We start from the raw sequence: 121,896 nt of genomic DNA on the forward strand, positions 1-121,896 counted from the left end.
GTTAGGATTAGGGTCAGGATTATGGTTAGGGTTGGGATTAGGGTTATGGTTAGGATTAGCTTACACGAAATAATTACATGAAGGATCGACCAAGGATTGCTTTTGATTGTGAACCACATAGGGGCGTAGAATTTGACAACAATATTTGCCAATCTTGTCAGTCCAACAGAAGTCTCAGGTGTTCTGATACAAGCATAGAATTCGTTCTGCAGTTGTTAGCCAACGTGAATGATTGAGACCACCTGGTTCATAGAGTAGATCTTCTGGCCAGTTACCTGAGATTACAGCCATACAAAACTTTTGATTTTTGGGTTTTGATCCCAACTTAGATATTCAACTACTTCATCAGAAAGAATGGGGAAAACTGGATTGCGGATTGGTTTGAAATCAACAATGTCCCTTGAAGATAGGTGCTCTTTGAGTTAACTACCGATTTTCCCCGAAGTGAGATTGGGCCTGTGGTAGGCCCATCATAGTGAGTAAACAAAGCTCTGAATGGTATTTTGATCACCCAGAAAACCTCCTCCTTGTAATGGCAGCTGACAGCACTCAAATCATTTGTGAAGAGGCTGTTAGATGGATACTTTCTGCACGGAAACACACGGTCAATGTTGCAGAGCATTATGACGGCACAGGTGAAGATGTACAAGTCCCTCAGATCAAGTTTGGAACATCGGCTCACAGCAAAATGATAGATTGGCGCAAAGAGCCTGTCACTGAGCCACGTACCTCACCTCTAACAAAGCACCTAACTGATGAACAGGTTATAGTAAATGTCCCACTAAATGTACCCAAATATCCATGTAAAGAGTGTGGATCTTTAAAGAGCGATAAAGTTGGTGTCTGAAGCTAGTGAGAAAGTATATGGACAGAAGGCAAGTGACATTAAACGTGTTGAAAAGTAAATATACAAGGATGATTTATAAGGTCCAGTATAATATACACAAAAATGGTTGAAAAGACTTTTGATTTCCTGAAGGTAATCAGTAAACTGCTTTGAGTGGAATATCATTTGTCATATTTGCTAATTTTTTTGTCCATGAAAATATAAATTTTCCCGTCAAAATTCTTTTTTTTTTTAATGTAATGTTTATTGGGATGTATCTTCAAAAGTCGCGACATAGGACGGGGTTTGTAATGATGGGTCGCATATTAACAGCTAAAGATTCATTTAATTACTTTTTAAGCAAGTCCGGTAATCATACATCAACCTAATTTTGTCATGGCTATGTTATTAGAAGTTATCCAGTTTTGTATGTGTAATATTTATGCGATATTAGTGAATATTGGACATCTTATCATACAAAGTGTTATGAAATTCAGAGAAAAGTATTGTATATAGACTATTTTCTATAGTAGATGATTAATTTGTGTTTGAAAAGTGATTCTGAGTGGATAAAATGTACGTTTTGAAGCAACATGTCCTCTCATTATGTATCTGTTCTTTGTATATCTGACAAAATGTGCATATTTCAGTATATAGGGGAATAAGGGTGGTGGTGGGGTCTGAAGACCCACTTCAATTATTTTTTAAAGTGCATATTTGTTCAAGTGGGGTCAAGTGGAACACATTTTGACCATGGCCGATTTGAAATAAAAACCTTCCCTATTTATGACCCTAGTGGAGGGTATACCAACATAATAAAAATTGAGTATTAAGGCCTCTCTGTTCACGTTTTCTTGCTTTTTAGTCCGGCATTTGGGGTTGGTAAACTTTTTGATGTCATAAACCGTCGATTGTCTGATATCACATTTTATCATTCAGTAGACATGAATAACGACATTTCATTGGTTAATAGCCAAAAAATATAATTCCGTATCGTTCAGTCTACTGAATGATAAATTCGTTACTCCCTGTCTATTTATATGAATATATGATATCATTCATGTCCTTGGTCGATACCAATAGTACTAAATAGTATTTTTTTCTCATTCTTTTTTCACAGAACGGTCTCAAATACGATTAGTTGGAGGAGCCTACAATTCTGGTCGTTTAGAGGTTTACTATAATGGTCAATGGGGGACTGTTTGTGATGATATATTTGATCAAACTGATAAAGGTGCCACAGTTGCTTGTCGACAGCTTGGCTTTTTGTCCGGTATAGTTATGGCCGCTGGTACATTTGAAATTGGTTCGGGACCGATATGGCTGGATGATGTATCGTGTACTGGCACTGAGGGCACTTTGGTTGAATGTAATCATAATGCTTGGGGCTCTCATAATTGTGGTCATAGTGAAGATGTTGGTGTGGTATGCTCCATTGGTAAGCGATGTAGCTATTGTTAAACCCATAATGATCTCATAATATGAAATTAAATATTTTTTTTCAAAACTGATTTTGTTTGCTATATTTGTAATGTTTACACATGTTGCATGCAACACCTAAATGGAATTAGCCACAATTCGTTGTGTTTGTAGGTCAACAGAACAATTTGGAAATTGTGTTCTCCTTATAACTACTAGTATGAATGGACAAAATAGCCAGTGGGGTTTCTTTCACTTTACCTTGTTATTTTGGTTTAAAATGGACAGGTTTTCCTTACCAACTAAACAGCACTGTTAATAGCAGCAAACTGTTTCCATCAAATTTCTCGATCTACCGCAAAGATCGCAGTTCAGGCATTTCAAAGGGCGGATTCCTTGTTGCTATCAAAACGATTCGATTTGGCTTGCATAGGGTCGATTTGGATACCGACTGCGAGGCACTCTGAGTGACAATTACGATTCAAGGACCCAAAGACATCACAGTCGGCGCCTTTTACAGATCACAAATTTTTGGCAGTACTCCCATATACATGAATGAACTACGTGAATCACTCAGTAGAATAAAAAAAAGTCTAAAAACAGCCAAATCTGGTTAGCGGGTGACTTCAATTTCCCAGTCATAAACTGAGACCCTGTCAGTCAAACCCGGATATGCTAATCTTTCCAATCAAATGTTTGAAATTTAAATGATATTGGTCTTGAGCAAGTGGTTTGAGAGTACACCAGAGGTAAAAACACTCTGGACCTGTTTTTCACATCCAACTCAATTTTTATTGAGAGATCAACTGTCACCCTCGGTGACTTCCCCCAGATCCAAGCTGGGGATAACAGGTAGTTTTTGTTGTTTTTCCGGGTGCAGGTATTCGTTTAGTGGGAGGAAGCTCTTCAGCAGGTCGTTTAGAGATCTACCATGATGGTCAATGGGGGACTGTGTGTGATGATTCTTTTGATTTGAATAATAATGGTGCCACAGTTGCATGTCGACAACTTGGCTTCACATCTGGTACAGTTGTGTCTTCTGGTACATATGGGTCTGGATCAGGACAGATATGGCTGGACGATGTTTCATGTTCTGGCACTGAGAGGAGTCTGACTGAATGTACACATAACACTTGGGGAGATAATAATTGTGGTCATCATGAAGATGCTGGTGTGATCTGTTCTGGTACACCAGGTAAGAATTATAGCTTCCATAACTCAAAACGAATAAGACGAAGACTATATACGGGACATATTTAGGGGATCTAGTATCTTCAAGTGGAAGGTCGTCGACTTTTTTTAAATCTACTATCTGGCTCAGATAAAACAAAGCTTCCTGCTCGAGTTCGGAACTATAATAATACGGCCGGCTATTTTGGCACAAATAATTATGTTATCACAAAAGAAAAAAGGTTGATTTATCATATTGTGGTTAGCAAGCCAATAATGCCACTCCCCCTAGCGAAGGTCATCACAAACAAATAAACTAAAAATTACATTCAAATTATTTGTTCGTATTTCATTAAGCTTAGTATTATTTTAAAAATAGATATATGGCTTTATTTGCTTTTAATTCACATGCCCGTATTTTATTGAGCTATTAATATAGCCCTACCCGCCCATGTACATATTTTGTCCTCCTCTCTTTTTCCTTCTTTCCGTAAGAAAAAAGGTTTATTTATTATATTGTGGTTAGCAAGCCAATAATGCCTCTCCCCCTAGCGAAGTCCACTTGTCTTTGACACGTAAATTGCGTGGCTCTGCGTCGTTCACGAGGAGCGCGATGGTGTAGTCCGCAATACGCACGTGCCTGCCAGTAGAGGGGACCCATTTGGTTGGCAACCGATTTTCATAACAAATTAGCAGGATGCCCTCGCTCTGCGGGGCCCTTGGTTGATGTGTAAATGGGAGCGATCAATCAAACGGGAAGAATCACTGAACAGGTGATATAATACTATGGTGATTTATATCATACCGAATTGCTATTTTATTATTCCCACCCCTCGCACACACCAAGATAAAAAAGAATATTAACAGAATTAACAGAATTAAAGCCAAAAGACCAGGACTCGACCGTATAACGCGTCCTGCTTATTGCGTCCGTGTGTCTCACCCCCGGGGTGGGTACTCAAGTTTGATTTTGGTAGGGACGTGCCGCTGACAATAAGCCCTTTCGCAATTACAACTGCGCATGTGCAGAAACAAAGTCGCCAAATAAATATAGCGATAAACACAACGAGGCTACTGTACATTTTCAATGGGGTGAACTTTGACGTTTCCGTAAAAACGTTTTGTACTGGAATTTCGCTGACAGTTTGGTCTTCGCAGGAAATTTATATTTGTATTTCACAGGAAATATTAACATATGTAGGAATGAATAAAAAATGTTTTACAAAAATATGTTTTTGAAGGAAGTGCAAAGTTCGCCGCCATTGGAAATGCACTGCAGCCTCCTCGTGTTTATCTCCAAAAAATCGGCAAATATTACCCACAATGCATCATGATTCTGAAATTGCGAACTGGCTTATTTGAAAGTGGACCCATAAATATACCAATTTTTTGATATAGACCGCAGCAATATTTAGGACCAAAAAGATTTTTTCGCAGTCATCCACATCACAATTTCTCGCTTAACGATCGATTATCGATTTATTGATTTATCGACCGATTATTGCTTTATGCTAATTAGCCACGCCCTCAATTAATATTCATGAGTGAGGTCATGACTGTTCATAACATTGATAATGACTACCCAGCAAACGCACAACGTTTTACAGTGTATATGGTTTAAATGTTGGGTTATAAAGGGTATAAAAACGTTTCACTAACATTCATAAAATATTTTTGGAAACGTATTGCAGAATATTCTAACAGAATGTTATTTAACTGTTGACAAAACATTTTGCAAAAATGGTTGCCTAAAATATTTCACAATAACGTTTTAAAAACGTATTCATGATCTTTACATGACCTGACAGTTAAATGTTTTGATTAAACGTTTTAAGAGCATTTTTTTGTGTTACTACCTTACTAAGTTGCAAGTTGGACTTCGATGAGTCTTATTATTCAGATCCAAGTTGGGGATAACAGGTAATTTTTGTTGTTTTTGCAGGTCCAGATATTCGTTTAGTTGGAGGAAGCTCTTCAGCAGGTCGTTTAGAGATATACCATGATGAACAATGGGGTACTGTGTGTGACGATTATTTTGATAATAATGGTGCTACAGTTGCATGTCGACAACTTGGCTTCACATCTGGTACAGTTGTGGCCTCTGGTACATATGGGTCTGGATCAGGACAGATATGGTTGGACGATGTTTCATGTTCTGGCACTGAGAGTACTCTGACTGAATGTACACATAATACTTGGGGAGATAATAATTGTAATCACGATGAAGATGCTAGTGTGATCTGTTCCGGTACACAAGGTAAGAATTATAGATTCCATTACTCAAAAAGAGAAGACCTTTGACCCCAATCTGTGAACATATACTATAGACGCTGGCTAATGTCAATTCAAGTGTGCAAGTAGCGTCACTCAGTTATTGTTTATGGAAGAAGATGCAATTTGCAAAGGTATTTTGTCTCGGACCGGAAGTGACCCCTTAATGACCTTTGAAAAAAAAAAAAAAAAATACCACATATACACAGGGTAACAACAATTGATGTGTGAACATACCGGCTCTCTGCTATTTTTTCCTGGCTAATAAAAATTGTTGACGTCATTTTGTTTTAAACCGGAAGTAACCCCTTAATCACCTCTGACCCCAAATAAAAAATGTCTCATTTACACTTTGTAATAACAATTCATGTGTGAACATACAGGCTCTCTGCTATGTTTTTCCAGGCTAATAAAAATTATCGAAGGTATTTAGTTATAGACCGGAAATGACCCCTTAATAAGTGGCGTCACTCTGCTATGTTGTTTGTGGCAGAAGAGGCATTTTGAAGATTTTTTGTCTTGGACCGGAAGTGACCTTTGGCTCCATATTTGTTAACACCTAAAAGACATTGACTAATATCAATGCTTATGTGCAAGTGTCATCACTGTTCCATGTTATTTGTAGAAGAAGCATTTTTAGTGTCAAAAATCATGTTTTTGGCCATAAACCGGAAGTAGCTACCCCTTAATGACTTTTGACCCTAAATCTGTGAACACCCTAAAGACACAGTGTAGTAACAATGCACATGTTCAAGTGGCGTCAATGTGCGATGTTGCATATTGGAGAAGAAGCAAATTGACAGAAAGAAAGAAGAAAGAAAGAAAGAAATCGCTGAAAAACAATACAAGCCGGCCTATCGGCTCGGCTTGTAAAAACTGAAAGAAAGGAAGAAAGAAGAAGATAATTGGCAATGGAACATTTAATAATACATGTCCTTTCATTGTCACTAATTATGTAGTAGGCACATTCTCCGATAAAGTGTTCAAAATGCCAAATCTGTGTCGCCCATAGTTTCAAGTCGTATTCAGACTTGTTTCGTCCGAAAGAAATGACTTTTATTAATAAAACTTATACTTGCTTTCTAAAATGTATGAGGCTAGAGGTTTTAACATGCCTAGAAAGTATAAAACAATAAAGCTGATTATGCATATTCATTGTTTTCCTCCATGTCGCCAGCCAAGGTGCGTTCCGTATAATGTGTCTCTGCTCCCTAAACATGCGCACATATAATGGATTATAGGTACTTTTCATTAGCGGGTATCATGCCTTAATTTTAAAGCATAAAACATCACAACACAGGTTATTAATTTTTTCCAATAGGTCTTTGAGGCTATGTCGCGAATATTGTTCACAGATACGTTACAATGTTTCCAATGGATAACAATGTGTGAAAATAATTGGCTAGATGATTGTTCTCATATGTTATAGATCAAGCAGGTTCCATAGATATATTATATATGTGGTACATAACACAATGGTTCCAAAGTATAAAAAAATCAGGTCTCTTAATGGCAAAATATCCTGACGTTACGTTCATGTTGTCACAGATACGTTACCTAAATTCTACTCCCCTCGGAAACAACGCTGTGATAAATGAAGCCAAATACCATACCAGACTTTAGTACATTGGGTGATGACTGATCAGATATTGGTATTAAGTCGGGAAGTTTTTACACTTGCACGATTAAGACAAAGGTGGGAAGGGCTTCACAGATACGTTACCACAGATACGTTACCCCCAATGCGTACAAGTAATATTGCTCAAAAATGAAGTATTGTTGAAAAATCACCCATGCGTTGTTTTGTGTTCTGAAACTATTAAAGTTTACGATTCTGAATGATTTTCATGAATTCTTCGTGGTTGGAATTTTGTCATTCCTGAGACCAAACTTGAACACTTTATCGGAGAATGAGCCAGTAAACAGACCTTTTAATACGTGAAGATATTATAACCAATTCAGTAGGTATATTTTGTGGAAGAATGTATTTACAATAATGAATGATATCATGGATTCTTCATTCTGTAATTTGTTTCAATTCGTTTTTTCTTCTTTCAGCTACATTTTCAAGAGGAGTTGTAGGTAAGATATTCTTGGTACACATACTTGGGTGCAGGGGTTTATAGGTGGGGGTAGGTATGGAGTAATACATTGTTTTGTTCAATTTGTATTTATTTATTACAAACAGGGAAAGCCCCAAAGTCCAGCTTCGTGTTTCGATAACCACCCTTGTTTCTACTTTTGTTACCTAATCGTGGAAGCACGCGAGATTAGTGGTTCGAGAACCTCCTTGTATAGTTTTTGACAATGTTTGACAAAACCATATATAACTAAGACGGCATGAAAAAGCGTAGCCAATCTCACCGAAGTTTTGCTGTCAAAGAGTGCCAGCGAAGCAACACTGTTTCCAATTCAACCGTTGCCCATAATGTTGATTTACCCAATTAAACAAATCTACACTTAATAATGACTTTGATTTCTTGTATTTCAGCATCGTGTATAGATGCGGGAAGTAGCCTGGCCCCCAAAACTACTAACGTAGCCTGTGCCGCAACCTTGGCTTTAAATAGACAAAACACCGTTATCAACAACAATAACTTTCGTAATTACAGGTTTGTTTGCCCGCTTGTTTGTTTATTTTATTTATGTGGTCCTCTCTTCCATGTTTCGCACATTATATAGTCTAATCTACATTGACAATGTATTACAAGATACATATCGTTAGAAACCCACACAGCCTACATCTAATCATCACCATCATTATCATCATCACCATCATCATCCTTCGGCTGCGGAGCAGGCATTCCACAAGATTTCTCCATGACTAGCGATCTGTTCCGCTTGAATGCCTGTATCATACGCTAGCACACGCTGAATGTAGGTAACATCGGAGGTACGTGGTCCTCCCGGTCTTCGTTTGCCATGAGTTGGTATGTATAGAGCATTATTTTCAAGCAGGCTCTTCCTATATATTGGATGAATAATCTACACAAAATAGCTATTGATATTTGATGACAATTGCACCACGTTTTGGTAACTTTTCAGAATCAAATTCAGCGTTCAGTCCACTAGTGGGGGTGTGTTAAAAGTTATAGATATGGATAAAGAATCGGGGAGTTCCGATAGAATAATGACAAGAGAATATATCGGGAAGACGATAACGAGAACGAATTACTTCTTATTTGATCTGGAGGATCCCTATCACTGCACCGGAACCGATGAATGTAAAACACAGATGCTGCACATCAGTCCTAGCGTCACAAAATCGGTGAGATGTTTTTTTATAATAGAAAAGTAATAGTGATTTCTCCATAAATTAGGAGCATCAAGCACAACGATGAACATTGCAATTTTGGCTTTGGTAGACGTCAATACACGAATGTTATTTTTGACGTCTTGTTAAGTACCTCTAGTTTTTCTTAAGTAAAATATGATGACATTGGGCTATTGCAGTAGAAATCCATACACCCCTATGGAAGACAAATTCATAATATTCTACACGGTAATGGGAGTCATTCATTCAGCTGACCCCATTTGAAATTCCCACTCCATTTGTTGAAGATTAAGTCCATGTCTTCCCCGTGTCTTCCATAGGGGGTGTGTGGATTCCGACTGAAATAGCCCATTGTTCACATTATACAAAGCAGAATTTCATAAATTTGTTACACCTATTAAATATCTTTATGTAGTGTGCCTATTACTAGCATGCCTATTTCTTTAATAAGCCTTTTCAAATCGACAAATCGAAGTTTTCCGAAGACACTTTGTTTATGATGACCCAGTCTATAATTCTGGGTCATCAAAGCTAACACAAACGCAACTATTTAGTCTGAACATGAAAGACATATAAAATGCCAATTTCTTTCCATTACTATCATATTGTGAAGTGCCAAATAGTGGAGATATTACTTCAATATGTTAGGAAAATATTTTACCTGATGACCCTATGTTGACATTGGCTAAATAAGCTGATAATATATTTCTGTCGAACGTGTACCGTGATTCATGACATTTCTTGTCGATGTCTGACTTTTTGTTGAACGATGGTACCCTGCGCCTGGTTTTCCGAACTTGATTTGAAATGATCTATTAAAACATTGATACATTTATCAAATTTTGCAAACTGATGTTTTGGCGAAGTTTTGGGAAAACTAAATACTACTTGATTAATACTCGAACACAGCATAACGAATCCGTAGTGGTCTATGATTCCAGACAAGAATCTGTTTGAACATGATAAAATTACCTTACAAAATTGCAACAAGTTTTCCAAATTGCCTCTTGCAAAATAAGCGCTTGTAAATTTCTCACTACATCGGATCCCCGGAATAGACTAGAATCGTAACAAAATAGCGACTTACCATCAACAGTACATGCAAATAATACACATTGACGTGATTAACAAAAATTAATTAGTGTATGCAAATATCTTTATTTATATTTCATCACAGTCTGATTAACAAAAACAACATATTTTGTTTTATAAGAAAACTATTAATTAAGTTTTAATTTGTGTATGCAAATATTATTTATATTTGATCACAGTCTGATATATCTGTAACCTCTAGCAACTGGTCTGACTATGACTCGGGTATTTATAAATTCGAGCTTGAGGTGTGTGAACACGAGTTTGATGGAAACCAACTGAGAGAGAGAAGTGTTTGTAATCGTATGGAATACCAGTCATCTACATGGGAGGCAATATCATATTCAACGTCAGGAAAAGGCACAGGTAAATAGTTTGTGTCTTCACCGAACGAATTCGAGAGGGGACTATGAAATGAAAATTAGAAGATGTAATTAAATTTAAGTGAATATAATTATTCTTGCGCCTAAGGTATCAAATGCAGCTGTACCAAATTATTTTTTAATCAAATTGAAGACAACTTTCTAAACAATCTCATGTTCATCATTTTACTTTTTTTAACATAACAGGCAGCACCACAATTTTCATGATCAAACTTGTGAAGAAAATTAGCAACATGGGATTAACGGTACAGATTTTGGAAAAAATGCTCTGTAATTTTGGCTCATTTGGACAAATGATGATCTATAATTGTCCATACCTTGCATTGAATAAAGTATTGAATAATAAGATCACCACTTAATTTTCCTAAACTACCAAAGTCCAAGCCTGCACAAAAAGGAACATTGTCGGTTCTATTAGATTTATATAAATGTCCAGCAACTTAATTGATCAACAACGGAATATACATAATGCTCACAAGGAATCTTACAGCACTTGTTGTGGCCGCCTTGTGCCTCCAAGCAAGGGCTTACAACAATTGTTGTGGTCCCCTTATGCCTCCAAGCAAGGGCTTGCAACAATTGTTGTGGTTCCCTTATGCATCCAAGTAAGGACTTACAACAATTGTTGTGGTCCCCTTATGCCTCCAAGCAATGGCTTGCAACAATTGTTGTTGTTCCCTTATGCATCCAAGCAAGGGTTTACAACAATTATTGTGGTCCCCTTATGCCTCCGAGCAAGGCTTACAACAATTATTGTGGTCCCCTTATGCCTCCGAGCAAGGGCTTACAACAATTATTGTGGTCCCCTTATGTCTCCAAGCAAGCGTTCTGATAATCAACATCCCAAATGCCATTGCCACGTGTACATGTGGATTGACTTTATCATTTATTAAACCGGTGTATCCTTGTATCATTAGCTGATCTTTAAGATAACACTCTTTACTTCGTTATCGTGTATTTTTCATGCAGGCGTGTATTCTTTCATTCTGACGGCTGATGATAATGCCGGCAACCACAAGAAAACACGACGATTTCTCTTTTATGATGCCGGTTCATCCATATCAACATCATCTTCATCTCCGATAAGAATTTCACCCGTAAATGGAAATAATTGGATTGTACAAACTGGAAGCATGCAAGTAACCTTTACCTGGGGAGGACATTTTAAGAATGTTGTCCACCAAAGTAAACACTTATTAGCTGCGATTAGCGACTACACGGGTATAGAAAGTGGTATGTATCACCGCACCTTCTGAGACAATACAATATACACATACACACCAATAATTTCAAACTTATTCATTGCATTTCTACATGCGTACTGAATTATATGGCCTGGTGCACACAAGAATATTGTTTGGGCGCACTATAGTTTTACTATGGCAAATTGAACTTGACACTTTTCTTTTCCTCAAAATAAATTATTCTGCTCATGTAAATTTTAAGTAATTTGTACTTTTGTGATTAATGGTATCCACTCTTTCCAATTATGAAAGAAACAAATCTGTTGACAATCATACTCTCGTCTTTCAATGAAGATATAATACTTTGTTAGTATGCCTCATTTCCACGATATAAAAATTGTTTTCGCTTTGAGATAATGCCACAAAGTTTTATGGTGTCAATAATTAAAGTGTTTGCATTTAATAGTAAGTTTACGGTGTCAATTACACACGGCTATTAGATGTATATAGAATTGGCTTCATTATTAACTAAATGCAAACTATAGATGGCGCTATTTATCCTAAATCATATTTCTTTATGTGCAAGGGTTAGGTGATTAATACCGTCATTAAAACAGCTGGAATAGGTGAAACAAGCAACAAGGAAATTTTATAAACATATTTGATCAAATTATAAAAGGAATTATGACTTGAAATTTCCAGTAACTAAATAGCGCCACCAATTTTGTCATTAATAGGTACATTTTATATTCGAAAAATCTTTAAAAAATACTATAAAAGTGAATAATTTTGTAAAAGAAGGGAAATTAAAGCTGAGAACGACTCAAAAGCATCAGTATACATTAGCACGATATCACTTTAAGCTGTTTAAGCCTAAAATTTGGTTATACATGATGTTTTGTTTGAAACACTAATAAATGATCCCATCAAACAACCGTGTACATAAGAATGTTTGAAATACTTATGAATACGAACAGGAAATCTCGGCATTTAATTGATTCCAACCCATCTCCATTGCATCTATAAGGCAGGGTTGGGCGTAAGACCATCCTGATCCTCTTTTTAAATATAGCAGTTCTCACCTTGGGCAGAAAGGCTGCATAGTGAGCAACACTGTGCTGAGTGTAGCTGAGTGTGAGTGGCAATTTCACTACTTTCTCTAAACCACTGAACTGGAAAACTTTGCAATGTGTCCCATAGAACAAGTTTCTTTTCTTATGCACATCAACCAACGCTTACCACACAAGACCTAAATACACACATAATCAACATCCCACACCGTTAGAACACTGTTTAAAATTTTGCTGTTTAAAAGAATGTTGTTCAGAAAAGTAAACAGAGTTGTTCAAAATCAAAAAATTGGAGCTTGATTGTTTTAAACAACAACAAATGAAAAGGCAAAATAATCAATTTAAACAGAGTTGTTTAAAAAATGCTAATTTACCGCCAAATCGGCATTTTAAACATCGAGTTGTTTAATATTATTTGCATAATCCAAGATGGCCGTTTTGACAAGCATGCATGTGTGGAGAGAAGCGAAGGAATTTTATTGAACTTTATACAGCAAGTGTACAAGTTTTAGGCCTGTATCGCTCTCTATTTATGTAAATGTTTGCTGTGCACAAACTGGAAGCAATTTTGTGATCCACATGTGGTTAAAAAATTGATACTATGCCTGTAAGCTTACTGTGTTGTAAGATACAGTATGCTTGTACAGGTAAGCTTATAGTTAACATCAGCAATATTATGCTCAGTTTTTTTACCACACAGATCACAAAATCACATTCAGTTTTAGCAGCAGCATGTATACATAGAATAGCGAACGATTTCAATGTAAAACGTGTACACATACAAGTAAAATGTTTGATAAAACGTAAACAACATTCAGTGAATAAAAACATATTTTTAAACAACCTTCTTTAAACAACCGTTTACAATTTAAACACTGTTGTTTAATCTAGGCTTACACAACTAAGTTGTTTAATTATACCACTAAACAACAGTTGTTTAAATCTTGGTCAACATTTTAAACAACAAACTGTTTAATAATTAAACAATTTTGAGTTGTTTAATTTTTAAACAACTATTGAGCGATTCACCTGGTAACTTGTGGTTGTTTAAAATTTTAAACAACTTGTTTAATTTTATTTTAACAGTGCACCCAAAACGGAGATGGGCAAACAACACAAAATCTTGAATTTCGTTCACTTGAAAAATAATGAACTTTCTTTTGTGATACGATGGAGATTAAAATAATTTCATATGGTCCTTACAAGAAAGTTCCTAGTAAATTGAAAATCTTCGCCGATAAGGCAAAGGCGGGAGAAAATTACTCAAAAGTATGGGTAGGGCTCCATTCATTTAATAATTGATGTATTTTTTAATATTTTAAAGCATACGACCAAGACTTTGGCCTCAAAAACCGAATGGAAATACCAAACTCATACGGCATAACATCTTTCCGAGTTGAATTCTCCGTCTTCCGTCCAAATTGGGGCACTGTTTCTGATACATACAGTGACCTCCCCGGAAGCACTACACAAGTCAGCCAAAACTTCGACTTTGAAGATGGTGACCGCTTGACCTTTATCATAACCGCTAAAGATTTTGTTGACAACGTGAAAAGAGAACCCGTCGAGATCTTTGTTGATTCATCACCACCCGTAATATCAAATCTATGGCTTGTTAGAGATGGGATGCATTTAGGAGTGCATTACAGTCAGAATCTCCATGACATGAGGTAAGTTCTGGTATAAACAACATGATATAATTAAAAACAGAGATAAAAATAATTTATCGCATCTGATGTCACTGTCAGTTACGATCCTTGATTGGTTTACACAGGTTAATAGCGCTTAAAGGAAGACCGATCTATCTGGTGCTGATCGGAGAAAAGGAATAGCAGCAAATGGCGAAAAATTACGTACTTTTACAATGCAAAAAGCAGCTTTCCTAGGCATTGTTGGCATGGTGCCTTCGCGAAAGAAAGTTTCCTACTATAAAGACCTAACTTTTGAGAAGGTTTGCATGTTTAAAGGTGCAAAATTAAGAATAAGGCGCCCGGTTATACCGCCGCGTTCAGCAAGTCATCATCACGACACTTGTAAAGAAACCGTGCTCGAATTTGATTGACAGATGGTGTCAGACGCGATAAATTCTTTTTATCTCTGTCTTTAATTATAGTCGCCGTAGCATTTTGTTGAGTGATTTCTAAAGTGAGATGATTACAGTGATACAATCGACCACGTCAACCAGAGTGAAGTTATACAAAATTGTAGATCATTGAATACTGTTTCATTTTGTTTTTCTTTTATCATTTTTGATGATCCTACCAGGGCGGATTTTGAAGTTGTAGACACACATAGTGGCATCCACACACTGCATTGGCAACTTTACGATAATTCGACATCTACGGTTCAAATTATAGCTGCTGCAAACATACCAGTCGTCCACAGAGCTCAGGTAACTTTCCACAGCAGCATACGCCATAGGCCAAATGTTTTTAAAATGCGTGAAAAACCAACTTGATTTCAATGCTAATTTATTGCACATGCTATGGAAGTCTGATTACCTTTTTAAATGAAAAATTTGTGTGTAAAAAATATTTTGTGTGTAAAAACTGAAGCACTCTATCATGCCTATGTATTAAAGAATATATGAATATTAACTGCACATCATATACAACGATTCGTAATACCCAATTGTGGTACAGTTTAAAAAATATATATAAATGGGGCTGGGCAAATTTATGTATGGCGTACGGAGGAGTGGTAACTTTCATTGTCATGACTAAATTCTGTTAACAGTCGAATAAGATGTACTGTGAAGGCACGGTGCAGCGGTACGGCTATGACTCACAATCAGATTATTGGCTGGATTGCGGGTTCGCACACGCATCGGTACCACCCACCACACCTGGGCAAGGCGCTTTATCTCACTTTGCCTCACCCCACCCAAGTGTAATGGGAAGGCTGGCAAGGGATAATTACAATCCAATTGCTGAGAGGAGCTCCCGGGAGGAGCTGCACTACGGTTGCACCCTTGTAGAATCAATATGATTCTGATGTGATAGTGGCAGGGCAATAAAGTGTTTTATTAAGCGTTTTGAACAAGTTGGAAAGGCGCTATGAAATGCTGACATTTATTTATTTATTTAATTACTTATCTATTTATTTATTTATTTATTTATTTCCATGTTGCTAAAGTCTTTTAAATCAATTATGGTTTAATATCATTAATGTTTTCATATCTTCCTCATAGTGCAGTGACAATACTTGCTATTGCATAGCAAAGAACAACGAATGTTTTACAAAGTTGCACAAAATAGCATTCCCGGATGGCTCGTTGGTTCATGATCATGATTATTTTCTGACGGTTACAGCAACAAATAAAGCAGGTCTCTCATCAGCACAAACATTAAAGGTTAGTGTAATATGTTTATTGTATTTTGTTCAAATATATTAGAAACGATTAGATTTCATATGTGAACGTGACGCTGTTATATATGTGAGGTCAATTTGATGTCAATTGCCGGTGTTGACCAATCAGCGCAATGAAATAAATTGGTTTTGTCTGATTCGTCTCTTGTCTTTCGCCCGTTGCTAGGGATTGTGGCGCTCAGGGCTAAAGATACATAATGGCACCCTCCCCAATTTTTGAAAAAAATCAATGCTGAATTGGTCAATTCGGCCCCCCTAAGGGGGGCGCCCAGGGCACGTGCCCCCTCTGCTACGCCACTGCTTCGTTGGTAACGGTTCCGAAAGTATGCCTATTTTAGTGTGTTGTCCAAAATTACATCGATGACGATACAAATGAATCGAGATTACCACTAGTAAGATAATACAAAATAAAGCACACATGTATGTATGATGTTGATAAACATACTGCCATGTAATATAAACCACACACTTTCCTTCATTAAGCCCATTTTCTTTTTTCAAAAGTCATTCTCCAGCAATGAATGTGTTACAAGTGGACCTTTATACATACTGGATTTCAATCAATGTGTTACAAGACTCAAATCCTGGACTTGGGTGGTTCTTTCATACATGCTATTTTTCACATGTTCAATAGACACAGAGGATGAATTTGAGTTGTGCTTTCATACATATAACAGGCCTATGTATAGCAACAACTTCCCATGCTTAACTCAATTTGGCCAAAGTATGGACTTGGGTGGGTTTTGTATTCATATATTCAAATGTTTGATTACATTAAAGAAGCTTGACAAACGTGGGCTATATTTTGTTTTACATAAAACAAATTAAAAACCAACATCAACAAAATTTGACGACTCCATTCATGTTGCAGATACAAATTGATACAACACCTCCCACAGACGGTGTTGTTCACGATGGGAAAGCAGGCTCACCCGAAGTAGATTTTCAACAGTCACGTGACTTATGGGCAAATTGGAAATTCATTGACAAAGAAAGTAGGATTCAATTCTACCGCGTTTGGGTTGGTACTGAATGTGTCAAAGAAGTACCGAAAGTAAGTAACAATAAAATACAGTGTCATGCCTTATATTAAGGAGTGTTATTCAACATTTTTATTTTGTCCCCTCTTCAAAAACAAAGGTCAAAATTTTCAATTGATCGTCGGCTTTTCCTCCCAGCTACATACACTTTAAGAATATGTCATTAGATTTATAAAATTTACTTCGAGGACTGTTATATATCAAAAATGTGAAAAATATCAAATTTTAATAATTTGTCATAAAATCTGTATTATATCGTGAATTTCAAAAAATGAAAATTATTTGATTTCAGAAAGACATTCTTCGTATTCAGAATGCAATTCGATATGTCTGATGTGCTCTCATGTCCCACAAAAAATACTGTCGAAACGCTCTAAACACTCATTCCAGATCCCTTAAATATGGTGCAAGTCTGCCCAATTCGGCAATCTTAACCAAACACTTTCAGAGGGTATGTACAGGGGTCTTAGATAGATCCCTATTTTTTTTCGTTTAGAATGGTCATCTCCATATTTTAAGAAGGGGAACAAAAATATTTTGTTTTAACATATACCAATCCACATTGGGATTCTTACGGACACAGTACACGGTTCATTAATTTACGGAAACATTTTACTTTTTTACCTGAGTTAATCATATAGCATTCAGACGCTGATCTCCCATGATGCCCAGGGCAGGGTCCTTGCATCAGAGTCTAAGACCTTCACCACTTTGTTACGTCTACATGTTGTTCATAACCAAGTAAACTGAATAAAAGAAAATTAATCAGATAGCACTGTCAAGTTATTTGGCGACCGCTAGAGTTTTCTTATATAATGGGCAATGTTCTTTTCATTAAAATGAAATGAGAATAACATGTTATAATTTTCCTTACAGAGTGGTCAAATAACAGATACTTCTCTTCTCGTAATGCCATCGCAATCAACTGAAGTTGGTAAAAAGTATTACGTTACCGTGACTGCCTATAACACAGCTCTGCAACCATCTGTGGCAGTGTGCTCCGATGGTGTTGTTATTGATGATTCTCCGCCACTTATTTCAGCAGTTGATATAGAAAGAGGTGTTGTAACGCCAGGACTAATCCGCGTAGCCGGTGCGACGGACGTGTGGTTTGTAAATGCACGACGAAAGCGGTGTAAAATATTGAATGCCAAGGAAAAATGTTTGTAAGTTGTACACCATTGGGCTATTCCAGTTGAAATCCATACACCCCCTATGGAAGACATAGATTTTGAAATAGTGTCACTCAATCAGCTAACCCCATTTATGTCATGTCTTCCATAGGGGTGTATGGATTTCAGCTGGAATAGTTAATTTTAAACTTCGTCGTTTTCATTCTCCACATTCATGCAAATCGTATAGCTACAGATGTACAGAATGAAATTAAACTATCCTTTTTGAAAAGTAAAACATAAAACATTTGCTGTATCATCTCCATTTTGTAAAAATACCTTCGTGGCCAAATAGAGTGAAACTATAATCGGAGATAGAATTAAAAAAAACTAGTTTGTCTCAGACGTCACCTGTCAATCAAACTCAGAAAAAAATTGCTTACGATTTGTCGTGCTGATTTAAACAGGGCGCGTTATGATTATTTTGCACCTTCAAACATACAAACCGTCTCAAAAGTTACGTCTACGTAATAGAAAGTAGAAAACTTTCTTTCCTGAAGGCACTATGTCAACAATGCCTAGAAAAGTTGCTTTTTGCCTTGTAATCTTTTGCGATTACTTTTTTCCGATGAAGGCACCAGCTGATTCATCCTTTCTTTTACGCGCTACTTACCAATCAAGGATTGTATAGGAGTTTGATAGACAGTTACGCAAACTAATCTTTTTTAGTTCTGTCTCAGATTGTAACAATCCGTTTTTTAGAAATCTTGTCTAGAGATGTAATTGTTATTTATTCGTCAACTAACTAGTTTGCTTAAACTTTGCAACATACAAACATGTGAGATGTATTTTATCGGTTTCTCAATTATAATGGTGACGTATTTCAATAACTTTTAAAATTATTATTACCGTGTTTTTCAGACAAAATTCCAAAGAAACACTTGCCAAGGAATTGGAGTTGATTCCGTTAATGGCAGAGCGAAATGAATCGATTTGTACGGATGCTGATGTTGGTAACTGTGACAGACTATCTGCTTTTCAAAACTCAATATATCTGGCTATAGATAAAAACGTAAGTACATGTTATTCACCATTTTTCGATTCCATTGCCGTAGTGTCAATCCAAGTAGATTAATATTCTCGAGATATGGCGAACACAATAGAGGGTAGCTATAATACGTCACTCATGACAGAGTCATCCTCATTTTAAATAAAATTTTGTCCTCCATAAGGTACCACGGTAAAAATCGCATGATAATACAATAAAACGTGTGATAGGTATGAATGGTTGTGGAATCGATCTAGACACCTGTCCCTCTGTCATCTTAAGTTATCTTATAACTGTCCTCCAGCATGGCTGCCATTTTAATTGTACCGTTCCGGTTGGTTTATTGCATACACTCTATATGATGGCGCTTACAGACTTCAAATACTATTCCCCTATGTTTGACATCGAAAAGGGAATTGTGACGCACATTGTGAATGTACCGCCATTGCGCTGATAGTACCAATACCACTGCGCGTTCGTTGTCCTGGAAGTATGAGCAGTGCCGTAGTGTTAATCCAATTAGATTTAAAATCTTTTCGAGGTATGGCGAACACAATTTGATGGTACTGGGTACCGTCTCTTAAATTTGCTGGATTTTTCCAGCAATGTTATTTTACTATCCCCTTTTATTATTAAACATACGGGCTATATGATCAAGTGTTACTTCTGCAGTTCATAGCAATGCGCCAGGGACCAGAGCTCTTTCGAAAATTTAAACTGTTAAATTATTTGTATAGGATAATAATTGCGTTGAAGTAAACGAAACGAAAGTGAGGAGGAGAGTATGACGGAAGCCAAATAAACTAGATAACGATGATCAGTATGATAAAGAGAGGGAGGGGGGCGATGATGATAAGCCTAGTGGGACAATGGCAAGTGTTATGACAGTATTAAAAACCTTGTGTTTCTTAATAACTTTTTCCTCTTCCAGCTTGTTATTACTTGGGAAGCCGATGATCCAGAAAGCAAGATCTTTAAATACGAAGTTGGACTCAGTAGCGATGCAGCTAATATCATACCAGACTTGGGACAATTTGATACCCACAGCCACAGTGCATACACCATACATCACCCGGCACTCAGTCACGGGATGGTAGTATTTCTCACAGTTCGGGCTATTAATAATGCCCAGTTATCATCTTCAAAGGTAAACGTCGCCATTTCAAATGTTAAATCAGTACTGCAGCACGTCTTGTTATTTAGAAAAAAAGACGATAGAAAATGAGTTTTGGTCTTTGAGAAGCGATCCATATTTTGCTCATTCGTACCATTTGTTATTTCAATGTATTTTAAAAGAACAAACTTCTGCAAAATTATCTCCCTCTCCAGTAATTTCAGATATACTGCCGAGCATCTTTTAAAACAACTATGCTCCCATGCACCCCTTTTAGTCCGACTGTCGTGTTATTTTTAAAACACTGAAACAGCCTAAATAATGAGGGAAATTAATAGTAAAATTGACTATTAAGAGACTTGTCTCCATTGTTCTGCTTGACTTGAACGCTGCATTCGGTACGCTTGAACACATCAACTTTATTCAACCGTTTCGAAAAGCAATTCAACACTACGAGCCTTAATATACGATTTTGGTCAAATTTCAATTTGATTATTGTTTGCCAAATGTTATAAAATATTAGTAATAATTGTCAGGAAAGTTTTCTGTTCATTATAAGCCGAACTAATGAGGTAAATGAAAGGAAAATCTTAGCCACTTAACACTGATTTTCTATGGGAAATGAAGTGGATTTCATCATACCTTGCAGTATGGACTTCCACATGTGTCCAATATGGGTTCACATTAAGTTATAAAACTCCTCTGAGTGAAATAGCTAGATGACGTGAGATAAGATACCACCATAATGCTGATCACACCTGACTGTAAGCATGTACAAACTCATTAAGAGACAAGGGTTCGAATCGGGGGCTCAACTATACCCTCCACGCCACTGTTTTTCGTATTCTGTAGAAAAAATAAGCCAATAGTCCTCTCAATATATTTGAAGTACTTAATCATTGATTCTAAAATACCGTAGCAACGCATTTTTAACAATATTTATTACCAGGAGTACTCATTGTAAACAGCAGTGCTTTGATATTTAATGAATGCGTTATGTACGTATTTACACATTTTGTTGCCAGGTACTGGGTCCTGTTATGATAGACCTTACACCACCGGAATTTATGGGACACATAATATTGCGTGCACAAGTGGATGACTTGATTGTCGAATTCAGAAGACAAGATTTTCTTGATGATGAAGACGCTGTTCTCCAATTTCATGTTGCTATTGGTATGAGTTTAAAATACAGTCGACAAAAGTGACAAATAATATGACTTCATGAAGAAGAAATGATAAAATAAAGAAAGAAGGAAAACAGAAAGAAGAAAAGAGCAGAACAAGAAGGAGGAGGAGAGAGAAGAAGCAAAAGAAAGGAAAAGTTTGATCAGAATATCCAAAGTAAGTCGTGACAAGTCTGTAAAATATTTAATTAAGGTCTTTTAATATATTTATTTTAATTTTCAGGTCATTCAGAACAAAGTACTGAGACATTAATGTTCAATGATATCGATTTCTACACGGTAGAAGAATGTTACAAAGATTCGAATTGCGTAATCGTACCTATGACGTCATTAGAATGGGATATTCATGCCAACCATATTTACTACGCATCCATCAAAGCTACGAATCATGTTGGTCTGTCAGTAATCGCAACATCGAATCAATATCACCATATCCAACAATTGCCAAGCGAGGGAGTTGTCTTGGAAGTATCAATTGATCAGAATAATGGAAACGAGTTTAGTGTAAGTTTATGGTTACGTTAAGTGTATGTTATTGTATTAATCAATAATATTATTAAAGTGATACGACCGATTCGAAACAAATTCCACCCACTATGATTTGATGAAGGAGGTAAGTTGTAATTTTGTCTTGAGCTTAAGTTACCTGGGCTTTGATATAACCTTTACATTTTTCTGTGCGTTTCACAATGAAATAATGAAGAATGTGCAAAGCTGAATCTGTATTCAAATGGATTGAACGATACTTACATGTTTGCATAGAAAAGAAAAACGATCACCAAATTGGTCAACTGCTTATATACCTGGCTACTGGAGTTTTAAATACATTCGTTATCTTGTTATAATTATCTAGGGACCAAAAGATATTGATGTGCAAACTTCCACTACCTCAATAGAAGCTACCTGGTATGGTTTTGAGCATCCCCATCAATACGTTACTTATAGGGTCGCCGTTGGGTCAACTCCTGGCGGAGATAACGTCACAAATGGGTTTGTTGACGTTGGAAATGCCACATTCTTCCAACAAAGTGGACTGAGTTTAGAATATTTTCAAGTAAGTTGTTGGGCTCGGTACGTATAACTTTGAAATAATAATGCGAAGGGGATCGGATTCAAGTGGAGGATATTACTACCAGTTTATCGTGAGATTATAACAATAATGGCGAAAAACTGACGTTTCACAATCACGCAACGGACGCAAAGTTGTATGTATATACATCGGACCGACCCTGGGGTCCCAATTGAAAACCAGCGATAAAATACTGTGATGGGCTTACTGATAGAAAATTGCATGAAATGAGCACAATACACACACTTATTGGTCAAGCTTTGTGTGTTTTTTAAACATTTAAGACAAAGTTGAGCACAATATTGTTCGACTTATAGCAAGACCAATACATGTGTGTATTGATAGAAACAACACCCTTTCAATTTGATTGTATGTAATGCTTTGCTGTATTTATATTAAATTCAGATATACTATGTAACCGTTGAAGCAATGACTAATATCGGGTCTGTAATAGTGACGTCAGATGGAGTCAAAGTTTTACAGGAAAATAGTTCATTATTAGGAGTGGAGATATACGACGGTGTCAAGTGTAGTAACATGTCTCAAGGTAAATAAGGAATATAAAGAACGTAAAATAGCACCCAATATATACGACTTGTGAGTAAACATAGGATTAAATGATGATAATTATGACAGCAAATTTCCCAATAATATCTCTATGGAAGAAACAACATTAACATTGTTAACATGTATGACAGTACAGAGGGAGGGCACCATTATACAGCAGGAGATCCATTACAATAGGTTTAATTGGCACGTTCTAATCTTTAGTCATAGTATTTTGTAACTCTACGGTTGTTTGATGTTATTATTTTATTAGTATTTTGTAGCAAAACATCAGATAACTTTCAATTCTAGACCTGGATAATCATAGCAAAAGCAATTATACTAATATGCACAGATACTTAAAAGCTATTTTCAATTCTTTATAAAGTTATTAATCTTTTTCTGCTTTTTGTGATAATCTTTATTCTATAAACTGTATTATTTGTGTGAAAATTGAGGGCGCTATTTATGTATATTTTTAATTTACAAATAATATGGATTATTCCTTTCATTTCATGATAAAAGTTTTTTTAAAATAAATGGCATTGTTTTTTTTAAATTAATTTTTCTTCTGTTTTAATGTCAATATACACGTGACTGTCCCTTGTATGCAAACAAGATTTAAGATCAATAGCACAGTCATTGGTCACATGTTGTTAAAATGACTCTGATTTGCATGCATCAAACAACCGTGGCTTCATCAGTATTACAATGACCATCTTACAGTGTGTAAACGCCTTTGTTCTTCCGCCTTATTTCTTTTAAATGATTTATTTATATTATGTTGCAACTTTATCTACAGGTTTACCTCAAAGCACAATTCATCACGAGAAGATCTTTTATCCTAAGTGTGAAGAGAACGGGGATTTCCAGATGTCTACGTCTTTCGCTGAAGGTTACTGGAGCATTCCGGAAGCGATGAGTCCATTTATTACACACGCGCTTTGGAGTCTTGAACAGGAGACGGAAAAAGGTGATATGAGAATTTGGAAGAACATACAATTTAGGTTTGCATAAATTGATTAAGGACAAATAAATGCTGGACATAATAAGTACATTACAGTGGCATTAACTTTGGTAAGAGTCAGTGAAATATTGATTCTTAAAGTAATGCGGATTTTAAGAGAGTAATTGTCGTTTGTCAATGATTATATTACATTTGTAGATGTCGGTGATGCTGTACAAAAACAATGGGAGACAATCGTCGATTTTCAAGATTTAGGTCTTGCAACACACCACAAAGAAGCAGATTTATTTCTGCAACCTGGCGGGCATTATCGGTCTAAGATTCGACTCTGTCACTTGGCTGTGTGTTTCCACGATATAGCTTCCAATGGATTCTGGGTAATATCAAACCCGCCTTCATCTGGTGTTATAAGAACGGAATCGGTTGATGAGTCAGCAGAAGGAACGGAAATACGCGTTGCCTTTCAACCTTTTGCGCAAACCGAAATACGTAAAAGTACTGGAACGATGATAACGTTTGTATATGAGTGGGCCCTTGTTGAAGATATTGGTATGAAGAAACACTTCGTATCACAATGGCAGACAGTGGATGGCACAATTGAGAGCGTAGAATGGGTATGTATATACGATATGATGTTTTGTACAGAGGTTGTGCGTGAAATAATTGATTGGCTCCAAAAATTGGATTTGAACCAGTGTCCTTCACCGTAATCATGACGCAGTGCAATCCATTCAATCAAATTTGTCATCAACCTATTTGATCGTAGTGCATTTGTTATATGTGTGAGACGAACTGTCGTGGTAGATTGCAATCATGCTTTTGTTGAATACATTGAGTAGTCCGCCATATTTACGGTATTGATACGTCATATGCACAACCTCTATAAATTACGAGGAGATTCCAAAGAAGAGGAAGAGAAAAACGGGGAGAAAGAAGAGAATGGTATAAGAAGACGGAAAAGGAGAAGAGACAAAAATTGGCAGGAGATAAGACGGATAGAGACGACCACAGAAGAATTCCAAAAATAATAATAAATGTTATTGACTGACGATTGGTGTAGCCTAACTAATTAAAAGTTAAAACATATTCATTTTACAAACCGAAATTACTGTTTTTTCTAGGTGAGATTCAAAGCTTTCTTTCCACATCAGTTGAGTAGACTTTCTTGTTACCAAATCGCATTGAGATGTATCAATCAGGTTGGCTTGTCTGCAACGATCTTCACAGATGTCAGAGATTGTGATGCTATAAAACAACAACAGATTGTCATCGATGCTTATCGTAAGTACTCGCTGCAATCAACATCTGATATCCCTATGTTTCCATTACAAAATATGTCGGATATTTTTTCAACTTTACAACTATATTTCCGCTTGCAATCGTAATTTTTGGTACAGACATTGGTAATAATACTCTACACTACTAACGCGTCCCTCTTAAATACAATTTTGTATTCAATCAAACAACGTAATAAACTTGATTGTTATATAATATTGTATAAATTTTGTATATCTTAGCAGAAGTTAATTTGGAAAAGTACAGTATGTGGACCAAACCAGATCGTGATTATACCCCTAGTAGCAGTACCATATCAGCTGTGTGGTCATCTTTAAGGAATGAACAATATACATGGGCAGTCATTGAAGACACACAAAGTTTCGACTATGCTGGACTACGGATATTGCCAAATGATCCATGTGAACATCCAATGGCTCTAAAATGTGGGGAAACAGGTATGATCTAAATGATAAGCCACGATTTAACCAAATGAGATATATAGTCAAAAATTAAAGCATTGTAAATGCTCAAATCGTGATGCATGGGAATATTTTCCTCAATTGTGATTGTAGCTGCAGATCTAATCCCGGATCAAATCCAGAACAAAAAACGTAAAGCTGGGATGTGATAGATTGTTATATATTTCATGTCCTTTGCTATAACGAGGAGCTCATGTTATTATGTGGCAGGGTGTATAGAATTTTGGACGGGATCAAATGGAGGAATCAAAGTTACAAGATGATGGAGCATATGAAGGACTGGTTTTGGTCCTCCAAAATACTCCTCTAAAAAGTTTACACCTAAGTCGGCTTGTGGACTACACGTAGGAAGATTAAAAAAAGTAAAATAGCAGTCTTGAATTTAGTAGGTTATAGTTATGTAATCATATTGTACGTAGAATGTAGAAGCTCTAGTGCTGTATAGTTCGCATCTTGATAAAAAGTAATGAGCTGAAATGCTGTGCACTTTTGTGTTTTGTTTTCAGAGGATAACTTCATCAATATTAAAGACTTAAACCTAAGCCATGGAAAACGTTATATTGTATGTATCCATGGTGTTACAACTACGATAAAACACGAAAAATGGACTGAAAACGTCGACACGATATCAGCTTGTAGCGATGGTGTTGTTGTGGATACAACTCCACCATTAGCAGGAAATGTTTGGATTGGATGGAACAGTGATAATAGATATCAGGTATGATTACTTTGCTATTATAACTTGTAACCAGATATAAAGGGTGCCGCAATAATAGTGAACACACCTGGAATTGGTCCCAACAAGAATGTTGCTTGCTTAAACACTGCATGGTTTGAATCGCATTACAGTATATATTTTTCAACCTGAAAATACCAACTGAATTGACAGTTTTTCATACAGAAATCGCCGCTCTACAAGTCAGCATGGCGAAGGCACCACGTTGAATTCGGCCCTATAGCGCTATCGGTACCCACTTGTGTATTTATCTGTCACACCTTGGAGATGTAATACATGTATCAAGCATAATAATTAACATTTGCAAAGTGTTATCGTTTTTCATTTAAATACAAAGGAAAACACTGAGCAAATGCTAAGGGTACGATAAAAAGAGCCATCTGGTACTTGTCGGGCACCGCTAGCGCTACAAGGCCAATTAATACGTGCCTGAGTAAAAGGTACTCATGAAAATGAAACTGAAACTCATGCGATATTAGTATTAATAGGTACATAGGGTTTGGATATGGCAGTTTTGTCTCAAATAAACACATTTGGAACACATGTTTTTTGCTACTATATTTCAAAGCGAATTTACAGTTATTCTTCTAATATTACAAGTATGCTTAGCTTTTACATCTGTTGAAGGTTTGATATTTGAAATATATGCTTAAGGTGTCCATCTTCGCGTAATTTATCCAAAAATATCAACCCGATGTTCTAATAAACCATCTCGAAACTCTATTTTACATTATTCAGATATCTACATCGGAAGTGGTGGTACAATGGGATTCGTTCGTTGATGTGGAAGAGTACGCAAGATCCCCACATCATTCTGGAATCAAGCACTATGAGATTGCAATAGGTATGCCTATAGTTCTGTTGTTAGTTTATTGTAAAACAAAATTCTCTGGAAAATCTTCCTAGCTCAAACCTATTAATAATTTTGACTCTTATTACAGAATGATGATCCAGTTAAACATAGAACCAGTATTTCAAGAGTTTGTTTATCCCATTGACAACAAGTCTATTAGTATTAAACGTAGTTTTTAACTTTCGTAGATGGTAGTGTCAATTGTTTACGTTTCATGACATGTGGATATAACTTTGGAGTTTTGTGCATACCAGGCGCGTTTTAAATTGCTCTTATTATTATTTCATCTAATTCTTCTTCCATATCCATTGAATGATCATGCTGTACACTACCAACCGTGAAGTCTCTGTTGACTATGGTTTTGTTTTAAATTTGAGAGGCGACATTCCATTTCAAAACCCTGGAACAATTAATTGTATTTAACATTGCAGGCGAAAGAAAGGGCATTAACACATCCGACTGTATTCTGGGCAAAATTGCTTCTAGCATGACACACCTTTTCTACTGTTAATATTTGACCACTTAATTTCCAAGCATAGGCATTTTGCCTTTGACGTATTTCACCCTCATGCCAAAATCCAATTCGCGATAAACGTTCTCTAGATATTTTAGCGTGTCTAGTTAACAAGTTTAAGATATTCTAATCTGTTACGATTTGGTAGTTTGCAGTATCTTGCGAATGGTAGTGAGCTTTGGCAAAAATTGCATTGATCATTTCATAGCGAGCGTGTAGAAGGTCCTGTGGTTCTTGAGTTTTGTTGTAAAGAGGGCTGAAAGAACAACATTTTTGTAAAACGTACATAACTTATTAAGAACAACAAATCAAGCACGTTTTCAAAGTATATGATTTGTAGAATTTTTTTTGCAAAATATCAAAGTGTTATTTTTCAATAATTTGATCGATTTTTTGGCTGCTTCGACCAACAATACATCGTGTACCCTTAAGGAATACTTCGAGGGTTAAACACTGTATTAAAAGGTTAAGGGTTATAGTTAAACTTCTTTATTTTATTTTGTTATTTTATCCAAAAAAAAAATCTTTTTTTAAGGTTCCTCACCTGGGGGCAGTGACATCCAATCGTACATACATGTTGGAATAACCAATAGCGCCATCATTCGAAACCTCAGGCTGCAGAATGGACACAGGTATTACGCAACAGTAAGAGGTAATATCACTGTTTATTTTCTTCATGTCTTCTGTGAAGTCAGACATATTCACATGTATAAATCACTGACACAAACAAACCAATTAACATGATTAAAATATCATATACTCTATTATTTCAACGGTTCATACTTAACTAATACCAACAACTCACGCAAAATCACACATAAAAAGGAAACTGATCTTAATTTATTATTCCCTGCACATGCTAGAGTCTAGAATGATTCTGTATTGAGAGTACAACAAACGAAGACAAGAAGCTTACTAACTGAATGACAAGATTATTCGAAAAGTATAATCCAGACGTTTGGTGACGTTAAATAAGATGATCACTGATCGCATGTCATGGATCTGCAATAATAATATTGCGAAATATGATAAATGGATAAATTAATTTAATTATATATAAACAGCAACCGATTTCGTTGGCCTCTCTACACACTCAACATCCCCTGCAATTACTGTGGATACCACGCCACCATTAATCATGCCAGGCAACGTTAACATTGGCGGTAACTTCATTACATCAACAAACCACGTGTCAGCCATGTAAGTTTACAAATCCTTTACACTATTGTCTGTGTAAATTAAACTTAAATTAAATTAAATAGTTTAAATGTGATATAACATCATAATCTACAGACTGTATCAAATGATTGGTACCTATCAATTTGGATGTTTATTGAAAAGCCTGCATCTTTCAAATGCAACACTAAACACGCTTGAAATGTCCAGAATGTATACTTCATATCTTGTTGAACAATTAATCTACAAATAATTTAGATATTTTCGTTGAATTTTGATGTGTCAGACTTATCCACTATCAATGCAAACTGATGGGTATCAATCATTTTAATAAAACTTGTATAAGGTGTATCACGTTATAATAATGTGATTCAGCTTTTTCTGTCCTTTGGAGTATAACAGGGATGCTGATTAAAAGAACTATTATTAAAATTGCCTACATTTGCACAGTCTCCCAATGCATACAATGTAGCGTGATAAAGTTCCTTTGTCGTAATAATCAGCATGTCGGGCATATTTTATCATCCGAAGTGGTATGGATCGTATGGATAGGTCCCTGATTTGTATTAGTATATTTTGTAAGATCAACCGGTACTGACATTATTTGTTTTGACACTAAAATCGACAGATGGCGGAGCATATTTTCTGATCCGGAGAGTAACATTGCACATTACCTTTGGGCAATTGGATCACAGCCAGGTCATTCGAATATCAGGAAATTCACAAAATCTATTACAGCAGCGGCAAACACCGAGCCTGATGAACTTCTTAAGCTTCATGAAGGCCACGCATATTACATAACAATAAAGGTAAGACATTCATTTGCATCATATTCCGGGCTTGCTTCATATCCACTATTGATATCTCAATTTCTGTGCACAAAAGCCAATAAGCAACGTATGGCTACATAAAACAGTTTCATGCACCGCAACCCGGACCGAAGCCCAAGAACCTCAATCATGAGTGGCAGCAAAAATGACAAAGACAGGAATGTATTGTCATCCCTCGTCCCTGCCAAGAGATATACACCACAGAGTGAACAGTTTGCAACGGGTAATGTTGAGCTTTGAAGGAAACCACGCTGCCCGGGCCACGCTTGTGGTAACTGCTAATGATTAACTTAATCTCTCTTTAATCTGTTCAATAAAGAATGAAAAACTGATGACTACAATAAATCAGGTAATCAAGTAGTGCCAAAAACAACAACAGACTGATATCGCTGCTTTCAATATTGTGAAATCGCAATTTATATTTTTGCCAGGGAACGAGGCATGAAGTACAAAGCTCATCTTTACTCCAAAATTATGACCTTTCTCTTTCTGCAGGTAATCAACAGGGTCGGCTTATCAAGTCTTCAAACTTTTGGGGCTTTTAGAGTGGAATCTTCTCCTCCAATTGCCGGACACGTCTACGATGGTAACGTAACTTTAACTGACCAAGATTTCCAAGTGAATACCAAAGTCTTATATGCTTCATGGGAAGGGTTTCATGATGCCCATACAGGTGTCATAGGTTACACGTGGCGTGTAGGATCTTGTGCTGGATGTGATGACGTGCTCCCTGACAGAGATGTTGGGTATACTACAGGTTAGTCAGTCCTTTGATTAGGTTCCTGCATGCATTTTTATGGAGGTCTGAAACTCAAATAGTTAATGTAAACTATTTCAAATGGTTATAAATAGATCTGTGTATGGGATTTGGATTGTGGGTGTGGGGGTGGGTTGGGTGTGGGGATAGGTGGTGGGGTGCGTGTATGTGCGGGATGTGAGTTTGGCCCGATGACCGAGTATGGTACGTTACAACTGTATTATGTGTGATGGTCCTGCATTTTTGCAAGGTGATCCGAAGTCTGGAAAGTCTACATTACTATCATATTTTGCCAAAATATCCAACGTGGTTATGTTGGTGGTTGTTAAATGGTAAATGGGTAGGGATGTTATGTAGAGGATAGGGTGTCAAATTTATTTGGTTGGCTAGAGATGAAGGTCATGGCGGACCTAATGTAGCGATTTCTAGATGAATATTTTTTTCTTTACATGAACTTTATTCCAGTTTGTTAACACAAGGACCCCTTTTTATATTATACATAGAGATTTCACACAATAATCTAAATCTTGTACCGGGACTCGTGTACTATGTGACTGTGACTGCGTGTAATGCTGCTGATCTCTGCTCTTCAGTCTCTTCTGATGGAATCTTATTGGACAACACGCCACCATCACGTGGTCATGTCTATGACGGACATCCAGGTGGAATGGATGTAAATTATCAAGCATCAAGGTAATTGGACTTTTACTATAAAAGTGTATACTTATAATACTTCGTTTATATATATATGGCTAGGTAAAAATTAACCTCTGAATTCCTGAATGAGCTCATTAGGTATTACATAATTTTAGGTTTACCTTGACAAAACAATGTACTTTTTAAACTGGCCTTACCATTTCAAACCCTTGAACAATGTGGCTATCTTGAGTATACCTTTAATTACGGAAAATGCAAGAGGGACAAGAAACAGGTGAAGAAACCAAGGAAGAGCAATGATGCTCATGCTACCTGAGTACAAAGGAGATTCTTTTTGTACAACCGATTGCATTCATGAGATCCCTTGTGTGACTCGTGACTCCACGTGTGTGTGTGTGTGTGGGGGTGTGTGTGTGTGTGTGAAACTGGTCAACTGGTGAACAAAACAAATCAAACAAACAAAAAAACCAACAAAGTAGTTAAAAGTAAAGGAATATTTTACTTGCCAACAATCCAAATCAAACATTGGGATAGAGCTAAAACCTTAATGTGATATATGATCACGCCACATCAAGGAATCCTTCTGGATAAGGAAAAGAGCCCCAAACACCATGAGGTGAGGGACGCATTTTTACTATTACATTACCCCTTCTGGACGAAAGTTCGCCCTTTGTTTGTGATCAATCAATAAAAAGGACGGATCGACTTCGTTCATTTCGATGATTGTCTTCAACCAAGATGAGATGGCCGAAACTGTTAGGTCTGCAAAGAGTTTTGGTTTTGTCACGATGAATCTTGCTATATAACCTTATAAACCTTTTGATATAAAACAACAGAACCCTGATTTCAGCACATTGGTGGGGATTTCACGATTCACAATCACAATTATCTCACTTTGAATGGCGAGTCGGAACAACTCAAGGAGGAGCGGATATCTTGGCTACCAAACGGATTCATCTTACTGAGAGCGCCCTCGTCTCTGTTACTGATCCTCTACCGGTCAATAACACTATGTACGTAACAGTAAGAGCAGTAAACCGTGCAGGTCTGTGGAGTGAGAGTATATCAAATGGATTTAAAGTAGATGACACACCTCCTGAAATTGAAGAGTTTCCGAGGATAGATACTTCCAGAGGGGTTATTTTAAACGGAACACAGGTATGTTAATCATAGCAATTAGGCATAATACGTCTTACAATACGAATAATACGAAAGCTTTGGTGCGTTTTTGCTCACGTATTGTAACTTGATGGAAACCCTGCATTATTTAACCAATTATTAGAACCAGAAGACCGTAAATTTATGTATAAATACTTTTGAATTAGATCAGCTACTGTAAGGTATTTTTTCATGTTTATTGAAAATAAAAATTGTTGGATTATGTTGTTTCTCTAAACAGTGTTATGACCGTAAAAGGTGAATGATCGCATTCTGCTTTGCTTTCAGGTTATGCGGTCAGTGGTATCCATTCTATGGAAGTTCTACGATCCAGAGAGTTCTATCGGCAGTCAATATGTGTCTATTTTATCAAATCATAATGATGATGTTGATATGATACCAGTTAAGGTAATGAAACAAGATCAAGAAGCTTGTTTGCGCTGGTTGGTTAAACACACGCGAACTTTTCGATAAAATGTGTGATATATTTGGCTCACCGTCGAGCGCGTATGATTTTGCACAATGTCCTATTCGCATACTTGGCGCCGCGCGCGTACACGCGATGGCTAACGCTTTAAAGGAACATTGTAAACGATTATAAGTATTGGATATGTCATAGAAGGGAGCAACGATATAGCAGAAAATGGTCACCACCTCAATTCCAACCCCAATTATTACCGTAATCTTGCGGCTTTGCCCTAAACCCAAACTCTTTACCCTAAAACCTAACTCTAGTCTTAATCGCTTGGCGGGGGCTGTGGTTATAATAAAGTCTTATCAATCGAAGGTACTAAAAAAGTCGCCTCTTATTAAATATATTTGTTTAAATTTTACCTACAAGACTAAAGGGAACCCAATCATGACTAAATAAATATAACCACATTAGGATTGCAACAAACGTATTGGGCTATTCCAGTGGAAACCCATACACCACCTATTGTTGGTAATTTACTGCACAGCAAACACAGATGTTTTACAGGGTTATATAAAGGGTATAAAAACGTTTCAAAAAATTTGTGGAAACTTGGTACAAATCATTCTAAACAGAATGTTATTTTGGGGTTGAAAAAATATTTTGCAAAAAATGTTTGACCAAAATATTTACAATAACGTTTTAAAAATGTTTTCACGACCTTTATATAATCCGACATTTAAACGTTTTGTAAAAAACATTTTAAGAACATTTCTGTGTTTGCTGGGTGCAAATATTTTAACATAATGTTATTTAAGTGTTGACAAAATATTTGGCCAAAAATGTTTGCAACAATACCGTAGTTTACAATGACATTTCGAAAACATTTTAAAAATATTGTTGTGCTGTGTTTTCATACAAAACGTTTTAAAACGATTTCATGACCTTTATATAACCCGACATTTTAATGTTATTAAAACGTTTTTACCTAAACCAAAACGCAAAATACAACTTATTTCGTTTTTGTGTTTGCTGGGACATGTCCTTAATATGCTATATAGGGGATGTAGAATTTAAATGGAGCCACCCATTCAGGTAATCCCCTGTATGGAAGATTAAGGTCATGTCTTACTTATGGTGCATAGAGCTCAACTGGAATAGTCCATTCACTGTTTGGTTTATATTAACTTATATTTCCACAGATTGGTGGTACAGAAAGCCAATATACTTTCACCAACCTATTCCTTCACGATGGTAGTGAGTATACAGTCGGTGTGATGGCATGTAATGGGGCAAGGCTATGTACAGCACTTCACACATTTAACTTTAAGGTAAGAATTGGAAGATTTTTGTATAAAGCCAGTGTCGATAAATTTATGGGTTACAGGTCGATAGTCCGAAGCCTCATTAATCCGAAAACACAATAACTTAGTTACTAACCCTATATCCTTAACTTTATCTTACCAAACCTATAACATAAGCCCTAATCTTAACCCTAATTCTTAAACCTTAAGAAAAAAAGTTCATGCAATCTTATTGTTCTTAGCCATCTGATATGAAACGATATAACACGGTTTATATCTATATAAATATACATATAAAAAATATATTTATCGAAGGAAACGTGTACAATATATAAAGTTGAACAAAATAGACCATTTTGCTGCACAGACTTGCGTTGTTTACTGCCTTAACATTCAAATGTACCCGCTATGTAGAATGTCACTTCGAGACTTACTGTCTACAAGCTGTTATGGCAGCAAGGATGTGGTCACGTGGGTATTTATAAATACGTAAATATATTATAAATATAGTCGAAGCATACCGTAAGAGAATGTAATGTAAATGAACACATTGATTACTAGACAATTGAAAGCTTCAAATTTTGCTGTCTTATTTTTGTGGCTCTAAAATTGTACTTTTATTTTATCTCAAAATTTGTCTTGGTAATAGATGGATTCTAGCCCGCCCTCTGTTGGTATTTTTGCCACTAGAAACGACCATACAACAGATCTAGAAAGTCATTTAGACGGATGGATGACATGGGGCAAAGACGACAACAACTGTGTGTTAAATCTCGCGTGGTTTGGATTCAATGATGTACACTCCGGAATCTCGCATTATTTTCTGAGAGTGGGCAGCGAATTTAATGCTGGAGATCTGACAAACGTGAGCTTTAAACTAAATATTTTAGAGATAAATGATAAGTTTTCAATTGGTAGAAGTATTAATAACGTTGGTGTAAGAAATTCAATCTTTAAACTTACGTCGTAAATGCCTGTATTAAGGAAACGTGGTTCATTACGTGCATCCCGTACCAGTGTGCCTGTAGAAAATATACATACACTAGTTTAATGTTCTTAAACGTCTCCAATGTCTTGGAGGAAAATATTCTCCCGTGTGTAGTACGGATATACTCCAGATGACATAACATTCCATATATTTATTACCAATAATTATGATACTCTCTCGTGTTGGGCGGTATTGCACTAAAATACTTTACATTGTATTGTATTTCTATTGTATTGTTTTGGATTGTATTGAATTGGATTTCATTCTAATGTATTCTTAACATTGCTTAATTACAGGTGACACCGTTGGTAGTTGACCATGATCCCACCGCACCTACAGCAGTGCACGGCGCCCAACAACGAGCCCAAGTTAACCTCATAAACTCATGCGATTCTCAATCACAAGTTTATGTGACTATATGGGCTGTTAACGGGGTATGTAAACCATATTTTAGAAAAACAATATTATAATTGTTTGCAGAATTCTTTTTACAATTTAAATGTACTGCTAACCGTCCAGCACGTATTATTTTTCACAAGGTCCAATGCACACGCTTGACGTCACTCGCGAAAAGGAATCTTGCACGAGATAATAATCTCCCCAGATGGTGTATATTCACTAAACATTCAAAAGTACAATCATTGTCTTTTTTAAATTGTTCTAATTTTGAGATAGTGGTTATTTTGCTTTTATAAGTTTTAACATTATCAGCAATTGTTTTTATTTTACCGGTAATGACTTACATTTGCAAATACAGCATCTGGTGTCCTCTATTATTAACATTTGATTGCAAACAATTTCTCTCCAAAATTAAAAACTAATTTACTAATACTGTAGGTTGGTTTACAAAGTGCTCGAGTGGCAGCCGCTTTTGATCTCTCTCTACAACTTGGCAGCTATTCTGGACCACTAATGCTGATACGTCGTTGTTCTGCAAATTCATGTGAAGGACACTGCGTCTGCGCGTCTCATGTGTGTAAGCCACCAGTGGGACGATCTTGTTCTAAACATCCTTTATGTAAGTGTGTTTTTTGTTACCGAGGACAGAAATATGATTTCTCTCTACCAATCGTTCAGCAAAAAGTCACAAGCAAAAACTTTTGAACCTCTGTTAATGCTGGCAGAGGTCAAGTAAAATTATTTTTCAAATAGGTGGCATTAAAAGCAAAATCCATAGAACAAGTTTAGAACATTTATTTCAATAAACTCAGCAAAAAGTTACAAATGTCAGAATACTTTGTGCCATATACTTCATAATCTACAGATTGGTATTATTTTGTTGCAATTATTAAAATACATGTACAACGGGTTTGTAACCTAAACGATGCAAATGAGTTCAATTTATTTTTCTCCGCAGCTGATATAGAAGTTATCGACGTGCTTGATTTATCACCTGACGTCACTAATGACGTTGCTGCAGAAACTGATGACGTAGATTACATACCAACACAAAATATGATGGCTGCCGTGTGGAAAGTTGTGTCAGATGGCGGTATACCAGTGCAATAGTAAGGGATTTTAATATCAAATCTGATCAATATAACAATTATTTTTTGTTCAGGACCAGGCAATCAACACTAAACATTAAAATAAGAATTATCCCGTTAAATTGATAATTTACACATAACAAAGATTTTATAATTGGGAGAGAAACTTGACTTTTTTCTTTAGGTTTGAATGGAGCATAGGCATTCACGCGTCATTAGATGGGTTACCTGAAGGTGTATTTGATACAAGCACAGATAGAGTGTGGCATGACGTAGGCTTACAGCAAAAGGCTATATTGTTGCTTCCAAGAGGTAATTAACGCGAAGTGTTTTAAAACTATATCCATGTAATTCTATTTAAAAAGATTTCTAATTCGAGATTATTTTGGCCATGTTGGAGGTCTTGTTGTTTTTTAGACTCGTTTTGCTTTTTAGCTTTCGTTTCACAAAATGTTCAAAGTCAAGATCGCAGGAAATTCAATTTTGATATTTCTGTCAAAATGTGTCACTATTGATTAAAAAACAACATCGTCACAGGAGACCGTTTTCACTCTTTGTAATAATAGCGCTAATTCATTATCTTTGTTTTTACAAAATCGCCATTGTACATCTTTAATGACTCGTGCAATACTTGCATTGGATATGACAAATACATTTTATGTCTAACATTTTTTTCTGTATGAAAACGATGTCATTTTAGACAAATCTAGTCTTGTTTCCGGACGACATTACGACTTCTTTGTCCGAGCATGGCATGGTGCTGATTTGTACAGTGTTCACCGATCTGATGGCGTTATCATTGATTCGTCACCACCTTCTATTTCAACTAAACGAGGTGCACGGGTAAGTAGCTAGTCGCAGTTCCCTAGAAGGTGATCTTTATTAATCTGAACTATCGCAGTTCAGGTGGCATACAGTACACATGTTTTCATTATTCATCGATCAGGGGGAGTTGTTATAACAAACCATGCTTGCATTAAATTTTTGAAGCAGATAAATTGGCACAATTATATATATACATATAATTATATATTTTAATAATTTCTCTTTTTAAAATCGGAGGGATAACACCACTGATATTCCTAAAAGACCATAGTGAATCTACTATATTATTATACAGCTAGTCATAATACCATTATTTCATTGAAGGCTGGTAAGACAGAGATAGGAAGGTAAACAATGGCAAGCGTTGAAGGTATATTTTTAACAGTAAAGATGACATAACATATCATAACATGACATAAAACAAAGTGGGAATTAAAGGGTAAAATCGGCAATGTTGTATGTTTAATTTCAGATTAAGGAGTTAAAAGCATTGAATGCTGCACAGGACGTGGATTTCATGACAGATACATCACCACTGATCGTGTCTTGGGGCAATGTTTTTACTGATGGAGCGAATGCAATTAGTCATTACGAAGTGGCTATAGGAACATACCCTGGTGGTAAGGTGTTCATCCTCCCATGTCCTAACCCCTCTAACGGCTGGAACATTACATACATTTGTCATGGCTGTCGATAATGTAATAGATTAGTAAATTATAACAGTGTGTAAAGTATAATAGGCTATACGCTCCATACAACAACTACGCTACAATATTGATTCTTGTTTCTTAAACAGGCCGTAAAAATAGAGTAACTATCAATGTAAAATGATATTTCATTTAGGTCTTAAAAGGGCATTTCGTGATCCACAGCACTTTTCTCAAAAAAAAAAATTGAAATTTTTATATCACTGGAAACCTCTGGCTACATAATGTTTATGTACAAAAAATTTCTTGCAGATTTATTCGTTCAGCAAAGATATCGTGAAATTTGAATTTCATTCTGGTATAACATTGTCTATGAAGCAGTGTAATACACATAGTCATGCATAACTCGCAAACCCAAAATCGGAATCAACTGAAATTTTGGGAATCAACTTTTTTTGTGGATATCTACTGAAAAAATGTCATAAAAAGAAGATGCTAGGATCACGAACACGAAATCGTCAGCACATTTGTATTTATATTTATATTTTTCAATTTATTTACGGTTCAAAAATCGCTTGCAGCACGAAACTAAAGATGCTGGCCTCATCAATATACATCAAGCTTACATCATATGAATACACAAAAATACATTATAATATTAAGATGTGGATAATAATTTCATTGGCACCATTGAGTTTTTTGATGATATGTGGGATGATGGAGTGAATATATTTGTCTGACAGATTGGTTGCAGAAAATCTAATATAAATATTGATGTTCTTGGTTTATAGCGGAAGACGTCGTATTGTTTAAGGACAATACCATCTCTTCGGATACATTCCACGTCATATTTGACGATCTTTTCCTGGAAGTTGGCAGACAATACTTCAGCAGTGTTCGCGCCATTAACAAAGCTGGCTTACATACTACTCATAGTAGTGACGGATTTGTCATTGATACAATACGGCCACAGAAAGGAATAGTTTATGACGGAGTTGGTACGAAAAAAATCCTTTTTGACAGTAACACAACTTTATTTTTGCAATAAATGTTAAGCAGGAACATGGTTCTATTCAATGAATCATATATTCCCGATAATTATTTGGCCATCTAAAGAATGCGCAGTACGAAAGTTCAGCCTTCAGTAGTTGGAAGCAACTACTCCTGTGTTAAATTACGTCAACCCTTGTGCAAAATTAAGGCATTTGAAAATCATGGAACAGGCCAAGATAAAGCAGAGCAAGACAAAAGTGATGATTATTTAATTTGCAATAGTAGGCTGTTTACAACAAATTCAAGAATAAAACTATAGCTTCTCAATGTATTAATGGTCCTGGAAACCGTGTTGTATTAATTATGTGATTTTTTACCTTTTGTGTTTCCAGGTTTACACGATCTGGAATTCCAAAATTCTACAACGGTAGTATCTGCATCGTGGCATGGGTTTGTTGACTTCCAATCTTACGTACATCATTATGAATGGTGCGTAGGGACTACAGCCGATCCTGAGGAACACACGATATTAGATTGCGTACCTGTTGGTCTCCAGATTTCAGCATCTAAAGAGATAGCGACGCCACTTCATACGGGTAATAGGAAGTAAAAGTGGATAATAATATAAAACTGATAATTCAAGAAGGTTATTTCTTAGTTAACTACAATTGTTGTTAGTATAATACCCAGTAGCTGCAAATGGTGTTTTATATTATATAGTAGCTTAATGACGTATTTTTGGCTGCGCATCTTTCAATCGTTCGACATGATTTATATATAACTTGTGATAATTGTTATTTCAAAGCATTAGGCCTACCTAAATGGTCCTTATTTTGATCCATATTGTGATAGTATCCGTATGTTTTTTTTTTATAATACTTCTACAGGATTGAAAATATACTCGAAAGTGTTTGCCGTAGACGGTGTTGGACAACATTCAGACATAGCTGTTTCTGACGGAGTAATAATTGACGACACCCCTCCTATCCTTGTGAAACACCAATGTGATAATAATCTACTGGCCAACCCGTCCTTCGAAGAAATAGTTGAAGGCGCAAGTGCAAACCGCTTCAATGAAATGAGAGGTTTTAGAAACATACGTCTGAAGAGTTGGACAAGTAGTCCAGGTACCACAACAACACCCGTCTTTTCTGATAAAGGGGCAGCCCAGGATGGAAACAATTTTGCCATAATTTTTGGAGATATCTCGCAGACGATTTCCACTCGTGGCGGGAAAAACTATCGAATTCTACTCTATGCGAGTCATAATGATTTTATTAATGACAAATTTATCAACCAGGAATGTCGCATACAAGCTCCAGGGTTAGATGATATATTCCAGCTATTCGTGCAAGATTCCGCCTTCGTTGATGGCGATGCCCGAGACAGGACCAACATCTTATGGCAGCGACACATGTTCTTTTTCACAGCATCACATGATCAGTCAGCTATAACTATTTCTTCAGTGGGAATGTACAATGGAATATTAGTGGATAACGTACAGGTGTTATTTGACGATTCATAACATAATACCGTTAAGATTCGCCTAATGACGCATGTGGATTCCTTGTGAATTTTGGGTACTAATAAAGACCCTCCCGTAAAATTACAGCAGAAAATAAGGGCACGGACCCCTAATTCTTGTTGGGATTGGCAGAGGATGGAGCTCTCTATTAATTTTGTAGGAGAAATTTACCTTAAGGCAAAACAGCCCATGTGCGTCATTAGGCGAATCTTTACGGTATGAATGATAACATTTTACAAGAACGTCATTTGATCAATGGTTGTCAAATATTTACATAGTGGGTAGTATTGACGTTGGTGCAGTAAGGGACCGTTCACAAACATTTGTTAGTCGGGCCCCTTTCGAGATCTCAAAAATTTCAGGCCCCCTTTTTGACATGAAAATTATGGGTCAACCCCATAGAAAATCATATAAACTAAATTTTCCCAGGAAATTTTGTGGTCATTTTTTTCAGGCCTCCCCCTTAGGAGGGTAAAAATTTTCAAGATGATGGTATTGTTGGGGATGATGTTGGTTTGGTGGTGATGGTAGCCTAGTGGGGGTGGTGTTGGCGGTTGTAGTTGTGGTGCACGCTCACGGTGGTGATGGTATTTGCTGTTGTTTTATTGGTGGTTAGTTTAATTATGTATTTTCCCATTTTAGGTGCAACTTGTACAAGAAGGCCAGAGTAACATTAATTATGTTGATGTTGGAAGCCAATTTGTAAATGACTGGTCTTCATTTGAAGCCAAGTGGCACTTTATTGACAACGAGAGCCCTATCATTGACTATACGTGGGCCATAGGTGAGTGTCAGATGCAGCAAACACAGAAAACGTTTAAATGTCGGGTTATATAAAGGGTATATAAATGGTATAAAACGTTTTCATAACATTCAAAAACATTTTTCGATAACTTAATGCAAACATTCTAACATGTTATTTTAGTGTAGAAAAATATTTGGCAAAAAATGTTTGCCAAAAAATTTTACAGTAACATTTTAAAAATGTTTTATAAATATTTTTGTAGTATGTTTCCATACAAAACGTTTTATAACGTTTTCATGACCTTTGACCCGACATTTAATGTTATTACAACGTTTTTACCAAAACCCCAAACTCAAAATATAACCTGTATAAAACGTTTGCTGGAGACCCACTTGATAAACCTACAGAGTGATGTGGAATCAAAAACTGTACTCTACTGCTTACTCAGTATATAGCACATGTTTCATTAATTTACGCTAATATGTACTAATATACGTAAATATCGCTGCAGTAAAAATTCTTCTTTATGCTTTCTTTATACTGCTTTATGTAGATAAATCAAACTTATATTCTAAAACAAGTAGATAAGTTACAACCGACCGACATTCAAACATTTAAGAAATCAGTGGAGCTAATTTTGAAAATTATTCCAGCGATGTCGTTGCAGACTAGAAGAATATAAAACAATGATCGAGATCAAACCCACTCAATGGTCAGGGTTCCATACCAAGACTAAGATTTATTTGAATTATAATGTGGTGCTGCAAGTCAACATCGTTCATGTTTGAATAATTGTTTCTCCTCTAGGTTTAGTCAGAGGAGGAACACAGCTGCAAGAATTCAAGTCAGTTGGAACCAACAGCCATGCCATAAACTCTGACCTTACGTTGACTCATGGGTCAAAGGTCGTTGTATCAGTGGTAGCTAAAAATGCGGTACATTTGCAAACAGTGGCGTATTCGGAGCCTGTTGTTATTGATCTTACACCGCCTGTGATTACGTTCATCAATGTTGGAACTACAATTGCATTACATGGTAAGTGTTTTAACTCAGTATGAATGATTTTAATACCTTTCGTGGAAAATAATTTTACTATATTGCAAATACCAAAAACCTGACGTATTCCGTTTTTGTATGTAGGAATGGCGTATCAATCTAGCCAGCAGTTTGTTGTCAATTGGGAAGCTTCAGACGAGGAAAGTGACATAGAATATTGCAAATGGGCAATTGGTAAGAAACTACATAAATCTTAAGGAGAACCAAAATTTGGGTAATTGCATTGTACTATATATTACGCCTTCTTGGCTTCGTACATGTACTCAAAGGGAAGAACTGTATTTAAGACTCACCATGATCACTGATATATTTGAAATCTTAGATTTATGAACTTTTTGTTAACTTTACTTATCAATCATTAAAATGGTTCATTGTAAAGATCACTATAATTATTTTTCTTTTATGCCCATTTAGTAAGATTCAGTTTATAGATATTTTGTTGAAACAACTTCAAGCCAAGATAGTATGTAATCAATACAGACTAACGTTATAGGAAAAAAACATCCAAAATATATGGTAAACATATCTTATTTGAATTTTTATGAACAGGATCCACCACGGGCAATAATGATATTCGGGATTTTGCACCCAGCAACCACTCTGTGAACTGCATCCAGGATCTTGGGAATAACGTCACTCATGGACAGCGTCTTTATCTCACTGTTACCTGCACAAATAAAGCTGGTTTAATGGCAACACAAAACTCTGATGCTTTAACGATTTTGACTCGTCCTCCGAGTGCCACTTCTGCTACTGTCACCATTAATACACAATCTGTAACTCAGTATCCGACACGAGGTTTGCAAGCAATAACTGACAGTATTAGGGTATCGTGGCAAGGATTTGATGATCCAGTGGGGATATTTAGTTACCAGGTAATAACTTAAATCTGTACTTCATTGCGATTATCACTTCATTTTGTAAGACATATAAAAACAACGAACACTAGTGCTGGTTTTATACTTTCCTGCCGCTTGCCACTTGATGACACTGCTCTGAAGATGAGTTTGCTTCACTGCGCAGTCACACCAGAAACGCTAGCGGTGACCAGCGGCAAGCCGATATATCGATCACTCCACCGCTTTGCCGCGGCAGCACCGCTGGGAGTTGAATTCACGTCAACTTGGAGTGGTGCCGCTCTGACGTATGAGAAAAAATTACGATTTTGGAGCGGTGCTGAGCCGCAAAGAGTGGCTTTCAGAGTCACGCCGCTGCCGCTCAGCGGTGTGCCGCTGTGCTTGAAGACAAAAAGACAAAATGCAAGCGGATGAAGCGTCACGCCACTCAGCGGCAAGCGGCAGAAAGTATGAAACCAGCATTAAATGTCAATTTGTCACAAATGCGATTTAATCAATCAAATATCTCTGCTTTTTGACCAAAAAGGCGGGGTATATAAAGGCACTAATTTTACCTGTAAATGTCTATATTTGCAAATAGTGCAGCATAGTTACTTCTGATACGGAAGTCGATTGGATGACGTGTGGTTCAACATCCGAGCAACAGGTGACGTTACAGCAGCTATTATTGAGACCATCCGTAATGTATAAGGTTCTTGTTAAAGCTGTCAATCAAATAGGGCTGACCAGTGAAGTTGCCGAGGCGAATTTTGCCGTCGATACTACCTCACCGGTAAAGTTAGGTAAGATGAAATCAAAATACAAACATCATCCATTTGCAAAGTAAAACCCAAAATATTAGACGAGCTAAATCCAATACTAGTATACGTCCCTGGGATATGACCGCCGGTTGGTCATAGATGCAGACATATCCAAATACACACACCCCACACCCCCAACACACACGCCCTTCCCCACAGGACCGATACATACATTATATATATGTTCACATTTTAATATACGTGTATTTTGATTATGAAAGTAATGTAGACTCTCCACACTTGGGATCTCCATCCACAATTGTGATAACATTTTTATTTATTATTTATTTAAATTTTATTATTTATTTAAATTTCTCTGCCATCACATATAACAACATGCAAAGACAAAAACGACAGATTGGTACCCAACAGTGCTGTCAACTTTTTGGAATTGCTTGGCATGAGACAGAGGCGTATACCTGGATTTGCCGACTCCAATGTTCATTTTGTATCATGATTATTTGAGCCACGGCGTTCGGGAATGTTAAAAGCGGCGGGGGGGGTAGGAGCAAACAAATTATTCATGACGAGGCGTGAGATTTTACTCATTTTCCAGCTTTTTGCGTGAGATTTACTACCTAGGCGTGAGATTATACTACCTTGGCGTGAGACCGTGAGAAAGTGACCCAATGCGTGAGACTCACGGCCAATGCGTGAGAGTTGACAGCCCTGGTACCCAAGCAGTAAAATAGTCTTAAGGGATCCCTGTAGAACAAAAAAAGGGAAGAAAGTGAAAAATCAAAGAAATGTTCTGTTCAAATTATCATTTCAGAGCCTAATATTGAAGGTATTTGGACAACGAATACAACTCTGCAGCTTCAATGGCCAGGAGTATTTTCATCTTCGTCGGCTCTTGTTTACGAAGTATCCATTGGGTTAGCGGAGGGGCGGAGCGATATTCTACAATGGATTGAAACCATGGAAACGGACCTAATTATAACCCCATTGCAACGTTTCACTGATTACTACGTGACCTTAACTAGTATAAATGCTGCTGGACTATACAAGACTATTAAATATGTGGTTAATTAATGTCAATAACTAGTATAAATGCTGCTGGACTATACAAGACTATTAAATATGTGGTTAATTAATGTCAATAACTAGTATAAATGCTGCTGGACTATACAAGACTATTAAATATGTGGTTAATTAATGTCAATAACTAGTATAAATGCTGCTGGACTATACAAGACTATTAAATATGTGGTTAATTAATGTCAACAACTAGTATAAATGCTGCTGGACTATACAAGACTATTAAATATGTGGTTAATTAATGTCAATAACTAGTATAAATGCTGCTGGACTATACAAGACTATTAAATATGTGGTTAATTAATGTCAATAACTAGTATAAATGCTGCTGGACTATACAAGACTATTAAATATGTGGTTAATTAATGTCAATAACTAGTATAAATGCTGCTGGACTATACAAGACTATTAAATATGTGGTTAATTAATGTCAATAACTAGTATAAATGCTGCTGGACTATACAAGACTATTAAATTTGTGGTTAATTAATGTCAATAACTAGTGATGCTGCTGGACTATACAAGACTATTAAATATGTGGTCAATTATGTCAATAACTAGTATAAATGCTGCTGGACTATACAAGACTATTAAATATGTGGTTAATTAATGTCAATAACTAGTATAAATGCTGCTGGACTATACAAGACTATTAAATATGTGGTTAATTAATGTCAATAACTAGTATAAATGCTGCTGGACTATACAAGACTATTAAATATGTGGTTAATTAATGTCAATAACTAGTATAAATGCTGCTGGACTATACAAGACTATTAAATATGTGGTTAATTAATGTCAATAACTAGTATAAATGCTGCTGGACTATACAAGACTATTAAATATGTGGTTAATTAATGTCAACAACTAGTATAAATGCTGCTGGACTATACAAGACGATTAAATATGTGGTTAATTAATGTCAATAACTAGTATAATTGCTGCTGGACTATACAAGACTATTAAATATGTGGTTAATTAATGTCAATAACTAGTATAAATGCTGCTGGACTATACAAGACTATTAAATATGTGGTTAATTAATGTCAATAACTAGTGATGCTGCTGGACTATACAAGACTATTAAATATGTGGTCAATTATGTCAATAACTAGTATAAATGCTGCTGGACTATACAAGACTATTAAATATGTGGTTAATTAATGTCAATAACTAGTATAAATGCTGCTGGACTATACAAGACTATTAAATATGTGGTTAATTAATGTCAATAACTAGTATAAATGCTGCTGGACTATACAAGACTATTAAATATGTGGTTAATTAATGTCAATAACTAGTATAAATGCTGCTGGACTATACAAGACTATTAAATATGTGGTTAATTAATGTCAATAACTAGTATAAATGCTGCTGGACTATACAAGACTATTAAATATGTGGTTAATTAATGTCAACAACTAGTATAAATGCTGCTGGACTATACAAGACGATTAAATATGTGGTTAATTAATGTCAATAACTAGTATAATTGCTGCTGGACTATACAAGACTATTAAATATGTGGTTAATTAATGTCAATAACTAGTATAAATGCTGCTGGACTATACAAGACTATTAAATATGTGGTTAATTAATGTCAACAACTAGTATAAATGCTGCTGGACTATACAAGACTATTAAATATGTGGTTAATTAATGTCAATAACTAGTATAAATGCTGCTGGACTATACAAGACTATTAAATATGTGGTTAATTAATGTCAATAACTAGTATAAATGCTGCTGGACTATACAAGACTATTAAATATGTGGTTAATTAATGTCAATAACTAGTATAAATGCTGCTGGACTATACAAGACTATTAAATATGTGGTTAATTAATGTCAATAACTAGTATAAATGCTGCTGGACTATACAAGACTATTAAATATGTGGTTAATTAATGTCAATAACTAGTGATGCTGCTGGACTATACAAGACTATTAAATATGTGGTCAATTATGTCAATAACTAGTATAAATGCTGCTGGACTATACAAGACTATTAAATATGTGGTTAATTAATGTCAATAACTAGTATAAATGCTGCTGGACTATACAAGACTATTAAATATGTGGTTAATTAATGTCAATAACTAGTATAAATGCTGCTGGACTATACAAGACTATTAAATATGTGGTTAATTAATGTCAACAACTAGTATAAATGCTGCTGGACTATACAAGACTATTAAATATGTGGTTAATTAATGTCAATAACTAGTATAAATGCTGCTGGACTATACAAGACTATTAAATATGTGGTTAATTAATGTCAACAACTAGTATAAATGCTGCTGGACTATACAAGACGATTAAATATGTGGTTAATTAATGTCAATAACTAGTATAATTGCTGCTGGACTATACAAGACTATTAAATATGTGGTTAATTAATGTCAATAACTAGTATAAATGCTGCTGGACTATACAAGACTATTAAATATGTGGTTAATTAATGTCAATAACTAGTATAAATGCTGCTGGACTATACAAGACTATTAAATATGTGGTTAATTAATGTCAACAACTAGTATAAATGCTGCTGGACTATACAAGACTATTAAATATGTGGTCAATTATGTCAATAACTAGTACAAATGCTGCTGGACTATACAAGACTATTAAATATGTGGTCAATTATGTCAATAACTAGTATAAATGCTGCTGGACTATACAAGACTATTAAATATGTGGTTAATTAATGTCAATAACTAGTATAAATGCTGCTGGACTATACAAGACTATTAAATATGTGGTCAATTATGTCAATAACTAGTACAAATGCTGCTGGACTATACAAGACTATTAAATATGTGGTTAATTAATGTCAATAACTAGTATAAATGCTGCTGGACTATACAAGACGATTAAATATGTGGTTAATTAATGTCAATAACTAGTATAAATGCTGCTGGACTATACAAGACTATTAAATATGTGGTTAATTAATGTCAATAACTAGTATAAATGCTGCTGGACTATACAAGACTATTAAATATGTGGTTAATTAATGTCAATAACTAGTATAAATGCTGCTGGACTATACAAGACTATTAAATATGTGGTTAATTAATGTCAACAACTAGTGTAAATGCTGCTGGACTATACAAGACTATTAATAGGTATGTCACAGTGGCTGCACAATAATTCTGCTACACTGTGCATGCAAGCATAACAGTGAATTGAAAAGGGCGCGCTTCAAATTTGGCCAATTTTAGAAAACATCCATGTCGATAAATGAATTTCTTCATATGCTTCATTTATCCAAATTGTTTAAATTTTTAATATATGGTGTGTGAAGCCTTTCCCAGGCTAACATCGGGTCCTTAAATAAAAAAATTGTTTTGTTTAAGAGCTACTGCCTGTTTTATGGATTTTGAAGATCGCTCATAAATCAGTAAATATAGGCCTATTGAAGTAAAGGAACTACCACCATTTAGCTGAAATACTAATCTTTCTTGGCATGTAAATTAATTCCGTCGACAACGAATGAAACACTTCCCTAAAACTAGTTGAAGCAAAACATTAATCAATGATATTTTTAGGGAGTATTTTCCAAACCACACAATAGCTCTAAGCCATTGTGTGTGTCCAAGGCCATACTATTTTTGTATACGCGGTACAGTAAAAGGGCTTTTGCTTTTACCGATTATCCTCCCATGTTAATCAAGATGACAAAATGTTAATTTAAAGTCTCATTGCAACTGAATTTTAATTTTTACTTTTCGGACTTGGCTTTGAGTAATGGTGACACATACCATGTTTACAGTAAAAATGAAAATTATATTCCAGACACCGTCAAAATGTCAAACTTTTTTTTTTTTTTTGTATTGTTTTTAAATAATTAACTGCAGTTCATTTATTCAACCTCATAACAGGATCATACTTAAAAACTTTATGATGAATGAACAGACGTTCATTAAATATTGAAAAAAAACCTAAAATTACTCATGCCTAATTTGCATAATAATATCATAAATACATAATTAGCTGTTTTTACCTAATTTGCATAATTAATTACTTTTTGTGTATTTTTTGTTATCAATTGAAAGAACTTTGTATACATATGTGTGCACAAAAAACCGCACCTTTATATCATGTACGGTTTTCTATTGGCATCAATTTTGCATATTAATTAGCTGAACTTAGTCATTTTTGAGATTTAATTTGTCTGCAGATTGGCCGAAATTGCTAAAATAGTATATTTGGTTAATTTATTATAATTATTCAATGATATATTTTTTAATTTTGTTTTCTGTAACGAAGTCAGGAAAGATATGCATTTAACATGTGATATTTAAATTAACGCTGCTTTTTCAAGCAAGCGTCCAAATATACCTTCAAAATCTTAAAATGTGCCAATTTTGTCATTACAGCCATTTGTGGCAGGATTTCATTCCATCTACGAGCATCTTTAAATTGACACTACGTCACAATGCATTGACCGATTTCAATTCTGTTTTTTGATTTTTGATGCTTTAATAAAGCTCAATAATGTAGGAACATTAAATAACATGTTTCTGCTGCGATTATTTTTGAGGTGATATGCCTACTATTAAATATGTGGTCAATTAATGTCAATAACTAGTATAAATGCTGCTGGACTATACAAGACGATTAAATATGTGGTCAATTAATGTCAACAACTAGTATAAATGCTGCTGGACTATGCAAGACTATTAAATATGTGGTCAATAACTAATATTTTATTACATCATAATTAGAAAAGTAGACAAACGAGCAATAAAATAAGATATAATTTCCACAACTTTCTGTCTTGCATTGCTGTCCTAAGTCTGTAGCTTCTAGGCCAGTATCCTGCTTGAGGACATCAACGTGGTCAGGGGTGCTCTGACAGTAGTTTGAATACCAGTTCTCACTTTTATTAGAGATGTCCCCGGGAGATATCTCCATTCAGTTTGTTAGGTGTGGCAAAGAAAGTTATTATGTCCATGTAGTTTCAGTGCACGGAGGTGGTTTTGTGTCTGACATTTCACTATGAAATTTACACAGAGGGTAAGCCCTCTTGAAACAGAAACTGACACTAACTCATTTTTCATGATTTTGGGACTTAACTCCTCTTAGGTCTGAGGTCTTCAATTACAAAACACGTAAAATTGCAAACGTGTAAACTAGACCAGTCTGTATGGAGCGCCGTTTTTTAGTTTTTGTTTATCACAGATGGTTCCTGCGTTGATTACATGGATATTTTGTATGTTTTTGAATCCGAATTATAGGGTGTGCTTCAATAGATATCCACGAAAAAAGTGTATTTCAAAAATATCAGTTGATTCGAGCGTTGAATTATTTTCGAGTTACGCATAATTATATGTATTACAGTATACCCCCCATTATGTGTCTGTGTTGTAATTTTTGTCTATCAACGCAGATAATATGAATTTAACGGTGTCTTTGTCAAACGACCTAATCTGCAAGAAATAAAAGCTATGAACACAAATACATGCATTATGTATAGTATGTTATGACTAGTCCTAGGTTTCGGATGTTATAACAAAATCTCAGCTTTTTGGAGCAAGTTTGGGGGGATGAGGCTTTGGATCACGACGTAGCCCTTTAAAACACCGGGTTAAAACCTGTGCAACGAATAAGGTCAATTACACCAATAATCACTAGCCGTTTCCTATTATTCGGACTCTTATCCAAGGATTTATACTTCACGTTTAATTGTGTAGGCTGACCATTCTGCCATAATCTTTTTAAATACCGTTCGCGACGTCAAAAGGTATTTGACAGGTTCATGAAGTCGGTATATTAGTAATACAAGTTCTTATATAGGCTCTATACATGGGCGGTTTTTGAGTTTAAGGCTGGTACATTTCAAAACGAAAGTTGTGGGTGTTTTTTACGCATGTCCCACCTTACATCTTAATGGAATCCACCAAATTTGTTGGAATCAGAGCAATGTTTTACTTAAAGTTATGATTATGACTTTTAATCTCCCATTACAACTCCATATCAAGCGGCCAAAATAGCCAGTGGGGGTTCTTTCACTTTAACTTGTTTATTTTAGCTTAAAATGAACAGAACCCATTCCCGGCAGTTATTACTAATTATTATTTCAGCATTTTGTGCAAAGAATAACAAAATCAAAATGTGACAATTTGGGTATAAATTGTCATGAAATGTATCAAAACGCAACGGTAATATGTCAGTCAGCCTGCTTATAGCTAATGGTCGTATGATTAGCGGAAATTATTTGGAAAATGCAAGGTCCTTTTGGTCTCTTTAGCTTAAGAATCGTTTCAAACAGGAAATAATTGAAGACAAATATTAGGCCAAATAGAGTGTAATTGTCTACGTGCAAAGATGCAATCCAAATATTAAGCCACCCAACCTTTTGTTCTTTTGTGTTCGTCACTACCAATTTTGTTTTTGTGACTTATTAAGGGATCTGGAATGAGCGTTTCGACAGCATTTTTTGTGGGACATGAGAGCACATCAGACCTATCTAATTGCATTCTGAATACGAAGAATGTCTTTCTGATATCAAATAATTTTCATTTTTTGAAATTCACGATATAATACAAATTTTATGACAAATTATTAAAATTTTACATTTTCCACATTTTTGATATATAACAGTCCTCGAAGTAAATTTTATAAATCTAATGATATATTCTTAAAGTGTATGTAGCTGGGAGGAAAAGCCGACGAACAATGGAAAATGTTGACCTTTCAAATTTAAGAGTGGGATTTTGTCCCACAAAAGACAAAATTTTTTGGGAGTTTTGGTAAAAAATCCATATCTTCAATATGAAAGGTCAAAATTTTCAATTGATCGTCGGCTTTTCATCCCATCTACATATACTTTAAGTATAAATCATCAGATTTATAAAATTTACTTGAGTACTGTTAAATATCAAAAATATCAATTTTTAATCATTTGCCATAAAATGTGTATTACATTGCGAATTTCAAAAATCAAAATTATTTGATATCAGAAGGACATTCTTCGTATTCAGAATGCAATTGATATGTCTGATGTGCTCTAATGTCCCACAATAAATACTGTCCAAACGTTCATACCCCAGCCCTTAATTTGTATGGAAGGTTGCTAATTCTTAAACGAGTAAACTAGTATCAAGTGACATTTTCATATTGTCAAGTAATATTTTATGTCACTCCATGGCAGGGGTTAGAATATAGGTAACACGCGAAGCTAAACAAAAAACAAACAAACAAAATCTTTACGTGTAAGAAAAGGGGCATGTTGATATACCGTAGTTAACCATCGTCCTACTAAGTGGGACTTGTCCCCATAGTACATCTTCACCATATCACTAAAGCGGCTTAAACAAGCAACCAAATGGCTCAGGCTAATTACAGTTTAATATCTCTTACATTCATTTTATAAGCATCATATATAAATAATTATATACCTCATATATAGATTCCTGTCATCTGATTGGTTGAAAGTGCAGTCATTGAATTAACTATGCCCGCAAAATGAACTATGGACCGGTCCATGGAAATGAACTATGGACCGGTCACGTGCGTCACGATCAAACTGCGCGTTTTCCCAGCGTAAAATGATATTACGCACGCGTTAACGTTTTCACGCGCTATAATTACGCAGAAATCGCAGATTGTAATCTGTGTGCCGTTCGCATTGAAACTATTAATTTCTTTTCCCAAAATCGATGCTTTTAACCAAACAGATGACAAGAATCTTAAGATTTGGTATATAAAACAAATATTGACTGCTTTTTATTCGGGGCATGGTTAAAATTATAGGCCCTCGGTGATCTCAAAACCATGACTATGTCCTCGGCTACGCCTCGGGACATAGTCATGGTTTTGAGATCACCTTGGGCCTATAATTTTAACCATGCCCCTCATAGCAGTCAATATTTGTATACTAGACCAATCACGACCCTTATAAGCCAGCTGTAGGAATATGCAAATCAGGAGATTGATATTATAAATGTGAAGCCATTTGAAATTGAATTTGTCACAATTAGTTTTACTATTTTCTTTTCATTTTTATAATATTGTGAAGTACCATAACACTAAAACGCCTTTTTCCGAGCGATAAACCAGGTATCTCGGCGAAAACCAAGTTTTTCAAAAACTTTGCTTTCAAATTGGTAACCAACAAATTGATAATGGTTTATCAAATTGGATAAGATAGGTCTTTAACACACCTGGTTTCTCAGCCGATAAACTAGGTTGATATAACAAACCTTAATATTTTTTTTTTCAAATTTGTTAAGCATCAAGGTTATTGAAAATCATGGTTTGTGATTCTTAACACTAGTTTTTAAGAAACTCAGTTTTTTAATCGAGAAACCACGTTTATCGTTCGAAAACCTGGATTATGGACCAAAACCCAGGTTCTCCCTTTCATTCTGCAAAATACGTGCCATAAACGTCGAAGAAGGTGAAACACACAACTCAAGGACAAAGTTCGGGAAATTCTAATTTTCAGGATAACTATCAGTGTTATACGGATTCCGGTTGACAAGGCTTTCATTGCCATTGTAATATCAGGGTGGATTTCACAAAGCACACATCTTATGATAGCTGAATGCAAGTTTAATTAGGAGCCAAGGGTAGTAGACTCATGTTTGGCTAGCAGCTATAATATGTTTTTGAATAAGACCAGAATAAACTTTGGCGGCCGGGCGTTGTAGCTATAGAGTTTATAATCCTACAGTATTCAGCAAATTTCTTCAGCGGTGTCCGTCTGCTCTTTCAGATTATTGCGTAAAAATAACTAGGTACCGATGTGATGATGACGTGATTCAATTAGCCAATCAGAACCCCAGAAACAGCGCCAATTTTGGAAGACCGCTGAAATACCTTGCTGAAAAGTGAAAACTATAGAATATCTGAAGTCGACCTGCCTATCCGTTCAAGAACTACAGCATCTGGACTGGTGGAGGTACGCACATTGCAAAAACAGTACGCCTCACCGTCGAAAGCTGTCGAGCAATAAAATACATGAATATCTGCATCCAGGCGTCTTTTGGGGCAAATTGTATTGGTTTTAATGGGTTTTGTTTATTACGTTTATGAAAGGAGCACAACATGGAAGTGATGCCCCCGTCCCTACCTGCTGTTGTTCCCTGTCCCTACCAGTGACATGTGGTCATGATAATAGCTATTAAGGATAGACTAGGTATTGTTGGTCTAAGTAGCCAAATTAAAAAAAATCGATTTTCATTAGCTAAATTAAAAATAACACTTTGATGTTTTGCAAAAGTCCATTCTACAAATCATATACTTTGAAAACTTGCTTGATTTATTGGTGTGAATGAGTTATGTACATTTTACAAAAGTGTTGTTGTTTCAACCCTCTTTACAACATAATTCAAGAGCCACGGGACCTACAAAAGTATATCTGTGATATTTGAATTCTTCTACACACTCGCTATGAAATGATCAATGCAATTTTTGCCAAAGCTCACTACCATTCGCAAGATAATGTGAACTACCATGTCGCAGCAGTTTAAAATAGTTGCTAACCTTAACATCTCACTCCCTTAAACATCCTACCCCTGGCAATATGCATGAGGTGTCACAAGATTTGGAATAGATAAAATAACATTAAAATTCCATGTTGCTAACATTAAGTAATGGGAAACGAAAGTTCTTACAAAATCGGATTGCTTGGAAAGAGGGTCACTGAGTGGTATATCATTGAAAGCAAGGGTCGTTTGGCGATAAAATCTAGAACACGGTCACTAGTGTAATAAGTATGTCATAACAGTGTTCATTAGATATAGCAAAATATTTGGACAGAAACAGCTATTGACGGACAATTTACTACTTGAAGCTCTAAGCTAATGTTAAATACCTCTGAGCCCTGTTTTGTGAAATCGTGCCTCGCGTCACTTTCTATAACTTAAGGATATAATGTGGAGCTGATCACCTGACCCGAGTTTTATATCGCTGGTCAAACCCGATGGGCAAACCGCATTTTACAGATGACAAGCATGATTGCAGATGTCGGGTGAAAGTATAAAAGCAGTTATATCACCCCAGTGTGTTTCTAATATCCAGTTGATTGACTGATTTAGGTAAGTGACACTTAGGCCTAGTGTTGGGGATTAGTCTGGCTGCCAGTGGGTTTGACGTTGATTTGATGTCCATAGTTTTTTTTTTATAGATTGCGCTTCTCGAGACCACCAATTTCAAAAATAATTTACTGACCTCTCTCAGTATTGGGTATTTTGATATATAGAGGGTCAAAGTTCATACAGAGGTCAAACTTCAAACTGCTCAAATGCTGTTGAAAAATTAACCAAATTATTCCTCATATCACAGCGAACCAGAAGTATACTTTTAGTACCTATCTGTGACATTCCCTTCTGGAGTTATTAGCAGAAAGGTCACAGGTCACCATTTGACCTCCACAGAGATCAAAACCTGAAAAATAGTCTCAAATTGTTCGTCTTCTATAAACAATTAAAAAAAAGAATAGTTTGTCATAGTCATGATGTTTCGTTACCATGGTAACATTGTGTGGCAAAGGTCAATGCCCATTGAATCATAGACCTAGCATTTTTTGTTATGTTACCATGGTTACTCATGTAAGGAAACAATATACACAATGACGGTAACTTAGTTTTTGCTAAATAAAATAGTGTTTATAGTTATTAAAATAATATTTAACTGACAAAGAATGAGAATAAACGATATGAAATTTTGTATTTACTATATTTTCGTAATGTCGGCTTCCACTACTCAAAAATAAAAGTCTGGACATTTCAAGTGGATCCAAATAAAGGTTTGGAATAGACGCGCTTTAAAAAACACCAACAATAGGGTAACGAACAATCATTTTGATACAGTCTGTATAACAAAAGAAATGTAGGGCATCACTGGACACACGCACACACACCAAAACACAGCCACCACACACCCACCACACCCCTACCCAAACCCACCTACCGCGACACACCCCTCATTTCCTAATCAACAAGCCCGATAGGTATAATGACAAAATGATATGTGTTTGAGCCATGGTTTGCTATCGGCATGATCAGTGGAAGTACCATGAATGGAATTATAAAAGATTACAAAAACATTACTAAAATGGTCCGATTCTTTACGAAAAGGTCTTATTGTCAATGAAAGACTTTAATCAGTATCGAATCAAACTATTGTTTGCAATGATTTAACTTTTATAGATTTGTCTTAGAAGTGATTGTCACTGCTGTCTTCATGATGGAGATAGTCCACTCCGGTCGGATCTTTACGCTGCTAATTGTTGGCCTGCTGTTGCTGACTAATATCGAGAGGTAAGGTGACGATAAATAGACATGACTCGGTGGCAAAGAGACGTATGTCCATTAGCTGGGATGTGTATCGCATAGACAAGTTATTAGTTATGTAAAAGTGGTATTTCTAGTATTTGAGCGTATACTTGTATTGTATTCAATCTATGATTGCAGACATAAACAGGTGATGAGTGCAACCTGCTTGTAGTGCAGCATGATATATTCAAAATTGTTTTCACCTATTGCTATGGTAGTTAATCTGATTTATTACGTCACTTCGCCAGCATATAATAATACATATGTGCATGCACTCAATGCACAATTCGCCGTAGATGACGTAGGTGACATAGTTTAATCAGATTACTGAATAGATTGCCCTACACTACAATCAGATTGCACTAATCACCTGTGTATGCCTGCAAACATAGGTTGGATACAATACTGGTCTTTTTCTTTGACATCCATGGTTCAATGTATCGGTACCGCGTGAACGTTGTAGTGCAGGGCGATCTATTCAAAAATTGTATTCCTCTATGCTATGGCAGTTAATCCGATTATGACGTCACTTCTACGTCACGGGTAATCATACACTCAGCAGCTATCGGACCAGTGGCGTAGCCAGAGGGAGTAGGATGCCACTGCCCCCACAGAAATGTTCAGTGGTAAATTGATAAGAATGTGACGAAAATGTGAATAATCGCATGAAAATGAGGCAAATGGGAACAGTAAATTTGAAGAAAAGCGGGGCGGATCGGGAAATGGGGACGAAAATGCGTCTTTTGAAGCCATCCATTTTTATCACGCGATGCATGCCGTCTGTCCGCATAAGATGTCTCAGTGTTTTTATTGTGCATTATAATCAATACAGTATTTTTCAATGTTTCCAACAGGATTAAATCAACGAAGAGTGAGTTTTGTGAAGACCAACGCTATACACAGTAAGTTTTATAACACACTCACAGGCATTCTTTCACCTACAACACCCATACCAAACACAACTACTGCAAACACTTTCACCATCATCACCATTATCATCATCTTCATGATCATGATACAAAAGAGTCAGTGTAAGTAGAACTAGAAATCATGGAATAAATTTTCCTTTTTTCAGAGAGTGCTGGGCAAAATATGACTACCCGCAAGAGAGTGGACCAAGTAAGACATATATTTCTGAATTTATACTCAATCACTGAGCTATTGCAATCGCTTTTGAAAAGCGAGGGTCAATCGTTTCCGCTCGTCGCTTTTGCATCTATACTAATTACTATTGCAGACGACTATCAAAAAATTAAAAATACCATAAAACATTGGTGTAGCCAACTTTCCGAGACAAGGTTGCACAAAATTGCAAATATACCGATAGACCGAAATTTGCGACACCAAATTCAAATCAATCGGCTCCTGAGCCATATTTTCCAATTTTATTCATTTAACTAAAAAACGGCAATGTACTTTATGTTAGTACGTTGGTCTTATCATGAAATGAGTCAAAGAAGTCAATAATCGCACTTTGAGCTTGTGTTACCAGCGCCATAGCTTTAAGTCCTCCCGTTACGTTACAAGCGCCATCATAATAGACCATTTTGCCTACTACACATCATGCACTATTCCAGGGGGTACTTCCGCCTGTCGGGTGTCGCAAAACACATCATCTCCCCTGGGTTGTACAGAGTTATGTTCATTACATTTTTGAATACGGACATTTTGGCTGGTGCCGAATGATGTCGAAAACGTTTTATGTTTCCTGGGGTGTTGTTGACGTCACAAGCGACATCGCTCGGGAATTGATTGTTCAACTCTCAAAACCAATTTGTGTTTGCAAAGCGATGCCGAAATATCAAAAAGCGGTAAAAAAATCAAAATAAATTCTTGACAAATTTGTGCTGGGTATTTATTTTTCAGAAAGTTGTCCTTCCGGCTGGGAATCACATTCTGATGAATGCTACTATGTAGATACCACAAGGAAGACATATAGCGAGGCGGAACAAGCATGCCTCGACAAAGGAGCCACTCTCACCAGCATGGTGCACGTTGATGAGTTGAACTTTCACAAAGGTAACCATTCATTTAGATGTCTCGGTAATATTTTGGTTATAAAAGCGTGGGCTTGGATAGCGACGTTTTTACGTATTTTTGTTGGACTGCATTTTTAAAGCGAGGATTTTTTTGAATTCGCGATATGATACACATTTTATGGCAAATGATTAAAATTTTATACTTTTGTATCAAGTAAATTGTATAAAGCTAATCAATATGTACTTAAAGTGTATGTATCGATTGAAACTTCTGACCTTTCATATTGAAGATATACACATTTCAAACTTGATCGTTGGCTTTCCAGCTACCAGTGGCGTAGATTTCTTTTTGACATTGGGGGGATGGGGTGGGAAAATTTTCTTGAAGTATAGTGAATCCAGCACCCTTTGGCGACAAAAGAAGTTTATGGTACGAATGCGGTTAATGTTCCCACCCCCAAGGTTTAATTTGGTCAGAAACCCACATACAGGCGTCATCATGGGGTGGTGGTTGTATGACCATTCCCCTAGGAGAGATTCATCCCCTTATCCCCCGGGATCTTATCTCCCTATGCCAGATACACTTAAAGTACATATTTATGCAATTTACTTTAAGGACTGTTAAATTTCAAAACTATCAATTTTTAATAATTTGCCATAAAATGTGTATTATATCGCGAATTTCAAATGAGTCGCTGGAAACCCGAAGGCTGGAAATTAAGAATTATATAATAGTGTGGCCTCAATATTTAGCTTTCGGGTGGATATCTCCTCCTTTTTATCCACCAATCAATGTTGGAAGAATTAAGGTATGATGAAGATGAGCATTATTAGGCATTACAACGAGGCCTTTTAAAGTGTTCAAATGACATTATGTCTCATCTTTATCACAGACATTGCCCAAAGGGAAGGTGTTGATCTATGGATAGGTGTGCACAAGTTCGACAAAGGTGTTTTGAGGTGGAGTGATCGAGCTGACACATCGGTAACGTTTATATTATATCTGTTCTCTTGAAACAATAACACACATGTGACCAAACGGACGAAACTCCCTCTCTCTGCAACCACATTCCAAGGTGGAAAAGTCCTCTTATAAAAGAGAGGCCATAAAGACCCCGGGAAAAGTTTGAAAAGAGGGGGCGTCGTCCCCGGACAAAAAACATATGACCAGTGAGCTTGGAAAAATACAAGAGTGATATTGCACATAAGTTAAAAAATATCTTGTTCAGATGACATATTTAAAAGAATATACTTAAAAGTATTATTAAACAGGTTGACCATGTAAGGAACTGGGCTGTCACGGTATATATTTGTGCTTGTTCCAGACTTTCTCATGGTCAGAAGAAATGACATTGGCACGGTGTATGTGTTATAACACCCAGTTTGTGCTAGAAAAGTTGATGACTGCTGGAAATTAAGTATTGATCAGTATGCGTAGCTTTTCGATTATCCATGATCCGTCCGAGTTCCTCCTGATTCATGTGATGACAACATCTAACATTTCTATGCACTGATTATCCTCTCGCTCAACCGTAAACTTAATAAAAGGATAGCTCAGGATGCACAGTGTTCAGAAGGTCCATGAAGTTTTCAATGTTTTAAATACTATTATGGTATCATCGACGTACCGTTCCCAGAACCGTGATAGGGATTGGAAGGAGAAGAGGAATTATAAACTCACGGGGTCCCATGTCAGTGTCGAATATAGAAGTATTAATAAAAGTGGTCTCAGACAAAATCTCCTAAGATCTATTTTTGCTTGGGACTCATGGTGGTCGGGTGGTCAGTAATGATCATCATTAGGAATAACGCTTATATCCTATTAGCATGATAAGACCAGATTCTCAGTCCAAATGAATATATGAATACAAAAGCCACCCAAGTCCATACTTTGGCCAAATTGAGTTAAGCATGGGAAATTGTTGCTATACATAGGCCTGTCATATGTATGAAAGAACAACTCAAATTCATCCTCTGTGTCTATTGAGCATGTGAAAAATAGCATGTATGAAAGAATCACCCAATTCCATGATTTGAGTCTTGTAACACATTGATTGAAATCCAGTATGTATAACAGTCCACTTGTAACAAAATTGGGTTTAATAAAGGAAAGTGTGTGGTTTATATTACATTGCAGAATGCTTATCAACATTATACATACCTGTGTGCTTTATTTTGTATTATCTTACTAGTGGTAATCTCATTCTAACATTGTTGTATATGATTCAAAGAACCACCCAAGTCCAAAATTTAAAATGAACCCCACGAAGTCCCTGAAATGCTAATCGTCATACCTAATACAGGTTAATCCACTCATTTGCACGTAAAACTTGCCATGTTGACCAGGTAAATCCAACTGAAGGAATTAAAATGATACACAGGTTTTTCTCTCAAAATCACTTCCCATGGACTTGGGTAGCTTTTGTATTCTCAGTCCAAATGATCTCTTACTGTATTAAAGCTGCTGCACATGTACATACGGTAGCAGGAAAATTTAATTGTTCTTGCTCATTTTACAGGTTTTACATTATGAAATAAATAATTGGGCTCACAATGAGCCTAATAATGACGATGAAATGTGTGTACACATGAGGAGCAATGGGGAATGGAATGATGCCAATTGTGATACGGAATATGGCTATATCTGCAGGATGCTTCTAGGTAAGTTAGGGCTGATCGATTTCAATTGTTTGGAATTCCCCTGCACATCGAAAAAAAAAAGAGTTTTGGTAATATATAGAACGCGGTGTTTGCACCGTAAACACACACTGACAAAGACAGAACAGCCGATGGGAAATCAACAGCTGAATTGCCGAGTTTAGAAGTTTTGAAAAAATGAGTAAACTAGTAATTAGGCAGATGTAACGTATGGATATAGCATTAGCTGTAAAAATATGGCAGGATTAGGAATCGATCCCTAGACCTCTCTCTGTATTACAAGGCGGTGGTTTTACAAGTAGCATAGCGAGTTGTGAGTTCCGATTATACTACATTATTTTCGCCGTTTTGTGTGCGTTTTTCCATTGTGACACACCAGATGAAACAGTAAAAAATCATGTGTAGAAGACGAATACACTGAACAAAGCCTGGAATAAAGCTAAACATTTAAGCGGCTGATACACTCATAGAAATGACTTGTTCGCCTTGTTGGCGCAATTCAAAAGAGGAGTAAGTTTGGACAACTCGAAAATAGTGTAAAAGTTGCCAAAACAAAATTCATTTTAGTTATCCAAACTTAAAAAATGCTGAAAAAGCTCAAAAAGTTCCGTCAACTAATCAACTTTGTTGGCATTACTTAAAAAGTTGATGTAAGTCGTTGCGTCAACTTTTTAAGTAATGCCAACTTCTGAATTCAGGAGAAAAATAAACAAGGTTCAAAGAACCAATTAGTTGAGTTATTGTTACTCAACATGTAAGTTGATGTAACTCGTTCATATTATGTTACGGGTACTTATTGTTTTGAGTCATTCCAATTTGGTACTTTGTTACTTAATTCACGTAATTGGATCATTTTCTGCACAATTAGCAGTATTCAAATATTTATTTTTTGTAATCAGTGCAAAATTGTGTATACTATAGCACACCTTAATTATGCTAACCTAGGCTCGTTTCATTTTCTGAGTTGTAACAACTCAATAAAGTAAGTGCAAATGAGTGGGACCAACATAATGATATCGAGTCAGCGTTACTCAAAATTGTACGCGTTGGCATTACTCGGAAAGTTGACATGACGCAACGACTTACATCAACTTACTGAGTAATGCCAACGAACAATTTCTATGAGTGTAGCAGCAAATAATAGATACTCTTAACAGTATGTTCCGCTCTCGGACTATTTACGTCTATGTTTTTTGGGCCGAGCTTCTGTGGACGGCCTTCTTCAGTTTACTGGAGACGGCAAAAAAATGTCCCCGGACTCTCTGTCTGTATCGATTTCACATTGAATGAGCGTAATCAACTATTTACTTAATCAATATAGCCTACTGTTACGAATCGTTAATGACTCAAGGCCAAAACACCTTTTACCCAAATTCACTTCAGAAATCATAACAAAACACACTGTTCCACTTGGAAACTCAGTCATCAGCATGACTACGAAGACCATAATAAATCCCTCGTTTCGTGATGGGTCCACCTGAATATCGCCTTCGTTCAGCGGCAGAATACATATAAATTTATATAACACCTTCGCTATAAGTTCCTGATTCAGTATTTAACTTTGGGAACTCTTGCTGTACTAGTTATCACACAACTCACTCGCTTCACAACAATCAAATAATAATCAGTAAGCCTGTTAACATTTGTTATTATGGTAAGAAAAACCCACATCTATTATAGTCCATTCTGTCAACTAAGAGGTTTCCCCATTAACATTAGGCAATCAATTAAGATTGAGTAATATGGAAATTCCCATGATATTAATAACTCTGATTGAGTTTGTTTACTGTAACCAAAGGGCGTTTCCTTAACCCCATGTACACTTCTGGTCATCTAACAGCATTTCTGATTGGTTGATGACTTGAAATGCTAATTTCAATTGCCAATTATGACTAGGCTTTAAACTATTTATGCATTTGCAGAAGATCTTATTAATATATACCCCTCGATTGGTTCAAAATTGGACACAATATTTATTTTAGCCAATCGGGGTTACAACATGGGGTTAAAGTTCTTTCTCATATCTCTCAGGAATAACAATGTTTCGTTTTCGTGTATGCTCAAATGTCAGGTGGTTGTGAAAGCGGTTGGACCAGCTTCAAAAAGCACTGTTATCGGTATTTTAGCACGGAGGTGTCCTATTCAGACGCTAATAGCAAGTGTGCAGAGAAAAGTGCTTATTTGTCTGGTATCTACGCCAGAGGAGACAACCTGTTTCATAAAAGTAAGTGCATGATAAGTTATTTTGCGAGTACACCGTCAATTATCGAATTACCGGTGCAGCCAGTCCCTGTGTGAGTTGTTGACATTTCCGTCCCACCTGCTTGATGTCAAGCATGATCATATTATATTAGAATGTAGCAAAGGCGTTGATTTTGATAATGTAGCTCTTCTCCTACGCCAGAGCCAGATGCGTTCCAGTTTCCAAACTGTTACCCAGGCTGAGGCTTTTCGTTTCACCAAATCCCTGCACTGGAACTCATCATAATCATGATAATAAAACCCAAGTACTTGAAGTCAGAAACATGGAAGTCACATTGTATTTCATCTTACAGAATGGTGAGGTCAGCATTTATTCCGTATTGAAAAGCGTGTTCCGACGGATATGCACTCGACCGGCCTCTTAGAAGTACTGATGGCAAAATATAGATCTGCTGTTGCTGTTGCAGTCCTATAGAGGTTATACTAATAGGCCTGGGCGATGAATGGAAATACGATGAACTATTTGATTGCATGCCATCTGAAAAGACTGCTTTAAAATCACTGTAATTTGATCAAATTCTATAGCAAAAAAGTACATTTTGGGTTTTGATGCTTTGGAATGGCATATTTTCTCTTATGGCATATAATTTGGTTAATATTACCAAAATTTATCCAAACGACATCGGTTTTAATAAATATTCGCCCTACCTAAATGTAACTTTCAGCTTCGAGGGCGCACTTCTATTTTAAGGTATTTACGGTCCGGTTCAGTGCGACTCAAGTCGACTTTTGTTGAGTTTTTGATCATTTGGCATCTAAATCTTCTAGTTTCATATTTTTGGCTTTTACTGTGAGAGTTCTGAATATGAGAAAATTCTGCCAGAAATTATCCAAGTTTGTATTGCCAACTGTGTACTAGGCAATTAGTGGTATTGAACGTAGAGGTGTGACTGGGCAAGGGGAATTGAAGATCTAGGAAGTCTTCAGTAAAGTGCAGCTGATTTAACATATTAACTGCATAACTGGGTGTATGCGGGCATATCGAATGTTGAGGTAAATATCTGTGTTGAAAGCTGTTGAATAACTATTGAAACAGTAGTCCCTTGTATTCTCTTTCATTTCAGAAATGTAAAATGATAAATAGCAAATTGCCATTCCATTCAGTGTTAAAATGGTTATAGGTTATATCTTTGAATATATTTGACAGAGCAAATAAGCACCTCTTCAATGTGGCTAGGCTACGATGATATAGATACTGAAAATACGTTTGAATGGAAATGTGGATGGAGTGACAAACAGGCAAGTTTAAACAATACTAGAACGAATTCTCAAGCTTTATAGCCTTTTGCAAATGGTCGCAAGCATAACCGAAGTAATGTGTTATTGTAACTGTTATTATTATTATTATTATTATTATTATTATTATTATTATTATTATTATTATTATCATTATCATTATTATTATTATTATTATTATTATTATTATTATTATTATTATTATTATTATTATTATTATTATTATTCAGTATGATTATTGGAGCAGTAACGAGCCAAACGATTTTGGCGGAAATGAAGATTGCACGCTGTTTCAACGTTTTTCAAGTGACTGGAACGACATTGATTGTAATGGTGTGATATCTTCATACATGTGCATGAAGCCTAAAGGTAAATATAAAAGAATCAGAAATTACGTCAAATTTGTGGTACCACCAGGCCCATGGCACTCTGTACAAACTGCGTATATCGATTTGGAGTCACTCGGCGCTAGTCTCGGGATTCAACACGACTGTGACGTCGTATCACCGGTCAGGTCTATGTACGTGACAAACAGTGAACCGTGCCAAAGGAATTGCGATAAAGAACGCCATTCATAGTTTGTTTGGCTTATAATTGGCAGAAACAATAAGGGTCATAATTTTGTGTAGAGTTTGTTCAGCCTAGCCTAAAAAGGAAAATATTATTCAGTTTTTGTTACTGCGCGCGTCAATGAAGTCCCAACTGACGCTCGCGTAAATTCGCACAAGTTGTACATCTCGTAATGTGTAACTGGCGTGCGTAAATAATTTTCGCCAATTTTAAGCCGAATAAACGTTGACACTTTTTTGTACCATCGGTCGAGTCATCTTTTAAGAATTAGCCCGGCCTTGCAATTCTCAATCACCATGCACAACCACGAATTCAGTGTCAGAACTACTTGGTAATATTCAGTAACCATGGTAACCAACAAAAAATTAGAATAAGTATAACCTTACCACACATTTCGTAAAAGTAATTAAACAATCTATGAAAGATACTTACTTAAAGCCTCAGGAAAGAGGTTCTACCTCACTTGCTGATGAAATCCCATGGATGTGTGATGAAATATCAAGTAAGTCAAATATTTGTTGAGAGGACTGTTTCAAATCTCTGTTTATCAAGGGTTTACCGTCATGTAAGCATTATTACAAATTCTTAAGTTTGGTTCTAGGGCCTAGAGAGTCGGCGCCCGGGAATTTTGAATATCACGCGTTGAGAGACGCTGTTTTTATTGGTGTTTTTAATGGCCAATATGAGTTTGTTTTAGATCAAGCCACGTGTTTCGCGCTTGACAATTATTTTTCTAACATTATTACGTTCTGATTGCCGGAGACTTCATTTGAGGTCCAGGTCAGTCACCTTTTTACCCGCGCATAACAATTTGGTTGTCACGTGACAGTGGCCTTTGTTTTATTTCCTAGGTATTACTCACTCAAGGTCACATGCGTGTAGAATCGTATCAACCTGTGGTACCGGGAAGTTTTATCCTGTCCATCTTAATATCGGGATATTACCATATTTTGAGCTCACTTTTAATCCATGGAAATGTAGGGCACGGGCCCGGGCACGGGCACGGGTGGGGATTGTAAACTGGGATTACATACTAGTTTTGTGACATTGTGTAGTTTCCCGATCAAGAACTAGTTTTTGAGTAGTGCATACAGCATATTCTGGGGGCAACTCGGCGGGACGACGTTGACTTTAAAATTCAGTTTTCATTCACTATATACCCAGGTCAATATTATAAATATACAGTTAAATAAACACTCAAATAATAACAACACCTTTGCCTGTTCTCCACTAATTCCTATTTACAGCAAAGGTTTGCAGTATACAGAATTGTGCGATTGAAGGTAGTTATTACGGAACGAATGGTTACTATAAAGTATGTGAAAAATGCGTCGGGGATTATGGAGCAGTAAAACGGTATGCTCCTAGTAGCGATGCTAGAATATGTAAAAGTAAGTATTATAATATAGCAGCTAAATGCACAGTATTATTCATTCCACAACTGTTTGGGGAATTATTTTTGTACAGGTATTATTATCAATACGCCTCTTTGAAATATGGCGGGCACAAAAGGAGAGGGCGTACTTTGAAGTGAGTAATCTTTTGTCAGCTTTTGTGCCCGCCATATTTCAAAAAGGCTTTTTGACGGGCTCACTGACTTCACACTATGCGGTTAGGAGGAGAGCAATTTCATTGTCATGACTGTAGGGATGTTGAGGGAAACCAACTTGACCTCAACTTCCTTGGCACAACACTGGATGAAGACAATAGCGTAGATCTTTTCGGACTCACTTTGAGCAGCGATATGACATGGAACCCAGGTGGCAGTAAAATAGCTGGCCAGAGGTTGAGTCTGCTTTTAAGAGCAGAGCCCTATTTCCTGCCTACCCAATAAGTAATCGTTTACAAGGACATGATCCCTTCTAACATGTCTAAGATGGATTGTGTCAGTACTAGCCTACATGGTGCAACACCTATCTGCTACCTACCTCAGCTCGATCCCATCCAAAACATGAAAACAGCCAAGTAAATCATTGGACCATCAGTAAAAAAGTTATTTGACCTCCGTATTCGTTATTCAACCACTTCATCAATAATTGAAGGCTCTTGAAGCAGCCACCTTTTCAACCACATGTTTTACCAGGAGGCTCCTGAGCTACTTTTCCAGTTAATCCCAGGCTCCAAAGATCTGTTAAATCCCATGGCCTTGCGGTTGCAATATATGTGGAGATCAGACTTTGTTTGCCACCAGAGATCTTTCTTGCCATCTATAGCCCGTATATGGAATGCTGTTCCTAATATCCCTGCTTTCTGTTAATCGCTATTCGGGCGACCAAAGTGGCAGTTTTATTTTGCTGTTAATTCCATATGCCTTGACATTAAAAATTATCTTGCTCGCCTAATATTGAGTTTCTGTTGCTTTTGGTAGAACAATGCGCATGGCCTGTGACTCATCAAGCTTGCTGGCCGGGAACATGCAACGATGGAAGTTGTACATGTCATACTGGATTTAGTGGAACAGACTGTATGAAATGTATGTATAACTGATGGTACTCTACAATTAAGTCATTGATGTATGTAATAATATTTTCAGTACCTTATCAAAAGGCCGGATCAAAACTTGCAGGGCTGCAGATGTGTTTTTAATAGGTATAGGTTACATGGTTTTGCTTGAATAAATCAATGTGATAACTATGCTGTAAAAATATCTACAAATTCAATTGACAATACTTATACTCGCAAAACATAAGTAACGATTAAAACAAATATAGAGGTAAATATTTCAATATTCTTTTATCGCATGACAGTCTAAACCTAATTTGCAAACTAAAAACAATAAAATATTGCATTTAATTTCTCAAGTGTGTAGGAAAATATATTCTCTTTGCTTGTTTGATTACAGTGGAGAGTACAGCTGATATGCACATAATATCCGACTACATTGCAGAGTTAGCAGCTGGCACAGAGAAACAAGAATCTAGACATACAGATAACAGCGACGTATACATTGGAAATGATTTGAAGGATGTTACTACTATCAAAGTAGAAATAAAAAGCACGTCTTTTATGTACAGTTTACCCGCCAGCTTAACCAAACCAGCTTATATTGAAAGTCAGACCTTGGGTATTGTTGGTGCCAGTGTTAGTGCGCGGTTTGAAGGTATGTACTGCAGGAATTGATACTCCCTAACCTTGATGACGCTGTTACTAACACTTGCGATAATTGCAACGGTTAATGTTTTATTCCAAAAGTTGAAAAGTAAATTGTGGCATTTCTGCCTCTTAAGGTAAACAGAGACAGAGCAGTATTTTAGCTGAAAAGGTTATAGATCTATGCAACATGTGCAAATAGATTATTGTACGTAAACTGGTCTAATCTACCAGAAAACTACTGAGTGATTTTGGCTTCTCCCTTTTTATATTCACTAAAAGGCATCACATGGCGGAGGGTATACCAACGTAATAAGGCCCGAGTATGAAGGTCTCTGGTCACATTTTGCGGCCTTTTAATCCTGAGTTTTAGTCCGGCATTCGGGGTTGGTAAACGTTCCCTTGATGGCATTATAACCGTCGATCGTCTGATATCACATTGTTTTTTTTTTCTTTTTCTTTTTTCACAGAACGGTCGCCTCAAATACGATTAGTCGGAGGAACCTACAATTCGGGTCGTTTAGAGGTTTACTATAACGGTCAATGGGGTACTGTTTGTGATGATAACTTTGATCAATCTAAGAGTGCTACAGTTGCTTGTCGACAGCTTGGCTTTCCGTCCGGTATAGTTATGCCCGCTGGTACATTTGAAATTGGTTCAGGACAGATATGGCTGGATGGTGTATCGTGCACTGGCACTGAGAGTACTTTGGTTGGATGTACACATAATGCGTGGGGATCTCACAATTGTGGTCATAATGAAGATGTTGGTGTGGTATGCCCCATTGGTAAGCGATATAGCTGTTATATATGAGCTCATTATATCAAATTGGTTAATTTTATTCAAATATCTGAAAATGGAACAATCCATTTTGTCTCTTAAGCATTTTAATTGGTTTGAAGGCTAGGACCCTATACAAATACCATCTTTGGTGAAGATGCCAAAATTGGATAACAAAAGTGACCCATAAATGGAATGACTGCAGATTGTCCATACGGGCGTTTATTAAGGATTGAGTTCAACACTCATGTCTACCAATGTTTAATACCATGAGGTTTTTAGGGTAGATCACTCTAGATCACTGCTAGGAGGGAAGTGGACTCAAATTGTAGGGTACGTTTTTCGCTAGAAGTCACAAAAGGTCACACAGGTGTACAAAATTGAAAATACTTCGATCTTGTTATAAAATTACTCATCTGATGGCAGGTATTAAAAATGTATGATTTGTGATATATACGATCTATTGTTATAGAGTTATCCTACAAAAACTCATTTTTAGGCACAGTGACATATTTTTGGTTATACGGGGGTCAACATTTCAACTTACTCCACTTTGAGCAAAAATGGTGTCAAATTGCTCATCTTGATATAAAATTAAGAAACGGTATCACTTACCTTCTAAACTGTTTAGTTTACTTGTTATGTGCAGTTGAAGTCAGAGATCGGCCTTTGACCTTGTTTGCACACTATCTCAGTACGTGAACACAGTAGATGAGCAAATCTATTTTTTCTGAGTCTATTCGGCTACACAAATAATTTGCTATAATTTTTGCCCAGATTGGAGAAAGTTAAAACCAAAAACATCAGTCATGTAGCCTAATCTCATTAATGAGGTTTTTGTAGGGTCACTCAATAACGATAGATCGCACATAGCACAGACTATACATTTTTTCAATCCTTGTCATCAGACGAGTAATTCGATGTATCTTTCAACAAGAACAAGATCGAAGCATTTTCAGTTTCTTACCCCTGTATGACCTTTTGTTACCCATCCCCGATCAAAAATAATCAGAAACGAATAAACTCAAAATTATTTTAATATTATTTTCAAATTATATACCTTAAAATCTTCCCAAAGTCATGATAAAAGAAATTTCCGAAAATCATCACAAAAGAAGTTTCTTGACGTCATCACAAAAAAAGTTTCTTGAAGTCATCACAAAAGACGTTTCTTGAAGTCATCACAAAAGAAGGTTGATTAATTATTATATAGCGAATGTGCCTGCGAATGGGGTAATGCATGTATTGTGCAATAACTTTGGGAATGTAAATATTGATGATTTAAAATCAATGTTATTACATTTAAAAATTTAAAATGTCAACAAGTTTCAATAGAAGAATACCATAGTAGCTTACCATCGCGTTAATTATTACATCTTGATGATATGCCAGTTTGGACTTCCCCAATCGATCATTGTCGACATAGAGCGAAGCAATATTTACGGCCAAAAAGTGCTGCATTTTTGCAGTCATCCATATTACAATTTCTAGCTTTTATTTATCGATCGTTTATCGAATTATTGATCTGTCTATGGATTTTTGATTAATGCTAATTATTCACGCCCCTTAATAATATTCATGTGTAAGCTCATGTATATTCATAACTTTGCTAGAGACTACATTACTACTGTAAGTCTTATTTTTCTTTTAAGATCCAAGCTGGGTATAACAAGTAATTGTTTTTTCAGGTGCCGAAATTCGGTTAGTGGGAGGAAGTTCTTCAGCAGGTCGTTTGGAGATATACCATAATGGTCAATGGGGGACTGTGTGTGATGACGTCTTTGAGGACGGTAATGCAGGTGCTACGGTTGCATGTCAACAACTTGGCTTTGAGTCTGGTGTATTTGAGTCCTCTAATACATATGGGCATGGATCCGATCCGATATGGCTGGATAATGTGTCATGTGATGGCACTGAGAGTACTCTGACTGAATGTACACATAACACTTGGGGAGATAATAATTGTGGTCATCATGAAGATGCTGGTGTGATCTGCTCCGGTACACCAGGTTAGAATGATAGATTCCATGACTCAGTACCGTCGCGTCACTTTTCAGACCTCCCATAAAAAAAAGAAGATATTGAAATGGTACATTCAATAATACATGTCCTTTCATTGTCACTGATTATAACAGACAATAAAGTTTCATCGCTTGTTGATAACATTGTGATCTGTGTTACGCCAGTAGGTATATATTGTACAAAAAAATAATGAAACTATTTACAATAAATAATTGTGAAAAATATGAAAAATTCTTCTTTCTGTAATTTTGTTTCAATTTGTGTTCTTCTTGCAGCTGCATTGTCAAGAAGAGTTGAAGGTAAGATATTCTTAGCACACATGCGCTTCTTTATTACCGGTTGTTTGATATGATCATTTGATTATTTTTCTAACAAAACAGTATATAATTGTCAATTCTAGACCTGGACAATACCAACAGCTATCATACTAATATACACATATGGTCGAATCCAACGAAAAGTGTACACGGCATGTTCAGGGCCATAGCTTAAAAGTATTAATCAATTGGCATTCGTTTTTGTATTGTGTTTATTCGCCTTGATCATACGCTTCGCGCCATATATAATAAGACCCCTTCTGTGAAAAACTTAGACACAGAGACACCAAAACGTGCTATTTTTACCCATTTTTTCGAAATATTTCTTTAAGTATTTTTATAAACGTCTAAATCAGTTATGAAAAGAAGTCATTGGATTGAATCTAAATTGATTTCCTGAAAGGCGTGTATTCAAAGATTGCCTGTTCAATTTTTCACATATTTGTACATAATTATGAATTTTTTGTGATCATTTTTTGAGTGGTATTTTTTACATTACCTACGAATACAATTTTCATAGCACTAGATATATCTTTAAAAATGGAAATCACTAATAAATGCGCAATTGATACAAGCTTTGATATGCCCAATACTGAAATGCATTGCATTCGGGCATCTTTATTATTGTGTTTAGCTGCCAGAAATTCTAAATGGCACAAAGGTAGGTTTGGTAAAAAATATGCATTACCTCCGAATACATGTTAAAAGCTGTGTCATTTCCACAAAGTGAGAGAATAGTAAACAATAGTTAAGCAATAGGTGCAGGGTAATACACTCTTTATTTCTACTAAGTTTCAATAGCCTGCGTTTAAATATTTCTGAGATGTCAACAATAAAAGCAAGTATTCGTAGGTAAATTTCGGTAACCGAATGTTACCTACGAATACAATTTGACATCATGACAGTATTGTGAAACACCGCCATTCATGCCAATGCCCATATTGGTACATAACGAAGGCATGTATGTTTGCTATCAAATCATATGTCAATGAAAGTTGCGAATTCACATACATGCCCACCATGCAAAACTGAATACGGCTTAATTGTTGAAAAATATGTACTAAAATAGACGACGGTCTGCTCATTTGAAAGAAAAATCAGATTCAAAGAAGATTAGAAGGGGATAAATACTTGGATTTGTCAACTGTCATGTGTGCTTCATTTTAAATGTTTACCGACCTTCTGGTGTCTGAGTAATTTGTGTCCAAATTGATTTATTCGAAGGTAACTTTTGACGTTTTCGCTAAGGTTACCTACGAATACCATGGAAAAACGACTGTTCTCATTGTCTCATGATCTAGACAACATAATGATGGACCCTGGTATAAAGCTAATTGTAGTTGCCCTCAAACGAAAGGACACAAGACGTAACTGACTCCAAGATGGACTTCACAAGTCTGCAATAACGGTTTTAAGCGAGTTGTGTGCAATTAAGCAAATTAAAGTCACTTTAGTGCCTTTGTTTCTTACTTCAATACTCTTTCAACCGCTGTGAACCGACATTATTAATACATGATAGGGTCTAAAGTATCAATAAACGCACGTAAAGAAAATGATACATTCAAAGTGCTTTATAAAATGAAGTTTTGATTGGGATATCCACCATGTTACTTACGAATACAGCATAATACATGACATGTGTAATGAATTGTCGCTACCAATGGAAATTAATTGTCAAAAACTTTAAGCGGTACCCCAGGACACTATTATTACCCATATGCGGATTCATTCAACAATTATTTATTATGTAAAATTGCTGATTAACTACTTGTATATCAAAATGAAGTGGTAAAAATCTTGCTAAAAGCATCAAAAAATTTTTGATCTAAGGTAATAGCATTTATTCATTTGGACGTACCATCTGAAAGAGATCTAAAACGACCATTTTATCAATTCATTACCATAATAGCAAACTTTAAACCTCTAAACTCAATATAGATATTGTTAAATCGCTCATGTTACCTACGAATACCCGGGTTTGTTCACCTTTTCATTGTATAAAGCTTTAGGTGTATGCTTATAATTCCTAATATTCTTGAAAACATATATCCTACTCGTTCTTATACAGGGTGTAAATTGATTCATACTCATTTGATAAATAAAATACAGAAACTGACCTAAACTTCATTTTCAAAAATAAACTAGCATAAATTGACTAAGATCATATTGATCGCGTTATAAAAATAAAAACAAATATTTTCTGGTTGAGCTAGCATTTTCCTGACACCCAGTGGTCTACATTACACGAAAAAAGCGTTAATGGGAATATTCCATTTGTTTTAGGTTGATTAGTATTGCGATAGTGAAAGCATCCTAGTGGTATTCGTAGGTAACATTGGGTTTTGATATCACATTTACTATCACACGTCCTGGATTTATTTTTCAAGATTAGTAATGGCACTTTTGGTTCCTATAAGGCCAATATATCATCAATCAATGGGCAAAAGGAAAAAAATTGTGGAGACATTTTTATTTCGGAATTTTATTTTTGGCCCGTGGACACTTTTGGTTGGATTCGACCATATACATGTTAGGTATTTTTAACACAGATTTTCCTTTCTTTATCAAATTTCTAATTCTTTTTGTGGTAATATTTGTCAAAAAATTGGAATATTTGTGTGCAAATTGAGGGCGCTATTTACATATGTTTTAAGTTTAGTTCAGCCCAATAATATGAGTTATTCTTTTCATTTCGTGATAAGTATGTGTACAGGGGTAAGGGTTATGACAGCGAAACTTGGTGGAGTGTAGGTAGCATGACTATTATTAGATACGCAGCACAAAACATACTTATTAAGCAGCCAATTTGCATAATTTATGCGTATCAAGCCATATAACCTTCTGAACAGATTATCTGGAGATCCGTATACAGGAACGTAATTTTTTTTAAACTTCTCGATCTGATTAGATCAACTAATTTGAATAATTTATGCTTATCAAGGAAAATAATCTTGCGAACAAATTATTTTAGAAACTTTGGCTAGGGTAAGGTGGGATGGGCAGGGTTAATTTACGATTGTCAAGATGATCGTAAACTTTAAGACGGCAAAAAAGAAGCGTAGTCGAAAGCATCGCAGTTTTGCTGTCAAAAAGTGTCGGTAATGTAACGGTGGTTCTCAATTAGCAGATTTTTGTTGTTATCCATAATGTTGATTTACCGAATTAAGCAACTCTACACTGCCATTTGCAAATTGTCTTTGATTTCTTGTATTTCAGTCAGAACCTGTTCAGATGCGGGAAGTAGCCTGGCGCCAAAAACTAGTAACGTAGCATGTGCCGCAACCTTGGCTTTAAATAGACAAAACACCGTCATCAACAACAATAACTTTCGCAATTACAGGTTAGTTAGTGTGTTTGTTTTCCCACTTGTTTGTTTATTTCCGGCTCGTTTTTATTTATGTGTTCTTCTCTTCCTTGTTGCGCACATTATATAGTCTAATCTACGTTGAGCATTAATTACAAGATATACCTCGTTGCAAATAAATCCACATATGCCTACCCCATTGAATATTGCTACACAATGCCTAATCATCATCATCCTTCGGCTGCAGAGCAGGCGACCACAAGATTTCTCCATGAACATTGATCTTGACAAGTGCGGCTATCTGTTCTGCTTGAATGCCCGGCTTGAATGTCTTCATCATACGCTAGCACACGTTGAATGTAGGTAATATATAGGAGATGCGTGGAAGTCCTGGTCTTCTTTTTGTAATGAGATGATATGTAGAGTACATCATCTGCGAGCAGGCTCCTCCTACGGCAGAGTAATAATGTGCCCCAGGAATCCTTTCGCAGTCGATAAGAGGCTCAGTGTTGGTCAGGCATGTGGTGCAAATTTTATATTAGAACGCCAGGCAGTTTTCACTTTCTTGAAATAAAGTAGTAGTATTGAAAATATCGGTTTTCAGTCACTCCTCAAACAAACATTAAATGCATGGGGACGTGATCTTTGCAAAATTGTTCGGGCTCACAACCTACTATAAAAGTTGAATGATTTCCGTAATAAACTGCTCAAATAAAGAAAGTCCGCAGTCATGTAACCCGTTCTACATCAAAACCTGATTTTGTTATGACAATTTGATTGATAAAGTCGTGTGCAGAATCTTGTTAGCTCAATTTGATACCAAATTTGGTACCCAAAACTCTTAATTCACAGAGATTGATACCTGTACATGAAATTTGGTGCATTTTCAAAAGTTGCAAATGAAAAACGGAGCACGCGGATCTGTAGGCGAATGGCAGAGCCTACGACCATTAACATAGCCCGAAACAACCGCTTGGTCATATCGATCGCATCGTGCCCTAGTATTCATCAGTAAAGCACTGTAACAATCCATGCGTTTTAAATTAACAATTGAATAAAGCGCGCACTTCGGATAGTCGACATGGGTTCATCGTGGGCAAACAAGCGTGACCACATTGCCACGCTAAGCAATTTCGACCGCGTGTATCGTTTTGATTTGCAACTTTTGAAAATGCATCAAATGCCATAAACTGGTATCAATCCTTGTTACTGTTGAGTGTTTGGTAGTAAATTTGGTATCAAATTAGAGCTAACAAGATCCTGCACACGACCGTATCAATCAAATTGCCATAACAAGGTCAGGTTTTGAAGTAGGACGAGTTACATGACTGCGGACTTTCTTTATTTGAGCAGTTTATATTTGTGTATTATATGGAAAATGTTTTGGGTCAACCTATTTTACCGCTAATACTACACACATACTTACATATCTCAAAAAATCTATTTTTAAATTCAATACTGTTTCCATATCCCTTTTTAACGTCCAAACAATGGTGGTGGCGTGTAATGAATAATCTACAAAAACATAGTTATTGATATATGATGACAATTTTTCCTCGTTCTGGTTCCTTTTCAGGATCAAGTTCAGCGTTCAGTCTACTAGTGGAGGTGTGTTAAAAGTTATAGATATGGATAAAGAATCGGGGAGTTCCGATAGAATAATGACAAGACAATATATCGGGAAGACGATATCGAGAACGAATTACTTCTTATTTGATCTCGAGGATCCCTATCACTGCACTGGAACCGATGAATGTAAAACACAGATGCTGCACATCAGTCCTAGCGTCACAAAATCGGTGAGATTCTCTTTAGGGGGCAAACAGAGTCACTCGAAGTGGGACATTTTAGTTTTGTATTGTAACATTAAAATCGATTATGGTAAGTACATAAAAGTATACATTTTCAGAAAGGAAATGATGCAAGGAATCTAACTAGAGCGGCATATTTCTGAGAATATGAGCAGGTTGTGAGAAATGCGGAATATTTTCCAATTTGTTTCGTCCACCATAACAACTTAGGTTAAATTTCCAAAATTGCAAAAAGACACAAAACCAGAAACGATTTTCTCAAATTTTAGGATCGTTTCTTCGTTTTCACAATATAAGTAAAAAGGATAAAAATGTATTTTGTCTTCTTCAATTTTGACAAGAATTATGTATATTTTAAGCTAGCAAAATAATATAAGGTCATAACTCACAACTTTGAGAAAAATAATAGTATTTTTCTCTAATAAATGTGGGGCATCAAGCAAAATAACCACTACAATTTTTATTACCAGTTATTTTTAATTTGTCCTCGCAAAATAAACGCTTCTTAATTTCCCACTATACATGAGACTTAACACGATTCCTAAAAATCATAATCATTCACGTGAATAACAAAGACAACATCCTTTGTTTTATAAGAATAATATTCATTACTTTTAATTTCATACACATTTTTATCACAGTCTGATATAAGTGTTTCCTCTAGCGGCTGGTCTGACCGTGACTCGAAAATTTCAAAATTCGAACTTGAGGTGTGTGAACACGAGTTTGATGGAAACCAACTGAGAGAAAAAAGTTCTTGTCATCGTAGAGTACACATTGGATCTTTATGGCAGTCGATAACATCTCCAATGTCAGGAAATGCTACAGGTAAATGGCCTTTGTTGCCACAGAACAAAATCAAAAAGAGACTATTGAAAGGTGGGTATTCCGATTATAGCATATGATGTTTTCTCCGGGTGGTTTCTACCTCACATGGAAGACTATCACTCAAAGTTTCTTATCTTTCTCCTGATGATTGTCATTGTCCAGTTGGTCCATGTCATTTGGGGCAGGATTAGAAAAAGGCATACAAACGAGAGAATGAAATATTAGGAATTATTTATTTGCCTCTTAACCACAGGGTTGGTAGGCTACAATAGCTATTCAAGACACAGGGAATGTAAGGACCAAACTGTGCATATGAGATGTGGGTGCAAGTTACATTAAAGTTCACTGCGTGAACAAAAATGTGCAATACAATAAAAAATGAAGTTGTACTTGAGTTCGAGGATGGTACCCCACCAAACTAGGTTTTTCATATTCCGGTCTAAAATATCTTAGCAAGAAAGATATTTGGTAGATGACAAGGTTCGATCTCGATATTATCTGGCCAAGTAGCTCAGGAGCCTCCCTGTAACTCAAGCGATGAAAAAGGGTGGGTGCACCGACTGCCCTCCGTTGATGAAGTGGTTAAATGCGGAGGTCTTCTTTGGTAGTCCAATGAACAATAAAAGAGCCACGTCGTTTTGTACTTTAAATGGAATGTGTATCTGGTTTATGTAGTTTCAATGACACATACCCACCACGGATGGGCTTTATACCAGTCAATTCGTTTATATTTTCTGTCACCACCATGCTGACAAGCAGTCTGTACTTCATATTTTCCAGATTTTTAACCGACGCTTTAAAGCCTGTCCAAAAATTTACATCACCTATTTTGTTGGATTTTTATAATGTCACGAGTTTTCTAATAGGGGTGTATTTTTTAACTGAAATAGTCCAATTTTCCAATCTTCATGTATCACCACTCCTTTTATATCGTAAGTTACCGTGGACAGGTAGAGGATATATAAAGACGTTAGTGCTTGGTAGGCGCTTGACTAATAAGAATAATCAACATCTCAAATGGAGTGGCGCTTTAATTAGTGTTACGATGGGCACATATAGTTATATCGGCTTGGTTATTTCATTGGCATTCATGTTACTCCATTGTATTTCTCATGCAGGCGTGTATTCTTTCATCCTGACGGTTGACGATAATGCCGGCAACTACAAGAAAACACGACGATTTCTCTTTTATGATAACGGTTCTTCCATATCAACAAATTCTTCAGCTGCGATAAGTATTTCACTCGCTAATGAAAACTATTGGATTATAAATGCGGGAAGCATGCAAGTAACCTTTACCTGGAGAGGACGTTTTATAAATGAAGTCCACCAAACTAGGCACTTACTAGCTGCGATTGGAGACTACAGTGGTATTGAAAGTGGTATGTATCACTGCATTATCCCTGAAAATACATACAACAACAACATCTACCAACGCGTACCACACAAGACCTCCCCAAACACACGTATAATCAACATCCAACCCAAAAAGCTCCAAAAAGAATATGGACAAACAACTCAAAACCTTGCATTAAGTTTACTTGAAAAACTAGCGACCTTCCTTTTTTGATATGATGGAGATTACAATACATTAAGAAAGTTCCTGGAACATCGCCGATAAGCAAAGGCGGGAGAAAATGTACTCAAAAGTGTAGGTAGGGTTCCATTAATTAATAACTGATGTATATTTTTAAACATTTTAAAGCATACGACCAAGACTTTGGCCTCAGAAACAGAATGGAAATACCAAACTCAAACGGCATAACATCTTTCCGAGTTGAATTCTCCGTCTTCCGCCCATTATTGGGCATTGTTACTGATTCATCCAGTAACCTCCCCGGAACTACAACGCAAGTCAGCGAAAATTTCAATTTTGAAGATGGCGATCGCTTGACATTTACCATAACCGCTAGAGATTTTGTTGACAACGTGAAAAGAGAACCCGTCGATATATTTGTTGATTCATCACCACCCGTAATCTCTGATCTGTGGCTTGTTAGAGACGGAATGCATTTAGCAGTACATTACAGTCACAATCTCCATGATATGAGGTAAGTTCAGCGCAGTGGTTGAGGCACAACGCCTAGACGTTGAACTACAAGCCTCGGCACACTTTACAGGTTGTCGCTGATCACTACAGCCCACATCATTCCATAAACCATTAAATAATAATTTATTGATTTTAACAGCTTTAGTAGCGCACACCCTAGATATTCCACAATTATTGACCATCGCAATCAGGATTAGCTCCCCGACTTTCGTACGGGCTACCACGAGAGCGTACTAAACAAGGGTTCGAACCCGTAACCTCTTGCACCATAGTCGAAAGCCTTATTGATTGAGCTATCTTGAAATGCAAAAGGACTTCAGGTACAAACAACGCGTTAGTTGTCGTAGCATTTGCTTGAATAATGCAAACAATTTAACGACTTGATTTCTAACATGCTCAAGTCGGATGAGTATAGTGATAAAATCGACCACAACCACGAAGAGTTATACATTATTGCAGATCATTGAATATTATGCTGTTTTTTCTTTTTGTTTTATCATTTTTGATGATTCTACCAGGGCGGATTTTGAAGTTGTAGACACACACAGTGGCATCAGCACACTGCACTGGCAGCTTTACGATAATTCGACATCTACGGTTCAAATTATAGCTGATGCAAACATACCAGTCGTCCAAAAAGCTCAGGTAACTTTCATCGTCATGATGCGTGGGTGGGATTCCAGAAGTAGATTTTTCTTGTGATGCGACTCTCATCCATTCTGAGCAGATGACCAAACCACTGTAAGCGGTGCTTTCTTATGATAGTAGTGAGCTTCAGTTGTTTCGTCATGGATCTTATGAAGTCGTTGGTGATATGCTTGGTCCATTTGATGCGGAGAATTTTCTTTTGGAATCTCATATCAAATGCATCTAATCTGGACGCATCTCTTTCAGTGAGGGTCCAGCATCAGAAGCATATAGAAGGGTAGAAAGAACGCAGGCACTATAGAATTTCATCTTGGTGTCTTAGTTGATATACCGGTCCTTCCACACCTTCTCATGTTCTTTGCTTGTATTAAAATATAGTATCATACGGTAACACATTATTACACATAGCTTGACATTAACGTACGTGTTGTTTTGTATAAACCGACATCATTACTAAAATTAGTCTTTTGAATCAATTATGGTTTAATATCATCAATGTTTTCATTATTTTCCCTATAGTGCAGTGATGATACGTGCTATTACATATTAAAGAACAACGAATGTTTTACAAAGTTGCATAATATAGCATTCCCGGATGGCTCGTTGGTTCATGATCATGATTATTTTTTGACGGTTACAGCAACAAATAAAGCAGGTCTCTCATCAGCACAAACATTAAAGGTTAGTATGATAAGTTTATTTACTTAATTTGCTTAAATACATCAGAAACGAGTAGAATTTCATATGTGAACGTGACGCGGTTATACACTCTAAATTACAAGGATTTAAAAATAACGCCTTAAGGTTGTAATTAGGGACCAATCAAATTTAGATTTAAAATTAATCTAATATATTTGAATTTTAAATCTTAAAGATTTAATTTTATATCTATAAGATTGAAATTTAAATCTAATACTTGATTGGTCCCTAATCACAGTCCCGTATGATTCATTTTAAATCCATGAAATTTCGAGTGTACATGTGAGGTCAGTTTGATGTGAACTGCCGGTGTTGACCAATCAGCGCAATGAAATTAATTAGTTTGGTCTGATTTGTCTCTTGTCTTTCGTCCCGTTGATAATGGTTCCAAAACTATGCATATTTCATTGTAGTCTCTGTACATAAAAGTGTTTGATTATGCTTGACAAAAGTGTCCTTTATATTGTTTTACGTAAAACGTAAGTAAGAAACAACATTAAAAACATGACAAACCCTTTCATCTTACAGATACAAATTGATACAACACCTCCCACTGCTGGCGTTGTTCATGATGGAAAAGCAGGCTCACCCGAAGTAGATTTTCAACAATCACGTGACTTGTGGGCAAATTGGAAATTCATTGACAAAGAAAGTAGGATTCAATTCTACCGCGTTTGGGTTGGTACCGAATGTGTCAGCGATGTAGAAAATGTAAGTCACAATGCAATATGTCTCGCCTTACAGCAAACCACATTGGCAGACACAGTACATGGTTCATTAAGTTGCGTAGACATTATAATCGTCGTTCTGAGGTTTCTTTGCTGCAAATGCAATAGCTGTTTCACGAAATAATATATATAAAAATGTGTGTTTTGTTTTACTTAAGGAACAATTTGTTTGATTTATTTTACTTCATATTTAACATGGGTTAATTATACAACATTCAGATAGTGATCGCCCATGATGCCCCCGGGAGGGTCTTATGAACAATGGGGCATTATCAGTGATCAGAACTGGTTGTGGGGTCAGAGGTAATCGTCACCCACAGCATCTAATGATGGTAATGAAGAGAGTGAAATGTGAATGAATTCTGCCTCCATCGGGGATCGAACCCGGGCCCCCTTGAATCAGAGGCTAAGACCTTAAGCACTTTGCAACGTTGCTCTCTTCAACATGTTGTTCATAGCCAACTAAACTGAATTAAATAAAAGTAACCAGATAGCACTATCAATTTATTTAGCGACCGCTAGAAAACCTCTTATACAATGTTCCCTTCATTAAAATGAAATGAGAATAACACAATGTTTAATTTTTCCTTACAGAGTGTTCAAACAATAAGTACTTCTCTTCTCGTAATGCCATCGCAATTAACTGAAGTTGGTAAAAAGTATTACGTAACCGTGACTGCCTATAACACAGCTCTGCAACCATCTCTGCCAATTTGCTCCGATGGTGTTGTTATTGATGATTCTCCGCCACTTATTTCAGCAATTGACATAGAAAGAGGCGTGGTTACGCCAGGACTAATCCGCGTAGCCGGTGCGACGGACGTGTGGTTTGTAAATGCACGACGAAAGCGGTGTAAAATATTCAATGCCAAGGAACAATGTTTGTAAGTTGTATGCCATTGGGCTATTCCAGTTGAAATCCATACATCTCCCACTGGGGTGTAGATTTCAAACGGAGTCACCCAATCAGCTAACCCCATTTAGGCCATGTCTTCCATAGGGGGTGTAGGATTACGAGTTGTCGTGATGATTTAAATGGGGTGCGTTATGATAATATTGCGCCTTCAAAAATACAAACCGTCTCAAAAGTTCGGTCTTTGTAATAGGAAGTAGAAAATTTTCTTTCCTGAAGGCTCCATGTCAACAAGGCCTAGATTCCCTTTCTTTTGATGATAGCATCAGCTGATTCAACCTTCATTTTACACGCTACTTACCAATCAAGGGCTTTATTGATTGACAGTGACGTTAGACGCAAACTAGTCTTTTTAATTCTGTCTCAGATTATAACAATATATAGTGGGGTTTATAGAAATCTTGTCTAGAGATGTCATTGTTATTTATTCTTCAACTTAGTTTACATGAACTTTGCAATAAACAAACATGCGAGATGGTATTACATCGGTTTCCCAATTATAATGGTTATGTATTTCAGTAACTTTAAAATTCTTAACGTGTTTTTCAGACAAAATTCCAAAGAAACACTTGTCCAGGAATTAGAGTTGATTCCTTTAATGGCAGAGCGAAATGATTCTATTTGTACGGATACTGATGTTGGTAACTGTGATAAACTATCATCTTTTCAAAGTTCAATATATCTGGCTGTAGATAAAAACGTAAGTACTTATTACTCACCATTTGTCGACTCCATTGAATGTACCGCCATTGCCGTTGATTGTGAAAATTTTACCACTGCGCGTTGAGCAGTGCTGTAGTGTCAATTCAATAAAATTAACCTTCTAGAGGTATGGCGTTAAATTTGTTGGGTTTTACCAGCAAATTTATTTTACTTTCCCCTTTTGTTTGACATCGAAAAGAGAATTGTGACGCATCATAGGGAATGCATTGTTTAATTCAAACTTTGGATATGTATAGGATAAGAATATATTGCGTAGAAGTAAACGAAATTATAGTGTAGTGAAAGGAAAACTACAAGCGAGGAGAAAGGGGAAAAGAGTATGACGAAAGAAGAAGCCGAACAAACTAGATGACGATGGGCATTATGATGAAGAGAGGGAGGAGGGCGATGATGATAACGCCTCGTTATGACAAGTCTTATGACAGTATTAAAATTGCGTTTCTTAATAACTTGTTGTTTTGACAGCTTGTTATAACATGGGAAGGCGAGGATCCAGAAAGCAAGATCTTTAAATACGAAGTTGGACTCAGTAGCGATGCAGCTAATATCATACCAGACTTGGGACAGTTTGATACCCACAGCCACAGCTCATACACCATACATCACCCGGCACTCAGTCACGGGATGATAGTATTTCTGACAGTTCAGGCTATCAATAATGCCCAGTTATCATCTACAAAGGTAAACGTCGCCATTTTAAATGCTAAATCAGTCCTATAGCACGTCTTGTTATTTAGAAAAACGACGATAGAAAATAAGTTTTGGTCTTGAGAAGCGTCCAATTTTGCTCATTCGTACCATTTGTCATTTACATGTATTTTAAAAGAAGAAACTTGTGCAAAATTATCCCCCCTCTCAGTAATTTCAACTTTACTGCTTCAAATAATTGAAAAGTGTGTGGCCATCCAATTCATCGAGCATCTTCTAAAACAACAATGCTGACATTTCGACCATTTCAGTCCGACTGTCGTGCTTTTTTTGCATCGAAACAGCCTATATAATGAGTGAAATTAAGAGTGAAATTGAATATTAAGAGAATTGTCTTCATTGTTCGACTTGACTTGAATGCTGCATTCGGTACGGTTGAACACATCAACTTTATTCAACCGTTTCGAAAAGCAATTCAACACTACGGGTGCAACACTTCAAGCCTTAATATACGATTGTGGTCAAATTTCAATTTTTGGTCAAATTGGATATTTATAATAAATTAATAATATTTAGTAAAAAAAGTTTTCTGTTCATTATAAGCCGAACTAATGAGGTAAATCAAAGGAAAAATCTTAGCCACTTAACTCTCATGTTTTATGTGAAATGTAAGTCATAACTCATTTTAAAGATCGTACATTATAGCTGGAAGTGGATTACATCATACCTTACAGTATGGACTTCCACAGGGGTCCATTATGGATCCACATTGAGTTATAAAGCTCCTCTGAGAGAAATAGTTAGATGACATAAGATAAGATACCACGCTAATGCTGATCACACCTGTACAAACTGCCAACTCGTTTTAAGAGAGACGGTTTCCAATCGCGGATTACCATACCTTCTGTTCCACTATATCCCACCACCCCGCTGGCTACGCCACTGTTTTTCGTATTCTATAGAAACGTTAAGACATTAGTCCTCTCAATATATTTGAAGTACTAAACCTTAGATTCTAAAATACCATAATACCGTATTTGTAACGATGTTCATTACTTGGAGTACTCATTGTAAACAGCAGTGGTTTAATAAATGCAATTTTCGTTTCCAGGTAGTGGGTCCTCTTATGATAGACCTTACACCACCTGAATTCATGGGACAGATAAGATTGAGTGCAGAAATGGATGACTTGATTGTCGACTTCAGAAGACAAGATTTTCTTGATGATGAAGATGCTGTTCTACAATTTCATGTTGCTATTGGTATGGTTTTAAAATAAAGTCTACAAAATTGACAAATATGACTTCATGAAGAAGAAACAAAAAACGAAGAAAGAAGGAAAACAGAAAGGAGAAAAAAGCAGAACAAGAAGGAGGAGGAGAGAGAAGAAGCAAAATGGAGGAAAAGTTTGATCAGAATATCCAAAGTGAGTCGTGGCAAGTCTGTAAAATATTTAATACGTCTTTTAATATATTTGTTTTAATTTTCAGGTCATTCAGAACAAAGTACTGAGACATTAATGTTCAAAGATATCGATTCCTACACTGTAGAAGAATGTTACACAGATTCAACTTGCGTAATCATACCTATGATGTCATTAGAATGGGGAATTCATGCCAACCATTTTTACTACGCATCCATCAAAGCTACGAATCATGTTGGTCTGTCAGTAGTGGCAACATCAAATCAATATCGCCATATCCAACAATTGCCAAGCGAGGGAGTTGTCTTGGAAGTATCAATAGATCAGAATAATGGAAACGAGTTTAGTGTAAGTTTATGTTTACATTCAGTGTATTTAATGTGTTAATCAATAATATTATTAAAGTGATACTGCCGATTTGAAGCAAATTCCACCCACTGGATTAAACTACAGCAGTACTCGCCGTACGCCAGAGTTTCTAGAATGCTGCTAAAATCAGAACATTTTTATTGCTAATTTATTGCACATTCTAGGGAAGCGTGGGTACCTTTTTGAAATCGCCGAGTGGGAGGGTTTTCAATGAAATATTTTTTGTGTTAAAACTGAAGCATTATATGTATAAAAGAATATATGAATATTAACTGCACATCATATATAACGATTCGTGATACCCAATCGTGCTAAAATTTATGTGGTTTAGGAGGTAGAGAATTTTATTTCAATTTTATATACGCTAAAATATTTTCTGAATTTAGTCAAAATTAACACTCAATTGATGGTAAAAATTTTATGTAAATTTTACGTAGGTCCCGACTAAAGATTATTGTTTCGACTTTATGGGAATCTAATCTTCAATATCTGGAAGAAACTTTGGGGGACCTTCGTGTAATTATCCTATAAATTGCGAAAATCCAGACCGTGTATACACGAAAAATGGCAGGTTCTATACTGAACCACATGTATATACCCGGTATAATATAGGAGTATTATAGCACGTGCAGCCGGTGCGGCTCAGCGAGTTCAAATCGATAATGTATTGTGCATGTATAGCTGCCCATTTATCATGTTTATTGTCGGATTTATGTTTGTAAAACACGCAGTTATCAACAATTGAGCGCTATTAATACACATTAATGTTTTTAGGGAAATAAAATTCCAAAATATGGTACGTTTTCTACCTTTGCTTGTCACGTGGTAGGCCTATGTTGAAGTTGCGATTATATGTTCAAATAAGTTTCAAATGCATAACAACAAGACAAGTGGCCTAGCGGTCTAAGGCGCTAGGCTCATAGAGTATCCAAAGCGGTGCGCCGTGAGTTCGAACCCCGCCTCTGCCAAATTTAATTTTACTTTTTTTAATTTTCATATTGGGGAAATGTGACTGGGAGAATTGATGTATGGCGTGGAGTGGTGTGGGACTAAACGATGCTTACTAACAGATCTATTTGATTGTAATTTTACCGTGCTACCTAGGCTGTCCAATGATCATTATTAATCATTCTACAACTGGCAACTGGTTTTAAGATGATCCGGTCAATCATTTTAGTGCAGTAATATCGCTATTGGTTATACTGTATTTAAAACGCTATATTTGAGACCATGGAATATAAATTCATGTAATTTGATTAGCAAAATTCTTCAATGAGGTATGTTGAAGGTTGGGGGAGGTATCGCCCTTAAAAACAAAAGCGCTTATAAACAATATTGCTTAAAGCTGCCCGCAGGGTTATAAAGAAACAGTGTTGCTTCAAAAACAATAGCAATCAAATTAGCCCCCTAGTAGAGAGCAGGGCCTGAAGAATGAGGGAAATTAATGAGTAAAAATAAAAAAATAAAATAAAAAAGTTAAAAAAATCGACAATTTAAGGTTACGCCTTTACTTTCTTGCTCTGCGGGGCTATTACATATTGGAATTCCATCAGTTGCAAGTCCTCACTGTGGGAGTTCTGGACCTTGTGGCCTTGATGTTTTTGTTGATACGGGACTGTTCTCTTTTTTATATTTAGGGACCAACAGATATTGATGTGCAAACTTCCACTACCTCAATCGCAGCTACCTGGTATGGTTTTGAGCATCCACATCAATACGTTACTTATAGGGTGGCCGTTGGGTCAACTCCTGGCGGAGATTTCGTCACAAATGGGTTTGTTGACGTTGGAAATGCCACATCCTTCCAACAAAGTGGACTAAGTTTAGAATATTTTCAAGTAAGTTGTTGGGCTCGGTACGTATAGCTTTGAAATAATAATGCGAAGGGGATCGGATTCAAATGGAGGATATTACCACCAACTTTATCATGAGATTATAACAATAATGGCGAAAAACTGACGTTTCCTAATTACGCAACGGACGCAAAGTTGTACATCAGACCGACACTGGGGTCCCATGAAAAACCAGCGATGAAATATTGTGATGGGCTTACCGATAGAACATTGCATGTAATGAGCACAATACACACATTTATTGGTCAAGCTTTGTGTTTTTTAAATATTTAAGACAATGTTGAGCACAATATTGTTCGACTTATAGCAAGACCAAGGTATTGTCCGAAACAAAACCCTTTCAATTTTATTGTATGTAATGTTTTCCTGTTTTTATATTAAATTAAGATATATTATGTAACCGTTGAAGCAATGACTAATGTCGGGTCTGTAAATGTGACGTCAGATGGAGTCAAAGTTTTACAGGAAAATAGTTCATTATCGGGAGTGGAGATATACGACGGTGTCAAGTGTAGTAACATGTCTCAAGGTAATTAAGCAATACAAAGAACGTAGAATAGCACCCAATATATACGACTTGTGAGTAAACATAGCATTCAATGCTCGTCATGACACAAAATATCCCAATAATGGAAGAAACAACATTAACACTGTTAACATGTTATGCTCATGTCATTATGCAACAGGAGATCCTTAATCTCCTGTTGAGTATATGCCCAAGCCTTACGGTTTTTTGATATGATTATTTATTAGTTTCTGTTGCAAAACATGCATCAGATAATTGTCAAATTTAGACCTGGACAATACCAAAAAACGTTCACACTAATATGCACTATACTTATGAGCTATTTTCAATTCTTTGGAAACTTATTCATCTTTTTCTGCTTTTTGTGGTAATCTTTATTCTATAAACTGCATATTTGTGTGAAAATTGAGGGCGCTACTTATGTATATTTTCAATTTAATTTAGACAAATAATATATAGCACCATCATTGTTCACATGTTGTTAAAATAATTTTCGCCTTATTTACTTCTTTTAAAGGATTTATTTATATTATGTTGCAACTTTATCTACAGATTTACCTCAAAGCACAATTCATCACGAGAAGATCTTTTATCCCGAGTGTGAAGAGAACAGGGATTTCCAGATGTCTACGTCTTTCGCTGAAGGTTACTGGAGCATTCCGGAAGCGATGAGTCCATTTATAACACATGCGCTTTGGAGTCTTGAACAGGAGACTGAAAAAGGTGATATAGGTTTGCATAAATTGATTAAGGATAAATAAATGCTGGACATAATAAGTACATTACAATCGCATTATATTCAGTAAGGGTTACTGAAATATTGATTCATAAAGTGATTGTGGATTTTAAGACACTAATTGTCGTTTCTCAATGATTATTACATTGTTAGATGTCGGTGATGTTGTACAAAAACAATGGGAGACAATCATCGATTTTCAAGATTTAGGTCTTGCAACACACCACAAAGAAGCAGATTTATTTCTGCAACCTGGCGGGCATTATCGATCTAAGATTCGACTATGTCACTTGACTGTGTGTTTCCACGATATAGCTTCCGATGGATTCTGGGTAATATCTAGCCCGCCATCAGCTGGTGTTATTAAAACGGAATCGGTTGATGATTTAGCAGAAGGCACGGAAATACGTATTGCCTTTCAACCTTTTGCGCAAACCGAAATACGTAAAAGTATTGGAACAATGATAACGTTTGTATACGAGTGGGGTCTTGTTGAAGATATTGGTATGAAGAAACACTTCGTATCTCAATGGCAGACAGTGGATGGCACTATTGAGAGCGTAGAATGGGTATGTATATACGATATGAATAAAGAATTTACTAACTGGTTTTGCGTAAATTATAAAGATATTCCAAAAATGAGGAAGATAAAGATGGAGTGAAGGAGTAAGAAAAGGGTATAAGAAGACGGAAAAGTAGAATAAGTTATGTATGAAGTGGAGGAAGCAGAGACAAAAGGAGCTAGAAGATGAGACGGGTGATTTGAGACGGCCACAGAAGCATTCCAAAATTAATAATAAATGTTATTGACTGACCATTGGGGTGGTCTAAATAGTTAAAAGTTCAAACATATTCATTTACAAACCAAAATTACTGTTTTTCTAGGTGAGATTCAAAGCTTTCTTTCCACATCAGTTGAGTCGACTTTCTTGTTATCAAATCGCATTGAGATGTATCAATCAGGTTGGCTTGTCTGCAACGATCTTCCCAGATATCAGAGATTGTGATGCTATAAAACAACAACAGATTGTCATCGATGCTTATCGTAAGTACTCTCTACAGTCCACATCTAATATACCTATATTTCCCGTACAAGAAATGTCAAATACATTTTCTATCCCTGTAATTTTACTTTGCAATTGTAATTACTTGGCAATCGTAATCTATAATTCGCCGTGGGGTCCGTGGATAACGACTGGTAATGTAGACTATACCATTATTAATCAACCAAAAACAGACCCTCCGAGTTTGATACAGATTAACCTTCCACTTCTATGTACACCAATTACCTAGAGACGGAATCGAGGCTGTGGGACAGTCTTGGAACAATCGACCAACGTAATAAACTTAAATATTTTATAATATTGTATGTATGAATTTTGTATAACTTAGCGGAAATTACCCTGGAAAAGTACAGCATGTGGACCAAACCAGATCGTGATTATACCCCTAGTAGCAGTATTATATCAGCTGTGTGGTCATCTTTAAGGAATCAACAATATAAATGGGCAATCATTGAAGACACACAAAGTTTTGATTATGCTGGACTACGGATATTGCCAAATGATCCGTGTGAACATCCAATGGCTCTAAAATGTGGGGAAACAGGTATGATCTAAATGATAAGCCACGATTTAACCAAATGGGATACATAAGTCAAAAAATTACTTCCTATGTTGCCACATTAACGCATTTATACACGGGCTCAACTCTAAATGGGATACAGAAGTAAAAAAAAATCGCTTGTTTGTTTACCACATTAAAGCACATTTAAATTAACTCTTGATGCCTGCGAATATTTTGATCATTGCGATTGTAGCTGCAGATTAACGCCTCCCTAACAAACCCCGCGTATAGCTTGGATAGAATGGATCGTTATATTTTTAGGCCCTTAGCTGTACCGAGGAGCTGATGTTATTATGTGGCTTGGCATCAAATGAATGAATTAAGGTTGTATGAGTAGATGTTGGGAGTATATTAAGAAGTTCTTTTTGGTTCTTGGTCCTCCAAATTTCTCCTCTAAGGAGTTTCCAGTTAAAGGTCTATTCAATAATTTGCACATTCTATCGTAAAAGTCTTCTAAATTCAATTTATGGACACTTTGTTAGTAGTATAGATGTGCTTACATAGCCTGCCAGTGGTGAAGCCGAAATATGTGTATAAACGACAAATTACGAGGGTTGGTCAATAATATCCCGCAACCATTATTTATCTCCGCTCATGCATGACTTAGATTAGATGACTGTTACTTACGATCAATAGAGTTTGTACCTTTGTCTTTCAAAACACACAGCAAGTAGTATCAGAGTACCTTTAATTACGTAATCTCATTTGCATAAAGTCATTCCCATATGTAGACTGATAATTGTCAACATTGGCGGGAAATTTGAATTGTAGTTGAGGAACATGTAATAAAAAGAAGCAGAAGTAAGGAACAAAGCAATTTACAAGCCTTATTTTTGGTATGAGGTAATCTGAGAATATTCAATTGATAATTGTGAAAGAAGAAATGAATCCGCCAACAGATCAGAAAAGGGACTGTCTTTGAACTTAACCAAAAATAGGCCTTAACGACAAACAAAAATGGTGTGAAAATCGGGAGAAAAGAGCCCACACGGTAGAAGAAAGAATCCAAGTTATCTCCAAAGTAAAACAAAAACAAATATTATTATTGGTTTGGTATGAGAGATCATAGTCAGGACAATAGAATTTGTTGCAATCAAAATAGAAATATGCGCATGCGTGGATGTTACGCATGATTGAAAGTACCGAAAATGTATGAAAAAAGTAAACTTTCATCAAAAAAACGCTAAAAATTTGACTAATACAAGGTTTGCGGAACAGTAGCTGTGTGAGTGAATTGATATACCAAGTCTTATGCTAGAATTAGACATACCTTTCGAAATTCAAATTTCTTATTCAATCCAGAGCCTCTCTATGGTGTGCTACTTTGATTACAAAAACAAGACCTTTTGAAAACAAGGATTCATTAAGAACGAAATGTTTGTGATTTCACCACTGGGATCTCCCTTTTTAATAATCAGTAGATACCCAATCAAACCAGGTACGATTTGTTAACTTTTGTCATCGATTAATCTTTCTATCTCTTATTATGTAAAAAACAATGGGTGATAAAGACTACTCAAAATTGGAGATATTCAACGCGACCCTTTTCTTTAATAAAAATGGTATAGATCGAAAAAGAGTACAGCATCATTCCTATGTTATCAGTCTTAAAAGTTGCACAAACCGCGCCAGCTTCCATACTTTTATTCTCGAGATATTTGGAATAATGTAACAAATACCTCAATTTGGCGCGAGATTTTCTTGACTATTTTCACCATACATCAGGCAGTGTCCATACACTATTGTGTTTATGTTAATGTTATTACGTGATCAAGTATTCAGCATCGCTAATACATATTTGTTTTGAAAGACAAAAGTACAAACTTGTATTTAGCGTAAGTAACAGTCATCCAAGTCATGCATGAGCGGAGATACACCACTTGCGGGAACTTATTGGCCAGCCCTCGTAGTAGGACATTTAACATGGCATTGTAATATCTCTACCTAAGTAGTGAAATTAGCATGTAATTGAATGGGCCTTTTATGACTTTAGCAATTTATACGTAATGTGATTTTTTACCCTTTCCCTGAGATCAAAAGGTGTCGGATGGTGGATCACATGAAGGAAAGCTTGTTCAAATAGAACAGCAGCCTTAAATTTAGTAGGGTATAGTTATAGTTAGAGATTGGATTCCGTTCTAAGCCTTCATGGAACGTAGCAAGTAGGAGTTCTACTGCTGTATGGTTTAAATCAAGTAATTTGCATATTTTGTCAGAAATGCTGTGCACTCAAAAAAATTTTTGTACCCAGTACGTTTCTCGTCGTCTGTGTTTGGAGCTGAAATGCTGTGCACTTTTGTGTTTTGTTTTCAGAGGATAACTTCATCAATATTAAAGACTTAAACCTAAGCCATGGAAAACGTTATATTGTATGTATACATGGTGATGCAACTACGATAAAACATGAAAAATGGACGGAAAACGTCGACACGATATCAGCTTGTAGCGATGGTGTTGTTGTGGATACAACTCCGCCAATAGCAGGAAATGTATGGATTGGCTGGAACAATGACAATATATATCAGGTATATTGCTTTGCTTTTAGAACTTGCAACCAGATATAAAGGGTGCCACAATAATAAAGGGTTCACAAAAAATAACTCCCCCCTTAAAATTACAAGACATTTCTTTGCATAACCTGTGAATAAAGGAATCATTTTCCTACCCTCCCAAAGTTCTTTCCTTAAAAAATCTTTTTGTTTTGGCCAAAAATAATCACATTTTCCAAAAATGATGCTTTCAGAAAAAGTTGCACTTTTCCACATCCTATACATTTAAAGTACAAAAACATTCTCGATATCAATGTTTTGATTTATTTAATGGTGTTTTTGTTTTCTTTAATTTTTATGTATACGATTACCCAGTCACCCATGCAATCATCTTGCAGTATAAAACAATGACTAATTGACATGTACGGGGTTTTTCTAGAAGATTTTATTTATCCGGTGTTTCAAAAATGGTAAAATCAATTTAGGAGTTACAAAACATTTCTTTGCATAACTTAACATTCATTTTGTTGATTTGAAAAATTTAAAAACCTGTGAATAGAGGCATCTTTTTGCTACCCTACCAAAGTTATCCCTTCTCAAAATCTTTTTGTTTTGGTCAAAAATAATCACATTTTTCAAAAATGATGCTTTAAAAAAAATTGAGCTTTTCAACATCCCATACATGTAATGTACAAAACTTTCTCGGTATCAATGTTACGATTGATTTAATTGTTTTTTTTTCCTTCACCTTTTTGTCTCTGAACTCTTAGTCACCCATGCAACCATCACGTAGTGCAAAATAATGATTTGTTGAAGCTAATTTTGACATAAATGAGGATGTTGAAAAGTGCAACTTTTTCTGAAAGCATCATTTTTAGAAAACGTGATTATTTTTGGCCAAAACAAAAGATTTTTAGACGAAAGAACATTGGAAGGGTAGAAAAACAATTCCTTTATTCACAGGTTTTTAAATTTTTCAAATCCACGAAATGTATGTCAAGTTATGCAAAAAAATGTTTTGTAATTTTAGGGGGGAGTTATTTTTTGTGAACCCTTTAGTATGCTCGCCTGGAATTGGTCCCATTCGTCCCAACAAGGATGTTGCTTTCTTAGTTAAACACTGTTTGGTTTGAATCGCATTAGGGTATATATTTTTCAACCTGAAAATACCAACTGAATTGACCGTTTTTACATAGAGATCTCGCCGCTCTACAAGTCAGCATCGTCGAAGGCACCACGTTGAATTTGTCCCTATAGCACTATCGGTACCCGCTTTAGTAGGTATTTTTCTGTCACACCTTGGGAATGCAATGAATGTATCAAGCATAATAATTAACATTTGCATAGTGTTATCGTTTTCCATCAAAATAATAGGGGAAGCACTGAGCAAATGCTCAGGGCACGATAAAAAAGAGCCATTTGGTACCTATCTGGCACCGATAGAGCTTCAGGGTCAAATAAGACATACCTTAAAAGCTACTCCTGCAACTGAAACTCCATCAATATTAGTAGGTACATATGGCTTGGATATGGCAGTTTTGTTTCAAATAAACACATTTGGAACACATGTTTTTACTTGTATATTTTAAAGCTAATTTATAGTTATTCTTCTAATATTACAAGTATGCTTAGCTTTTACATCTGTTAAGGCCGTACTACACCCATATATTGGTTTGATTGGTCTAAAAAAATATTTTTTCATTTATAGCTAGGCGATATATGTACGGATCATGTGAAATAAAAATAATTATGAAACCACTTTGTAAAAGTGTGTCTTTTAACCCATTTGTCTTAAAGTTGACTGGTTGGTAAGGACGCTTATTTTTTTTAGCGATCCACTTTTTACGTCTGTGACAGGCGGCGTAGGAAGCGCAACACGTGACGTACGAGGCTGGCGAAGATACACTGACAGCCCCATTCAAAATACACGGTTAGCAATTACAAATAGAAAATTATCATACTTGCAGTGGGGTACTTTGTCGTACCCCGACGGTTTTAGAGTAAGATAATTTTGCTTTGACACCACATAACAAATTTAGAATTCTTTGTGACGATTTCATGATTATGTGTTAAATCTAATGGCGACCTCAAAATTGGCGATATCGGTGTGATCGGTTCCATCACCGCCTGGTCTGTGATGTCAACGGATGTCACTCTCCATAGGGATGGGCGATACCAGCTTTTGTCGATTGTCAATCTAGAGCAGTCAGGGGGTGGCGGCCGAATTTTTAGAAAAAATAAAATTAAATAAAAAAATAAAAAAATGGCCGCGGAGCGCGCTTGCGCGACGCAGGAGGTTGTCTGAGGGAGGATGTTCCCCCCTCAGAAATAAGAAACTGGTGCAAAATGAAGATCTAATTGAAGCGATTTGGTGGACAATTTTGGCGCTATTACTCACGGTGTAAAATGTTAGTTTGGCGGCCGAATATTTGTGAAATGTGCGGTTCATGAAGCCTTTCTTGGACAAGTTTCCCTATTGTCGTAGGCCTATAAATTGTTTTAAACATAAATCGGCGAAAGAAGAAGCGAAAATGGCCACTTGTATATCGATTACGCAGGGGAGTGTAAAATGAAGAAAATTGAAGTGTTTTGGTGGACCATTTTGGTACTAGTGTGTAAAATTTTAGTTTGAAAAAGCCGCGAATTTGTTAAATGATGGTCCATGAAACCTTCCTTGGACAAGTTTTCCCTGTAAGCCTATACCGCAAATTGTGTTAACATAGGAGTTTGAAAAATTTGCAAGATGAAGGTCGAATTGAAGCCATTCGGTGCATTGTTTTTACACTACTATTTGAATCAATCGCTTTAAACAGAAAAAAGGGCCCGAACTCAATTTGCAAAACTTGAGATTGGCAATTACTAAAGCATGCATAAATCGATGAAGTCGGTATGGAGTCCGTCTTAATACTGACTTTGGTGGCAAAATGTGAGGGGCCCTGCATATCGGCGGACCCGCAGTAATTTTCACATGCTTTTAGGACGAGGACCCGCCTTCAAGCAATACCTAAAATAATCGCAGGCATATATAGGACCTACTTCCAATCGTCCCGACTGTGCGATTATTTAGACATCGGCCTACTCAATTACGTGCAATTTAGTTTATCTCCTCCTTTCCTCCATTTTCTCTTCTCATTTTCTCCTTTCTTCCCCTTCTCTTCTCTTTTTTTTTGGGGGGGGGGCCCATCAGCCCCCTGAATCCGCGCCTTAAATGAGTCAATGTGTATGTTGGGGGAGGGGAGGGGGGTACTGAGGCCTACCACATTTAATTACGAACTTGCTTACTCTTTGTGGGATTTCGAATCGCAACACAGGTAATAATAAAAATAGTAGCAAACTTCACTTTACTAACAAGATACAACAACTTTACAACTTTCTTTTTAATTAATGAAACAAAGCTTATTTTTGACTCAGAGTTTAATTTTAAGATGCTATCCGCAGTCAATAACTTTGCACATTCTTCGGGTTCCTTTGTTTCCACTCTTGTTAAAAGAAGACAAAACCTGATGATCAGCTGACTCTTTCTGTTGACAATTTAAGTTTAAAACATTATTAACACAATTTGTGTGTTGATTGTAAACAAAACCAGTAGGCCTACAATTGGCTAGTTTCAAATCTTTCGTAACATATTTTAAACCGTGTTTTTTGTACTGAAAATATTTTGTAAAAGATTTGCAATTACTTTGATTGGGATCGAACATTGCCACTTTACAATGCTCAAGGTCACCAAAACTCAGATGTGTGAAAAATCCTTTTTGTTAAAAATTGTATGAAATCATCCCTCAGCGTAAACTAGTTTCTATACACTTCTAAATGTGAATGATACGGTAGGTAGCTGAAAAGTGTTTTGTGACGTTACATGTACGTACATTAGGAAAACAATTGTTATTTAAAGCACCGTAACATTTTTCAAAATCAGGATTTTTACCTAGGCCTAATTGTAATAAATATAACATAACAAACACACCCTGAAATGTTTTATCGTGTAGGCCTACATGCCCCGTCAATATCCGCCATGATGTGCTGCTGAGTGCATCTCCCATAGACTATCCATTGGATTATTCAAAACTCTGTTACAATGTAGGCCTAGGCCTAGCGGTGAGCCAGGCTGCGAGATCTGGATCTGGATCATTTATACTCCAATGAAAAGCTCTGCACCCGGGATTCTGCTAGAGTTGGAGATAGCCTAGTCTAGACCTACCACACAATTTATTCGCTACCTGAAGTCGCTAATAGAGAATGAGAGATTAGAATATTTGTTTATATTTGTTTTCAATTTTCTAATCTTTTTTTCAATACGTTCCATTCAATAATTCTTTAGGCCTATTCTGTCACGGTCTGTAAAGTACGGTATCGTACGCGTACCGGTATCAGAGAATCCGCGGTATCGAGTATCGCGCAACCTTAGTCAAAGGTCAAAACCAATTATAAAAATATGGCGTCGATTTCGTCGGCTTATCTTCGAAGCGAGCAGTGATTTTATCAGTTCCAAGTTTCACACGGATTTTTCATCTTTTTCTCAAAGTGGAAGGAATACACACCCGCTACAGGTAAGTGACGAAACCGTTACTACACATGAAGTTTTAGGGTGTGTCCAACAGTTTAATATTGAGGTTTTACCATTGTCAACATACCGATTCACATTATTATCGTGTTTTCTAAGCTTTCTATTTTCTCAGAAAACTGAGCAAAAATTCACCTAATACTGAAAATTGACTGTTTTGACTGTTCTTTAATTTCAACCATATCAAACCTGAAACAAATGTGCTGCCTTGTGAACACAAATTTTGCATATCATTGTCAACTGGAAGGGGAAAATAAGTTTAATTTCATTGATAACATGAAATTGATGCATATTTGTGTTTTCAAAGCTGTGCATAATTAATGCATTTCCAAAATAAAAAATATTTTGGTACTATTAGGGTCTGTCATTGCTGATAAATAAGTGTGTAAAGTGGATTCACGTCAGCAGTTCTGAAATTGCAAATATGATCAAAATTGTGATGGGGTCATCATGTACCTCTCTTTGGCTTGTACAACTAAAAGCATGTAAGCTACATTATTATCAATACCACCAATAGAACGAGAAGATTTGCCCTTCATGTTGCATACCACTTTGACCAATTTTTTTCTCATTTCTTCACAAAATGCAAAAACCCGCAAAAAATGTGATGGGTGTAGTACCCCTTAAAGGTTTCATATTTTGAAACATGATGCTTAAGGTGTCCTTCTTCGCGTAATTTATCCAATACTATCAAGCAGATGTTGTAATAACTCACCTCAAAGATCTACTCTTTTTTTTATATTATTCAGATATCTACATCGGAAGTGGTAGTACAATGGGATTCGTTCGTTGATGTGGAAGAGCACGCACGATCCCCACATCATTCTGGAATCAAGCACTATGAGATTGCAATAGGTATGCCTATTGTAAACAAAAGTTTGGTAAAATTCTCTGGAAAATCTTACAAGCTCAAAATTATTTTTAACCCACGCAGTTGGTAGTGTCATCCGTGTAACCAAAGTAATTGTATACACTCCATGACATACGGGTATTAATTTCGAGTCTTGTGCATATTAGGCGCGATATAAATTGCTCTTATTATTATCATTTCATCTAGTTCTTTTTCAATATGTGACTGTACACCACGAATGAGCCGTAAAGTCGGCCCGGTCAATTTTGTTTTATTTTGTGTTTAGAAAATATATATTATAACTTTATAAGCTTTTAAATGGTATATCACTTGACTTCAAACGATATCCAGAAGCGGAGTTATGGTTTGTTGAACTTTGGTCCTTCAACAAAATGGTAACCTTTTTTTCGGTTCTACATGTGTCTGTTTTTCCACATTGCTGGTAATAAATAAATATTATAACTTTATAAGCTTTTAAATGGTATATCACTTGACTTCAAACGATATCCAGAAGCGGGGTTATGGTTTGTTGAACTTTGGTCCTTCAACAAAATGGTAACCTTTTTTCGGTTCTACATGTGTCTGTTTTTCCACATTGCTGGTAATAAATATCAAACAGTCATAATTGGAGGTGATTTCAAATCATCCCCAAGTCAACGATGTTCAGGAATGTCCTCTCATTGTAACCCACCGCTTGAACAGGATTTAGCTAAAGCAAACAAAGACTAGAGCTATTTAAGAATTCTATAAACATAGGTAGAAGTTCATTATCCTCTTTAAAAGGTGTTTGACTGGCGCTATCAAAATGAGATACGTGTCGCACCAAATTGAGGTACCTATGAATACGACCTTCATGTACATTTTACAACTCAGAATACAATTTAGAACATTTACGGTGTTCGGTCACATATGACCTGAATGTCCATGATGTACACTACCACCCGTGAAGTATCTCTTGACTATGGTTTTGTTTTAAATTTGAGAGGAGACATTCCAGTACAGAACCCCGAAACAATTAATTACATAACACCCCTTTCCTACTGTTAATATTTGACCACTTAATTTCCATGCATTTCCTGGCATTTTGCCTTTGACGTATTTCTTCCTCATGCTAAATCCGATTCATGATAAACGTTCTAGATATTTAAAGAATACACTGTTATTACAAGGGTTATTGTTAAACCTCTTTATTTTGTTATCTTATCCGAAAACCTCTTGTCAAGGTTCATCACCTGGGGGCAATGACATCCAAGCGTACATACTGGTTGGAATAACCAATAGCGCCATCATTCGAAACCTCAGGCTGCAGAATGGACACAGGTATTACGCAACAGTAAGAGGTAATGTCAATGACCAAGTTCCATTTAAGTCGTCTACGAATTCAGAAATCAGAGACTTTCACATATAAAACACTGATACACATAAACCCATTAACATAATTATTAAATTAGGGATCAGCGTGGAACACTGGTTAAGGTTTTTGCATTTGGTGCAAAAAATAATTCCGCTCTCCCCGTGGCACATCTGGTAATGACGGGGCAGATGACCCCTGACAAAAAAGACCTCGTTACAGTCGGTTCCGATCAGGGTAATAAGCCCGATTGTTGGCTACACTTGACTGTCCTGCAAAAAATTCCCCTACCAGCTATCTTCGGCGACCCCCTTCGTTCACCAGGTCACTTGTGCCTGGCCGAAGTTTCGTCAGCGTTATCTGCTAGATTTCAGCTGTTAATGCCTATATGCTCGACATAAAAAAATGCTCATTTTCATCTGATATTTAAACGCTTCATACTTTATACCTATAAATCGCGTAAAATCAGAAAAAAAGGAATCAAATCTCAAATCTGGCGATTCAAAATACGATGCGCCGCCAGCAGTTGCTCTTTCCACTCCAATGTTTCAACTTCAGGGTCGACATCGCCGTTCTAGCTACCATTAGATTTTCACGGGTGTGTGATATAATGTTGAAAACAGCTCCACGAAGGATTGCGTGTGATCATGTGATCAATAGATAGAAAATGAATTCTGTTTCTGTGTTGTATTCGTTTCGTATAACGCGGACTTTGGATGTCGACATTTCCCATTATGCACGGCGTATTTTTGACCTCTCCCCCCAGCAAACGCTGGAGGTACCTCGTATTGTGAACCGACCGAATTAATTATTCCTTGCACATGCTAGAATCCAGTACTATAAACGAAGAGGCTTACCAATTTCACCAATTTAATTAAATAAATGACAAGATTATTTAAAAAGTACAATCCAGACGTTTGGTGACGATGAATAAGGTTTTAAAATGCAATAACATAACACAATATTGTTAAATATGATAAATGGATAAAATAATTTCATTATATATAAACAGCAACCGATTTCGTTGGCCTCTCTACACACTCAACATCCCCTGCAATTACTGTGGATACCACGCCACCATTAATCATACCAGGCAACGTTAGTATTGGCGGTAACTTCATTAGATCAACAAACCACGTGTCAGCCATGTAAGTTTACAATACATTGTTTGTGTAAATTAAACGAATATTGTTTGTAAAATGTTATATAACATCAAATATAAAGCGTTTCACATGTTTATAATACGCGGGATAATACGCACGGTATGCGTTTTATTCTGTGCTTTGGAGTGCAACAGGGATACTGATCAAAAGTACTACTATACGCTTACATGTGCGAGTGATCAGCATGATATGGTTCAATTCAAAAGTACCGCGTGAACGTACTAGTCCAGCGCGGTATATTTAAAAAAAAATTTCACCTATTGCTATGGTAGTTAATCCGCTTATTACATCACTTCGCCAGCGTATTCAAATTGCGTACATTTGCATAGTCTCCCAATGCATGCTGCATAATGTTCTGGATTCTGTAATATGGCATAATACTATATATTAATAACGTAATAATCAGCATGTCACCAAAGTGGTATAGATCCCGTGTGGATAGGTCTTGATTTGTATTCGTATCAACCGGTGCTGACATTATTTGTTTTGACACTATCTCCACAGATGGCGTAGCATATTTTCTGATCTGGAGAGCAACATTGCGTATTATCTTTGGGCTATTGGATCACAGCCAGGTCATTCGGATATCAGGAAATTCACAAAATCTATTACAGCAGCTGCAAACACTGAACCTGGTGAACTTCTTAAGCTCCATGAAGGCCACGGGTATTACATAACAATAAAGGTAAGGAATTTTTTTCATATCCCGGGTTTGCTTCATATTTTATATTGATAGATCAATTTCTGTACACAAAAGCCAATAAGCAACTTGTGGCTACATGAAACAGTGTTGTGCACAACAACCCAGAATGAAGCCCAAGGACCTCATGAGTGGCAGCAAAAATGACGAAGCACGTCAGGAATGTATTGTCATCCGTCTTCCCTACCAAGAGTGAACATCTTGAAACAGGTTATTGAGATGTAAAGGATAACTATACTGGTGGTAGTTGCTAGTAATCTACTTTTCAGTTCATCTTTACTACTTTGAAATAATAATTCGTTTCTCCCGCAGGCAGTCAATAGGGTCGGCTTATCAAGTCTTCAAACTTTCGGGGCTTTTAAAGTGGAATCTTCTCCTCCAATTGCCGGACACGTCTATGATGGTAACGTGACTTTAACTGACCAAGATTTTCAAGTGAATACCAAAGTCATATATGCTTCATGGGAAGGGTTTCATGATGCCCATACAGGTGTCATAGGTTACACGTGGCGTGTAGGATCTTGTGCTGGATGTGATGACGTGCTTCCTGACAGAGATGTTGGGTATACTACAGGTTAGTCAGTCCTTTGATTAGGTTCCTGCATGCAGAACTTATAATATTTGGTTGGGTGAAAAGATATTTTTATGGAGGTCTGAAACTCAAGTAGTTAATGTAAACTATTTCAAATGGTTAATAGATCTGTGTGTGGGGTGGTTGGATTGTGGGTGGGTTGGGTTTGGGGATAGGCGGTGGGGTGCGTGCATGTCAGTTTGCCCCGATGACCGAGTATAGTGTGTTGCACCTGTATTATGTGTCATGGTCCTGCATTTTTGCAAGGTGATCCGAAGTCTGGAAAGTCTACATCACCATCATATTTGCAAAAATATCCGATGTGGTTATGTTGGTAGTTGTGAGGGGAATGTGGGTGTTATGTTGAGGATGTAGTGTCAAATTTATTTGATTGCACATAGATGAAGGTCATGGTGGACCTTGTATAGCGATTTCTAGATGATTATTTTTTCTTTACATGAACTTTATTCCAATTTGTTAACACAAGCATCTCCTTTTTTTATACAGATATTTCACACAATAATTTCAATCTTGTACCGGGACTAGTGTACTATGTGACAGTGACTGCGTGTAATGCTGCTGATCTCTGCTCTTCAGTCTCTTCTGATGGAATCCTATTGGACGACACACCGCCATCACGTGGTCATGTCTATGACGGACATCCAGGTGGAATGGATATAGATTATCAGGCATCTAGGTAATCGGACTTTTACTATAAAAGTGTATTTTTCTCATTTGAGATATAATGTTATTTAGCAATGAATGGAAGTGAAAGAGTTTTTGGTTTCGTCACGATGAATCTTGCAAAATAAACCTTATAAACCTTTTGATAAACAACAGAGCCCTGATTTCAGCACATTGGTGGGGATTTCACGATTCACAATCTCAATTATCTCACTTTGAATGGCGAGTCGGAACAACTCAAGGTGGAGCTGATATCTTGGCTACCAAACGGATTCATCTTGCGGAGAGCACCCTCGTCTCTGTTACTGACCCTCTACCGCTTAATAGAACTATGTACGTAACAGTAAGAGCAGTAAACCGTGCAGGTCTATGGAGCGAGAGTATATCCAATGGGTTTAAAGTGGATGACACACCTCCTGAACTTGAAGAGTTTCCGAGGATAGATACTTCCAGAGGGGTCATTTTAAACGGAACACAGGTATGTTAATCATACTAATTAGGCATACTACAATACCATGAATACGGAAGCTTTGTTGCATATGCTTGCCCACATATTGCAACTTGAAGGAGACCCAGCATCACTCATAATTAATTTTTATTAGAACCAGAAAACGCTGACATTTAGTATAGGTACTATGAACTAGATCAGCTACTGTAAGGTATATTTTCATGTTTATTGAAAATAAAAATTGTTGGATTATGTTGTCTCTCTAAACGGTGTGATGATCGTTTAAGTGAATGATCGCATTCTGCTTTGCTTTCAGGTTATGCGGTCAGTTGTATCCATTTTATGGAAGTTCTACGATCCAGAAAGTTCTATCGGCAGTCAATATGTCTCTATTTTATCAAATCATAATGATGATGTTGATATGATACCAGTAAAGGTAATGAAATAAGAGCGACTAGGAAGTTTGTTTGTGTTGGTTGTTTTAACATACAGTGGCGCGAATTTTGCGATAAATTTGGCTCACAGCCATGACAATACGCTCCAATGGAAAAGATGATATTGGATATGTCATAGAAGAGGGCAACGACAGGTCAGAAAGATAGTCACCACCCCTAACCCTAACCCCCGTTCTTACCGTAATCATGGCTGTTTATGAAACGTAATCACTTGGAGTAACTGCGGTTGTTACGTCTTACCAATTGAATGTGCGAAAAAGTAAGTCACATGATAATGGAAAATCTAATTCCAAGTTAAATTTTGGCTCTCACACATATGTGGGGCTTATGTTATCATCCAAATGGTTGCATACCTAGTTGTTTCTTTCTGCAAACTTAACTTGGTATGGTGATTGGATATGGTGGCTTGATGTGCTGTATAGTTTTATGTCATGTTATTTGCATATTTATGAATATTAATGAGCTTATTTGCATATTTTGCCTACATTTTCATTAATCCACTCTGCAGCTTAAACGCAATAACCGATCAACTTCATTATTGTGTTTTCAGGGTTATTAGGAGTTAAGAAAACCAAATAATGATAATATTGGATGGCTTATTTCGCATGATACCATAACATATCGGATTCGTCATACAAATATCTAACTCGCCATTGGCTCGTCCGATATTTTTATGACTCATCCGATATGTTATGGTATCATGCTCAGCCATCCAATATTATATCAAACTTGGTATAGTAATACTATATGGTTTATTAATGTGCTGTATAGTTTTGTGTCATGTTATTTGCATATTTTTAATGAATATTAATGAGCTCATTTGCTTATTGCATATTATTTGTGTTTACAAACATTTGTTATTTTCACACCTTTGTGCGGGGACCACCTTAATTACGAACTGAGTAATTCTAGTTACATATGCGACTACAGGGAAACTCGTCATACCCAAATATGACTAGATTGTGGTCTCTATCTATTGTAAGAAACGTATCGGGCTATTCCATACACCACCTATGGAAAACATGAACTTAATCTGCTACATAAGGGTTGTAGACTTCAAATGAAGCCATCCTTTCAGGTAACCCCATGTGTGGAAGATTAAGGTGCATTGGTGCATTATGGTGCATAGAGTTCAACTGGAATATTTCATTGATTTTGATCATGGTTTGGTCATTTTATTCCTACAGATTGGTGGTACAGAAAGCCAATATACTTTCACCAACCTATTCCTTCACGATGGTAGTGAGTATACAGTCGGGGTGATGGCATGTAATGAAGCTAGGCTATGTACACCATTTCACACATTCAACTTTACGGTACGAATTTGAAGATATTTTGGTTTCAGTAAATTTATGGGTTACAGGTCGATAGTCCGAAGCGTCATTACCATAACTTATCAACTGTAACCCTAAACTTAACCCTAAACTATAATCTAATCCCTAATCTTAACCCTGAATATAATACTATCCCAAAACGTTAACCAAAACTAACTCTTATCCTAATTACCTTAAGGAGGTACTACACCCCTGCCTAATTTTGACCCTATTTTTGCATTTTTCTCAAAGATTATAGCGCATTGGTGACAAGTAAGATATGTATATTATAGGGGCAAGGACTACAACTACTGCACTGGACATTTTATTTCAGCACAGACAACAGTTGCGGAGTTACAGTCAAAAATGAGGGAAAACCATTATTTGATCAATAAATTAATAACTACTTGCCTTGAGTTGCCGAATTTTTGGTGCAGTAGTTGTCGTCTTTGCCCCTATAATATACATATCTTGTATCAAATGCGCTATAATTGTTGAGAAAAATGCAACAATAGGCACCAAATTGGCCAGGGGTGTAGTACCCCCTTAACCCTATCCCTAATAATAACCCCAACATTATCCAGAATCCGAATCCTACCTAACATAAATGCCCTAAACACTAATAGTTAACTTGTAACCTTATCGGACTAATGGGCTGTTCCCAATTTATGTTTGGCAAGAGAATGAAATGTAGATCACCACGTTGATTACTAGGCTATTGAAAGCTTTCTTTCTTTGAATTTTTTGTCTTTGATTATTTTTGTGGCTCTAAAAGTATACCTGTAATTTATCTCAAAATTTGTCTTGGTAATTATTTCTAATAGATGGATTCTAGCCCGCCCTCTGTCGGTATTTTTGCCACTAGAAACGACCATACAACAGGTTTGGAAAGTCATTTAGACGGATGGATGACATGGGCCAAAGAGGACAACATCTGTGTGTTAAATCTCGCGTGGTTTGGATTCAATGATGTACACTCCGGAATCTCGCATTATTTTCTGAGAGTGGGTAGCGAATTTAATGCTGGAGATTTGACAGACGTGAGTTTTAAACAAGATAATTCAGAGATAAATTCATACAAAGTCTCTATTCTTTTCACTCTATTAACTAGTTTTCAACTGATTTAACTGACACTCGCGTAGAGGGTAAAGCTAGTGTAAGAAATTCAATCCTCGAACTTTCGTCGTAAATGGCTGTGTATTAAGGAAACGTGGGTCATTACGCGCAATCAGTAGCTACAAGAAATAATCAAATTAATATACACTAATGCAATTTTTTTAAACATGTTAAACGATAAGTGATCTTGTATGTGTATGTCTACCTCGACGGTTTATTTACCACATCAATATTATTGTAGCATCGGAGAATATCTTATGGAGAATATCCTCCTGTCGGTATATTCAACGTTCTTTAATATATTGAATGCTGTACTCCAGAGGTCATAATATCCGGAATTCCATCTTTATTGCCAATAATTATCTCGTGTAAAGTGGTATTGCACTATAATACTATTGTATTTCTATTGTATTGTTTTGGATTGAATTGTATTGGATTTCACTCTAATGTATTCTTGGCATTACTCAACAGGTGACACCATTGCTAGTGGACCACGACCCCACTGCACCCACAACAGTGCAAGGTGCTCTACAGCGAGTTCAAGTTAACCTCATTACCTCATGCGATTCTCAATCACAAGTTTATGTGACTATATGGGCTGTTAATGGGGTATGTAAAGACATATTTTAAAAAAACATTTAGATTTAGATAGGCAACGTGCAATAATTGGCATCATATGATCATAGATTGGAATATGGACGAATATTTATTTAATAATAATAGTAGTGTATGTTCACCAAACAAATTATCAATGGTACAATGTTGAGATAGTGTGTTTTATTTTTGGGGTTTTTTTTGTGGTTACGTTTTAACATTTTCAGCAATTATCTTAATTTTAAAGGCGTTATTTTCCTTTTAAATAATACGGCATCTGGTGTCGCTAAATATCAATACCGGTATTTTATTGCAAATTTTTTTCTTCAAAATTAAACAATAACTCCCTGATATTGTAGGTTGGTTTACAAAGTGCTCGAGTGGCAGCAACTTTTGATCTCTCTCTACAACTTGGCAGCAATTCTGGTCCACTAATGCTGATACGTCGTTGTTCTGCAAATTCATGTGAAGGACACTGCGTCTGCGCGTCTCATGTGTGTAAGCCACCAGTGGGAAGATCTTGTTCTATTAATTCTTTATGTAAGTGAGTTTTCGTCACAGGACAGAAATATGATTTCTCTCTACCAACCGTTCAACAGAAAGTATTGAAAGGTATTGAACTTCTGTCAGTGCTGACAGGTCCAGTAAATTCCTTCTTCAAATTTAGGCATTGAAAGCAAAATCCATCAAAAACAAAACTATATACACACCAATATACACCAAAAACAACGCCAACCTCTTGGCAACCGGACTGCAAAAGTTAATGCAATAAACCCAGCAAAAAGCAGAATCTTAACCAATGTAAGGTGCAGTTTGATTGTGATTGATTGGTATTTTTTGAAATTATTTTAATAATTTCAAAAAATACAAATACTTCGGGTGACATAAACTAAACTATGCAAATGAGTTCAATTTATTTTTCTCCGCAGCAGATATACAAGTTGTCGACGTGCTTAATTTATCACCAGACGTCACTAATGACGTAGCAGAAACTGATGACGTAGATTTCATACCAACACAAAATATGATGGCTGCCGTGTGGAAAGTTGTGTCAGATGGTGGTATGTCAGTACAATGGTAAGTGATTGTAATATCAAATATGATAAATATAGTAATTTAACCTTTTGTTCAGGACCAGGCAATCAACACTTGACATTTAAAAAAATCATCCCGTTAAATTGAATTACACATAAATAATTTATAATTTTGAGAGAAACTTGACTTTTCTTTAGGTTTGAATGGAGCGTTGGCATTCACGCGTCATTAGATGGACTACCTGAAGGTGTATTTGATACAAGCAAAGATAGAGTATGGCATGACGTAGGCTTACAACAAAAGGCTATATTTTTGCTTTCAAGAGGTAATTAACACGAAGTGTTTTAAAACTACATCCATGCTATCCTACATAAAAAAATACAATTCGACATTATTACTTTTACTTTTTTTTTGCACTCGTATCTGCTTTCTTGCTTTTTGTCGCATTTTCAAAATTAAGATCGCAGGAAATTCTGAAATTTCTGTCAAAATGTGTCACTACGAGTACAATATTGTCACAGGAACCGTTTTCACTCTTTGTAATGATTGCGCTAATTCATTACCACAGATCTTTGTTTTTATAAAGTAGTAATTGTACATCTTGAAACAGCGGTATGTCGATGGCTCGTGAAGTATTTGTATTGTATTGGATTTGACAAATACGTTTCATGTCTAACATTTTCTTCTTTTTGAAAACGATGACACTTTAGACAAACCTAGTCTTGTTTCGGGACGACATTACGACTTCTTTGTCCGAGCGTGGTATGGTGCTGATTCGTATAGTGTTCACCGATCTGATGGCGTTATTGTTGATTCGTCACCACCTTCCATTTCAACTAAACGAGGTGCACGGGTAAGTAGCTAGTCGCAGTTTCCTAGAAAGTGATCTTTATAAAGCTAAAAAAAAGGTGGCATACAATATATTTTCATTACTCATTGATCAGGAGTTGTTATACTAATGCAGCTCAACAAACCGACGCGAGGCGTCGTACGTGTGTGTGTGTGTGTGGGGGGGGGGGGTGTGTGTGTATGTACGTACGTACGCACGTATGTATTTACCATGTTTACATTAATTTTAACTTTTTGAAGCAGATAAATTGATACAAATATGTATTTTTGTTCAAATCGTTTCTCTTTTTAAAGTCGGAGGGATAACAACACTTCTGAATATAAGTACTGATTGACCATAATGAATATGACTGAACAGCTTAATACATGTACCGTCATTATTTCATTGAAGGTTGGTTAGAAATTTGAAGCTTAACAATGGCAAGGACTAAAGGTATAGTTTTGAAACGGTAAAGATGACATAAACTGACATAACAAAAAGTGAGTAAAATCGGCAATTATATATTTTATTTCAGATTAAGGAGTTAAAAGCATTGAATGCTGCACAGGACGTGGATTTTATGACAGATATATCACCACTGATCGTGTCTTGGGGCAACGTGTTTACTGATGGAGATAATGCAATTAGTCATTACGAAGTGGCTATAGGAATATACCCTGGTGGTAAGGTGTACATCCTCCCATGTCAACCCCCGGTATCGGCTGGAACATAACATAAATTTGTCATGGCTGTCGATAATGCAATAGATTAGTAATTTAGAGCAGTGTGCAATGTATAATAGGCTATACGCTGCCCACAACGACTAGATAAGGACTTTTTTTATTTCCTAAATAGGCCGTAAGAATAAAGTGACTATTAATGTCAAATGATATTTCATTTTATAGGTCTTAGTTCATATAAAGTCGTTTATCCGATTTATGGTATAAATAAAAGCGAATTGATAGACGCCCACCTTATAAAGTACGTACATCAGTTTACATCATATAATACACAAAAATACATAAAATAACAAGATGTCCATTCATTGGCATATTTCATGGAGTTTTTTTGATGATATGCGTGAATCTATGTATCTATCTGACAGATTAGTTGGGGGAAATCTAATATAATTATTGATGTTCTTGGTTTATAGCGGAAGACGTCGTATTGTTTAAGGACAATACCATCTCTTCAGATACATTCCACGCTACATTTCACGATCTTTCCTTGGACGTTGGCAGACGATACTTCAGCAGTGTTCGCGCCCTTAATAAAGCTGGCTTACATACTACTCATAGTAGTGATGGATTTGCGATTGATACAATACGGCCTGAGAAAGGAATAGTTTATGACGGAGTAGGTAAGAGAAACAACTTGTGACAGTGACACAACTTACTTTATTTTTGCAATAAACGTAAAATCAGGAACACGATTCTATTCAATGAATCCTATATTCCCGGAATTATTTGGCTATCTTAAGAATTCGCAATACGACAGTTCAGCCTTTAGTGGTCGTAAGCAACTACTTCTTTGCTTATATAAAGTCCTATAAGTTTAAGTACCCACAATCCTTGTGCACAATTATGGCTTTCGAAAATCATGCAACAGATCAAGACAAAAATGATGATTATTTAATTGCAACTATAGGCTGTCTACAGCAAATTCAGGAATATAATAAGCTTCTAAATGTATTAATGGCTCTGGACACAGAGTTGTAATAATTATGTGATTTTCTTTACCCACTGCTTCCAGGCATACACGATCTGGAATTCCAAAATTCTACAACAGTAGTATCTGCATCGTGGCATGGGTTTGTTGACTTCCAATCTTACATACATCATTATGAATGGTGCGTAGGGACTACTGCCGATCCTGCGGAACACACAATATTAGATTGCGTACCTGTTGGTCTTCAGATTTCAGCATCTAAAGAATTAGCGACGCCACTTGATACGGGTAATAGGAAATAAAAGTGTATATTTGTAACAAACAATTCAATGCTATTATTGTTAGTGATACCCAGATAGATGTAGTGGCAAATAGTGTATTATTTAGTAGCGTACTGACGCATTTTTTGTTGCTGCACATCTTTCAATCGTTCGACATGATTTATACATAACTTGTAGCAATTGGTATTTTAAAGCATTAGGTCTACCTATATTTTCTATTGTGATAGTATCCTTATGTTTTTTAAATAATGTGATAGTATCCTTATGTTTTTTAAATAATTATCTACAGGATTGAAAATATACTCGAAAGTATTTGCCGTAGACGGTGTTGGACTACATTCGGACATAGCTGTCTCTGACGGAGTACTAATTGACGACACCCCTCCTGTCCCTGTGAAACAACAATTTGGCAATAATCTACTGGCTAACCCGTCCTTCGAAGAAATAGTTGAAGGCGCAACTGCAAACAGCTTCAATGAAATGAGAGGTTTTAGAAACATACTTCTGAAGAGTTGGACAAGTAGTCCAGGTACCACAACAACACCCGTCTTTTCTGATAAAGGACCAGCCCAAGATGGAAACAATTTTGCGAGAATTTTTGGAGATATCTCGCAGACGATTTCCACTCTTGGCGGGAAAAACTACCGAATTCTACTCTATGCGAGTCATAATAATTTGATTAAAGACAAATTTATCAACCAGGAATGTCGCATACAAGCTCCAGGGTTAGATGATATATTCCAGTTATTCATGCAGGATTCCGCCTTCGTTGATGGTGATTCCCGAGACAGGACCAACATCTTATGGCAGCGACACGTGTTCTTTTTCACAGCATCACATGACCAGTCAACGATAACTATTTCTTCAGTGGGAATGTCCAATGGAATATTACTGGATAACATACAGGTATTATGTGACGCTTGCCACGATTCAAAATAATACCGTAAAGATTCGAGGCACTAAAAGGTGTCCTCGCGTAAAAATCCCAGCAGCAAATAAAGGCATATACCCTTAATTCTTGTTGGGATTTGCAGAGGATGGAGCTCTCTATTTGTACGTAAAATTTACCTTCAGGAAAGGGAGCATATATGTGCGTCTTCAGACGAATTTTTACGGTATAAATTAGATAACAATTTTGCAAGAACGTGAATAATTTGATTAATGGTTGTCAAATATTTACATAGTCGGTAGTAGTAGTAAAGTTGAGAGAGGATGAAAGAGTTATTAATTATTTTAAACTGTTGTGATTTGGTAGTTCACAGCATCTTACGAATGGTAATGAGCTTTGGCAAAAACTGCATTGCTCAATTCATAGTGAGCGTGTAGAAGAATTAAAATATCACTGATATACTTTTATAGGTGCTGCGGTTCTTGAGTTACGTTGTAAAGAGGGCTGAAACAACAACACTTTTGTAAAACGTACATAACTCATTAACAACAATAAATTAAGCAAGTTTGCAAAGTATATGATTTGTAGAATGAACTTTTGCAAAACATCAAGGTGTTAATTTTCAATAATATATTGATCTAGATAATGAAAATCGATTTTTAGGTTGCTTCGACCAACAATACCTCGTCTACCCTTAAAGGGATCAATGATGATGTGTTCAAGGTGATGGCGGTGATGTTGTGGTGATGATAGCCTAGTGGTGGTGGTGTTGGTGGTGATGGTAGTCTAGTGATGGTGTTGTTGATGATGGTAGTCTAGTGGTGGTGCTGTTGGCGGCTGTAGTGATATTTTTGTTGTTTTGATAGTGATGGTGACTTAAATTCGTGATGATTATTTTTTACCGTTAGGTGCAACTTGTACAAGATTCAGAAGGACAGAGTAACATTAATTATGTAGATGTTGGAAGCCAATTCGTAAATGAGTGGTCTTCATTTGAAGCCAAGTGGCACTTTATTGATAACGAAAGTCCTATCATTGACTATACCTGGGCCATAGGTGAGTGTCAGAACCATGCACCGAGTGATGTGTAATAAAATCCGTGCGTTCTGCTTCTTGCTCAGTATAACACATTTCATTTAATTGACATTTTAAGTTACATGTCAAATATATACGTAAATATCGCTGCAGCTAAAGAATACTTGTAAGTTTCATGAGCTATGTGCCCCTTTTCTGCGTGATGTAGATAAATCAAACTTCTACTCTATAACTAATAGATTGCAACATACCGCCATTCAAACATTAAGTGCTGCTATCTTGAAAATTATTCCAGCGAGGTCGTTATAGACTGTTAGAAAAAAAACTGATCAAAAAATTATCAGATCAAACCCACTCAATGGTCAATAGGTCCTTCTGCTTCAATGCATGTTGCATACCGAAAATTCAAGATTTATTTAAATTATAACGTGGCGTTGCAAGTCAACATCGTTCTTGTTTAAATAATTGTTTCTCATCTAGGTTTAGTCAAAGGAGGAACACAGCTACAAGAATTCAAGTCAGTTGGAACCAACAGCCATGCCATAAACTCTGACCTTACGTTGACCCATGGGTCAAAGGTCGTTGTATCAGTGGTAGCGAAAAACGCGGTTCATTTGCAAACGGTGGCGTATTCGGATGCTGTTGTTATTGACCTTACACCGCCTGTGATTACATTTATTAATGTTGAGACTACACGTGCATTACAAGGTTAGTGTTTTAACTTAATAGTAAGAATGATTTTAACGTCTTCATTTAAAGAAGTTTACCATATTGCAAATACCAAAACCTGACGTATTTTTTTTGTATGTAGGAATGGCGTATCAATCTAGCGAGCAATTTATTGTCAATTGGGAAGCTTCAGACGAGGAAAGTGACATAGAAAATTGCAAATGGGCAATTGGTAAGAAACTACATAAATCTTTAGGAGATGAACACTATTTTTATTGCATTGTACTGTACATTTCACCTCATTGGCTTCGTACATGTACTCATAGGGAAGAACTCTATTTAAGAGTCACCATGATCACTGATATATAGATTCATGATCTCAGATTCACGAACTGATTGTTAACTTTATTTATCATTCTTTAAAATGGTTCATTCCTAAAGATGATCACTATATTAATTTTTATTTTTATGACAATTTAGTAAGATACGGTATTTTGTAAAAACACCTTTTAGCCAAGATAAAATGTAATTAATACAAACTAACATTAATCTTTTTGGATCTTTTTTGAATTATTATGAGCAGGATCCACCGCGGGCAATAATGATATTCGAGATTTTGCGTCCAGCAACCACTCTGTGAACTTCATCCATGATCTTGGGAATAACGTCACTCATGGACAGCGTCTTTATCTGACTGTTACCTGCACAAATAAAGCTGGTTTAATGGCAACACAAAACTCTGATGCTATTACGATTTTGACTCGTCCTCCGAGTGCTACTTCTGCTACTGTCAATATTCATACGCAGTCTGTAACTCAGTATCCGACGCGAGGTTACCAAGCAATAAATGACAGTATTAGGGTATCGTGGCAAGGATTTGATGATCCAGTGGGGATATTCAGTTACCAGGTAATAACGTCAGTCTGTACTGCATTGCGATTAACGAGGGTGTCGACCCGGGGGTGTCGACTGCAGACGACATTTTTTTTTCATTCCCAAATTTCATTTTGTACATTTTCATGACCATGGAACCAGCATGAAAAAAAAAATGCATTAAAATATTATAGAAATAAGTAAGACATATAAATATAACGAACACTAAAAACATCAATTTGTCGCAAATGTGGTTGAATCAATCATACACCTCTGCTTTATTTTGTCCAGAGAAGACGGTGCTGATAAAAGCACTAATTTTACCTGTAAATGTCTAATTTTTTTAAACAAAATTAGTGCAGCATAGTTGCTTCTGATACCGAAGTCGATTGGATGACATGTGGTTCAACATCCGAGAGACAGGTGACATTACAGCGGCTATTATTGAGACCATCCGTAATGTATAAGGTTCTTGTTAAAGCTGTCAATCAAATTGGGCTAACCAGTGAAGTTGCCGAGACGAATTTTGCAATCGAAACTACAACACCGGTAAAGTTAGGTAAGATAAAATCGAAATGCAAACATCATTCATTTACAAAGTAAAACCCAAAGTATTAGTGGAGTTAAATCCAATATATGACCCTGGGATACGACCGCTGGTTGGTCACAGATGCGGGCCACATACACACACCCCACACCCCTTACCCACAGAACCCATCTCTCTCTCTCTCTCTCTCTATGTGCCATATCCAGTGACGTGGGCGACCATGGAATGCCAATCCATCCTGTTCTTTGCCAATCTCAACAGCTTGATGTTATCCACACCCGTCCAGGCTGCGATACTCTGAAGATATGTTGTCCTCTGGCGCCCTCTGTCTCTCCTTACATTAATCTTCCCCGTAAGAAACAAACACTCAAGATCATCTTTCCTCATACAGTGGCCCAGGAAATCAAGTTGCAGTTTCCGGATCTTCCTCAGGAGCATCCGTTGCCTGCCAGCTCTATGCAATACTGTTTCATTTGTGGTGTGACTAGTCCAAGGGATCCTCAGCATTCGTCTGAGGAACCACATTTCCGTTGCTTGCAATCGATCTTCCATTGCCTTTGACACTAGCCAGCTCTCGCAACCATATTTCAGAATTGGTAGTACATAGCAATCTAAGACCCTGAGTCTTGTATTCATGTGATATTCAAATTACAAAGGAGGGTCCTCATCCTTGTGAAAGTCTCTTTTGCCATTGCAATTCTCCTATTGATTTCTCTGTCACACCTCCCATCTGTTGTGATCCAGCTTCCCAGATAGCTAAACCCATCAACTTGCTTCAGATTACCCTCATGGATTTTAATGTTGCAGATAGGAACATCCTTTTGCTTTGTAACTACCAGACACTCGGTTTTCTTGCAGAACCCATACATACATAAAATGTCCATATTTTAATATGAATGTATTTGTAATTATGATAGTAATGTAGATTGTCCATACTTGCCATCAAAGATGACATAACATACGGTATGTGATGCGATCATGCGATCAAGCAAAATCAGTCTGAATTAGGCCCAGGTCAATTTTGGGATTCTTACATTTTCATTTTTGGGCGTATTCAAAGCTCCACAGTAGTTTAGGACCTTCAGGTACAAAGTTACAACAATTAAAAAGAAAGAAACGGAGAAAATCAAGTTTAAAGTTAGAGTACTTTAACTGAGTCATTTTAGCACACCTAAAATACATGTAAATAAAAGTATGAACACAATTTTACAAATTCTAAAACTACCAAACGATAATTTGGCAATTATTTAACAAGATGAGCTTTTAAAAAAAAGAAGATTAAAATCTACTTTAAAAATGTTGACAGTGAGAGCTGTGATGATATGAAAAGGCAGAACATTTCAGTCAATTATTCCAGACTATGTGACAAAATGACCTATTGGATGTTCTCACTTGATATCACTCAAAGGCAGAGGGATAATCCATTCAAAACCATATGGCAAACATTTGCATAAGAAATAGAATTGCATTTGAAGAGCTTATTTCCAAACCGTGTTAAGTCCACAAACCCATGTATCTGATTTCCCTATGCGATATTGCAATGGGTTGTGACAACTAATAGGTATTATAATTTCAGTTGGATGCACCATTACAAAACTTTCCAGCCATAAACCCGCTTAGTGAAGATTAAACCGAGATATGCAGTACTAAACCATTATAGTAATCGATTGTCCAATGCAAATTTATTACCCCGTGATAATATTAATCCAATGAGCGATCGAATTGTCCGCTACGGTCGACTAATCCAATCGATAATGACGCTATTGACATGTACGGGCGGAGTTCCGCTGACTGAGTTTTGGGGTATTTGTCACTGGTTTGCTGTCTGTTACTCATCAAGGCGGTCCCCCGTTATAATAAGGACTATGCTAATGATTCAAAGATTGACATGTAGAGAATAAACCATACTTGATTGACAGAAAGTACTAAATTTGTACCTATTATGGTTTCGTGACACCCCTGTTGTAAATGCGACCAAGCCAGGGCGGCCCGGTGAAGCAAAATGTGCATTGGAATAACACGGGAGTTTGGATATAGATTGTATATTTCTTTCTCATATAAATGTATAGTACCCCGTTATTAAAACTTGTACCGGGTTGAAAATTCAGATATTTTGAAAAGAAAAAGTAATTGAAACATAGAGCAAGTACTAAAATCATAGCTTTTATACTTTTTCATAATGACGCTAACTAGTTCATATCCTATATCTACAACACATCGCTACCAGTAGGGGTCAATTGCCTATTGTGAGTGCCACTGTTGTGTGCATACATGTAGTTAACAATAACTGCATGATGTGTTGCTAATGTCAAACTTGTCAAAGTAATTGTGATTGTATCACACAAGTAAATGAGACACATGGTGTTGTGGACTTAACACGGTTTGGAAATAAGCTCTTCATTTGTTTCACTGGCTTACCATTGTTTATCTATTATATAATGTATACATTTTGTATATGCTGTTGGTACTGTGTGCTTTTTATCTCTGTGAAATGTTTTTTTTTCCTTCAATCATTGTCAGGGCAGGATTTACCTTTCTGGGGGCCCTGGCCCAGGCCAAAATTTGGAGGCCCCAAACGCACCATGAGGAAGGCATGTACACTCTAGTGGCAAAGTTTTTTGATTTTAGTAGGACATTGCGCGCGAAGCGCGCAAAAAATTGTCAATTTTAGCTCGAATTGAAGCTGATTTTGCTACATACCATGCCAGTGCGCGCGAAGCGCGCAAAAATGTGAAATTTTTGTAGGCTATTTGGCCCAAAATATGGTGTTTTTCGGCAAAAATGGAAGATGGTACACTGCACAGGGCAATTTTGGGGGCCCCCAAAATTTGGGGGCCCTGGGCCCGGGCCCATCTGGCCCTATGGTAAATCCGGCCCTGATCATTGTCAATATTGAACAAACATCATGAATGAGTTAATGAACGAACAAGACACCCTTATTAACCAACAAATGCAGCCACATCCATCACGCGCCCTTTTGTTCTGTTTATATTATCATTTCAGAGCCTAATATTGAAGGTATTTGGACGACGAATACAACTCTGCAGCTTCAATGGCCAGGAGTATTTTCATCTTCGTCGGCTCTTGTTTATGAAGTATCCATTGGATTAGCGGAGGGGCGGAGTGATATTCTACAATGGATTGAAACCATGGAAACGGACCTAATTATAACCCCATTGCCACGTTTCACTGATTACTACGTGACCTTAACTAGTATCAATGCTGCTGGACTATATAAGACTATTACACATGTGGTTAATTAATGCCAATAACTAGTATCAATGCTGCTGGACTATATAAGACAATTAAATATTAAGACTAACAAATATCCAGAATGTGATCAATATTGCATAATAGCCAAACAAACCCAAAGCATTACTCCATTGTACGAAGCAATTTTAGAAAACAGCCTTATCTCAAGGCGAGTGATGTCCATAAGCTACAATGGTTTTCTACCACTTTCGTGCTGTACTCTGATACCTTTGATGATCCTAGATATTCCACCAACGAGAGGCGTCGCGGTTAACGGGGCTTGACCATGTTGACCGATTCTAACCAAATATATTAGTAGTTTATATTAGAACTAGCTCTAGTTCCTCGGCTAGGATCGAGGCGCGTAGTGCCGAGACGTGCAGCGAGGCGCTGGTGGATTTTGTAATGTCAGAGAGGGGTTGTCATGGGCTCATACAGGCACTGAACAAGTGCTAGTTTATATGTTACCCCCAGCAATCTATAAGGTATCTTCTCATTTGTGTTTCGTTATGTTTAGATAAAAGTAGAAAAGGTTTTTCGATTACACCCCACGCCCCTACGCACCCGCCCTCACACCTCCATTAACAATATTTCGCTAATTATAGTAAGATGCAAGCGCTAATAAGTTGTTGTTGATTGATAAACAAAAAGTATTCTTGTATTTTATCGGCAGTGAGATTCGATTTTACATTGATATAAAATATAATGATACACGGAATAAAATGCTATGTTGTCTGCCATATCAAACAACTCGTTTTGTTAATAAATGCCGCACTCGGTATGCCTACGGTGCGGAATACTGAGATGGCACTTTGTGGCTTAAGTCATGATTTTGGTGAGTCACACTTTTTATTAGGCCGTTGCGTAAATTTAGTCTGAATTCGCGCGCTTATTCAGGTTTTTATTAGGCCCTTGCCGGGGGGCTCACATGAAAAGTTGTATGGAGACGTGCGACGGTTAAGGGTCCCTGCCAGTTCCGGAGACTCCCGATTAGTTATCATCCTGCAATTCTTAAGCCCCATTTAAGTAAGACAAAATTGCATCTCTTTAGCCACAATTGGGATTTTGCATAGCTCCACAACCTATATTTTAACCCATTTTTTGTTCATTAGACTGTAAAAAGTATGTTTAATTTGGGAAAATTACAAATATTCATCCACAACCTATATTTTAACCCATTAATTAATTAATTAATTAATTATTAATTATTTATTTATTTATTTCATTTACCTCATCATTTCGGCTTTAAATGTTATTACGTATATTATTTCATCATCTTTCAAGATTCAAATTTGACAAGAATTTCACATTATGGTGTTAAATGTTGTACATTCCTGTTATAAATAACTATCATGTGGAAGACCAGTAAATTAAGGTGAAACTGTTTCTGCTATACGTGTCTGTCTATTAGAAAATTAATAATAAATGAAATGTAAGTCCTCAACTTCGCACAGGTGCTATCACACAAAGCACACATCACTCCGAACATTAAGCCGAAATGATGAGGTAACCACATCCTAACACAAGCCCCCACCCATACATCATCATTACTCGTTGATGGTCGATAAACGTCCCAATAAATCGGACTTGGTCACCGGTCAGTTTTACAGCATAGATATCCATGGCTAACGATGGTTAACTATGGAAACATGTTAAAGGACATCAAGAAAATTTTTTAAGTTATTTATTTTGAGCTCTTTCGAGACGAGTAATGGATATATTCTGTAGATTTAGGTTTTGTCTGTGACTGCTAATGTGAGGCCGTCGTAGGTCGTACGGGGCTCAAACTCGGTGGATGGGTGTAGTTCTGTCCTGGCAAGAAGAAGTTTATGTTCGTTAAGTCATCCGACCCCGGGGCCCCCTCCAAGGGGTCATTTGAGGTCAAATGACTAAAAACTGCCATATGGGCATGAAACTAGGTCCTACGGGACTCAAACTCGGTGGGTGGGTGTAGTTCTGTCCTGGCAAGAAGATGTTCATGTTAGTTAAGTCATCCGACCCCGGGCCCCCCTCCCAGGGGTCATTTGAGGTAAAATGACTAAAAACTGTCATATGGGCATGAAACTAGGTCGTACGGGGCTCAAACTCGGTGGGTGGGTGTAGTTCTGTCCTGTCAAGAAGATGTTTATGTTCGTTTTAAAGTCATCTGACACAGGGGTCCGCTCCCAGGGGTCATCTGAGGTCAAATTACTAAAAAGTGTCGTATGGGCATGAAACTTGGTAGGTACAGTCAACATTTAAAACAACATTTTTTGAAGGTCATTTTGGGGTCATCCAAGGTCACCACGGGTCATCTGAGGTCAAATTAGTAAAAACTCATATATGGGCATGAAACTTGGTGGGTACAGTCAACATTTAGAGTTATAAGTTTAGATCATTTTGGGGTCATCCAAGGTCACCCAGGGGTCATCTGAGGTCAAATTACTAAAAACTCGTATGGGCATGAAACTTGGTGGATACAGTCAACATTTAGAGCCAAATTTTGGGAGTCATTTTGGGGTCGCCAGTGGTCATCTGAGGTCAAATTAGTAAAAACTGTCATATGGACATGTCACCATCAGCCTGGTAATCGCGCCCAGCCGAGAACCGCCAAATATGGTAACCGCCTAGTCTATTTTAAAACAGATGCATCAATGACTATGTTCATCATGTCATTATTGTATCATTCTCACATACATTAGGAAATGAATTTGGAGAATAGAGGCCTTGCATGTGACATATCATCCCGTAAATATGGCGGACTACTCAAATGCATTCAACAAAAGCATGATTGCAATCAAATAGGTTGATGACAACATTTGATTGAATGGACTGCACTCCGCCATAACTACGGTGAAGGACACCGGCTCAAATCCTTTGTTTGGAGCCAATCGATAATTTCATGCAGGGCCTCTATACTTTCTGTTAATAAAATACTATGCTGACCTCACACTCCAGTAATTTCAGATCATTGAGCTCAGTAATACATCAAAGAATGTCTTCCAATTCATGAAAACAAATAGATAATCTGCATATCGGATTAAAAGCTTGAGGCATTTCAATTGCAAGGCCCATTACTTATACCACGGAAGAAAGCTTATATACCAACAACAACATAGGCCTACAAGTGTATATAATGTAGCATGTGCACACATTATCATGTTGTGGATGGTGAATCAAGCTGCAGTGCCTACCATTCCCAAATAAATGCAGTGACCAACCGGTGTTCACTCATGATTGACGTACTGATCATTATGTATGATTTAAACTCATAGGTTTTGGCAATTTGGGAGGGGTGGGTTCAAAATGACCCCATAGGATTATACGGGGTAAAAATTTCAAATTGCTCAAATACCCCTTTCAAATATATCAAATTATTTAAATAAATAAATGAATGAATGAATGAATGAATGAATGAATGAATGAATGAATGAATGAATAAATGAATAAATGAAAAAAAATTGAACAAATTGTAGCGTAGCATTAAAATCATAATAACCATTGCTGGCAGGCGGATTCGAACCAACGATATTGACATTACCAGTCTGATGCTCTAACCATGGAAGAAAGAGATGAGAAGGAACCACAACGACTTCGATCGGCCAAGTTTTGATCCGCTTATCTATTGACGCATGAAAAGAAAAGCTATCAATGGTACTTCCTTTCATGTATGATCCATTTACCGCGATCGATGCTTGGCGAAATCATTACTGGAAAAATTTATAACAAACCCATCCACGAACAAACAAACGCTACCCAGAAGTAAGATTATGGAATTTCACTGATGCTCTGAACATGTATAGTAGCTTTGTTTTGGGATCTACAGTCAAACTGTTTTCTTGATCGTGTTGTGTAGAAAATGTCCTATAAAACATCGAAAAGGTAATCAAAATCGGCCGTTTTTTTGCTGAGTTTCATCTTTAGCAAATAAGGTAAGATTTTGGTGACTTTTTCGATGAAAAATAGATGTAAAATGTTCTTAAATAATGCACAATGTTCCGGTTGAGTCCGGTACATAAAACCTGTTTAATTCAATAGTTTATATGTGTATAATCGTAACTAGCTAACTCGTTTCAGTGCCAAAGACTGCCAACTCTGAGAACAAAGTCATCAAAGTTCGGAAAAATTGGGCAAAATGGAAGAAAAAGATGTAGGCCATCAATGACCGATGATCACGTCACCAGAGAAAATCCTATACAC

The 121,896-nt window shown here is 36.5% G+C and overlaps 2 protein-coding genes across 2 annotated transcripts; both read left to right on the forward strand.

Moving 5' to 3' along the window:
* The first annotated feature begins 1,140 nt into the window (after positions 1-1,140).
* On the forward strand, positions 1,141-45,250 carry LOC140169402 (uncharacterized). The gene is made up of 50 exons (XM_072192661.1): positions 1,141-1,195; positions 1,947-2,264; positions 3,126-3,440; positions 5,358-5,672; positions 7,745-7,768; positions 8,178-8,298; positions 8,732-8,954; positions 10,232-10,418; positions 11,405-11,668; positions 14,014-14,359; positions 14,955-15,081; positions 15,880-16,041; positions 16,930-17,112; positions 17,975-18,264; positions 19,132-19,282; positions 20,190-20,405; positions 21,398-21,548; positions 21,783-22,063; positions 22,413-22,613; positions 23,034-23,175; positions 23,977-24,147; positions 24,340-24,755; positions 25,263-25,422; positions 25,659-25,874; positions 26,405-26,616; positions 27,373-27,478; positions 28,537-28,653; positions 29,066-29,201; positions 29,806-29,986; positions 30,503-30,764; positions 31,268-31,457; positions 32,258-32,579; positions 32,868-32,987; positions 34,194-34,322; positions 34,945-35,160; positions 35,580-35,717; positions 36,121-36,301; positions 36,641-36,764; positions 36,955-37,082; positions 37,471-37,613; positions 38,068-38,215; positions 39,034-39,240; positions 39,628-39,831; positions 40,123-40,739; positions 41,403-41,544; positions 42,313-42,540; positions 42,646-42,735; positions 43,111-43,436; positions 43,999-44,200; positions 44,991-45,250. Exons 1-50 carry the CDS (start codon positions 1,141-1,143, stop codon positions 45,248-45,250), a joined length of 10,164 nt encoding a protein of 3,387 aa, XP_072048762.1.
* Positions 45,251-56,455: 11,205 nt separating this feature from the next.
* On the forward strand, positions 56,456-117,772 carry LOC140169403 (uncharacterized). The gene is made up of 57 exons (XM_072192662.1): positions 56,456-56,529; positions 57,399-57,446; positions 57,620-57,663; positions 58,411-58,563; positions 59,417-59,508; positions 61,043-61,184; positions 66,497-66,640; positions 67,618-67,722; positions 68,092-68,349; positions 68,810-69,127; positions 70,809-71,129; positions 71,418-71,441; positions 74,676-74,799; positions 76,340-76,562; positions 77,216-77,402; positions 78,353-78,637; positions 79,108-79,453; positions 79,971-80,097; positions 80,620-80,781; positions 81,328-81,510; positions 82,122-82,411; positions 82,990-83,140; positions 83,629-83,844; positions 84,923-85,073; positions 85,302-85,582; positions 87,241-87,441; positions 87,844-87,985; positions 88,535-88,705; positions 88,872-89,287; positions 89,604-89,763; positions 90,111-90,326; positions 92,658-92,869; positions 98,144-98,249; positions 99,468-99,584; positions 100,608-100,743; positions 101,263-101,443; positions 101,771-102,032; positions 102,537-102,726; positions 102,870-103,191; positions 103,478-103,597; positions 104,804-104,932; positions 105,754-105,969; positions 106,517-106,654; positions 106,999-107,179; positions 107,569-107,716; positions 107,872-107,999; positions 108,385-108,527; positions 109,039-109,186; positions 109,657-109,863; positions 110,256-110,459; positions 110,742-111,358; positions 112,250-112,397; positions 112,857-113,084; positions 113,188-113,277; positions 113,629-113,954; positions 114,276-114,477; positions 117,469-117,772. The coding sequence occupies exons 1-57, from the start codon at positions 56,456-56,458 to the stop codon at positions 117,726-117,728; spliced, it is 10,914 nt and encodes a 3,637-aa protein (XP_072048763.1). The 3' UTR covers positions 117,729-117,772.
* Positions 117,773-121,896: the final 4,124 nt, after the last annotated feature.

Source organism: Amphiura filiformis, chromosome 14, assembly GCF_039555335.1.
Source record: "Amphiura filiformis chromosome 14, Afil_fr2py, whole genome shotgun sequence".
Taxonomy (NCBI): domain Eukaryota; kingdom Metazoa; phylum Echinodermata; class Ophiuroidea; order Amphilepidida; family Amphiuridae; genus Amphiura; species Amphiura filiformis.

Bases quoted from the DNA above. Each gene is read 5' to 3' on its own strand.
- LOC140169403 (XM_072192662.1), top strand. From the start codon at position 56,456: ATGGAGATAGTCCACTCCGGTCGGATCTTTACGCTGCTAATTGTTGGC. The intron at 66,641-67,617 runs GTAAGTATTATA...TGCTTTTGGTAG, and splicing joins CGATGCTAGAATATGTAAAA to AACAATGCGCATGGCCTGTG. The intron at 106,655-106,998 runs GTATGTAAAGAC...CTGATATTGTAG, and splicing joins CTATATGGGCTGTTAATGGG to GTTGGTTTACAAAGTGCTCG.
- LOC140169402 (XM_072192661.1), top strand. From the start codon at position 1,141: ATGGGTCGCATATTAACAGCTAAAGATTCATTTAATTACTTTTTAAGC. The intron at 10,419-11,404 runs GTAAATAGTTTG...TTTTTCATGCAG, and splicing joins AACGTCAGGAAAAGGCACAG to GCGTGTATTCTTTCATTCTG. The intron at 36,765-36,954 runs GTCAGATGGCGG...TTTTTTCTTTAG, and splicing joins GCTGCCGTGTGGAAAGTTGT to GTTTGAATGGAGCATAGGCA.